Raw genomic sequence first — 144,179 nt, forward strand, 5'->3', positions numbered from 1 at the left:
TTCCAAAATGCAAATCTTATCACATCTGGCCCCAGCCTAAAGTCCTTTATTGACTCTTCCTAGTTCAGGGGATGAAGTTCATGTTTCTTGGCACGTATGGGTCTTGTTTATCCCTGTGCTCTCAACTTCCCCTCCCTGAAGGCCCCATTTCCCTCGCTGTGCTGTGCCGCACGGACTTAGGGTTCTTGATCCACATCCCACACCCACCCCTGTGCTGTTTCATACCTCTGGCTCTTCACACCTGTGATTTCTACCACTAAACATCCTCTCCTCTCTGCTGTGTCTTCCCCTCATCCTGATCCCTCAGAATGTAAGCGCCACCTCTTTGAGAGAGCCTCACTATACAACATGATTTAAGTGCTCATCTGTGTTCAAACATCACCCTGTGCACACCTCCATTAGAGGATATATAACAGTTCAATCTTTGACCCCTTATGTGTCCCTTCTTTCTCTCCAAGTCCCATGAGGGCAGCCCCTGTGTCTTACCTAAGTTTGCATTCCTACACCTAGCATAATACCTCTGGCGCATGGAGGCTGTTCAATAAATACTGAATGGAAGCTTGAACCAAGAGCATACATTATTTTCTTTCAACTTCATAAACTATGAGGTGGTTATTATTAGAATAGAGTCTACCAATCAGGATCATACATTCATTTCCTCCACTTTATGGACAAAAGACTTTCAAAGAGTTACTGGGAAAGCAAGGACTATGAAGGAGCAAACTGGAAAAGGATTATTATACCCTTTGTGTAGTAATCCCACCTCTAGGAATGCCTCCTAAATAATCAGAGGCAGAAAAGCTTTATTCACCAAGATGCTCATCACCGAGTAATTTGTGATAGAAAAAAAAAAAAAACTGGAAAAAATAGAGAAATAATTAAACACCCAGAATTATGGTACATAATACAACTAAACATTATACTGCCATTATCTGCTGCTTCAAAAGAATTTTTAATCATCCGGGACAATGCTTATGTTACACATAGTAAAAAAGATGGATAGAAAACTGACAAATATTATAAAATCTTAAATGACACAAAGGAAAAAAAAAAACCCTTACAATAAGCAGAGAAACAGGATTTAACAGAAACATACAAAAATAAACACTTTAGTAATTACATCTTGGGTGATTTTTGTTTTTTTATAATCTTTGGTATTTCCTAAATCTTCTACAATAGGCCCCTTGACTTTTACCATCAGAAACATAAAAATTTTCACATTAGAGATTTTGACTGTGTGGCTATTATGAACATCTTCTGTTCTATTTGTGCGGCATCCTTCCTCCTTCCTCCAGTAAGAGTGCCTCAGTTTTTCCTTGGGGACACATCCTCCCTCATTCTTAGACCTCACAGTGTGGATGAAATGGACCCTCAACCCCCAGCTCCCAGGGTGGGCGTGGGATCCAGACCCAGTCAATCATCATATCCTCCCCATCTGGCTTCAGTGACTGGTCCCAGATGGGCGTGTGACTTAAGCTGGGTCAGTATTTTTATAGGAGATGTTCACGGGGGCAGAAAAGCTCTGCTCACATTGGTACTAATAAGCTGTGAGCTTAGAGCTGCGTGAGTGCACATGAAGACAGGGGAGTCATACAGGAGCGTGCTGCTGAAGGATGGACATGGAGAGAGATGCATGTGTACACACACACACACTCCACACCACACCACACACACCACCTTCAAGTCCTGATGACTTTGAATTCTTGTATCTAGGAAAGTGTCGAATGCTAGCCTCACTAGACTTTCCAGTTCTAAGAACCAATTACATTTTAGGTTTCTTTGTTTTTTTGTTTTTTTTTTTTTGAGTCCGTTTGAGCTGGGTTCTACAAGTTGCAATAATACAGTTATGAAAACAATAAACTACGTAAAGTATAATTTATAAAAGGCTCCAGGGCTGTCATAAAAAAAGAGTACAGAATTGGCCCTGTACATCCTACCTGACAACGTAAAACATTTCCATCGTTGTGTTTCTATTGGACATATTCTAAAATGTAGTTCATTCCCATAGCAGGTCACTTAGGGTACTTTCTTATGCCTTCCTTTGCTGGCATGAGGTGTTACTAAAAATAGCTAGTTGGGCGCCTGGGTGGCTCAGTTGGTTAAGCGACTGCCTTCGGCTCGGGTCATGATCCTGGAGTCCCTGGATCGAGTCCCGCATTGGGCTCCCTGCTCGGCGGGGAGTCTGCTTCTCCCTCTGACCCTCCCCCCTCTCATGTGCTCTCTCTCTCATTCTCTCTCTGTCAAATAAATAAATAAAATCTTAAAAAAAAAAAAATAGCTAGTAACCCTAAAGGCACAGGGGCTGGGGACTTTCTGCTATGCCTGGCATTAAACCTTTAATGGCTGGATCTGAGGAGATTTGGGGTATCTTAAGAAAGGAATTGGAGTGAAGGGGCATATCAGTGTTTAGGACAGTGACTTTTTTCCCAGTCAATACAGAAGGACTTCAATATTCTACCAACCTATGTGACCAACTTGGTGTGTATTGGCTGAACAGAAACCCTGTTAGCCGATATTAGAGTTTCTTTTTGGGTATCTGCTTACCTTCCCAGACTGTGACTCCCCCTAGGCAAGGACTTTGTCTTACTGATTTTTGGAGGTCTTGTGCCTATCAAGGTGCTCAGTAGATATTTGTTGGATGGTAAACATGACTGACAATCCAGCATTGTATAATTCCCTATTCTGTTTTTTTTTTTTTTTCTGATAGAAGTTTCCTGCCTAGAATTAAATTGCAATATGGTCTCTTTTCACCCGCTCTTTTGAAAACTTGTTATCCTCTCCAATATCAGTTGATTGAAGAAGAAAATTGTAAATTTTCTCTCAGGCATAATGTTGATATTTTAACTCACAGTGATTTTTTCTTACTACAAAATGGATTTTAGAAATAAATCAAGATCCCAGAAACTTATGATTGCTTTGAGTGGTAGCTTTTATCTCTGTCATCCTAAGAAAAAGATGTGGTCTGATGGCCCAGAGCACAAACAGAGAGACCTTTGAATTTCAGTTTTCCCACAGCTGTATGACTTGACACATTTGCTAAGACATTGGGGTGGGGGTTCCCAGTCTTGACTATAAGGATTGTGGCAGGGCCCACCTCTGTCTATTAACAATGGTACTCCCAGTACCTAGCTCTTCCTTGTTCGGAGTACACACTTACATGCTTGTTGAATGAATACATGAGTTTAGGGAGAGGCAATCATACATATTGATTGACCTAGAAATGATAATTTTTTAAAAATATTTTTTATTTATTTACTTGAGAGAGGAGGAGGGGAGCATGAGTGCAGGGAGGGGCAGAGGGAGAGAGGACTGAGCCTGGAGCCCAGTGAGGAGGGGCTTGATCCCAGGACCCTGAGATCATGACCTGAGCCGGAGGCAGGCGCTTAACCAAGTGAGCCACCCAGACGCCCCTAGAAGTGATAATTTTTAAGTGATTAGCTTTAAAAATCCTCTCTTAAAAAAACTAACTTAGGTCCTATCAATATCAAAGAGGAGAGCTTTCAATATTAAAGTGGGGTGGGGGAGCTGCTTAACTATATCTTTTGGATGCTATTTTAGAGAAGAGTCTAGGTGTATCTATATGATTCCCCCACTTTTTCTGATAGGCACCTCCTATTTATTTTCCACTCTGAAGCTCTCTGGTAAGGTGTTTTCCTGGTTTATTCGAACGCAATGGGAAAGGTCATCATACCCGGAGTCAGTCTTAAAATGACTAGCTCTCCCTTCTATTTGCTGTGCGGTCTTGGGCCACTTTTAAAACTCAAATAATAAACATTCTGCTCTACCTATCTCACAAAGCTGCTGTTGTGAGCGTGGAATATTAGAGTAAGGAGAAACTATAAAACCCCGTACAGATACTGTTGTTACCTTGGATAAAGCAATTCCCAGGCAGTGAAACCTGGTTTAAGATAATTATTTTACTATTATTTTGCTCCTGGTACTGGCTAGGGCAGCTAAGAGGACCGCCGGGACCCCTGCCCCCAGTAACCGTCCTCTGGTACAGAGGCAGAGAAACCATAGGGTAGAGGGGGGTTGGTGAAGGAGGAGGCTCCCAAAGAGCTTAGCACAGCGACTCTGGCGCAAATGGGTTTAAAAACTCGCGCTCCCAGAGCAAACTTCGCAAGGCCCTCTTCCCCACTCGGAAAGCCAAGCTGGGTTCTCCAGGAAAGTCCTGGCAGGGGCTTCTTGGGCGGAGGCCACCCCGACCAATAGAAACCAATTGTGTTTTTACGGTTAAGAGCAGGTGGAGGAACTGAGCATAATTACCTACGCCCCGGCTCAGCATTTTACCACGGTGTCAGGCGCCTCTCTGCGTCCCCCTCCATTAACCGACATGGAACAGAATGTGGGGGCCTAATTCCTAATCCCCTGCGCTCCAATTCCTGTCGCTTCCCGCACCACCTCCGCCACCAGCGGCGTCTCTTCTCTTCCCACCGGAGCGTGCTCCAGGCCCGGGCGGCGGACCTTTATTGTCTGGGGAACACCTGCCAGGTGGCGGGCCCGGGCCCTAATGTGCGCTGGGTGCCGGGCTTCACAAAGCGCGCGGGCAGCACCCCCCTCGTCTGGCAGCCGCCTCGGCCCCCCGACCACATCACAAGGGAGGAGGAGAGGTAGAGAGATGAAGGGGCTCCGGGGTCAGAAGCGGGCGGCGAGGGCCAGCACGCCCTCCTCCTCCCTGCCGTCTCAGCCCCCGGGGATTAGCACGTCGAAGGAGCGGAGGCCAGATGCCGCCGGGAGGGAGCGAGACCCGGGAGCGAGGGAGGGAGGGGACGCGAGGAGGGGCGCGGAGAAGGGGCGTGGCCGGCGCGCAGGGGGAGGGCGCTGGGAGGAGGGGCCGCTGCTCGGCGCTCGCGGCTCTGGGGGCCCGGCTTTGCCGCGCTTGGTGCACTTGGGCGAGAGCCGGAACGTGGAACGGAGCTCCGATCCCAGCGCAGCTACCGCGATGAGAGGCGCTCGCGGCGCCTGGGATTTTCTCTGCGTCCTGCTCATCCTGTTCCGCGTCCAGACAGGTGGGAGAGCGCCGCGGGCCCCCGGGCCGCGCCCCCCGCCCCGGTGCAGCCTGTGTCCCCCGAGGGCTCGAACCCGCTGGGGGGTTCGTCGGCGGAGGTGGCTGACTGCCCTCCAGTGCCCGTGCTTTTCAGGCTCCGGGAAGGTTCGAGGCGTTCCCGGGACTCTCCTGCGCCCCGCCTCGCTCACCTGCGCGAGGAGCCCCTGCCGCTGGTGGCGAGGGCGCTGAGCTGAGGGTCTTGCGGGGAGGGCAGCGAGGGGGCTCAAGAGTGGGCGAGGTGCGGCTGCGGGCTGCAGGCTGCGTGCGAGTTCGGGGTTGCTTTTGTGCGGAGGGTACGCGGGGGCCGAGGCGGGCGGGTCCGGGGTCCGCACCCAGCGCGTTATCTCTGCGGTGCGAGGCGCGGCCGCTGCTGCCTTTTGTTAAAAGTTGCGTGCGTGTGATCGGCGCACTGGACTAGCAGCCCGCAGGTTCTTAGCTGCGCCGAGGGCAAAGTTGGAGAGCCTTTTCTTTGCTCTGCGGCTGCCGCTTTCCAAACCGCGGGCGCTCCTTTGTGGCCCAGAACTGGGGACAGACCCGCTGCCGCCTCTCCTCGCGGCATTCCCGCGCCCCCTGGTTAGGCATTTTGCCCGGGGAGCGCGCGGCGTGCGGCCCTGGGGCCGGACCCCGCGAACCTAGAGGTGGCGGCTACGGGGACAACTTGGCAGGGCGTGTGGAAAGCAGCCGCTAGGTTGCAGACTTTTTGCTGTTGTAAATCGCATGCCAGAGGCTCGCCCCTTTCCGCCGCGGTGCCGTTTCTTTCCTGCCACGCGCCTCCGAGCGGCTGGTGGCTGCGTTAGCCGCCTGCTCTCGGAGGAGGCAGGGACGGGGCGCTGGGACGCTCAGGTCCTCCACCCGGCCGCCTCCCGGGCCCCGCTAGTATGCCCCGACAGGCTGGCCGGGCTCTGCAAACCGCTCGAATCGGTATCTGCGACCTGTAATTCCGGGTCCCCGTTTTCTTTGGTAATTTTGAGATTTGCAACACCCTTTCGCACGTGATAGCCACACTACTTAAGGGCCGCCTGGGGCGGGGGTGGGAGATGGAGTGGAAGTTTCGGCAAATCTTACTTGGATCTTAAAGCTGTAGTGAAAATCCGGTTCTGTCTGCGCGGGAACTTGAGTCTGAAGGTGGAGGAGGAGGATTTGCAGGCTCCTGGAAGCCCTAGTTCAGATTCCTGCCCCTTCTTCCCTTTTTTTCTGGGTGTCGCTGGTGCGCGAGCGAGTGCAGGTCGCCCGGCTAATCCTTGAAACCCTGCTCTCTCCCAGGTCATTTTTTAAAAATCTTTAAGGCTACCCCAGTGATGCAAGGAAAGAAAGTGAGTCTGAACTGGAATTTGAGGGCTAAAAAAGGAAGATCGCTATGAACTATCGTGGTACTCAGTTGACCACTGGTTCGTTTTCCATAAAGTCTCAAGGTGCAGCCTCCCCACTCCAGGGGCTTGAAAGGCATTGTTGTGAGGGCTTTCCTGTGGAGGAAGGGAGGCCTTGCATCTGGACTCTGAGAGGTGGTGGGGGGGGGGAGGGATCGTGAGTGAGTGCCCGGATTCCGTGGCAGATTCGACCGCTCAAGCTTCAAATGACACGTTTGTTCTTACGTCTTTGTGCCTTGCATTTTTAATTTCAGTTAAGGTATGTGTACGGACCCGAATAGGGCACTAGAAAGACCACACAGAATAGTTCCCTTTTTAAAAATTAAATGAATCAGTTGCTTCCTTCTTCCTCATAATTATTCCTGCTCCATCCAATAGATTTTTGGCAGAGGGAATTTTAAGGTCTGGCTCCTGGGGGGCAGTATCGTATAGTGACAGAGCCTTGAGCTGCCCTTCGGGTTCTCCTTTTCCAGCATTTATTAGCTGTTTGCCCTTGGAAGGTCGTTTAAATTCTGGAGATCCCGATTTCCTCAAGAGGACAGTGAGGCATCTGCATCATGAAGGATCCTTTGGGTCCCAGATTCTCCTCTTCCAGTGTTCTGAGTGTAGACTACAATTTTTTGAATTCTTTTCCTGATTCCTTTCTGTCTCCCTGAAATTCCTCTGCCTCTCCGGGTCCCAGGGACCACAAGCTAAAGCAGGGAGGTGTGTTTTATCCTGTTCCCTCCTCCATCCACACACATTTGCCTAGCTTCTCTTTGAATTCAATCAAGGAGGTGCCAACTCCGTAGGACCCTCCATCACCACTCCCCTCAGTATTTATGACTCCTGTGCCCAGCAAGATGAGCCTGCAGGGAATAGTGAATCACACTTGCCCCTTGTTCCTGCAGGTGTGAGGCCACAGTCATTCCCAGCAGCTGGCCCTGGGATATTTTGGATCTTTTCCTGTTGGGAATAATATGATGGTCTTGTAAAGTCCAGAAAAGTCATTTATCCCCATTCTGGTCTTTCCCACTCATCCACAGATTTTTTCTTATGACTTGATAAATTATGTATGCTGTGTTATTGCAACACATTTTCTGATGTGCCTTAAATTTCACTTTGTGTGTTGTACATAGTTGTTCTTTATTCAAAACTGGGCCAGGCCCATGCTGGGGTGGGGGGTGGGGGCTTTACATGGTATTTATAGTCCTTCCAACAAGCCCTGGAGGTAGTAGTACTCTTGCCATCCCTATCATTTATAGCAGGAGAAACTGGCTGAGGATAAGTCAGTTACCAAAATAATCAGTGGTGAAGCCTGACATTAGCCCAACATATATGCCCAACTGTATATCCATTCACATGCCTTAACAGAATCAGTTGTGTGATTCATTGGAAACTATGCCATGAGCCCATATTATATGCCAGGGTATTGTTGGAGGTTTGGGAAATACAGGATGGTCAAGGTCATTACCTTCCAAATTTTGGTAAAAAAGACCTAGAATTGCCTGTCTTAGGATGTCTGAGTTAGTGTTCTCAGTGTGAAGGGGAGTATTCACTGGGAAGGGGAGTCATTAAGTATCGATTCCCTGGGGAGTATGTAGGCAGTTGATCCTGGGCAAGAGGGCTGTAGGTGTTAGCTGTCCCGTTCCAAAGGCCCTCAGAAATGAAGATAAGCTGTCTCTAAAATGATGGTGGAAGTCAGCTGAGAGTTTTTTTCCATCCCCCTCTCCAGAAAATAAAAACGCTTTTGGCATTATATACTTGTGGCATACTTGTGAAAGAGCAGACTCCCAGGAATGAGTTAATACCGCTGATCATTTGCCCTGAATGAGCACAGTGAGATACAGAAGGGCAGTTTCCCACTCCTAGCCCAAGATCAATTCTTAGAAACGTGCCAGGTGCTTTGTGGGCTTCCCTGGTAGCGTGTTTAGGGACAGATATGGTGATGGATTTTGCTGCTTTTGACGCTGCTGGAAGTTGCCCTTAGGATTTTGACTCATTTCCTCAAGTTTCCCCCCAGCTGATTAAAGAAGGACACCAGGAAATGAGCTGCAGTGTCCAAGTGGAATTCTTTAGCTGGCCTTGCAGGACGGGAACCCCTGAAAGGCAGTGGTCAGGGCTGCAGCAGCCTTTGCTCCAGAATGAATTTAGTTTGAGGGTCGGTGGACAGGCTGGGACGGGAGGAAGTGCTTTATTTTGCTGCATTCATGTGTGGATAACTTTCATAATAAGGGATTGAAAGACATGGGAAGGGATCTTAAATATGCAACATTTCATGGGTGGTTTCTGTAACTTGAGTGGGTAGCTGCATGACTGCAAAATCCAGATCGAGGAGTGCCTACCAGGGAGTAAGCAGAGGTGTGAGTGTGAATCTAGGGCAAAGCCAGTGTGAATCTTTGTTGAAAGGGAGGGGACTTTGAGGAAGCCTGGCCTAGTACCTCTGATTTTGGATGTTTGGGACCTGAGACAACCCATCTTTTGACTTCAGACTCTAAATAGGTAGAGAGAGGTTACTGGCTGATAGCCCATCGACGTGTTTGTTGCCCCCCCCCTCCCGCCCCCCCAGTGCTTTTTAAGAAAACATCAAGGCAATACTTACAAATCTGGAGAATTTATGTCAAGATCTCGATTTGTCTGTTCTTTTGAAGAACTGAAAACTCTGCCCCTTTTGATGGGACCTGTGCTCTTTAGGAGGCTCTAGGAAATACCGCTAAGCCAGCCTTACACATGTAGGCGTTTAGCCTTAGGGCCCGGTGAGCACGGATGGGACTACGCAGGTAGCTGGCGGACAGAGCACAGGCCCAAGGAGTGAAGCCAGCCTTGTATTGGCCTGCTGGTTTTATGGCTGACACCTTTGGCGCCTTGGAGCAAGTCGTTTACCCTGCTGAATTTACTTTTCCTTCTTAGTTTCAGCTGTGTGACTTTGGCAAATTACTTAACCACTCTGTGCCAGTAAACGTGTTTCTCCGTAGAGAGTTTTTAGGACGGTGCTGCCTGCCGTGCTTTCTAGTACAAGCTCGGTACGTGTCAGTCATAATTATTATCTGTGAGATAGGAATTCTTGTTCTTCCTAACATGGAAATCATGCCTACTCTAATATGGTTGTCCTAAAAATCAGGAAGCGATTCGGGTACAGATGTCTGGCACGGGGTCTGGGATGGGCCGGGCACCGAATCAGTGAGTGAGCTCTGTGAGTATGTAGACTCTGACTGCTTCTCTTTGTCATCTTCGCAGGCAGGGATCGATAAGTACTCACGTGATGGCTTTTAATGTGAAATAAACTTGAATTTTTGTTCTGCATTTTATAGAGCTTTTGACCTAACAGTTGGGAATCACTACTCAAGAGACTGAACAGATCTTGGACTCCCCCCCGCCCCCCCCAAAGACAAACAAGCCAGAAGATTTCTCCAGTGAAAACATTCACATCTGCTGATTTTTCCATTCAGCTTACGCTTTAGCTTTCATGCTTACATTTTGGTTTTGACACACTTTCTTAGGTATCTTCCAGTGCGTCCTTTTCTGACAGCTAGGTTTTCAACACTTGCAAACTTTAAGCTAAATTGTTATCCAGAGTTAAGACCTTGGGCTCTGAAATGGACAACCTGGGTTTTTATCCAGTTTGGCCCCTTGCCGGCTGTGTGCTCTGGGAAAAGACTCTTCCTCTCTGGAAGCTCCAGTTCTTCATGTGTGACCCAGGGATGGTGGCCTGGGCTCCCAAAAGGAGTGAGTGAGATCATCCACGTAACGTGCCTAGCGTGGTGTCCCTCATGGGGACAGCACGGGGACTCCATATCAGGCTGACTTTATGTTCCTCTTTCAGCTTTGTGTCTTAGAAAAAAAAATTGGAAATGGAATAAAACCAGATTATGTAGAATGGTTGTTGTTTTTTTTTCAGTAGTAAGACGAAATGTACACATTTAATGTCTAGTTTTTTTGTGTTTTTGTTTTTTTTTTAATTCACCTGTTAGTGGCAATGCATAGTTCTCTCCCTGGTTCTTTGTTTCACCTTATTTTTAGCCCATTTTGGTGGATACAGATTTGTGGATGAAAGTTTAGGAGGGGAAAATGGCCATTTTCTCAAGGTGACTAAGTAAGGGTAGTTCACATAGGGTCCAGGAACCCTATTACCTTGTAAGGTGACATTGAAAGCACCATAAGAGTGAGGGGCTTTTCTGTGACTGCCTTCCCTAGGTGAGGGACCAGGCTGAACTTGGCCATTGCCCCAGGCCAGACGCAGTGGGGGCTCGGTAAATACGAGTTTAACATCTGTTCTCTAGCACATGTACAGCGCTTTGAACATAGTAAATGCTCAGTAAACATTTCAGAAAGAGTTTAAGGAAGATCTGTCAGTCCCTAGGCCTTGGTCCTTGTAGGGCCTACAGGTGCGGGCTAGACGTGGGGGACGGATGGACTAAGAACACAGCCTCTGATTTAAAGTGAATTTGGTGTCAAAAGGAGCGCAAAGTGCTCAGGCAGGATTTCAAAGGAGAGGAGTTTATGTCTTGGTGGGCAGATGAGAGAGATCAGAGATCAGTAGAAGTGTCCATGTGGGAGATAATATTTGAGATTAATTTTTGTGTGTTAGAGGGTAGAGTGTCTGTAGTTGAGGCTTCAGTTGGAAGAAAGCTGTGGAAACCGGGGACAAGACTTAAGATCTAATTTGAGGATTGTCCAGTCTTTCAGGTGGTGTGATGGTTGGGGTGGCTAGGGAATTGGAGGGGAAGAGGCTGGAAAGGTGGGCTCTTTGATTAACCTCAAGGAACATTGGAGGGAGGGCATATCTAGTGTTGAGTTTGCTCCAGATTCTGAAAAGAGCTTTGAGGTCAGGGCTAAGGTGGACCTGACCCGGGAGTGGCTCTCTGGGATTTGCTGACTAAGCCAAGGCTGCTCGCTGCACCATTCCATCCAGTCCCCATCCTGCTCCGAAAACTTAGACACCCCCTTGCTGTGAGTAACCAAGACTAAGGGAGGGGCACATGCATGCATGTGTGTGTTTACATTTTAGTAAAATATATATAACATTTACTATCTTAATCATTTTGAGGTGTACAGTTCCGTAGTGTTAAGAACATTCACATTGTTGTGCAACCCATCTCCAGAACATTATCCATCTTGCAAAACAAGCTCTGCGCCCATTAAACACTCACTCCCTTTACCCCCTCCCCCAGCCCCTGGCAACCATCATTCTGTTTTCTGTATTTATGAATTTGACTACTCTAGGGACCTCATATAAGTGGAATCATTCAGTATTTGCCTTTGCGACTGGCTCATTTCACTTAGCATAATGTCTTCAGGGTGGTTCATCCATGTTGTAACATATGTTAGAATTTCCTTCCTTTTTAAGGAAGGAAATGTATGGATATATGTATGTGTGTATGCATATGCATATGCACATGTGTTAAGTTTATACCATATTTTGTTTATCTGTTCATCCATCAGTGGACAGTGACTGGGTTGCTTCCCCCTTTTGGCTGTTCTGAATAATGCTGCTATGAACATTTGTACACCAATATCTAAGGGAGAGTTTCTCAGGGGCCTCGTTTAGGATGGTCAGTCTCATGGCTGAGCTGTGTGTTGATGGGCACCTGGGTATAGAGACAGTCAGACTCTTTAGATGGCCTCTGGGTGAAGGGGTGAGGGCCTGGATGTGAGGGGTGTGTGCTCTGGAAAGAAGGGAAAACACTTAGGAGAGACATGAGGAAGCTGTAGGTGGCCGACTTAGTTCACTTGGCAAATTCACAGGCGTCTTGGATGTGTCAGGGTGGATGGCATTGAGGGGAAGGGTGGAGCAGGAGTTCCCGGAGGCATGGGTTCCTGGGAGGACTGATGGTACTCTGGAATAAATGGAAAATAAAGCCAGAAGAGGAGGAGCCTGTCTGAGGGGAGGAATATGATGTTCGTCTCTGTTGTGTTTGCTTATTGACTGTTTCCAGGCTGCGTGTATTTGAAACTCAATTTCACAGACATGATGGTAGATACAAATGAGATTCTTCTTAGGGTCAGGTCCATGTAAGGGCAAAACTACACCCCAGAAGTCACCAGAACATGGCTGTGTAATATTAATGGTAGGATTTGGGGATTTTAAAGAGTTGTGTGTTGTGTATCAGTCATACAATGAAAAGTACATTTTCATGAACAGAAATAAAGAGCAGGAAGATAATTCTGCATTTATTCTCCGCATTAAGCCATTTTTAAAGGATGTTTATTGGCTTCCTCAGAGAACAGAATGGACATTGTGGGTGTGAGGGAGGATAGAGTTGATTAAAGCTTTGGCAAATAGGCCCTTTGAAGGCAACTGAAAGAAATTGGATTTATTAAGCTAGAGAAGATAAGGTGAGGAAGTTTTAGGGAATGACAGTCTTCAAATATTTGTAATATGTGATTGAAGAATGGGGCAAAATGAGAATAGTTTAAATTGCCCCAGAAGGAAATTGAGATTTTTTTTTTTAAGGGAAAATTCTTACCCGAGCTAGTTATAGGGTCTTTGCTGCAAGTATGAGGAAAACATATAATTGTCATTTTGAAGTGGTTAGGTCCTGCTTACCTCAGCTGGTCTGATGACCCTTTAAGGGCCTGTCTGAAACCTTTTCTAAATAAAATAACCAGCCGTTTTCCCTTTTTTCCCTCCCTGGGCTTTGGGCAAAGTGTTTCTCTAAATTCTGGTTCAACTCTTAACATGATCCACCACTCTTCATGGTTTTTGGCTATACTGAAAATAGCCAATAAAGAACCCACAGCTTAAACATGGGTTATTGATCCGTTGGGGCCTGCGGGTTTCCAAGCTCAGAATGTATCGTGCAGTGTGATCACTTAAGCCTAGTGCCAAGGTAAGAGAAACAAAAGGAAATTCGACGTCTAGAGACATCTGTCGTTGATCATAATTAACCCTAACCTAAGAACGATCGTGCTCTGTGATCCCCCAACTGATTGATAATTTTGAGAGAAAGCCAGTCGTGCTGTATGTGGGCCGAGAGATCTGTAAGGATGAAGGAAGTCCTTTTCCCTTGATTGCTCAGGGATGGATTGTTCACTCTGTGGTTTACCCACCACCCTGACTTCCCTTCCCACCTGCCCTTTCCCTTTGGTCACTTCATGGTCATGGCTCAGTGGCAAATAACAGATCAGCCAGCCATCCAGTGGGGAAGGTGGTGGAAATGAAATTGCAGTTCAACAGCTTCTAGTTGATTACGCCACTTGACTTGTCATGTTGAAATGTGTGATGATGTGATCCCTGCCTTTAAGGAGGCTGGGAGCTACGGAAAGATAAGGGCTGGGGTCGGTGCTAACGTAATAGGATTTGTAATAAGATTTAAATAACAGTCCTGGTCCAGAAGCCAAGATGCATATTCATTACCATTGGATTAGAGGAATAGGCATCATTTCTGGAGGAGAGGGGCTGATTGAGAGGAAGATCTGGGGCCTGAGTTAAATCTCGGTTCAGGAATTGGGTAAGGTGTGAATCTGAAAGGAAAGGGTTTCAGTCAGCCAGAAGACTCCCATGGAAAGAACCTACTGGAAGATGAGATAGGGTAATTTCTTAGGATTTTTTTTTTTTTTAATTCGTCAGTAATTGCAGTATTTCCTGCGATGCCATATGTGAGGAGATTTTTGTTACGTGTAATCTGGTCAAGTAGTTACTTATTCAGAGAAATTAACTTTAAAAAATGGAAAAGTACAGATCTCACTTTTGCATGTATTACACATAATGTATGTACAATGCAAATCCAGAGTAGGTCCACGGATATGTACTTTGAGTTGCTTTTAAGTCCAGGCCTAATTACCCTCCCTCACCTTCCTACCTCACCGCCAGCCAAGATTACAGATTTCGTAGGCTCAACATCCGATAGTGGCAATAGATGGTTTTTGGTTATTACAAATTTTAAATATTTAGTAAAATGATAATCCAGGCATGTAGCAGTCTGCATAAATCCATTCGTTAAAAAACAACAACAACCCCCCCCCCCCCCCAAAAAAAAAAAAACCATACACACACTCTGAAAAAAACAGTAACAAGCCAAACCTCCCAACCTTGATAATAAGGGTCCTGTGTATGGCTTAGGACATTTTGAGATTCTGCCCTGGGTTCTCCAGCCCTGCATTAGAGGGTAATTAGAAGGGAATTAGGGGCCCTGGTTATGGCCCTCCCCAAAGCTGTGAGCGTTGGGTGGGGAGGTGGCTGTTTGTGGGAGGAAAACTCAGTGGCTCAAAGAAAAGGTGTGTGGTGGCACTCGCCAGGGGAGTGCCTTGTTCCTGACCAAGTGGAAAAAAATAATAGGGAAAATGAAAAGAGGAGAAACGCTTACTTACTCCTTTTCTTGTGTCTTTAAGTTCCTGAGTGAGGCAAAATATCTAGCTTCCTTTGGATTTACCCCAGGTGACTCAGGTTATTTCAAAGGGTGTTTATAAAATTCTTCAAAACAATCCAGTAATTTACATAGAATGACCTATGTAGGCAGTGGGATTGCTTAGCAGAGTTAGAACAAAGGAAGTATTATCACGAAGAACTTTGGAAATTATTTGGTGTGTCTTTTTATTGGAAGGAGGTATTTATAGACAGGAATCTAATATAGATTTGGCTTCTGGGGAAAACACTGGCGATTTTAGAAGTGTGGTGGGGGGGGTGGGGACATTGGCTCTCTGTTACTCTACTTCGCTAGCGCATGTTTGAGAGAAAACAAGAGCGTGTTTAAAAAAAATGGAGAATTATTCTACTTGGAAAGATGATGGGTACTTTTAAAGTGACTCGGTTTTGGGGTTTGTAAAATGTCTTAAATGCATTTCCATTCTAATTTTCACAGATTTCTTTTTTAATGGGCGACGTTGAGCCCGTGTACCTTGGGAAGATCTTCATTTTAAGAAATGGCCTGGTAAAACCACAGGGATGGGTCATTAGGCTTTTTGTCATTGTTAAATTAAACCCAGATCGTTCATTCAAAATACATCATTCGAATAGCCACTTGGAAAATGGTTAATTAGGTTGTGGAAATGTTTTTTCCTACTTATCATAGGATCGTTGGGATATTTACTGCAGGCAAATAGTAGACATGTTTCTAGCTGAACCAAAATGCAGCACTTTCGTAAAAAAAGAACCCCCCCTTTTGCTTTTTAAAATAAACTAGCATATGTAGAAGGGTTTATGAATTTTTTAGTAGATCTGAATGTGTAGCCTAATTTACATTTCTGCATTTCCAAGGGATATTATTTAAAATGATCACCTTAGCTTCAGAATGACTGCCTTCTGAAGAGAGGCTGGCCAAGGGAGTGGATGCTGGCGGGCTCAGGGAGTGGCCTGCCGGCAGGTGAGGACCATCCATCACAGGGTGTAGCCGGCTTCTCCCTCCCTACCGGAAATCGGGCCATAAAACCCGAGTGTGTAAGCTTCACGGCTTCATTCTCTTGGTTCCTCCTAGTAGCTTTTAAACTGACCTTACATAGCAGGAATTCACAGATTTGTTCATAAATAATTATTAAATCATTGGGGGAGGGGCTATAGCAGTGAACACACCAAGCAAAAATCCTCGTCATCTTGGGGCTTCTGTTCCAGTGAATTCTTTTTTGTCTCATGACCCCAGGCCCACAAAGAGCCCAGAAAGAAAAAGAAGAAAGCCTAGGGTCTCTCATAGAAAGCAGCTTAATTTAGATTTATTTCAGTTCCGCATTATGGTCAATTAAGGAAGGAAGCTGAGAAAGGTAAGGTTTCTCAGAGGGTCAGCGGGGACTAGGTTCACAGGGAAGGAGGGGCTGGAGAAGGCAAACCAGAACAGGGCGAGAAGAGAAGCAGGGAAGGGGGAAGAGGGGCCGGGGGCCGACTCAGTGGGAGCTTTTGAAGATGTTGGTCGCTTGAGTGCTGTCTGCCACAGGTCCTCACTGCCTTTCACCTTCCCAGTCTCTGTCACTCCAGAGTGGTGGGCCACTTGAGCAGGTGTTCCTGGAAGGACCCACCAAGGGGGTTGAATCAAGTGTGTGTAACACGGGGGAGCACAGACAGGTGTCCTCGCTTTCTGGACTTCATGGAGCCTTTCCTATGCCACAGTGCGTTGTCATTCTGGAGGCTTGGCATCCTTTTTCTCAGAACATACCAGAATGCTTTTTCACAGCTGAGAGAGATGCTTCAGGGGTCCAGACTGAGTGCTCTTCAGGATGTCTCCAAGGACTAGAGGCTCTTCACCTCCTTTTAAAATTCATCCTTTTCTTGTTAAAATCAGACCATCTTTGGGCCTAATAATAACTACGTTCCACTGATGGCCCTTTGTGTCTGACTCCGGGCCGTTCAGCTGCTGACAGTTATTCTGAGCGTCATGTCCCACTCTCCTGTTACTGTAGGTGGCCTGGGTGAGGGGACAGCAGCTTGGCTTCATCTCACTTGCTGCATTTTGGCCTGAGAGTGGCCCTTCAGAGGTCCATGAAATGATAAGCTCTCTGGTTTCAAATCATGGTCACCCCTAAGTGAGAATTGACCCTGTTGAACTCCTGAGGACTGGAAAGTTCCTTGTCTGTCAGTTCTTGGGCATCGAGGAGGACTGTTGTTGCCTTTGGTATTGTTAGTGTTGATCCTCAGGAAGGAATCCAAGATACAGACTCTCTAGCAATGGAGGGTGGTACCTAGCCTTTGAGTTGTGGGCAAGAAGGTAGGGCCCCAGTGACCGCAGCTTTGGTGGAAGGCCTTAAAGATTCCTCAGGTGCTTGGTAGGATGTCAGCTAACAATTTCGATGAAACGACCAGCTTTAGATAGACAAGTATGGGCACCGAAGTAATTATGGAATCAGTTGCTGGAATATACTTGGTCCAGGTTTGACACAAGACTACTGTTTATAAGTCAGAGAGGTCTTCTTGTCCATTGTGGTCATCACTGGTTAGTACTGACTGTTTTGGGTGGGAATTTCAGGGCCTAGTTTAAATAGACCCTGTTTAAAACAGTTTGCTATCAGTTAACTAGAGAAGGGCTAAAAAAAAAAAAAAAGTAGGGGGCCTAGAACTTTTAGACTATGCCTTGGGTTGTTTGAAAACCTAGTTGTAGCCATTTTATTTTAAGATGGAGCAGTTGAGGGGCGCCTGGGTGGCTCAGTTGGTTTAGCGTCCAACTCTTGGTTTTGGCTCAGGTCACAATCTCAGAGCGTTGAGATCCAGCCCTGTGTCAGGCGCCATGCTCATCCAGTAATCAGGGAGTCTGCTTGAGATTCTCTCTGTCTCTGCACAACCCCCCTCCTTGCCCCCTGCTCGCGCATGCACGTTCTCTCCCTCTCTCTCCAAAATAAATAAATCTTAAAAAAAAATGGAGCGATTGAACCTCACATTAACTTTAAAATAAATAAATTATAGAGGTGCCTGGGTGGCTCAGTTGGTTAAGTGCCCAGCCCTTGATTTGGGCTCAGGTCGTGATCTCGGTAGTGAGATCAAGCCTCACTTTAGAGCCTGCTTAAGAGTCTCTCTCTCTCTCTCTCCCTCAAACCCCCTCCCATGCACTCGCTCATTCTCTCTCTCTTAAAAAAAAATAAACTATATACCTATCTATCTAAATATATAAATAATGGGGACATTTCAGACATAGGATAATAGTGTAATGAATCTTCCTATACCTATCATCCAGTTTCAACAGTTGGATCAACCACCAGCCTTTCTGCTTTATCTCTGTCCACTTCATCCTCCCATTATTTTGAAGCGTATCTCATGCATCGTGGAATTTCATCTATGAATGTTTTCAGTATGTAGCTCTAAAATACAAAGATTCCTTTCCCCTAAACACAGTGATAATGCCAGTGGCACAGACTTCCAGGTCAATATAATTCCACAATGTTGTTGATTTTCCAGTGTTCACATTTCCCCTACCGAAATACAATAAAAATATTTAAATATATGTATACAAATATGTACACATTTGTTAGAATCCAAACGAGATTCTCATATTGCAGTTGGTTGATGTGGTCTTTAAGTCATTTCTTATTTATTACAGGTCCTATTCCCCCATTTTTGTTGAAGAAACTGAGTCCTTGTCCTGTGCAGTTTTTCAGAGTCTGGAGTCTGCTGATTGCATTCCTGTGGTGGTAGCCAGCATGCTCTCTGGTCCCTGTATTTCCTGTAAATTTGTGATTTAGAGGTTTGGTCATATTCAGGTTTTGGTTTTGTTTTGTTTTTTTTTCCCTAAGAAGACTACTTAATAATTGGCATAGTCTTCTGTTATTGTACTTTTTTGGTGTACTTTTGGGTGCAAAGATTTGTATTTTTTCACATTTTTGCTTTTATGCTGATACCTTTTTATAATACCCTTGCTTTGCTCTTTGTCGGGGGTGGGGAGGAGGTGCTATTTTCTTTCGGTTTCCTACTGTGGGGGAGTAACATTTAAATTAGCTAGGAGCCTATTCTTTCTTCTCCCTTTTTCCCCCCCCGTAGCTTGGCATTTGAAGCAATATCCTTTCACCCCAGTTACTGTCTATACAGTCAGTGAGCAAAAGCTCCTTTTCAGATACTCCTCCCTCCCCTGATTTTACTGATAGCTATACTAAAATTGCTTTATCAGAATATATCGTCATCATATATTTTGCTGTCTCCTGTGTTACCACTCTTTGTCCTACCAGTAAATTCGTATTTGAAGCTGGCCCCTGGTCCTTAGGCCCTGTCTTTCCTGGCAGGTTGGTTTTCTGAAGCTCATCCTCTGCTCGATGCCTCAGTAAGCACTCAGGGGAAGTATTCCCTAAATTATTGTTCATAACAGCTCGTCTGTCGCCTTTATACTTCAAAGTCAGGTTGGCTGATATAAAATCCTTGCTTATCTTTTCTTTGCTCAAGTATCTTTAATATTTCACGGTACTGTCTTTTGCCATAAAGTGTTGTCAACTGCTGACAATCTGATTTTCCTTTCCTCATGTTTAACTCGGTGTGTTTGCCTAGCTACCCAAAGGACTGTGTTTTACTTTATCCTTTGAAGTCCAGGAGTCTTTTACAATGCTGGCTGCCCTGCGTTGATTTTTCTAGGGACATGATACACCACTTAAATATGTAATTACCCAGGAAAGTTTTCTTGGGGCATAGCTTTTGCTTTGTGTCCTGTTCTATGTCTTCGGCTTCAGGAACTCCCATTATGTGTGTGTTAGATCTTCTTTGCCTGTCTTTGCCTGTCTTCTGTGTTGGTCCCTTTCTCCCAAGTCCTTTCAGTATCTTCATAATTTATGTGAATAAAAAAATTTCGATCTTCTCCATCTTCCAGTTCTTTTAAGGCACTGTTCATTTTATTTGCTCTTTTTTTTAAGTTACCCTTCATTTCTGAAATGATTTTTTTCCTTTTATGTCTAATTCTTTTCTTAGTTCTTTACCTGAAATCTTCCATTTTCTCCAATCAACTGATTTCTGGGTTTAAAAAACTCTGTTTATGTGGTTCTTTATAGCTTCTTTGATTTAATTTCTTTTAGCTTGTTTTGAAATGCTGGGTTGTAGTTTACATCCGTTTTCTTTCTTTCTGGCATGATTTTATTGTCTGTCCTGGGGGTGTCATTCTGCTTGTTTTTTCTTTAAATAACTATTTGGAATTCAGCTGCGGTTCTTCTCTGTTGCTCACTATGAGTTTTCCTGTACTTTTTCGTAGGGCCCGTATAGCTTTTCTAGTTTCACAATTCTAGAGCACCACTTAGTTGTTTTCATGGAGTGGTGTGTGGACTCTACTTTTCGGCAGTCTAAGATCTTCCATTTTTGGTCCCCATTCCCACCTGCCTACCCCAACCTTTGCCCCTGTTTTGCTCATCTTAGATTCATCTCCAGCAGTTTCCCCTCCCTATGGGGCTTTCTCCTTTCTTGTTCATTCATAAGAATCAGACCTCCCCCGACCCAGAACATTCCAGCACTTAGACAGACATGGGTCACAATTCCCTCTGCACTTACTAGTGAAATTGGAACCTGCAAAGCCATCTGCCAGTTTACATGGGTGTTCTCAGAATGGCTCTCTGAACTTTCCAGTGAGTATCTATTGGCAATTCTTGAAGCTGTTGTTTGTTCTCATCTTCTCATATATAGGGTTCATGGGAATAGCTTATCACCTGGTTCTGTTGTAGGTATTGCTCCTGGGTTTTTGCTTCTGCTCTATTTGTCTGTTTTTATGGTTGGGGTGGGTGCGGGTAGGGAAGATCCAATAATTAGGCTGCTACCACTGTCAGAATCTGCATAGACTTTTTTTTTAAGATTTTATTTCTTTATTTGAGAGAGAGCATGAGTGGGGGGTGGAGGGAGGAACAGACTCCCTGCTGAGCAGGGAGCCTGATATGGGGGGCTGGATCCCAGGACCCTGGGGTCATGACCTGAGCTAGCTGAAGGCAGACACTTAACCAATTGAGCCACCCAGGCGCCCCTACATAGACTTTTTAGCATAAGATTTGGTAACCTTTCCCTCTACCAAATTGGGACCAAAGCAGCAGAGTCTTGAAACATCACTGGTAGCTGACTTAAAAAATAATTTTCTTCCAAGATAAGTTATTAAAAATGTGTTGTAGAGAGAAAAGTTAGTGGTTGTAACCATCTGAAAACTGGAATTGAACACTTTATGGTCTACCTCGCATTAACTTTCTAAGCTTATTTATGACAAAACGTAATGGTTGAAATCATCAGAGCACCAGGAAGCTCCTATCTGACCTGTTGTTTCTGAGGAAAATGTATAAAAAGTGACACACTTTTGCCATTGTTTGGTGTAATATTCCTTTAGTTCTGAAGGAGACAGTGCTGTTTTATGGTTTTAAAAGCATTAACCACATTAATACTTTTAATACCATCTAATAAAGATAAAATCATTACGTGCATTTTTCACTTTCAGCTTTTTTTCTTCTATGAAAAATTTGCATATCTTTAATTATTGTCATTTGAAAAAAATGCTGCCAGGGCTTGACATAATATTAATTTAGATTTCCAAAAATACTAAATTTCTTTCCTCCAACTTGAGTTTCCTTCAATTGGCCGTTGATTTAAATTATCTACTAGAAGGTTACAATTTTAGAATTGGCCTCTTTATACCCCCTGCTTTTTAGGATAGCCATTATTGTGAAGTCATATAAGGAAGGAGTAAAACTTTCTCAATGGACATATTGGAAACTTTAAAAAGAATTCTGGAAAACAGAGTAAGATCATTTCAGACATTTCCTCTTATTTTCTATGAAGAAATGAGAAGAAATCATTTTGAAAACAGAGCTGGTCATTAAGAATTCTTTGCAAAAGGGTAGCAGGCTTAATGTGTTGCTCTAAGTGAATGTCACCCAAGAAAAATTAAGGGAAAAGTGAGCACTCATTAAGCAAATTGACCAGCAAGTGTACTGATGAATGTCGCAACAAATTTGAATAAACTAATTTTGTCCATTAGTGTGCTTTTAGACCAGTGTGATTGTTTTGGTCTAATTATTTTTTATTTTGTTTATTCAAATGTAGAATAACTAGAATTAACTATTGCAGCAATTTTCTGATGAGTAATTTAGAAAATTGGTGGATGGTATCTGACTCCTCACCAAGACATGCCTGTTATTTGATCGGGCCGTGTGCAAGAACACGGACCAACTCGGGAGAAGCCTGTGCTGTTTGCTCTGATTCTGACCCACTGCAAATGGAAGCTCAGAGGCCTGCGCTAGATCAGCATGGGCTGTGGGCTTGGGCTCTGGGCCCTCAGACGGAGTACACCAGATTGAGGTCTGATGTGCTGCCGAAGTTGTATTTGCCACCCAGTGTCACTATTCTGGAGTCCTTTAGCTGTGACTGGTGAATTCTGCAACATTTCCCACTTCTAAAGCTTGGGGATTCGAGAAATCTGTGCCCGAGTGGCTGCCAAAGCTTGTCAGGGGGACCCAGTGCGAGGCCGATTTCTAGGTGTAAAAGCCAGGCAGATTTGCTCACTCAAGAAAATCTGTTTTTTGTAGGTTTGCTTTGACTTCCAAGATACAGATACTCTTTTCTCTCTCTCTCTTTTTTTTTTTTTGGTTTGTTTTTGTTGCACTAATGCTATGATTTTCTTTTGGTAGCTGATGGTGTTGTGGGGTTGGGGAGTAACTGCTTTTCCATGTGTGGTCCTGGACCGCAGCAGGGGCATCACCTGGGACTTCTCAGAAACGCAGACTCTAAATGGGAAGCTCGGAGCAGGGCCCAGCGGGCCATTTTAACAGCTTTCCAGGTGACTCTGGGACAGGCTGAAGTTTGTGCACCAGTCGTCTGCAGTAACTGGGCGTTGTCACCGCGTCAGGGCAGGGATCATTGAGAAGTCAAAGCTCATGTGGCCTCTTGACTGGCCGACCAGGGTGCAATTCTCAGTTCTCTTTCTGTTGCACTAAAAAGATAGATATGAATTTCGGTTAGTCCAGACAGGAAGACAGACAATCGCAGTGTGTGGGGACGGTGCCTCGGTAGGCTGCAAGGGGCCTTCAGAACACGTGCCTGTGGGGGAGGGGGGAGGACGGGATGGCCCCTCTATAGAGGTGTGTTGTATTTCTTTTCTTTTTTGAAGATTTTATTTTTTTTATTTTTTTAAAAAGATTTTATTTATTTATTTGACAGAGAGAGACAGCGAGAGAAGGGAACACAAGCAGGGGGAGGGGGAGAGGGAGAAGCAGGCTTCCCGCGGAGCAGGGAGCCTGATGTGGGGCTTGATCCCAGGACCCCAGGATCATGCCCTGAGCCGAAGGCAGACACTTAACGACTGAGCCACCCAGGCGCCCTTATTTATTTATTTATTTTAGAGAGAGAGAATGCAAGCAGGGGAGGGGCAAAGGGGGAGGGCTAGGGAGAGGGAGAAAGAATCTGGAGCAGATGCCCCACTGAGCAGGGAGCCCCCACGTGGGCTCGACCCCAGGACTCTGAGGTCATGACCTGAGCTGAAACTGAGAGTCGGATGTGTAACCCACTGAGCCACCCAGGCTCCCTGAGGTGGTATTTTGAAAGGACAGGTATGATCGTGTCTTTCTGTGATTCAGTTGAGGTGGATCCCACTTCAGGCATCCAGGGTCCTTCGCATCCCTGTTTTGCACACAGCACCTGCAGCTTCCTTGGCTGTCAGTGCTTTTGTCGCTCCTTACAGGTGTCCTGCTCCTGCGCCCGGTGGCTTCTGCAGGAGCCGCCCCTCTGCCCGAGTCCTGTCCCGGGGACCATGGTGCTCCCTGGTCTAGTGCACTTGAGACCCCAACTGGCATGTTGCCTTTGCGATTCTTTTTGAACCCCCAGGGTGGGTCAGGTCAGTTCTCACTGTACAGTGCACTTCATCGTCCTCATCACATTGTAATTATGTAATTGTATCGTTATTAGTTTACTGCTCATCCCTGGAGCTAAACAGAAATTCCATGAGGGGGATAGACCATGCTTATTCCCTTGTTGCCCAAGGGCCCAGCAAGGAGCGAGCATTTAATAAATATTTTTAGATGAATGAATGGATGGATTGGGGGGGCAGTCCCCTTTTGATCCCTGGGTCATAGGGCTGCTTAATGTATGCAGTTGGAGAAGGGTGTCACCTAATAAGTTAATTATTTATAGGATCAATTGACACCACCATTGAATCCTGCCACTGGAAGGGCCAGCCCCTTGCCCAGTGGCAGTGGAATCTGAAACCTGATTCTAATTTGGGGTCTGGTTTTTGGGACACCCAAGAGAAGAAGTTCTTGAGTATTACTACCCCAGGATATGGAAAAGGAGAGAAATCCTCTGATCTTGGAGACGTTCATAATACCTGTGTCAGAAGCCAGAGCTGGAGTGGTAAAGGTGGCACCTGAGAAATTTTCAGGGAAATGACCCTTGTCCCTCCCCTCTGCCCTCAGAGCTTCCAAGAAGGGCTGCCTCCTTTGCTCACAGAGTTTGCTGCTGGGGCGCTGTATGTCTCCCCACCCACTTCCAGGTCCATTTACTAGCAGATCAGGGATGGCCTCCTTTGCCTTATTTTAGTCGGTTTGTCTTGACCTGGGTAGAGTCGGGTTTTTCATTTCTGTTCCAGAAGGAGAAAGCATGGCGTTTGCTTCCCCAAGGCAACAGCTTCAAGGTGGGGGCATTTGTCTCAGATAAGACACTAAGTAAGCTGTGCTGATATGTAATAGGATTGCCAATAGCCTGCATGTATGTAATTTATAAAAATACATATATTGAGAACAAGGGCTCAATTTTTTTTTTTTCTTTTAAAGATAGGGTTTTCAAGACCCAGCAGGTAAAGATGCTGACATGCTTATGGGAATCTTTTCATAGAACTGATCTGTTGCCTCTTTGTAAGGTTGTTGATTGTTGTGTTTAGTTGTGTTTTTTTACATTCGAGGCACAACATACTCTCTCATACCTATTGTAAACTCCTTTTAGATTAAGTGAATGTAATAAATGCAATAGGTTTTGGAACAAAAGTCATAAACACAATTTCTCACTCCAGTAGCTGTGATCAGAACAGCTATCATTTGCTGAGCTGGCCAGGAGTGTGGAGAGCGCACATGGCTATAATTCTGTGTTTTGGTGTGTGTGTCCTTTGTCTAGCAGATGCCATTTCCCCTCCTAAGGGCGGTCATTCCACATCCCCCCCGCCTTCTGCTCTCCTGCCCATTCTGGATCCCAGATCCCGGTGTTGCTCTAATGCTTTCCCCGCTACTCCCTTGTCCTCCTCTGTTGCTGTCAAGTCATCATAGCGAATAGTAGTAACAGGGCCGTTTACTGCTGCAAGGTACATGGCGGATTTGGAGAGGAAGTAGGAATCCTGGAATATTTGACCCCCAGTTAGGTGGCAACTGAGGCTTGGAAAGGTCAAAGAATTTCCCCCAAAGTCTCACGTAGTTTGGGCTGGAATCCATGCTTGTCTGGCTCCAAAGCCAACACCTTCTTTACATTCCATTCCTGTTGCTTCCCTTGCTCCCAGAAGGTCAGAGAAGCACCATGATCTCCAGGCTCTGAGCTGGCTTCTAGATTTTAAAATATTGCTGAGTAAGTTCTAGAAATTGCACGATTAGTACAAAGAACTCCAGGATACCCTTCACCTACACTCTCTGTTAACATTTTGACACATTTCCTTTGTGTATGTACATACTATTTTTTTCTGAACTATCTGAGAGTAAATTGCTAATAGGCCTCCCCAAAGAGCCATCCCAAGGAGACTCTGCCTTGTAATTTATGAGAGCATCGAGGCCACCCGGAATGAATGCCGCCTTCTGCCCCCCGATCCAAGTGTGGTTCTGCCCCCCCTTTCCTCTAGCCTGGGACCTCCCTCCAAGGAGGGACACCTCTGAGCTTATTGCTTTCGCCCTCAACCTTAATCTGAGTTTTTCAAATTCAACGCAGACCCTAAAACTCAACTGCCTTCTTGGAAATTGGCTCTCTCTAGCACCTAAAAAAACTGGAACCTCTTCTTGGCCAGGTAACACAAAGGCAAATCAAAAGGGGCTTTCTGCAGGTTTCTACCTGTTCTGTGAAGAGGGGGACAGAGGGGATTCCCCCCCCCCGCCCCGTTACCCAGAGCTGCAGCTAAACTGTTGTCCCCGCGAAGTCCAGTCTGTTTGCAAGACAGTTACCAATGCTGGTAACCTTTTCTCTGGCCACTGCCTCAGATGAAATTCCCTTTTTAAACAATTAACACTTTTGTTCTTACTTCCTTTGGTATAAACCAGCTCTGTGGCTATAAAAGGACATTTTGAAAGTGGAAACCAGAAGGCAAAAATGTACTGTCTGGTCTGTGTGGGATGAAGGGGAAGGTGCAATTTCCCTTATCTGACAGGTCCATTAAAAGCAGGATTTAGAATTTATTCACCAGTAAAATTTGTTGATTTACCCATTATGGTGAAAATGAGCTTAAATATCTATTTGAGCCATGCATAATTCCTAGCCTTTTTTTTTTTTTTTTTTAGAACTAGAAAATCAGGGAGGCCTTTTAAAAAATGTAGATCGCATTTGAAGACAAGATATCTTGGGAAAACAACCCAAATGTCTGGATGAATGGATAAAGATGAATGTGGGATGTACATACAGTGGAATATTACTCAGCTTTAAAAAGGAGATTTTGACACCTGCTACGACACGAAAGAACCTTGGAGACCTTATGCTGATTTAAATAAGCAGGACACTAAAGGACAAATATTTTATGGGTCCACTTATATGAGGTTTCTAGACCAGTAAATTCATAGAGACAGAAAGTAGAATGGTGGTTGCCAGGGGCTGGGGGCACGTGGTGGTGAATTGGGGAGTTTCTATTCCGTGGGTACAAAGTTTCAATTATAAAAATGTTCTGGATATGGATAGCCGAGGCTGTTAGTTGTACAACATTGTAAATGTATTTAATGCCACTCAACTGCATAATTAAAAATGGTTAAAATGGTAGATTTTGTGTTCTATTTTGCCACAACAAAAACAAAATTTAAATGCCCCACTGGCATATATTTGTGTTTGTGTGTGTAAATATGGACAAGTTGGCCCGTTACTTAGTATTGGCATTTTTTTTTTGACATCGTTAGGATTAGATGCTATGGAATTAGAACTAGAGCTTCTGGTTGGCATGTATTATTATTTCTTCAAATTTTCATTTGCTGAAGCACAACCTCATTTCCCTGCCTGAACTGGGGAGCTGAGCATTTTGAGGAATTCTTAGTTCCCGGTGGGAGGAAATGGTACAGCTATGAGTTAGTGTTGGGGCGCTCTGTGCCCACATACTGGCCCACACTGGCCCAGGTGCCCAGGACAATGCTAATGTGAAGGCAGTTTACGCCCAGTAGGTCCTTCCGCAAAATCTTGCAAGGATCAGCTGCAGCCTCTTTCTCTGAAGCATGCAGCCTTGAAGGGTCGGCTTGAGATGAGGCACACACCGGGGCTAGCTTTCCTTGGTGCTTGGTAGGTCTTGGGTTTGTAAAGCTGACCTCTGACTAGTATGGTCGACCTTCCCCGTGCTCTTTTTGCCCTGTTCTTTTCACTTTGTTGCCCCAGTCCTTCTTTTAAGTTAAGGAAGTTAAAGTGGAAAGAAGTCAAGAGCTTCCCCCCACCCCCACCCCAAACTACACAGGTGGCGAGGGTCTTGTGGTGTTTATTGTATTCAAATCCCTAATGCTTCTTATCTGGTTCTGATTTCAGTAAGTGCTTTCCAGAACTCAGAAACACGGAAATCTGCCTATTTACAATAGGAGCTGTGCTGGGCTATTGGGAAAAACCCCCTGGAAATGAGAAAGTTCCTCTTTTCTGTTCAGGGATGGATCCTAATATATTGTGCTTGTCAAATCCAGACCTTATCTGATTCCCCAAAGACCGACTTCATAATGGCGGAGAAGGGTTTCCTCCCCCTGTGTGTCTGAGATCGAAAGAGGAAGTGCTGCTTCCTCCAGCATTGGCTTGTATTTTTCTTAGGATGAGTAGGAAGTGTATTAAGTAGTCCTCTAAAAGCCTCCACTGCCAGGTCGCTACGCATAGCTAGCAGAACCGTGCAAAATAATCAGCTGAGAAGGGCGCTTCTCTCGGTGTTGAATGATACGTACGTCTCCACACTTCCTGTTCACTTTATAAGATGGAAGAGCCAGGGATCAGAGTCCACGTATAGGCCCGTATTCTAATTCTGTGTTCACCCAGTAGTTTTACAACAAAGTACGTGATTTGTTATGTTTATAAGAGAATCACTGCTCCTCATTCTTGCCACAGTTAGCTGAGTCCAGCCACTGGATCTTAACCCTCACGTAGCCTAGGTATTTGATTACAGATCCTAGAGTCCTGGAGCTTTTGATGGCCTCTTCATAATTTTTCAGAAGAGGAGACTGAGTCCTAGAGAACCTCGGCAACTTGCCCACAACTTGTGTATTTCCCCACCATTACATTTTTTCCCCCCTTCACACCCTTCACTAACTGCTGAGGAGCAAAAGGAGGCTGTTACACATTTTATCTAAAGCATACAGATATTGCATATCTTAGCAGAAACCAAACAATTAATAATTTTGCTAGCCTCCTCCAACCTGAGAAAAGCTTTGACAGATGTCGTATCTTTAAAAGGCATTTACTGGAAGTTTGAATCTTGGCTGCCAGGTCCTCTTAGTAAGTTTCCTTAGAAGCAAGCAGAATATTTAACGTCTCCTTGATCTTGGGGTGTGCTTTTCAAACAGCAAAAACGGGGGTGGGGGGGTTCTTATCTTGCCACCAGATGGCATCCTTGTGAATCAGGAACCGGTGGAAGGAAGGCATGGAGGGTCCAACTACAGGGAAGCTCCCGGTGGTCCAGTGCTGAGGGCCCTGAGTAGGGAAGCGCTTTACAGCAGAGGACCAGGTGTGCATGCTTTAGCCAGGGATCCCAATAACAGCCGGAAAAGCAGGAAACGCCAATACTCCAGGAAGGGGTGAGCAACACAGGTGACTTAGCAGTTCTGGGTTTCTCCAAGCACGCACCTTACTGATTCTGTGGTTAAGGCAGAAAATAGAGGAGCTGACTCGGCCCCCAGGAGGAAACCGCTCTCAGTAGCAGAGGCAGGAAGGGCCCAAACCACAGGTGAATCCACCCAGGCTGCAGAGCCCACAGAAAGGTGAGTGGGTGAGAAGGTAGGATGGGGGCGATGCGGCCTGACCCTGCCTGCCCAGAGGAGAGCACCCCTGTTTCTGGCGGGCCATCTCTTTCCAGCGCTGGGGAGCCTGGTGAAGCACTATTCCTTGGCCATCCATGGGGATGCGGGACCCACAGGTTATACCAATGGCCCCTTTGGGCCACAGATATTTTTCTGAAAAGAGGACCCTGGAACGTACTGTTTTCACCTTGGCTTTGGTGCCTTTAAACCCCAAATGGGCTCATGCAGGTACCTCATGGCCGCCTATATCAGCTCCCAAGGTCAGGTGTCACCTGCAGCAGGTTCTGCTTTCCGGCCTTCCCTGCTCCTCACCCCTCTCGCTGTCCCTGCCTCCCATCCCTCTTTGTTGTTCTCCCGCCTCTGTGGCTGCTCATGCCCCCATTCTAACTCGGAGCCCTCTGGGAGCCATGGCCGCCCATGCTCTCCAGCTCCGAGAGCCTTCCCTCTCCCTCCTCCCCCTGCCCCCGGCTGGCCCCGAGGTTGCTCTCCCCCAACAGCCTGTGCAGTCAAAGCTCCTGTTCTCCCACATCCCGGGACTGCAGGACCACTGGGAGATCCTGGTGCCGTGGGCGTGGGGGTGGGGCTGGGATGTTGGTGATTCCCACGTCAGGCCAGGATTATAATGAGTGATGCAGGGTATGGCCTTGCTCTCTATCCCCCTTCATGTCTGTCAGTGACCAGTCCTGTGTCCTAAGGGTTGTGAGGCTGGTTCTCTGTCCACTTCTGCTCCCCTCCCTGCTGCCGTGTCCTTGGAGATTCTGGCGTTCATCTAGAAGGCCCTCTGCACCACCTTGTCTGGAATTCCTGGTTCTCCTTTACCAGAGGCATTGCCGTCTCTGCCCTACTCCAGCCACCTTGCACCTGTCATTTCCTTTCTGGGCTCTCTATTTGTCCTCCCCACTCCCTCCCTGGATGATTTTATGAACACCACTGGTTATCCCCTCCCCCATATCACCAGCTGTGTGCTGGTGAGTATGTTTGTGGCCCTAACACAGCCCCCCCACTCCAGCCCAGTTTCCAGGATGTCCCAGTGCCACCCACTCGTCCAAATATGCTTCTAATCTGTTCTTCCTCCTCCATTCTGTTGACACCCCAAGTTCCCATCACCTAAGCCAAAATCAGGTGTCCCTTCTTCCCCTCGCTTCTTCACTGCCCAGATCCAGCCCACCCCAGGACCCTTACCCATCAGTACTATCTTTCACTGCTCCCTGAGGGGTCCCCCCAAGCACGCATCAGTAGCTCCCCAGCAGGGTGGGCTCACCCCCTTACTGTGACAAAGGGGACCCTCCAGTGATCCTGCCCCCCAGGACCTCTGGCCTCACACCTTGATGCTGTAGTGATTCTGAATGATACTGTGATACTAAGCACACACCTTAACTAGGTCTGTGATATTTGCTCTTGTGGTTCCCCTCACCTAATAGACCTTTCTCCTCCTCTCCCCTTGAACAGGCTTCAACAAGTCACACATACTCTCTGAGCTTTGAGAATCCATTCCTGACCCTCTTCTCCCCACTCCCATTTCCCCATTTGCTTTGCTGGCTTCATTCTACGGCAGTTCTCTGTGTGAGTCCATCTTCCCCCATGCTCTGTATTCCTGGTCCCCAGCCCCACCCAGGACAAATAGTAGGAGCTCAGTTACCATTTCATCAATGAAGACAGTTTCAGAAGTGCTTGCTTTGTTACTGATCTGTCTCTGCCAGTAATGACTAATGCTCCAGCATTTATTTCCCTGTCCTTTGGTTCCCTTCTGTCAATTAGTTCAGAATCATTAGACTGGCATTGACATATACTTAAGAAGCTGCTTTTTTAAAAAACTGCTTCAGTGAAGTCTTCGCTGTTTTGTGATTTTAAACTGACTTTCAAACGCTGCTCATTTTACAATGGTATATTGCTACAGCTTGAGACCGTCCCTGTCTCATACTGTAATTTTGTATAATTACTACAAATCCTGTACCTAACGTGATACCAAGCCCTGGCATGCAAAAAGAAAATTTCTTTAGAACTAGGTACAAATTTGCACCGTGCCAAGGAAGTGGTTTCTGAGTCTGCAGACATAGGAATATTGCAGTGAAAGACTTAAGACAGTGAGGACATCATGTCAATTACTTACTGTTTACCTCGTGTCAAACCTGAGTAGATTTTAACAAATGAGCTCTTTCCAGGTACATGCTTTAATCTCTGTATTACAAGGTTAAAGATCTATCTGAACTCTCTCTTACCCAGAAAATCCTTTGGAAATAGCAGAGTTGTGAATCGGGAATCACGTGATGCAGTAGGACTGCTCTCAAACTTGTCCATGGAGGTGCTCTTAAAGGTTGGGGGTAGTAGGGATTTGGGTGGTATGTTTGGGAGTATATAGCTGTAAGGTAGTTTAGTTTCTTTGAAAGCTCATGTTTTTCCACCTGAATTTATTTTACTTTCTATTTGATGATATGTAATATAAAAAGAGTATTTAAAAATCAGTCACTGACAGAAATCGGCCTTCAAGAAGACTGGTTAAAAAGCATCCAAGATCAGAGAAATACTGCTCTGTAGGGTGATGTCCCAAATTACCTTCCCCTGTCCTGTACCTGTACAGCTAATAAATGTAGTAATTCCTTCATGTATTTATTGTCATCTTCTGTATTCCTGGCGCTCTGTGAGGCTTGGAGGATGGAGGTAGAAAACAGACTTTGCTTTGGATTCTGAGAGCTTACCGTTTTGGGGGTGAGGTAGGAGTGGGGGGTTCCTCATAAGATGAGCTTTTCCTGACCGCCACACACCTTCATACTCAAAGCTTTGCCTTTGCCTTTCCCCTCCTTGAATACACATCTGAATGTGGACGCGTGCAAATGGACAAAGTCTTGCTGGCTCAGCTCACATGGCCCTTCCCTCTGGACCTTTTCCTGGTGCTTCTGGGCAGAATAGTAGCTGCTCCCTTTGAGACCTGGGACGTGTTTATCAACTTTCAATATTTTTATTTCATTTGTATTGGCTTTGTCTTTGAGACTTCAGTGGTTATGGTAGCATGAACTCAGTACAGTAGAGTGGGCGCCATTCTGGGATCCTCTATCCCATGGTTTCCTTCACTTTGTGTGGGTGATCCAGAGTGGATTTACAGGCTCCCCCCCGCGCCCCCGCTGCACCAAGAGCATTTCTTCAGATTTGTTTGGTTTTCACTGAGCTCTCACTCCCCCCACCCCCACCCTAGCTTTATTCTCTTTCCAGTATCATCTACTTGTTAGCTTTATTCTGTTTCCAGTATCATCTACTTGTTTTTAACGCCTCATGGGTGTTGTGGGCAATTACTAGGATGCTTCCATCTTGGTTTTTATCCAGTTTTTTCCTGTGGGGATATAAAAGTATGTCAGAAACAGTAGGATATACAAATCATTAGCTTTTTTTTTTTAATCACGAATTGTGTTTAAATAGTACGTGAACTAAAGAGTCGCCCCACTACAGTGGAGCTTTGAGCTTTGTCTTACTTGCCACTCCTGCGGTACTTCCTCAAAACCAGAACAGGCCTCTCCACGTGGCTTTGCCTCCCCGCTGTTATTTTACCTGGTTCCTTATATTCATGTCCAAAGGAGAAAAGGTTTTGAAATGACTTCCTTACTTTTAACCCCAGCTATAAATCCAGTCTTGGCAGCTTAGACGTTTGCAAAGTGAACAAAGCCCTTAGGAGGATCTTTGAGAAGAGATTTGCAATAACGGTCGACGTGGTCCAGTCACTACTGAGGGGACTGGGGAGCACCTCCAAGCTCAAGCAGGTGTCTCTCACTTGTACTGGTCATTGAGAACCTTCTACAGGACAAGCCCAGCCTGGACTCTTCAATGAGTCTTGATCGACAGAGCACAGAGACTACAGGTGTGTCTTAAATAGTTTATTCTCACTTAAGAAAGATGGACAGCTGCTTTCCTTTTGATGGAGAAGCAGAACCTTGTCTTTGAGCTTTGGTTGACCTTGAGTTTGGGATGACTGGTGGGCGTTCTCAGCCTACACCACACCCAGAATGCAAGCAAGGTCTGCAGTTTCTAACTGCAGTTTCCTTCAGTGTCGTGCCTGTGAAACAGCACTGGGGATGCAGAGCCCCCCGCCCCTGGTGCGTGAGCCCCCCTCCCCCAGTCTTCTCGTGTTTCACCCACATTTAATTGGACACTCATTTTAGTTGAGCCACGATTAGAGTGTTTCTTTGTTATCAGAGAGTCAGCAGCTCTTTCTCAACACACACGCACTCCTATTTCATCAATTTTCATAACATGCACTTAATTTGTATATAAAATAGGCCACAAGTCTAACTTCGAGAAACAGGTTTGAGAATAAGACCACGTGACTCTGACGATGCGAGCAGGAGAGCAGAGGCGCCGGAGAGAAGAACCTAACAGTCACGAGCACTCAGAGTCCCTTGGGCAGGAGTCCGTGTGGCTTGAAACTGAGGGCTTATTTAGCCCAGAAAGTTAGAAGTGCTTTTATGAATGCCTGCTCTGTGTACAGGAGCAGAGGGATGGGGACCAAGATGCCATTCGTGTCCTCAAGCACAACAGTGTGGAACAAATAAAAATAATGACAACAGTTAATTTTTTTAAATGATACGATTTAAAACAAAGTTAGGGGGCTCACAAAGGCTAATACCAGGGGTCGGAGTGGTCAGCTAAGAAAGAGCCAAGGTAGCTGAGAAGGGTTGAGGCTTCACTGGCCAGGGCCTTGAAGAATTGTTGTTTTGTTTAGTATTAGAGTTTTTTTTTTTTATTGTGGTAGAATACACATAATATAAAATGTACCATTTCTCAGTGTCCAATTCAATGCCGTTAGGTACATTCACAGGGTTGTGCAACCATCACCACTGTCCATTTTCAGAACTTTTTATTTTTTTATCATCCCACATGGAAATTCTGTACCCATTAACCTCATTAACTCCCCATTGCTCCCTCCCCCTAGCTCTTGGTAATCTTATTCTACTTTCTGTCTCTATGGATTGGCCTACTCTAGGTGCCCCATGTAAGTAGAACCAGACCACATTTGTCCTTTTGTTTCTGGCTTATTTCATGTAGTATCATGTTTTTGAAGTTCATGGATGTGGTAGCCTAGGTCAGAATTTCCTTCCTTTTCATGGCTCAATGATACTCCATTGCATGCACCTGCCTCATTTTGTCTGTTGATCTGTCGACCTGTCGACGGGCACTTGGGTTGTTTCCAGTTTTGGCTGCTGTAGACAGTGCTGCTATGAACATGGGTGTGCAAATACCTGCTTTTAGTTCTTTTGGGTATGGTTCAATTTTACACGAGCAGAAGAGGTTATAGAGGGTATGTTGGCTTTTATCTTGATATTGTTAAAATCTTGAAACATTATGGACTGTTCATAAGTGCTCCTTTTCTCCCTTATTTATGTTCTTTGAGAGCAAGGACTGCCTTCTAGGTTTGGCACTTAGCCAGGTACCTGGGATAAATGTATAAAATATTTTTTTTGTTTCTGGAGTTCCTAGTCCAGAGCCATCATACACTATGGTGTATTGGTCCCCAGAATGGTAGGTTTTGCCATCTTTTTTTTCTGGCTCATTAATTGACATGTGTTCAGAGAATAGAAAACAACTTTTAAATTAGCCTTAGCCAAACATAATTAGGGAAGTACATTTTCTAATGCAGAGTCCCGATGTAGATAAAACCCAATTCAGCAAACATTTGTTGAGAATTTGCTATGTACCAGATGCATTTTAAAATGGTAATTTCAAAAATATATAAATAAACAAAATGTGTAATTTCAGAGCAATTTCAAAGCTCAGTTGGAATACCTTATTGGTATTGAATTTTAAATATAATAAAGGTAGGTACATACCTTTTAATATGAATCTCTAGCCTTTTTTATTGTGAGAGCATCGTAACAACATTCAGGATAGTTTAGAAAAAAGAATAAATAATACCCAGAATCCCGCTCTAATATAAGCTCTATTTTCATTTTATAGGGTGAGTTTGAGGGTTGAACTTACACATAATTTATTTTGAAAATAAAACCCTTAATGTTTCTGGTGGCAATTATTTTAAAATTTTATTTTTTAAAACCCTAGAAGTAAAGCAGAAACCAGTGATCTCAAATTTGGAGGCTGCTTTTGGGAGGTATCCATAGCAGCTTAATGGATGAATGGAACCACTCCCTTAGTGGTGCAGCAGAAATGACATCTGTCCTCTTTCGGGGATAGCCCAGTGGACTGTTGAGACCCGTTACAGGGGCTGGGTGTTGAGGAACCTAACCTGTCCCTCCTTCGATCTTCTCTGTGTTCAGGGATCGAAGGGAATGTTTTTATGACTTTGCCAGGGGAAAATTACAATTTAAGATCCTTGGAGTAGATGGAGGAGGTAAGCCCTAGATTTAGACCACACGTATCAGTACAGAAGGATGGGTGATGGGGCTGGACGTGTTGGACGGAGTTAGGACAGGTGATCGTGGTTAGGGACCAACACCCATGAAAAGCAGGGCTTTCCGCATGGCAAGAAGGTGAATTGGTGGGGTAGGTGTGTTCTGGGGACACGGGCAGAACGATGGGCCTAGGAAGGAATGGAGCTGCTTACAGGCTCCCTAGCCAGCCAGCCTAAGAATCTGTCTTACTGGCGAGGCAGGTAAGGGTCCAGAGGAAGCCGCTAGAAATTAGTCCCGTCCCAGTGCTTTGTAAGCTGTACACGATGTCGGTGTTAGCTGCTGCCGCCTCTGGTAGGGTTTTTGAGGCTGGGAGTGGGGTTGTTGAAAGATGGTTGTTTTTTAGGCTGGTGGATCTCAGGGCTATGAGGTCTGATGAGTTGGGAGTGGGGTGCCTGGAAGCACGGAGATCTTTTAGGAGAGGATGTTATCTGTAAGTGGCTAGTCTGGGGTGGGGCAGCAGGGGTGGAAAGGCAGACAAGGATGAGAGGCAGAGGCTCCAAAGGAAAGACTGCGAGGATTTGCTGCCAAGGAGGCAGAAGTCAGGCGGGAACCCGTTTGGGAAATGAGGGAACCGTGTATATTCATAGGAAGTGAGTAAGGCAGGACTGACTGGAGGGGTGATAAGAGGTTCTGTTTTTAGAATAGTTGTGTCTAACATTTATTATGTATTTTCTATGTGCCCCCAGACAGTTCTGAGTGCTTTGTATAGTATCCTTATGAAATAAGTTCTGCTACTGCCCCGACTTTGCAAATGAGGAGACCAAGGCACAGTTGATTGGTAACTTGCCTGAGGATCACACGCTTACTCCTTGGCAGAGCCAGGATGCAAATCTAGAGTCTTAACTCAAGAGCCAAGCTCTTCCCGAGTATGCTTTACTGCCTCATTGTAATAGCCAACATCTATTCAAAGTGCCCTGTCCTGTGTTAAGCTCCTTGTGTGTATTTGTCACATCTGATTCCCATAAGAACTCAGGAGATGAGGGTATTTTTATCATTTTCCGGATCTGGAAACTTGGGCACAGAAGTTGAGTGGCCTGCCTTCGTCACACTTCCATTGGCATGGTAGGTCTCCGGAAGTCAGCAATATTTATTCAACTGGATTGTCCTGTCTACATATGCACTCCTGAGAAAGCCGGATTGATTGAAGTATATTGCGATATAAATTCTTGAAGAATTTTTGGATTAAATTTTCTGTCAACATCCCTATTTGCTAGGAACGACTCCCTTTTTAAAAGGGGATTAATAATTGAAATAATAGTGTCTCCAATTATTGCTGTGCCCGTTTCCATTATTTGACTTTAAAAACAATCCCAGGCACTTTGTTTCCATATTCTGGCCCCATCATTTAGATGCTGAGCCTCAGTGGGGACGGATGGTCTTGTCTATAGTACTTCTTACGTTGTTGGTGCTTAATAACATTTGATGATTGTCATCAACCTTGTTGTTACCTCCTGCGACTTGAGGTTTGCTGAGGGTCTTCAGTCTGGGTTGTACTTGGCGTGACCTCGTAGAGCTGCGATTGAAGCCATGGTCAGAAGGTGCCCAGATGCAGTATCTGTCTGGGTAACAAATTGGAATTGAGACCAGTCATCTCTGCACCTGCAGGGGAGAGTTTCCGTGCCTCTTTAGAGCATCTTTGGTCTGTCCCTCTCCACAGGTTCTCCTCCCCCTATCTTCACATGTCAACAGGTCTCTTTTGTAACTTTTAACCTCGTTTGACTGCAGGTCTTTTTCTCTGCCCTCTGGTGTCATCGCTCCTCAGAGAGAGGTCTCCACGTAGAGCCTTTAACCTCGGAGCATACAGAAATTTCCACTCACCTGAAATTGTACTCTTGGGTTTCCTGCCGTCTCTTTCTCACCAAATGTAGTCGGTTCATTCCCTTCACTTTTGTTGTTCATTCCCTTGATCTTGCTCAGCATCTGCCCTCGGACCCACCACCTTTTCTTTGAAACCTTCTTCCCTCTTGAGCTCCCCCCTCCCTCCCTTCCTTCGTGGTGGTGGTTTTTTGTTGCTGTTGGTGCTTGTTCATTTTTGTTTGATTTTTAAGTCTCAAATCTATACCCTCTGAGCTGGAAGAGCTCTCCAAGATTGGTACTCTGTGCATTCCTCTTTTTTCCACAGGCCCTCACCCTTGACTGTCTGATCCTTTCTTTTCACTTCACACATTTTTGCTCTTCCTCCACCATCTGCAATGCAGGCCATGAGGTGAGAAGGGCGTCCACTGGCCAGGTATGCCCTGGGAGCAGGGCACTTGCCCCTCCTGTCCCCATCTGTTTCTGCTCATGTCTCCGCATCCCCAGTCCTGCCAGACTTGTGGGGAGCTTCCTGGCGTGGCTCACTAGCTGCTTTTGCCTTTTACTCCTTCAGAACTCAGGTCACTTCTTGTCTCCGACCTTGTATGAGTGTGGAGGGGATGGATACCCATTTCGCCTGTGACCCTGCGGAAGTGGTAGAAAGCTACCTCCCACCCCCCACCCCAGAGGGGGAGTTCTGTGACCCTGTTGCTCTAGCCCACCTTACCCAGGGACCCTTTCTTCCCACTCACTCACCCAGGTCATATGGGAGTGAGGCTTTGTAGTTTTAATTACACTATAACCTTTAATGTGTTTTTCCTCTGGTAGTTAGAATGCATCTTTCATCTCAGATCCTTTACTGTAGATCTCATTGCTTCTGCTTACCTGAGGACCAGACCTCTTCACAGATTTCCTCAAATCTAGAAGATCTCTGGTATCTTTTTTTTTTTTTTAAAGATTTTATTTATTTATTTGAGACAGAGAGAATGAGAGAGAGAGAGAGCACATGAGAGGGGGGAGGGTCAGAGGGAGAAGCAGGCTCCCCGCCGAGCAGGGAGCCCGATGCGGGACTCGATCCAGGGACTCCAGGATCATGACCTGAGCCGAAGGCAGTCGCTTAACCAACTGAGCCACCCAGGCGCCCAGAAGATCTCTGGTATCTTACTGCACATGTTCCTTTTGTACCGAAAAACATATAGTGTCTCTGCATGGTCTTTGTGTTTCCTATGGTGTATATATGTCCGTGGCACGTGTCTTTCTTCTCTTTCACCTTTTCTGATATGGTCAAGGTCCAGCCCACTTCTTCTTCTTCAGCTTAAAGCTAAAACTTGTACCTATATTTCACTTAATTCTGACACATGAACAGTGTGTTCTTTAAACTCTGGAGTATGTGTAACAACCCTGGTGTTGCACTTACATGCACTCACAAAAGCTCGAAGCTTTTGCAGATCATAATTAATGAACAGATATTTGCATTCATGCAACAGATGGATGAACGAATGAATGAATTGGCTGCCGTGAATTCTCTGAGGTTCAAGTTTCATGTTCAGAGTCTAAAGTTTGCATCTTTAAACTAGGAAACCTGTCTAGGCATTAGTTTCATTAGGCAGCAACCCCACCTATGTCATGAAATATCTCATGGTCTGATCTTTAAAATGGGATTTTTGTGTTCTGCCTTATTGTTTGAAACTCTTAAATAGGTCTCCTTTTGATGAACATCACCATATAAGGAGAATTGCGTACACATAACTGAATTCACAGCCAAGCTATGTCAGGGTCATGTACATTTTGCTAGAAGAGTAACTGGCCAGTGTGTGGTTTTTGTTGTTGTTGTTGTTGTTGTGTTTTTGTTTTGTTTTGTTTTTTATAGCATGGGGTTTTGTTTTTGTTGTTTTAAGCTGGGTGTCAGCATGTCACTACCATTGCGATGGCCCATATTCAGAGTAGAAACTTGACCCAGCTGTGTGTTTAACCCAGAGAAGGCCAGGGCATCCCACAAGTACGGCTCGCATACCCAGTGTGACCCTCGGGATTAACTGAGAGTTGCAGAAGATGATTTTCTAGATGAACTTAAGAAACTTTATTTTATTTATTTATTTATTTTGGGTGCAAAATGGTGGTTTTATTAAAGCACAGGAACAGGACCTGTGGGCAGAAAGAGCTGCTGCCGAACTTAAGAAACTTTAAACAGAACTCTTTCTAACTATAAATAGCAGGGCGGCTTTGTCCTATTTTTATTGTAGAGCACACAGAAGATGGAAATCAATATTGGAAGAAATGCTTTATTTCGCCAAGGAAAAAGATCATACTCAACACGATTCTTATTTTTCTTGGCAGGCTCTTCTCAACCATCTGTGAGTCCAGGGGAACTGTCTCTACCATCCATCCACCCAGCAAAATCAGAGTTAATAGTCAGTGTTGGTGACGAGATTAGGCTGTTATGCACCGATCCAGGATTTGTCAAATGGACTTTTGAGACCCCGGGTCAATTGAGTGAGAACACACGCAATGAATGGATCACAGAGAAAGCCGAGGCCGCCAACACAGGCAATTACACGTGTACCAACAGAGATGGTTTAAGCAGGTCCATTTATGTGTTTGTTAGAGGTAAATGTGTGGCTTTCTTTCATGCTATGCTTTAGAGAACTTAATATCCTGTTCTTAATTATGGATGACATATAGATGGCTGAGCCAGAGAGAAAATATTACTGGCTGGGTCTCAGATGCCTAAAACAAATTTTTCTTTGTTAGTTTCCCCCCATCTTTTGATACATCGTGGCCATGGGTATGACTCCAGCTGAAGGTCTGCAAGGCTGCAATACTCTTCCTAATGAGATTACAATATGGTTAGCCCATTTGTCCTGGCACTGTGAGTAAACCCTGAGAATAAATTAGGCCCTTTGGGAAAGCTGCATTTTAATGCCTTGAGATCCTAGATACTCCCACTTAGTAAAAACACTTCAGGAAACTAAAGGCCTCTGAAGTCCTAAACAGACCAACACTTCAAAAGAACTGACCCACTTTTAGGGAGCAAATTCCAGAAAAATAACGCAGTCAGCTAATCACCCCATGTCCCCTCTTAGGTTCTTAATAGTTGTCAGTTGTTTCATTAAAAAACAAAAAACAAAACTGTGACCTCTTAGAAACAGAAGAAAAATATGATCGTTGGATTTCCGTATCCCATTTCCTATGATAAACTCAGTGATTCATCTGTGTTTGTGCTTTTAACATCCTTGTCAAGAGGAGGTTTGCTGACAGTGGGAGGCAGGAAGAATCTTTCTGTTGATGTAAAAACAAGTACTTAAAGCTTTAAGAGACAGACCCAGGTTATAGGAGGAGAACTAGTGTCCGGGTTCTGGTCCTGAGTTTGTGCCTGGACTGGAGCTATCATTGAAACAGGCCAGCGTAGGAGTCCTCACCCATGATACTGTGGAAGAATAGTGAATAAATTTGTCCTAGATGGCAGATCTGAGCAAGCTCTAGAGTTTCAGTTTCTCACTGAAACATTCGGATAAGATCATCAGCTCTGTCGTCCTCATGTAATTGTTGTTCAGGAGACAGAATTGTGCAAATTCGAGCTCTATCAAGGGTTAATAAAGTTGACTCCCATAGTGTTCACTATAAAGAAGGCTGCTGGGAAATTGACTCTGCCTCCCCTTAGTTTATCTGTTATTCTTTCCTAGGTGGGTAGCTGAAAAATACACATGGATAAGGCACAGCTTAGCCTCGGGGTATGGTTCCATAATGGTTGGGCTAACCTGGGTGCTGTTCTTTGACATTCAAGAAGGTACTCTGGAATTTCCAGGTGGTCATGAAGTATCATTCTGCATATTAACACACTGGGTAGACGACTGACTAAATGGGGAAAACGGCTGAATTAGCCAAGTCAGTCTCGCAGAGTTCATGGATTTTCTTTAGAAGGGAAGTCTTGCTCAGTAACTTAGCACTCCACTGAATTATTACTGATTTAAGATGTTTGGATACTTAAGTAAGTTATGTTACAGCCGTGAAGGAAATCGGGGCATTGTAGGAGCTAGCATTAAGCAACTGAAAGAGTAGATGGGAAAATAACCAGCGATGGCCTTGGATCTTAGTTCCGCCATCATGAGGGACTTTACTCATAGAACAAATTAAGCTGGGAGGTGCATAATTCACTCTGGAAAAAAAAAAATTTTTTTTTCCAAAATTAAATGGTAAGTATATTTCAATGATGTCAAATTGATTTTTGTGAGACACCTGAATTCCAGGTGGAAAGGACAATTAAAAACCATTTTAAACATGATCTGTTGGCCCAGCCATCTATCTGTATTATCTTAACACAGCAGAGTTGGCTGTACATTGTGTATATAGAATGAGGTTTGTCTTTGCTTATAGGAGGTCCCAGTCTGCCTGAGGCCTTTCCAGTCCACACCTGGTGTCCTGGCATAATTCTTAATAGCACTCCTTTTCACTCACAAGTGTCCTGGTTTGGATGATACTTACTACAGTATTCCTGAAACTCATAAGCTCCCCTTGGGAATATGGCTTCATTTGATGTCCAGAAGTTTATATTTATACATACCTTTCAAGGAATCTGAAGGGTGAGGCCCACATGACGTTTGTACAGGGTGGCCTGCTAATAGTTTTGCAGATTTTATGCGGAAGCTGCAAGATCCTGGAGACTGGGGGCTCTGGAAAGGGGCCCCCACAGAGAGGGGTAGAGGAAGAACCCTAATAGGTATCATCACACTGGCTTAGTCTTGGCCCATCCTCCTTAGAGTATTCCCTGTTGTAGAAGAAGAGTAACTATTGTAATAAAATATCCTCAGAGTTTTAAGAGCTCAAGTTGCAGTATCCATTGGACTGTGGTATGTTCAGCCTTTTCTGGGCCGTGTCACTTTTTAGGAGAGTCACTTTTTTCAGACTTCGGTTTCTTCATCTCTGAAATGGTAACGATAGTGCCCATCACATGGGAGTGTTTTGAGGATTAAATGAGATAAAGCATAATGGTCTGAGCTTAGTGTCTGACACGTGAAAGGGGTTAACAAATGTTCACTGTTGCTTAATTAGTACTACTTGGATGAATTCAACTTTAGCTTGCAAAGAAAAAAAGATCAGAGTCCTCTGAGATCTTTTAAAAATGTTTTCAGTACCTGTGACCAGCCATTCGAACTACTGATTTTTTGATGTGCTTTAGATCCAGCGCAGCTTTTCCTCATTGACCTTCGCTTGTATGGGAAAGAAGACAATGATACGCTGGTCCGCTGTCCTTTGACAGACCCCGAGGTGACCAATTACTCCCTCAGGGGGTGTGAGGGGAAACCTCTTCCCAAGGACTTGACGTTTGTCACTGATCCCAAGGCTGGCATCACGATCAGACACGTGAAGCGCGAGTATCACCGGCTCTGCTTGCACTGCTCTGCAGACCAGAAGGGCAAGTCCGTGCTGTCAAAGAAATTCACCCTGAAAGTGAGGGCAGGTAGGGGCCCTTTCTCTCTTTCCACTGGGAGGCGGCGCCTCCGTCGAGGGAGAGGCGCCTTCTCTCTTCTCCCGGGTGCATTTTAGTATCGGCAGTCAGGCAGCTGGCCCTTCATCACTTGCCCCAGCTCCCAGCTCCCAGCTCCCATCAGCTGCTTGTGAATTCTTCGTTTCGTAGCCCCCAGTCCCCACCACCAGTCCACCCCCACCACCAGTCCACGGCCACGTCTAGCGGAGACTGGCGTTCAGACCACACCGGGGACAGCTGTGAAAACCGACCTCAGGACACGCAGAGTCTCATAACTGCATGAGGTGTTCCTTCCAAGAGAACCTCACTGGGAGGCTTCCCTTCGGCTGTTTGAAAAGATTAGCATATACATGGTTCACTCCTTGATTGACTATTGATAGAGGGATTGACTTTCTCCTCCATGATTTGATTTTAATGCATTCCCAAGCTATTCCCAATCTGAAGAGGAAAGTACCAGCTGAGTATGGACCTTGTTATTATGGGGGCATTATGTAGATTATTTTCATAGCTGGAAGATGTCTAGATTTTGTATCTCCGAGATCATCAGATTCAACACCAGTTGGCATACAGCTACCGAGTAGTTTTTTATGAAGGCTTTTGAAAAAGTATGCTCATTGGGATTAAGGAAAGTTTGATTATTTAAAAAATGGAGATTATCAGGGGCGCCTGGGTGGCTCAGTTGGTTAAGCGACTGCCTTCGGCTCAGGTCATGATCCTGGAGTCCCAGGATCGAGTCCCACATCGGGCTCCCTGCTCAGCGGGGAGTCTGCTTCTCCCTCTGGCCCTCCCCGCTCTCATGCGCTCTCTCTTTCTCTCTCTTTCTCAAATAAATAAATAAATAAATCTTTAAAAATAAAACAAAATGGAGATTTTCAGAAATGAGCAAGAGGTTATTATTATGGCACATGGGAAAGATGTCTGTTTGGTGAAAAGAATATGATTAGTCGTAGGTCACGTCCTCGTGAGACCATCAAGGTTGTGTGAGGTAAAGATTAAAGCTGTTTCCCTATGCCAGGGTTTCTCCCTATTTCAAAATAGCATTGTCCAGCAGCATTATCATCTAATGCAGACATTCCTGTCGTTTTCACTCGATGCTGACGAATTTGTTTGAAGGATGCCAGATTTAATTGCTGACGTCTTCAGATCTGCAAGTAATGCAGACCGGTTAGTGCCACACTTGATACCTTATTTGAAAGACCACCAGTAAGGTGTGTGCATTTGCGGAAATGTGGTAAGTGAAAATGGCCCAGGATCGTAGAGCACGTGATTTGAGGGCCCCGTTTCTGTTTCTTCCAGCCATCAGAGCTGTCCCGGTTGTGTCGGTGTCCAAAGCAAGCTCTCTTCTTAGGGAAGGGGAAGAATTCTCTGTGATGTGCTCGGTAAAGGATGTGTCTAGTTCTGTGGACTCCATGTGGATCAAGGAAAACAGCCAGGTGAGTTGAGTGGCTTGTTGCCTTTGTTTTTCTCGATACATCGTTCTCGCCATGTGGGAAATTGGAAGGTTTTCCCTTAAACCAGTCTATTCATTGTCCTGGGGAGGCTCAGCTGGAGCGTCTGTGTGAGGTGGGGCTGTGTCTGGGCGTGTGTCGAGATGCACCCTTTCGTAACACCATATGTGGATGTGTACATTCATTATTCGTGACAAACGCGTGTCATTTTGTCAGTTTATTTTGAGAAAATCGAAGAGAGATCTTGAGACTCCTGTTATTACCACATGCTGTTTAACTTTCATAGGGAAATTTTTAAGAAAACTTCTGATTAACCGCATAAGTCCTTTGACTTTTAAGACTATTAAAACCATCCAGGCCAGATTATTTAAAATAGTGGGAAAACTTGTCGATTTTTTTTCTCTTCCATATATAAAAGAGTAAATGGTCTCAGATAACCAACCAGGGAGCTCTTTCCTTTCCCACAAAGTGGCCTATCCATTTGAGAGATGGGTTTCTTTTTGTATTGATCTGACTCCCCCCCCCCCCCCCCAGGCTGGTTACCTGAGATCAAGTTGCTAATGTTGCTAATGGTTTTCTATTTGTTTTAGTCACTATTAATAAAATGGTTATCTTTAATCTGAAACATTTGGACATGTTTAAGTTCTCATTCATTTAACAAATGCATATTGAATGTCTACTATATGTTAACTGCTGTGTTAGGCATATCTTAAGTAAATTTTAGCCGGTTATATGACGTTTCTTTTTTTTTCTTTCTCTAAATACACATTAGTAGCAAGGTCTTTCAAATGTCTAATTTCCCAAATATTTCACTTTAAAATTTCCATCGACTGAATATTCAATAATCTTTATTTGCATAATCTTGGCCATCTAGTTAATTAGCTGTCATGGTGGTTTTTCTTCAGTACACATATATTCACTACATTGGAGAAAAGAAATAATATATTTTCCTCCTCCTCCTCTTCCTCCTCTTCCTCCTCCTGCTCTGTATTTAACATTGGCAATTTCATGCCTGTTTAAAGAATTCTTTGCTAGATAAGTAACCATGGTGATTAGCGTAATGCAAAGTACTGCGATAGTATTCACGTAGACTTGTGATGGATGATACCTTGCTAATGAAACCTGCCGTTGACTAGGAGAATGGATTGTACTAGAGACTTGTTCTTTCAAACCAATGGATCAGAGAAACAAGTTTTAGTTTCCGTATCATATAATTTAATAAAAACAGTAGCTTATGTATGAATTTTTGACTAACCTTATAGAACACAGTCCTGTATTAATTGGCTTTCTATAATCCTTGATTTCAGATGAGAGAACAGTTTAGACCATGTGCGTATTTGAGCCTCTGCATAACTTGAAAATTAGCCTTTTTTCGATAAGAAATTAAATTGCCCCAGGCAGTTTTGTTCTGAACCATTTTTCCCAGGAGTCCCGCATGCCATTCCCAATTAATCCACTGGCGCTGGAAGATAAGCCTTCAGTGTTGGGAGCTCTTTGGGGAAATCCCAGTGTGCACCTCAAGGGTTAAGGAAAACCAAATCACATGCAAACAATATGTAATGTGTGACTTGCAGATGGGGCTCATGGCTCTATGCCAAGGTTCATCCATAAATCTTTTGTTGATATCCTTTGGCTTCATTTGGAATACTTAGCACCATCAAAATTATCTTAAAAATCCATGGTATTTTATACTGACCATTTAGAATAAGTTTAACTCACGGTGAAATTTAGGATAAGATAACTGTTCTAGAGTTTTTGCAGTCATTTGTTTTAAAATGTTAAGAGAGTCTTAGAGTTGATTCAACACTTGCGAATCTTGGTTAGCTTTTCTACTGCCTGCTACACCCTTGTATTTTTACTTTTTATTATGATATTTGACAGTATCCTGAATTACGGTCTTCAGGGTTAGGCGTTGGTATTGAATCACTTAGGACCAAGCTAATCCTTCTCGCACTGATGTGTTCATTGTTCCTATTTAGCTCCCTATTGTAGACCCTTGGGCTCTTGCAAGAACTAGAAGGAAGACATACCAAAAATCTAGAATGTGTTTATGTTACCTGTCCATTGTCACTCTGCCTTTGCAGAGACGTCTGTGACCTGATGGACTAGGAGAGGACAAAACAGTGTCACTTCACCCTGCTATTGCATCTTCCTCATTGCTCTTGTGCAGTAAAATGGCAGATTTCTGCCAATTATTAGAAGAATCTCTTGGAAGAGAGTATCTTCATCTCTGCCTTGTGCTTCAAACTGGAAAGGCCTTTAAAGACCTTTCTCATTCCCTTTTATTTATTTATGTAAAGATTTTATTTATTTATTTATTTGAGAGAGAGAGAGAGCAAGGGGGAGAGGCAGAGGGAGAAACAGACTCCCCGCTGAGCAGGGAGCCTGACATAGGGGTTCGATCCTAGGACCCCCAGTTCATGACCTGAGCCAAAGGCAAACTCTTAACCAACCGAGCCACCCAGGCGCCCCTCTCATTCCCTTTTAGAAACAAAAGCTGAGATTAGTGGTGTCCTTGACTTGCTCAAAATCTCAGTTACTTAACAAAGCAGGTTTCTCTTCTTTTTATTTCAAAACATTCAGTTTTGGCAGTCTGCTCTTATGTATGCTCATTTTAATGTAAAAAAAATTTTTTCCAAAAATATAATAGCATGAGGGAAAAAAAAGAGAAACAGATATAATTCCACCATTGCATGGAGCAGTGCTGTGCAATGGAAATAAAATGTGAGCCTCCTATGTAATTTAACATTTTCTAGTAGGCACATGACAGAGTAAAAGTAAAATTGATTGTAATACATTTTATTTAACCTAATATAGCTAAAATATTATCATGTGATAATATAAAAAGTATCAATGGGTTATTTTACATTACTTTTCTCATACTATGTTTTCAAAATCTGGGACATATTTTATATTTACAACACAGTTTGGACCTCAAGCATTCCAGGAGCTCAGTAGTCTTCATGTGGCTGGTCTTTATAAATGCTATATTGCCCACTTTTTTTTTTTTTTTTTCATATTTCTTTTCTCTCTGCCCCCATGCATATGTATTATCACATGTTTGCAGTTTTAAGGTACATTCAATTTATGCCTTTTAAGTAATATAAACATTTTTCTTATTTTCACATTTATAATTTTGATACTTGGTATATACCTTTAGGTCATCCCCGAGATTTCTCTGCAATAAATATTTTGGAGCTTTTTTTAAAAAAAGGAGTTATTTCCTTGAGATAAATTTGCTGGAATTGATCAGGGGTATGAACAAACTGCCAAGTTGCTTTCCTAAGGATTGTTCTGATTTACAATAATGTCAGAGTGATCCTAGTGCTGATAGTTCACCAAAGCCTGGCCAGCGAATTACCCTTGATCTATTCCATGTCAATATCAGGTCCTGTTTACTTTTTTTAGTTGTTATTTTTTTCAATAGGAATGTGTTCATATTACAGAAAATTTGGAAGATGCAGAAAGCTATGTGGTACTCCCTTTAATATTTTCAGAGTGGCTATAGTTTATGTTTTATTCCCATGATGTTTTCCATACAAAAAAATCTCTCCATGTCTTGTCTGCAGACAAATCATACGAGTAGAATGTAGAATGGTGGTATCACAAGAGCAAATTTGCAACTTTTTCTCTTTCACTCATGCTTAAATAATTTGGGGCTTGATCTTAACATGGCTCACATACTTTGGAACCCCTCTTAATAGTTGCCAAAATTCCGCTGGGTAAGAGCTGTAGGATGAATTTCCAAGTGAGTTTTAGACATTGTGACTCAATTTTTCTTCATGAAAATAATATAAATGTTAATAAAATAGAGTATTATTATTAGCGAGGTGTTTTCTTTCGATCGTGGGGATATAGAATAAAAAAAAAAGTGTAATAGGAGATACCGACATGACCTCACTATGCTGACTCAATGTAAAATATCAGTATTCTGTAATATTTCTTATATAGTAACTTTTAAAAATTTGGCACTGCTAAAAAAAAAAAAATAGTGCCGCAGAGAATTTGGAATTATGCATGCTGCGGTTATTATGAAATGAATTTTCATGTTTTTTCCAATCATTAATAATGACTATCTTTCAATATAATCCCGTACTATGAAGTACGGGACTTGTCATGACAAGTGCAGACTCCAATGACAGACTTGTCATGATGCTTTATTATTCTTACTTAAGGAGCGTATAATGAATGTTAATATGGAGAAGTTAATTGCTGCTATTTTTAATTTACGAAAGATCCTGAATCTAAATTTTATGGTAATCTTTGATTTTTTTTTTTTTTCCCTCTCTCCTTCTGAAACCAGCAGACTAATGCACAGACTCAGAGTAATAGTTGGCATCAGGGTGACTTCAATTTCGAACGTCAGGAAAGATTGACTATCAGCTCAGCAAGAGTTAATGATTCTGGAGTGTTCATGTGTTACGCCAATAATACTTTCGGATCAGCGAATGTCACAACCACCTTGGAAGTTGTCGGTAAATCTCTCTATGGGAATGTATAAATTACTGACAGTAGTGAAAGAAGAAATTGCTAGATAGTTGCCTTTTTATGTTAATAGAATGTTGAAGCGATGACTGGAAATTTGTCATCACACGAATGAATGAATGAATGAAAATGATCATTGTCGCCTTTTCCAACTAGAGCCCAACAGCAAATTCTACCAGTTTTAATAAAGGGGAAGTGGTAGGCTGTAACCGAAGTTGTTTAAATGGGTCATTTTCTGCTGTCCACCCCACCCTCCCTACCAAACAAAATGTTAAGTGGAACTTTTTCAAAAATTCTAGGCCTTGCTGAATGACTTGAGCTTGGAAATGGATTGTAGACTTGCTGTATGGAGGAGTACAGATGCTGAGAGCCTAAAGTATTTCTCTGAATCTTTTAGGGAGGCCCCTGAGCCTTTGGTGTATCTTTTTACCATTCATGGGGCTAGTTCATTTGTTGCATTCGGAAGGGCTGAATTGGGCTGCTTCTTCCTAGTACAGCCCCCACTTTACCCCGTCCTCCAACTTTATAGGCCGTAGCTTAAACCTTCAGGAAGGAGATCCACTGGGACCTGACTCATTGGTTCTACACAGCATAAACCGGATCATGGTTCCCTAGAATCCTAACCCCATCATACCTGGTATGCACAATCCATTTAGCCTTTTCTTCCCTACTCTGGAAATCTCACTAAATACTTACTTTCCAAGGTCTACTTAATGAGAGCAGAACCTAGTGAATGTACTGGATGTTTTTGATTTACTGGAAATAATAATAATTTTTAAATTACGCATTTTTTGTCTTTTGAGTATGTGAATTTCATCTGTTTTCTTGCCTTTTAAATGCAATTATAGTCTTAGTGCTTGACTTTGATTCTGTACTTGTAGGGTGGCAAATTTCTTCATCATGAGCAATAATAAAATGATGTGTGATATTTGTTTTCATTTCTCCTCTTTCCCCCATGTTTCTTCAATAATTTATGAAGCAGTGTTAGAGGTCTGTGATTTATCCCGCAATAATCTCATAGAATTTTGGCATTTCTGCCCATGTCGTAATGGAAAGCATCTCACCAGGCTAAACGTGGAAAACACCCTTTCCTTGCAATTATAGAGTCAGCATGCAGAAAGAGTCTTACTTCTTTCGTAAACGTGATTGTGAACCATTTATTAATTTGAATAGAAAGCTATGCTTTTAAAATATTAAACTCCATAAGTGCTAATTTGCTAAGTTGATTAGGGAGCATGTTGATATATCAGCTTCAGCTCCAGAAAGCAATTAGTAAGGATGTTTTGAGCATATTATTGTATGTAATCAGATTTTTAAAACCCATTCATCAATTTCCAAGAATATAACTGTGTAACTGGAAGGACTTGTGGCTGGGAAACCTGAATCTGGTTTTGTATTGTTTCGGGATGGGTTGGGATGGGACAAGAATAGGAGGAGACAAAGAGAAAAGTAATTTCTTTGGGGGCTGGGCATGGGAGGCTTGGGGATGGTCCCCACCTGGTTTTCAGTCAGGGTTGTGCCACCTAACTTTCGAAGGCACTCTCCTTTACCTCTGCCTGCATTTCCTCTTCTGAGAAACACAGCCTCTAACTCCAGAGGCTGCGGAGAGGAGAAAAGGCAATAGATTTTCTAGAAGTGCCTGGCATAGTGTTTGTACTTGATTAAATGTTAATGCATCACCAATTTCTTAATGCAGAAGAACCTGAAAAAGATCATACCTTATGTTAAGACAACTCTGATGGGGTTCTTTGATCCTAATAATTCTTACACGTCATGAATTTGAAGCTCTATTCCACTATAGGACATAAAAGTATATTGAGCCAAAGGACTCTAGAAAACTCAGGAGGAACCTAAGTATTTTATATATGGTGATGATGAGAGAATTCATTTCAATGCAAATATTGTTGTCTGTAATATTAGAGTATTTTGCATTGTGTGGTATCTTGGAATTTAGGACCTTAAGAACCTGAAAGTGTAACGTAGCATTCAGATGAAACATTTATTCCCTCAAAATTAACCTAAATTTGCTTAAAAATGGCAGGAGGAGTTTCATTTATGATGCAGGTATTAGAACAGGGTGGTAGTTTCCATCTCTAACTTTCATCTGGATGATTTTTTATTCTCACCTGTCTCAGATCCTTTTCCATTGGTGTAGTTGGACTCCTTTTATTCTGAATCTATAGGAAACTAAAGGGCATTAAATACTAGAATGACAACTCATGTGGGACCTTAATATATTCAACCAAGTGGTGCCAAAAATAATGAATAACAATTTTAAATTTTATAATTCTTTAATTTTGAAAAAGAAATGGAAGAATAAAATGAAAACTCTTCCATAATCTCACTAATGTGATATAACTGTTTTTAAGATTTGGTATATTGCTTATATTTTTGTACTCAGCAGGCTTTCAGTTATACATAGGATTTTTTTTTTTTTTTTAAGATTCTACTTAACTTATTTGAGAGAGAGACAGAGCACGAGCAGAGGGGAGGGGCAGAAGCAGGATCCCCTCTGAGCAAGGAACCCGATGCGGGACTCGATCCCAGGACCCTGGGATCATGACCTGAGCCGAAGACAGATGCTTAACCCACTGAGCCACCCAGGCGCCCCTATACAGATGATTTTATTCTTTCTCTCTTACTGAAAGTATATAGAGAATCTAGGGTATATGAAGAGGCCAGCCTTGCTTCTCACAAACCTGTGTTCAGATCTGGGCTCTGCCTTTGGGTAGCTAGCTATTTAGCTTTTCAGGACTGGAAATTTTTCATCTATAAATTAGTTACAAGCTTTCTCTTTCAGTATTGTTAATAAAATTAAATATCTGTCATTATTACTAATTTAAGTGTATGCTAAAGTACTTAGGGCAGTTCTTGGCCCCTAGTAAACATTCCATAAATGGTGGCTATAAAAATTATATTGGCAGTTATTTTATTACATTTTTTTTCAGGCTCTTATATTATTATTATATAACCATTTCTGAGGGCTGCTTTATTAAGCAGTTCTCTGATTTAAAAAATTAGTATGTCGAGGGTAGATAGCCATTCTTTTTGTATGTAGCTATCCACTGAGAAGAGTTCTCAAATGGGAATTACAGGGTTAAATGGGAGAATAGATAATTATAGAAAATCTATATTGCTAAATGCTTTCTGAAAGAGTTGTGCCAATTTACAGTGTGTAATTCAGCATTCCACTTTTACCACACTTGCAAAATTATTGAGTTTCTTTCAAATTAGTTTTGCTGTTTTTCCATAGGATGGATATACTTTATTTTTTAGCAGCTTTATTGAAGTTTTGCTATTTTTAATAAGTGAAAAGTGAAGCCTTATTTTAATTACTAGTTTAAATATTTTTCCGTCTATATTTTCATGTTCTTTTTCCTACTAAATTTTACTGTATAGACATTTAAAAATGCTTATGTATTCAGATTCTTAGGATTTTTATGATTTTATGATTTTTTTTTTTCTCTTCTGTTGTTCCTAAAAAGCCTAGAAAACTGCTGCCCCCTCTATAGAAGTTTACTAGGAGTTAAATCTGTTGTTTAGTTAAAAATACGGTGTGGTTATTAAAGTGCTGTCCTTGATTTCATCTGTGATATGGGATGAGAAGATGTAAGTTTATTTTTCTTTAAATACTAAATGGTGTTCTTTCAGCATCTTTATTGACCATTAGGGCTCTCTCCCCTTCTTGATTTATGACAGCTTCCTATCACATATACATTTATATTGGGTCTGAGTAGGGGCTAGCTATTTAGTCCAAATGCTTTTTAACCTAGGAAACATCAGGACTAGTCATTCTAGAAGATTTAGGACATGGTGCTAGACCTTTAAGAGAGTTGCTTGACAGACAGAGATGGGAGAATAAACATTTCAAGTGTGCCCTTTCTCACTTTATGACCATGATTCTACAAGAGCAAAAAGAAAAAAATAGGTACAGTGGCAACTGAAAATATTCTTACTTGTTATTGCCAGTTAATACCTGAAACCAGTAACCTTTGTAATCCAAAGATGTAGTTGTGTTTTCTGTTGCGTAGTTGTAGGTAATAGTTTCTTCCTGTTTTGTCCTGTTATAATTAGATAGAGGATTCATTAATATCTTCCCCATGATGAATACTACAATATTTGTAAATGATGGAGAGAATGTGGATTTGATTGTTGAATATGAGGCATATCCCAAACCTGAGCACCAGCAGTGGATCTATATGAACAGAACCTTCACTGATAAATGGGAAGATTATCCCAAGTCTGACAATGAAAGTAATATCAGGTAAGAAAAGAAAGAGCCTTGACCTGGGGATTAGACATCTTCCCCCTCTTCCCTGGGCGTACCAGATCCTGTTTCTGGGACCCATAAATGTGGGAGAGGACACCTGATAGAAGGAAGCTTGGGGCTCTTTCTTGAGTCTTCAGACCAGCATTTCCTTTTGCTTTGTGTTTAAAGCACACACAGAAGTCTGTGCATCAGTTTTTGCATTTCTGACACGGGGGATAGTTCAAAGCAGGGACAGGCATATACTAGGGACACATTAAATAATTTTTCAGAGAAAGAGGAAAGTTAGTGCTTTGAATCCTTTTTTAAAAACTAAGAAAAATAGGGGCACCTGGGTGGCTCAGTTAAGCATCCGACTCTTGATTTCAGTTCAGGTCATGATCTCAGGGTCCTGGGATCGAGCCCTGTGTTGGGCTCCCCACTCAGCAGGGGGCTGCTTCTCTCCTTCTGTCCCTGCCTCTGCCCCTCCTCCCCTCCCCCAAATTTCGCATGTTCTCGCTCTCAAATAAATAAATAAATCTTAAATTAAAAAAAAAAAAAAAACCTAAAAGAAAACTTAAGTCTCATTCAGTAGCTTTGGGCCAGGCAGTGGACCCAAGTTCTGTCACATCACACCTGTCTTTTTTTTTTTTTAAGATTTATTTATTTTTGAGAGAGAGAGCGCGCGTGCGCACACAGGGAGGGGCAGAGAGAACCTTTAGCAGACTCCCCAATGAGCTCAGAGCCAATGCGGAGCTGGATCTCAAGACCCCGAGATCATGACCTGAGCGGAAATCAAGAGTCGGAAGCCTCACTGACTGTGCCTCCCAGGGGCCCCAACACCTCTCATTTGATCCTCAGGACATTTATAATGAAAATAGTAATAATCTTAAAATAGTAAAAAGTAAAATAAAAATAGTAAATAAAAATAATAAAAAAATAGAAAAATAAAATCGTAAAGGTAGCTTTCTCTATGTAGGCTACAGGTGCTGTTGCCTGTGTGGCCCTTGTTCTAAGGACCTTCCATATATTAAGTCAATAATTTTAGTCCTCACAAACCCCATGGATAGGTACTCTTTTTCTGTCATTTCTATAGAAGAGGAAACTTGAGACACAAATGAGTTAGGTAACTTGACCCAGATCAAAAGACTAACAGAGGTAGATGCCTAGATAGACTTCGTATTTTTTTCCAGTCAGGAGCTATGGGCTGTTGTAGGGATGTGGGTGAGAGAAGACACTGTCCTGGGCCAAGGTGCAAGGGCTGGAGGGAGGAGGATGGATTTGGGAGGCGTCCAGGCTACCTCTTGAGTAAGACTCAGTGATTGGGGGGGGTGGGAGAAAGAGGTAGGAGCTGAAGATGCCCCTTCGGATTCTGTGTCTGTCAGCCACATTGGATGGTGAGCGGTGAGGCCATTCAAGGAGGAGGGAAGGTCGTTGAGAGCAAAGACAGTGGGTTCGGCTGGGGTTTGTTAAATTGGAGGTTGACCATGGGCTCTCGAGTGGAGACGTTCAGGTAAGAAGTATCCTAGGTCAGGTTCCCTAGAAGCAGAGCAGAGGGATTCTGGGCCAAGGGCTTCATTAAGGGAGAGAGAGACCTGCCAGGGAGTAGGAGAGCAGGGCAGGGAGGGTAAAGGGGAAAAGAAAGGATGGGTGGGTGAGCAGCAGGCCGACCGCAGGGGCCCTCTGGAGCTGGGCTTTTGTCCCTCCCCATGGGCAGTCACTCTTTGGCTGTAGACCTGGATCGGCAGTCAACTTCCAAATGGGGTCAGGTGTCCCAGGGCAAGACTTGGGAGGAGGACGTTGCAGGTGTGAGTCATTATCAGCTGTCCCCACAAGGCAGGGGGATGGGGCATGAAAATAACTGTAGATGAGGCGTAGGTCCGAGAAGTCTGAACTAGAGGTAAAGATTTGAAAGTTGTGAGCAAACAGCAAGTAGTCCAGTGGGAGAGAGAGTAGATTGCTCAGGGGTGGGTGCAGTGTGAGAGGAGAGGCTGAATAGGCCGCTATGTATGTCAAGACAGTTGTACAGCTCAGGCGGGTCGAGGGCTGCCCAGGGCGCTCCATCCCCACCAGCGCCCATGTCAGAACTCCCCTGGCAGGCCTACGTGCTCAGTCCACACGGCCATATCTGCTGTCCCTGCAGGAAAAGAGAAGCCCGAAGAGCAAATACTGCAAAGGACCCTAGGAAGAAGTAGTGGGGGGTGAAGGGAGAACCGGGAGACTGGTCCTTGCAAGAAGGAAGCTGAGGGCCACAGTGTTGGCCTGCCGCGAGGGTCCTACACCTCCATGTGGACACCTGCCAGTGTGGCTAGGTGCTTGGTGTTAAAGCGCAGCAGGGTACGTGAGTTCGGGACCCTGGTGAACGACCTTGGGCAGAAAGGGACATGGGCATGAGGACAGCTGGGGAGGGGGTAGAGGCTGAAGTCTCCACGAGGTTGCCTTTATGCTGAGAGAGCCGCTCAGCCATTTGTCCCAAATTAAATACATGTGTGTATGTTTGGATTCGTTAACATGGGTCTTGTTAATAATACTGAGTAAAGTGAGTCTTGTTCTTCCTCGAACAGGCATGTATTTCCAGAGAGAAACTGTGGAAAAGACTCTCACTCGAGGCACACTGTTCCCGGGTGATTGATTCTTTTCTTTTTTTCTTTCTCTTTTTGTAGATATGTGAGTGAGCTTCATCTAACCAGATTAAAAGGGAACGAAGGAGGCACTTACACATTTCAGGTGTCCAATTCCGATGTCAATTCTTCCGTGACATTTAATGTTTATGTGAACAGTGAGTAAAGCGAATGGTTCCTTATCTTTTTAGTCTTAATAATTTTAAGTTGTGGCTCGTGTTTGTAACAGCTGCACAACTGAGCTCATTGTGTACTATGTAAATAATGTCTCAGGATAATTTTGACCTTAACAAAGACCCCGCGGTTTGGTGGTTGGAAGAACGTGTACGAAAACCAGTTCCTTGGCCTACATTTCATTGACCACACGACCTTGTAGAGGTCACTCAGATTCTGGGTGCTACCTTTGAAGTAAACAGAGGAGCCATAGAAGTGAAAAATAACAGTCGTTTGAGGGAAAATGTATTATTATTGATTGTTGAAATGGGGAGCCAGAGGTTGAATAGAACCTGGAGTGTGGTGTTAGTTGGGAAAGAGATGCTATCAAGCTCTGACATGATTTCTTTGTCACAGTGCTTTCTCTTTCGGGGTTGTGATATTATTTGTGTTTAGATTGTTCTCCCACTAAGACAAATGTAATATCGATCCAGCTCGACGGGACCCTACTGCATGGCATGTGGGTGCTGTGGGAGAGGAGGCAGGTGCTTTAGGTGGGAGGAGAGCTTGGGGCCTGGGAACTTGAACACCTGAGTCCTGCCCTGCGGTGGCCCCCACAACATCTTAGAGAAATGTTTTTGCACAGAGATTGAGGCCAAGGGAGCACCTTCACCAGCTGGGGCTTCTGCCCTGTGCAAAGCTCCTTCCTGGCTCTACTCTAGGGCCTATCTGCATGTCCAGGAAAGGACAACAGGTGTCTGCCACACCACACCAGTCGGGGCCAGGGGACAGGAGGCCTCCAAAGACACAGAATTCCAGGGGAGTGGTCGACAAGATGACCATTGGAATTAGCTATCCTGGGTGTGTGTTGGGGGGTGGGAGATGAGGAGACAGCCTTGCTGAGTGCTTTGTGTGTGTTGGGCTGCAGGAGGGCTGTGGGAACAAAGGATGGGTGCCAATCTCTTGTCCTCAAGGAGCTCATTTGCTGTGAAGTTGTTGTACAGGTTACTTGATGCTGCCGCTCGGTGGGGTGGGGTGGGGTGGGGGAGTGTGATCCAACTAAAATGAAGACAGGAAGGTGATACTCAAGGCAGGTTTTTGATCGCTAATCTGGAGTCTTTTAACTACACCCTCATTTCCAAGAACAGGGTGTTCTTAAGTGTTGAGATAAAGAGGGTCACATCTATGGGGCTAAACAAGTTTCTTCACTCCAGGCCTTGTCAGGATCCTTAATGTGCTGGTGTGTATTATGCCTCCCCAGGAAGGGGGTGTGGGATGAGGTACAGAGCTCAAACTGCTTTGACCACAGGACTTACCTTTTTGGAGGAAATCGTGTTAATTAACATCGCAGTTCCTCAGAGCAGTGTTGATTATATGGTATCTCATTGGCCTGCATTTCAAATATCTCTAGATTAATTCAGATGTTAATCAGAGATGCTTAGCATATTATACATGGGCAAAATTATCTGCTTCTGAAAAATCTCAATATTCAAGTAACTTAAGAGACAATTACAGGGTAAATCAATATCCTTACAAGCATCATATGCATACTGGCCACACAAAACTGGATTTTTGGGTGCTCTAGCGCAGTGCTTCTCAAACTATCTATGGTAAAGGACCTTTTTTTTTTTTTTAAGTTTCCAATTTATTCTAGATCAGTACTTGCTACAAAATATAGTAAGAACCAATCCCTAGGAAGGTGAAATGAGTAAAAACAGACATATGCAAAAATCTAAGTTTAAATTTTTTTTATTATGAGATTCAATAGCTAGAAAAATTACTCTGTCAAATTGCTCCTTGTAAATGCTTATTGTCAATTGGTTGCACTTACCTCTTGCGGACCAGTAAGAGCAGATCATGGCCCTTGCCGACTCCACAGACCTCACTTCGAGAAGCTCAGTAGTTGGGAATTTTATAAAATTCAGTGCCATTTGCATCTCTCTTTCCCTGGCTTCAAGGTCAAGGAGTCATGAAGATCTGTCTCTTTTCCCCCTTCTCCTGCTTCCATTTGCTATGTGGTCTGCCGGTTGGCTGTGAGTCACTGACCTTAGAAAGATGTCTCTAAAGTCACTGTTCCTTTTCTCTGGTGACAGAATTTGCTGCCATTTTCCTTAGCAGGCCAATTTGTCATCCAGCAGGATCAGCATTAGTCACCTGCTGGTGAACTCATGCCTATTTGAAACTAGATAGGAAACAGCACTAAGCTTCCCAAATGATGTTTTTGTTTTTGTTTTTCGTTCGGATTCCCTGTTGGGGCGGGGCAGAAGGCCTTTTGTTTATTCTGGGGCTTGGGTCTCAGACACCCACCCAGCATTTACTGAGGTCCTGCTTCATGGCACCAGGCACACAGATAAGGGTGGTCTAGTGTCTCCCCACTTAGGTTTTGTTTTTTTTTTTAAGATTTTATTTTTTTACTTGAGAGAGAGAGCATGAGCGAGAGAGCATAAGCAGGGGAAGCAGCAGAGGGTGAAGGAGAAGCAGGTTCCCCACTGAGCAGGGAGCCCGATGTGGGGCTCAATCTCATGACCCTTAGATCATGACCTGAGCCCAAGGCAGAAGCTTAACCGAGCTACCCAGGCGCCCCTCTCCCCACTTAGGTTTTAAGTCTTTCAGGAAGTCTTTCGTTGATGTCAGTTTGTTACAAACACTTAACCGACAAAAGGCATTTCTTTCACTTACCTAACACGTTGGATTTCTCGAGCTCCAAATGCTTTGACAGAGGTGGTATTTTTGTGCGAAACTTAAAAACATCTACCTCTTGTGAAGTGTGTCCAATCACTCTTTACAGATAAAGGTAGCTAATTACTTTGTTGATTTTTTTTTTTAATTGAAGATTTTATAATGCTAAATTTTAAAATCAAAAGCTGAAAATAGTCTTGAAATTTAAAATTGGAGCAGTTGTGTCTGTCCATTTTGACATAACGTTTTAGCTGAGCCAAATAGGTACGTAGATCTGCTGTGTGATTTATTCTGTAAATAAGCTTAGCCCCAAGGATGAAAGGAATTTGGCTGTGCAAAAATTAGAATTGAAAAAAATCAGAATAATAAATGCATAATATTAGTGCAGAAATTCAGTGACTTTTACTCAGTGACATTGATGCATAATTGCTTAATAGATTCAGCGCTGAGAAATGCTTAATGAAAATCCACGATTTTGAATGGTTAAATGTTTGATGGCTGAAAAATTCATTTGTTTAAAAAACTCCACATGTAGATTAGAGTACATTGGGTGTGGGCCTGTTGTGTGTGTGTGTGTGTGTGTGTGTGTGTTTTAATTGCTTATGTGGGAGGCTTTAAAAAATACCATATTCTGTCAGTTTGTGTTAGTGAAAAATATGTAGCATATTAAACTTGAAAATGTTTTAAGTCTGTTTTTAACTTCTCTAACCAAACCATGATTTCCATGGGTCTGTTCGGTTGGCTCCGTGGCATTAAATGTGATTTATAAAGGCCATCAGCTATATAACATGTTTGCTGTTTTTGAGCAGAACTTCCAGTGGAAGTTTTTGGGGGTTTTTTGGTTTTGTTTAGAGAGAATGAGAGAGAGAGTGGGGTGGGAGTGGGGAGGGGCAGAGTGAGAGGGAGATGAAGAGAATCTAAAGCAGACTCCACATCCAGCATGGGGCCTGATGCGGGGTTCGATCTCACGACCCTGAGATCATGACCTGAGCTGAAATCGAGAGTCGGATGCTTAACCCACTGAGCCACTCAGATGCCCTTTTTTTTTTTGGAAGGGGACGTCCCGGGGAGAGTTTCCATTAAAAAACAAACAACAAAGCCAATGATTCTTCGCACTGAATTTGCATTACTGCAAGCCTTGCCAGGCTTATTGAAGATGTATACAGAAATCAGATTCTTAGTTCTAAAAAGAAGTTTGAGATCTTCGGTGAAAATGTCCATTTGTTTCCTTTGCAGATCAAAATTTGGAGGAAAGTAGAGTTCTAAAAGCTACACAACCACCCAGAAGTGCTTTCCTTTTTCTTTTTCTTAAATATATTTAGCTACAATGACATAATACAATAAAAGTGCTTTCCTGATAGGACCTACTCTTTTCAAGATTCTTGGAGGTATTAGAAAAAGTGACACCAACCGAGATTCTATAGGGAGCCTGTGATACTCGGTTAGAAATCTATGGACTCTTTGCTTACAATAACTGTCCTACAATAAAGGTTTTTTTTTTTTTTTTTTTTTTTTAACCAGATCCAGGACAAATAAAAGGCCAAATGTACATTTAACTCCAAATGATACACTTGCTCTTTTCCCTCTCCACCCTATATTTCTTGAATACATTTTAAACGTTAGAGCGGATTTAAGTGTTAATCAGTAATGTACATATTTTACAAGTTTATTTTGGCATATAATTTCAAATAATCCCATGTGAATCCTAAAGTAATATACATAATTGTGGAAAGAAAGTATGATTAATATGATAAAAGCAGTTGTTTTTCAAATATGGGGAATGATTTTAAGAAGATCCAATAAACTTTTTTTTCCAGCTTTATTGGGGTACACTTGACAAAATTGTAAGATATTTGAAGTGTATACATGATGACTTTGATATATGTAAACATTTTGAAAGGACTCCCCTGTCCCCCCCATTGAATTAATTAACACATTTGTCACCTTACATGTTTACCCTTTTTGGTTTTCTGGGTTTTTGGGGGTGAACAGGGTGTTTGGTTTTTTTTTTGGTGGGAACACTTAAGTTCTACTTTCTTAGCAAATTTTGGTTATATCATACAGTGTTATCAGCTATAGTCACCATGTAATTCATTAGATCCTCAGACCTTACCCATCTTACACCTGTTTGTATTCCTTTAATGCCTCTCCCTATTTCCCCCACCCCTTAGGCCCTGAAATCCACTTTTCTGCTCTTTTTTGATGAACTTGATTTTTTTTTTTCCCCAATACTCCATTTGGTGATACCATGCAGTATTTGTCTTTCTGTCTGGCTTATTGCATGTCACATATTGCCTTCGAGGTTTATTCATGTTGTCACAAATGGCAGGATTTCCTTCTTTTTAAGGTTGAATAATATTCCTGTGTGTGTGTGTGTGTGTGTGTGTGTGTCACATTTTCTTTCTCTATTCATCCATCGAAGGAAATTTAGGTTGTTTCCATACCTTGATTATTGTAAATAATACCGCAGTGAACATAGGAGTGCAGATCTCTCTTCAAGGTAGTAGTTTTGTTTCCTTAGGATATATATCAAGAAGTGGGACTGCTGGATCATAGGGTAGTTCTATTTTTAATTTCTTGGGGAACCACCATGCTCTTTTCCACAGCGGCTGTACCAGTTTGCATTCCCACCAACAATGTAGGAGGGTTCCTCCTCCTCCATCCCCTTGTCAACATTTGTTCTTTCTTATCTTTTTGGTAATAGACACACTAACAGTGTGGGTGATAGCTCATTTTGGTTTTGATTTGCCATGAACCTTAAAATGCCTTTTTAAAACGTTATCTGATAACATTTCCTGATCAGCATTATGAATCTAAAATTTGTGGTAAATGGTCTCTAGGGGCTAGAAATAGGCCTCTCTCCAGCCTTAAAGGTCTACCCTTTAATGGCAAACCTAGCCAGTTGAGTCAGAGGACTGTGGTGCTCAGGAAGGCAGGGAGCACACGCAAGATAGAGAGAATCTGGGGGCTTGCCTTCACCATTGGGCTTACGTGGAGCGCATGTAATGTTAAGCTAGATTGGCTATCCAAAATGACCGTTGAACTGCACAAAATTAACTCTCAAAGTCACCGACTCTACTTCATTTACAGCAGTGTTAAAAGGGGGTTGAAACGATTTGAGGAAATGCTAAATAATGCATTATTTCTAAATCACCATATCATGTAATTAACATCCTGTCTGGTATGAGCAATTATTTATAGATCATACAGTGTACCCGTATCAGTCAAAGTAATAAATCATCCAGAATGAGGCCTCCTGATGAGAAAGTTTCTCTTTGACCACATTTGCAAGATCTGGGCTGCCTTTTATGCATTTTTGGTCATAGTTAAATCTAGTTATGGGTGGCTAAACTCTCCTTCTAGGGAGAAGCCACTCTGAAGGGTAACATCCTGCAAAGAAAGCAGCACATTTGCCGAAGGTGAGGGCAGACCTCAAGTCGGCCACGTCTGTAAATAGCTTAGACTGCCTATCAGCCAGCCCTGTAGGTCACCCACCTGGCTGGAGTTCTCAGGGACCTTCACCCAGGTTTAAATGGTAATGTGGGGTGGTCATCAAGGATTGCTTAGTTTGGGGGCTTTAGGTCTGTGCCTTTCACGATCCCTATTACGTGAGAGCAGAGTTACTAGAACTTTGGAAAGTAGAAATGTTTTCTACCTTCTGTCTCCCTTTTTTCAGGGCTGATAGGACCTTCCAAATATTTGGGTGTCCAAGCCGTACTTGCATTAGAGGCTAAACATTTTAAGGCTTACGACTAACACACTTGACTATTGAGTTTTGCTTGAGAGGCTTTGCTTTTTAGTGGGTTTTTTTTTCCTACTAGATGGATTCTATTAGATCTACTCTAAAATTATTAGAATTTCTTTTCTTTTCTTTTTTTTTTTTTAGAGAGAGAGCGCGCGCAAGCAGTGGGGAGCGCAAGCATTGGGCAGAGGGAAACAGGCTCCGTGCTCGATCCCTCGACCCCAAGATCATGACCAGAGCTGAAATCAAGAGTCGGATGCTCAACTGACTGAGCCACCCAGGCGCCCCCAAATTACTGGAATTCTTAAACATTAAATAAAATCAGTGCTAAATAGAACTCCTTTCTGATTTATTTACTTGCTTTTGAGAATTTGCTGTAAGGCTATCACAGTAACCAGAAATGTAGCTTGGTGGGGCGCCTGGGTGGCTCAGTCATTAAGCATCTGCCTTCGGCTCAGGTCATGATCCCGGGGTCCTGGGATCGAGCCCCGCATCGGGCTCTCTGCTCAGCGGAAAGCCTGCTTCTCCCTCTCCCACTCCCCCTGCTTGTGTTCCGTCTCTCGCTGTGTCTCTGTCAAATAAATAAATAAATACATCTTTAAAAAAAAAGAAAGAAATGTAGCTTGGTTTGTGCAAACATTTGTATACATGTGTTTTTAAATTAAAACAATCTTTTCTTACTATGAAAATGTTACGTGAAGGGTAGAAAAATTAGAAAATGTAAATAAGCAAAAATAAGAAAGTTTTAATTTTACCTTTTAAAGTTTATTCACATTTTATGGATTACCATTGCTGATATACCCCTTATTGTATATGTTCTTCCTGAGCCTTAAACTTTTTTTTTTTTTCCCCCCAAAAATGAGGTCCTATCGCTTCATAAACTCGTGTTTTGGTGCTGAACAATGAATGCATTGTGCACACCTTTCCGTGACTCTTCTGCAACCTCATTTTGGTATCTCATTGCATGAATAGTGCATAATTTTTTTAACCCATGTCTGGTGCAGTTTTGAAACACTGTGGAGTACGGATTAGGTCACAAATGATGTGACTGGGGTTTTAAAGAAACCCATCAGATGCTTATTTAAGGTTTATAATTATCTTGTTTAATCTCAACTGAGCGACCTTGCCTAAGTGCCTGGCAGTAAATAAGGTTATCATCTGTCATTATCTTCCATGCTCCTGTGTCTTAAACATATGTCACAGAAGATACACTGTGCTGGCTTTTGGGACAGTTCTAAATTAAGGAATAATTTTCAGATCTTCTTACTGGGGTTGCTAATCTGTGTAAAAATAGGCACTTGTCTTTTTACATTAATATTTTTATAGGTAGCGTGTGTTCATTTGTGATACCTGACAGGGTCTGAGCTCTGTTTTTATTCTCTGTTACTGAATTTGAAATGAGTTTTTGTTGTTCAGTTGCTTGGGAGTTATGAGTGTTGTTTTGATGTGACACTTTAATATCTCCTTCTCCTAATAAAGATCTCTGTGGCTGCAAGAATTGCCGGAGACATGTGAGTTGAAAGAAAAAAGGGATATCATGGCAACCTACTTTTATTTTTTATTTATTTATTTATTTTTAAAGATTTTTATTTATTTATTTGATAGAGAGAGACACAGCGAGAGAGGGAACACAAGCAGGGGGAGTGGGAGAGGGAGAAGCAGGCTTCCCGCGGAGCAGGGAGCCCGATGCGGGACTCGATCCCAGGACCCGGGGATCATGACCTGAGCCGAAGGCAGACGCTTAACGACTGAGCCACCCAGGTGCCCCGTGGCAACCTACTTTTAAAGTAGGATTGGATTCTCTTAATTCTGAAAAAACATTTAGGAAATGTGTCAGTATTCTTTTCCCCGCACGTCTCATGAGAAAAGTTGGTCTGGTGTTGCTAATTTGGGGGATCTAGTAAAACGCTGAACCTTATTGAGAACAGGTAACCTGTCTAGGTCGTGAGCGCTTTGTTGATGTGGTCTGGCCAACGTTTCATGGTTATGGTAGCAAAGCAGGAGAAATAGGTTTAAGTTCTATAACCATGTCAACTTCTGCCAGAAATTGACCCTGAACTGGGGGGCATCTTTTTCTAAAAACAGTACGAGTACTCTCTATTAGTGGAATTTGGACTCTATGGAAATTTCCTTTCCAGTGGAGCCAGATCTGTTTTTGCATCAAATTAGCCCCCTTCATGGATACATGAACACAGGTTCGCCTATAATTTAGTGTAAATTTAAATTAACCCAAGAATAGATGCATAATTTTTCCATGGGTATTATGTCAATAACTCTTACCCTCCACTTTTGAATTACGTAACAAAATGAATTCACTGCTTTTCCTGAGTAGAAAACTAGCATTGGACCCATGGCTGCACTCCACTTGTGTGTCCATACCCACCCTCTGCGTGTCTGGGTCACATGCATGCATTCCGTGGCGCCCCTGGACATTGAGCATGGTGATTCTGGCCGAGGAAGGCTTTCTGCAGGTACTTGTATCCCTAATCTCAGGACTGGGAGATCTTTAATGGCTCTAGAGACAGAGGAGCCCTGGGGCCAGATTGTGCCTGCAGCCGATTCTTGAAGGGCGCATAAACAAAGACCTTTTTTTTGAATGGTTGGAAAAAAAAGAAATCAGAAGATTTTGTGAAACATGAAAATAAAATTCAAATGTCAGTGTCCATAAGTAAAGTTTATTGGAACACAGCTGTGCACATTGGTTTGCATGTCTGGCTACATTTCTGGTTCACAGTGACACAATCAAGTATCTGCAAGACAGGGCGCCTGGGTGGCTCAGTTGGTTGGGCGACTGCCTTCGGCTCAGGTCATGATCCTGGAGTCCCTGGATCGAGTCCCGCATCGGGCTCCCTGCTCGGCAGGGAGCCTGCTTCTCCCTCTGACCCTCCCCCCTCTCATGTGCTCTCTCTCATTCTCTCTCTCAAATAAATAAATAAAATCTTTAAAAAAAAAAAAAAAAGTATCTGCAAGACAGACCCTAAGGCCCACAAAGCCTACATTATTTACTGCCTCACCCTTTACAATAAAAGTTAGCTTACCCCTAGTTTAGAATATCACTTCACTAGGAGGCTGTTTTTTTTGTTTTTTTTTTTTTGTTTTTAATGGTAAACACTCCCGTTCAAGACACCTGGATACCGGCGACTATAGTTGAAGTTTTGTTTCGTTTGTTAAACAAACTTCTATCAAAGTGCCCATATGCCAATTTCTGTCGACTTTTATTTATTTATTTATTTATTTTTTTAGGGAGGGGGGGGTCGGGGAGAGGGAGGAGGAGAGAATCTTAGGTAGGCTCCACGCCCAGCATGGAGCCTGACGTGGGGCTGAATTTTACGACCCTGAGCTCATGACCTGAGCCGGAACCAAGAGTCGGATGCTTGACCGACTGAGCCACCAGGCACTCCTCTGGCAATCTCTAAGAATGTGTAAAAACAAAATATATTTTCAAAATATCTATTCCAGGGATTTTTTTTTTGAAGTATACTTTTATATAAGTAAAAGTTAACCTGAACAATGAATCATGGAACACGACATCAAAAACTAATGACGTACTGTACGGTGGCTACCATAATATAATTATAAATAAATAAATAAATAGTTAAAAAAATGAAAAAAGAAGAACAGAATTAATGTTGAACTCTGCATCATTATGGTAATAAGTGACTTCCTCCTTTTGAACTGCCTTTTTAAAAAGCCCTATTCATCTTATTAAGAGATGCAGTCCAATAAAATGTTACTTTTTATGCTCAATAATAAAACGTTAACCTGAATATTTTTATACTCCTGTTTTAGCTGATTTAAGTTCCTTTATCACAGCAGTGTTGTGGCAGGAATGTAGATTTGACCCAGGCCCAAATAGTGCCAAATTGCTACAGAGCATTGCTTTGTGGCCATTAAATACCAGCAGACCTACAGTCATAAAAACAAAATGTATCCTTATGATCCCTCTTCATTAGCCTTTGTTTGGAGACTTCAGTCTGTGTTCTTTGCTGATTATAGCTGTGGGAAAATGTGCGTTTATAGCAGGAGCTGGTCGAGGTGGTCAGGGACAAGAGGAGCTCAACTCAAAAATGCTTCCCCATCCATTACTTGTGCATCTCCTCCCACCCCCACACCAGCTCTTATTATCTGTGCTGTGTTCTTAAAAATTTGTTTTGTTCTTGCCTTCCGTATGGACCTGATGGTGGCAAAAAGGAATATTTTTCAAGATCACATATCTTTGGGGTAAATCTGCAAATGGTTAGGATTTTTAATTGCATGAGCCATAAATTCTCAGTAGAGTCATAAGCACTCTGAAATCAGCCTACGAGTTGATCATTGTTGTTGGAGACCCTGGAATGACTCAGGTCCACAATGCTTTGAAAGGAGAAAAGGCTATTTTCTTAATCTCCACAGGAAATACGTAACTCATGCACCTCTTAGGCTTATCTAAACCTCCAACTTGGGAGGAATTAGGGAATGTGTCATTTGGTATAGTGCTGATTGCAGAATATCTCCGAAACCACAGCTCAGATTTAACCTGGAGAATTGCAGAGTTATGTATCTTTAAAAGCAAAATGCATATTTAATGCCTTACACAGTGCATTGAGGCACTTACAAAATGCAGATGAGCCCAGATTTTCATTTTTAGGAATCAGATTTATACCTAGCTCATTCTTTATGCATTAAACATTTTCATAGTGCAACTTGCCATGTAGAGCTGAAACTGTACTCGTGTAATTTAGCCTTTTCAAAATGAGGTCTGTCATCACCAATGTTAGGGACACGTCTGGGATTAGGGTGAGGCGCCTGGAGTGTAAAATTTAAGGAGGTGCTCACTCATGGTGCCAGCCCTGTATTTGCGAGACCTTGAGGAAGGTGGTTGCCTTCTTAAATTCCACACCCTACGTGCTTCTCTTGCCTCACCCTTGTCCTGGCCCTGATCAGGGTTTTTTGTAGGTACGTTAAAAAGGCACATTGCTGGGGCAGATCCTCAGCATACGGGGGACAGGAATGTCCGTTCTAATTTTTTTTCTTAGTGCTTTGAATGCACATTAAAGTTTAGAGACCTTCTGAGCTTGGTTGGCCAGGCTAAGGACCAACAGGACAAAAGCTGCTATGCTAGCCTCGGGTTACAACCGGCCTGAAACAGTAGCTTAAAAATCTGCCCAATTAACCAGCACATAGGAACAAGTAGGCCAGCCGGACTGCGCCACTTGCCAGCCCTGGCCGTTGTGTAACTGCCACCAGGTGTCATGCTGGAAGGCTTGGATCTTGAGAACTTGTATAGCCAGAGCGAAATGTAACTGATTATGTAATTTTGAGCTATTCCAATTTTTTTAATTAAAAAATGTTTTATTGGTTCATTATTAGCTAGGTACATATTCATTGTAAAAAAAAAAAATTAGAAAATAAGGCAAAAGAATAAAATAGAAACTATCCATAACCCGACTACCCAGAGATAACCATTGTTAACATCTTAAGGTACCCTTTCAGCTTTTTTTTTTTTTTTTTTTTCTATTGAGTTAGTTAATTCCACTCTGAAAAATCTGTCCTGTGGCATTAGGAAGGAATGTCGATGTGAGAGAATGTGTCTTAGGACCTTGATTCCCGTCTAAGTCCTGTCCAATTATCTTTGCCATCTCTGTGTGGACCCTCTCCCCTTTAATCTCGGTGTTAAAGCAAAAGTCATAAGACCAGGTAGACATGTGGCTATCTGATTGGCCCACTATGATAAAAGAGTGAAAATCGTGTCCCTACCCAGCAAAATCAACCAGCAGGTCCCTTCTTGTGATTCTAATCGAATTCCTTTGACTCTGAGGAACTTGGTTCTTTGGAGGGGACTTCATCGTTCAGACAGCTCTTACCGTGTGTCTGCCACAGGTCAGACTCTGCTCCGAGTCAGAGGTACCACTGGTAAGATGTGATTCTGCCCTTGAGAACATAGAGTCTGATGGAGGAGGCAGACCAGGATGTTGTATAAGAGGGTCAGGTGCTCTAACATGCTGCGGGAATAGGGAGGAGAGACCGACCAACTTGGCTTTGGAGAGTTGAGGATGGCTTGGAAAAGGAGATGACACTTGAAAAGAGTCCAGAGAGACCTGCCTTATGGCGCCTGCCGTCTTCAGCAAATAGCATTCTCCTAAAGTTCTACTGTTTTTTTGTGTTCTGTCCTACTTTTCCTCCCAATCACACAGTTGCCCATGATAATTAAATGAGACTTGCCAGATGGATGCTTTCACAAGACGATGGCTCGTCTTCTTGCTCTATTTGTGAAAGCTGGCATTGGACCCAAACTCTCAAGGATGCTCCTACCTTGAGATTGCTTTGGAGTGCCGCTCTTTTGTATGTATGAGCCAAATGGCCTGCCCATCCGCGGGACCAGGCTGAGTGACAGGTGGGTGTGCCATGCATGTGGGCTCTGCTCCCCGCCAAGCCGTTTTGCCTGCAAGGAGGTGAGGTGCTGAGAAGTTGTTCTACAGTGTTCCCTTGCTTTGAAGAAATAAGCTCCTAAGCTTCTGATCTGTTGGTCCTGCCGCCTTCTCACCACGTACGTTTTTCTTATCAGTTGCAACATAATCGAGGTCAGATTCCCAATGCATCGGGTTAAAACACAGGCACATTAGTTATCACACTATCTTAAGCAATTTCTCGATCACTGAAGAGACTGTTCAGAGTGGCAAATACAGTTAATTTAATTGGTAGCAGACTTGATTAACTAAGGGTAGGTACTCTGAATTGAAAATAATAGCTGAATCATTAATAAGTTAATAATCTGTTTCCTATCTGTGAATCCTTTTTCCTTCTTTGTGTACTCCATCTCATTTAATTGTCATAGCATCGTTATGGGATGGGTACTGTTGTTATTCCCACGTGACACCCGAGGAGACTTGATGGAGGGCAGAGGATTGATGAGCGTGGGAGCCGGTGTGCAGGTCCGCCCACCCTGTGTGTGGCTCCCAGAGTTCTGTCCTGATGCCATACTGAGGTTTCGGGGTGAGCGCATCCCCCACCCATGCCATCAGATCCTTACGGCTTAGCTTACTCATTCTCAAAGGGTTAGAATCCTTCAAATATATTTCCAATAGAACAACTGAACATAATAGGGACACCTGGGTGGCTCAGTCAGTTAAGCATCTGCCTTCGGCTCAGGTCATGATCCCAGGGTCCTGGGATCAAGCCCCTCATCGGGCTCCTTGCTCAGCGGGGAGTCTGCTTCTCCCTCTGCCTCTGCCCCTCCCCCTGTTTGTGCTCTATCAAATAAATAAATAAAATCTTAAAAAAAAGAACAACTGAACATATCAAGTTCATTTTCCTTTCACATTAGAAAATAATCTCAAGAATTTGCAGTGCTTTAGGGCACTCTTGATTGAATACCAGTTGATTATTGTCGTTACCCAGAAATGTCAAATTAGAGCATTCCTGCTGATACAACTTACTTTTTCAGTTGATTGTACGCAGGTTTAGATATATGTATGAATAAAATTCTTGGGCTGGTTTCCTGTTATAATTTTTCTGTCCATATTTTGCATTTGAAATACAAATTTGGAGTTAAAAGCCCATATTGTATTTTACTCTTATGTTTTGGCTTCTCTGTAAATAGGGTGATTCACTTCTTTTATTTCCACCCACTCCCTTCTGCCCCCCCCCAAAAAAAGACATTCCTGTGGGGGGGGGGCAGGGAGAGTTTCTCTTTTCCTGTAAGTGCTCTTAATTTTATCCACTCAAGTCTGCGCCATAACTTGAGATTCCTATGGCAGATTCAGTAATTTGAAATTCTGATGGCAGGAATCTTAAATAGGATTTCCACCTTCACAACAGTTTGGAATCGTAAAGTTTGGGTTAGAAGCAGTCTTTCACGTTCCCCCTCACTGGAAACAGAAACCTGGCCAGTGGTCCTGTGAACCCTGCTTCAGTCTTCCCTGAACAGGAAGTTCTCAGGGACCCCCCACATCTGCAGTGTGGACAGTCTACACTGGGGCCGGGCAGCTCTGTGAAAGCCTTTCCTGGTCTGACCCTCGCCTCTGTCTCCCTGTGCCTGCCACTCAATGCTTCCAGTTCTCCCCTTTGAACGTGTTCCTTCAGGGTCCTTTTCAACCTCAAGGAAAGTTCTAAGGATTCGAAAAGAGTGGAGGCGGGGAGTCTTGAGGTTTTCCAGCAGTCTGACGTATGGCCGTTTCTCTTTTCCTGCAGCAAAACCAGAAATCCTGACTCATGAAAGTCTCGTGAATGGCATGCTCCAGTGTGTGGTAGCAGGATTCCCAGAGCCCACAGTAGATTGGTATTTTTGTCCAGGAACCGAGCAGAGGTGAGAGGATTATTTGGGGTACTACTGACACGAATGAGGGAAGGACTGCAATGTAGTTGCATGTCAGATAGGTTGTCAGATTTTTTTTTTTAAAGCTTTGTTTGATTATATATTTTTTCTGTGTAGCTTTTTATGGGGGCATAATTGCTGTATTTTTCGTGGTAGACATTAATTTTGTTTGCTGAAAAATGATTATTGAGTGACTTCTCTATTTTGGTGGTTATCTTTTGGATTTATCATGCAATTTCTAGCCTGCAGGTAGATAAAGCAATTTTCCAGGACAGGGTAATTAGATTTCCATCCTATATACAGGAGGCAATGTGTGTGGGAAATGTGGCTGTAGTTATCATGAAAAAAAAAAATTACCTCAGAAGTTAATTGCCAAGTTACCAAAAAGTAATGATCGTGCAGTTACAACATACATACGGCATTTGTAAGCTCCGTGTTTTTAAAAGGTTTTCTCCTTGATTAGGCGCCCGGCCCCTGAGCAGAACACATCTGGCGTTGTGCTTCTTCTCCCTCCCAATCTGCACTTAAGCCTTAAATTGTCCTTTCACATTACCTGAAGATGAAAATGGGGTCACCATGGCTGTTTTTATCCATCAAATGCTATTTTGTGCTCAGGCTTTAAAAGCCCAGTGTAACATCACAATTGAATAGGATAATAATAGAAATCTTATTTTTCACAGAATAGTCCTTTTTATCACAACAAGTTGGAAGAGGTTACGTAGGATTGTTGTTTTCAGCGGGGTTTTATTGGAATGTTTTCTTTGGGGAACGGTAAGAAGGACTCGAGACCCCTGGAAAAGCCCCTACCGTGGAAGCAGCCCTAGCAGTTACTGTTGTTCATACAGCAAACACTTAGGAGCACCACCTGTATACCAGATGCCGGTCTAGTGAGCAAAATGCACCTGAGTCCCTGCTTTGTGAGTTTCTATCTCATGGGTAGAGGTGAGCTAAAGACGAAATGAACAGTTAAGTGCAAATGAGGACAATAAAGCGAGGTAAGGGAATAGGAAAGTATTAGGTATATGGGGGACGTAATTTAAAATGGGATCCTCTGGGTCCAGCCCGTGATGGGCTCTGCCTTCCGGAGTACAAGCCAGTGGTCCAGCCTGTCTCCGTCGGTAAAACCTGGAGCTACTGGGGTGTTGGGGGCCGCCCTGTCTTCATCCTTGTAGACCTGATTTCTTTCCTCCTCTAGGCTCTTTTCTTCAGCCCTCATGTACCCTTTCACAGTTACTTTTATCAAGGGCTACTGTGTGCCAGCCATCCTTTCTTTCATTCATTTCCAGCCCTTTCGGTTACTCTCTAACGTGGGTCTTACCATCCCCATTTTCTAGCTGCAGGAACTGAGTCCTGGAGAGTTTTAAGTATCTGGTCCACAGAAAAGGTGTTTGAATCAGGAGTCAAACTCCTATCTCACTCCCTCTTTCTTCTTTGCCGCCATGCCCTTCTTGCTCGCGGCACACCAGGGAAGTGCCCATCCCTCCTCACGTTCTTGGTTGTAGAAGGAAATTGCTGATAATGACCCGCTAGCTTTGTTGTAAAAGTATGCCAAATCCAGTGTGTTTGATTGAGTGATTGGTTTTCTTAGAGTAAATCCGGGTTGTTGTTTTCTTCCCTCTAGATGTTCCGTTCCTGTTGGGCCAATGGATGTGCAGATGCAAAACTCATCTGTCTCACCGTCTGGAAAACTCGTGGTTCAGAGCTCCATTGATTACAGTGCATTCAAGCACAACGGCACGGTCGAGTGTAGGGCTTACAACAATGTGGGCAGGAGTTCTGCCTTTTTTAACTTTGCATTTAAAGGTAACAGCAAAGGTATATTTCTTTTTAATCCAATTTTTAGGGGATGTTTAGGCTCTGCCTGCCATATCAGTCATGATTTTAAATCCATTCCATCAATGGCCATGTCATTTCTGGTAATTTCTTCATTGTCCCATGCTGTCATCGAACTCACTACGTTTCATTCTGTACTAGTTCGTTAATAACATGTATGCAGTGATTTTAACCACATACGTATGTATTTACGTGTGTGTGCACATATGTATGTATGCATGCACGTGTGTGTGTATGTATATATAGTGAATTGTGTATTTCCAGTCGTTCTCATTAAAAAGGGAGTAGAAAGAGAAAATAGGGAAGTGTATTTGCCTCGTAGCCAAATATAACCAGAATTAGGGCAATTTAAAAACTTAAATTCAATTTAAAATTTTAGTTATTGAAAATCACGTATTTTAACACATTGCCAGACACCGTATCAGAAAGTTAACGCTGCTTTTTACGAAGTTATGTCAGTGAGCTATTTCTTTAATGTCTGTAAAATTTGATTCATGAGGGACTTACCTCTCCTAACATAAGTTAAATGATCCTTGTGGATAAATTGATGAATTGGTATGAAGTTAGAAGACAAAGAAACTGGGCACCTACCTGCGTAGGGCTTAGTTTTTGTTTTCTCGAGTTGGCAAAGACGTGTGCCAATAAGCGGTATACTTTCAGTTTTTGAGTAATGAGGGGAAGAATCCTACATTGTTCTTTGTCACAGTTTTTTTTTTCTCAGACAGGCAATGAAAAGAACACTTTAAAAATGTTTTCTTGGTTGTAGAAGAAATTCTTGCTCAGTGTAGAAAATTTGGAAAATACAGGAAAGCATAAAGAAGAAACGATAAACCATCCATAAATTTAGGAAACTTCTTAAAGTTGTCCAAGGCAGGAATTTGGTTGAAGTAGGAAGTTCATTCCTATGTTGCTTTTTATGGACAAAACAGCGTAAGATTATTCTTGTGCTGCAGAAGTCTCTGCTTCCTCAGTAGTCTAGTTTAAAGTTGTTAATTCAAAGGATTCCTTTGAATAACCAGAGTAAGGTAATATTAGCAAGGCAAGGAGCTGATGAGATGCCCTGGGCTTTGAATCCTGCTTGGGCTGTAAGATGGGGGATGGGTGAGTTTGGGGTTAGGTGGTTGTGGTGAAGATCCATCCCTGCTGATAGCTTATGATTCCACATTCTCCTTTCATTTTAGAACAAATCCATCCCCACACCCTGTTCACACCTTTGCTGATTGGTTTTGTGATCGCGGCTGGTATGATGTGCATTATCGTGATGATTCTTACCTACAAATATTTACAGGTAATCATTCATTCGTTCTCAACCCTAAGGGCGGTAATGATTGAAACATTAATCATTAAAAGATGATGTATATCTCTCCCTCTCTCCCCTGACCAGAAACCCATGTATGAAGTACAGTGGAAGGTTGTTGAGGAGATAAATGGAAACAATTATGTTTACATAGACCCAACACAACTTCCTTATGATCATAAATGGGAGTTTCCCAGAAACAGGCTGAGTTTTGGTCAGTATGAAAACGGGCTTTCCATGTAACCTTTTTGTGTACACATATAACAGTGACTTTAGGGAACCCCATTAGCTTCCTTTGTTCTGTTCCACCTGAGACAATAAGTATTTTCTGTGACATTTCACCACCTTTGATAGATTTCGCATAAAGCACATTATAGAGAAACGTCTCTAGACAGACTTGGCCTTAATTCCTTAACAATTCCTTAATGGTTGACTTTGAAATTACCCAGGTGGTTCGTCGGTCCCACCGCCATCACTTACTGTCTTCTCCTCCTTTCTGCAGGGAAAACTCTGGGTGCTGGTGCCTTCGGGAAGGTCGTTGAGGCTACTGCATATGGCCTCATTAAGTCAGATGCGGCCATGACTGTGGCCGTTAAGATGCTCAAACGTAAGTTTCTGCAGGCTCCTGCATGCCCTCAACATTGACTTGCCAAATTTGCTCTTCGCTAAGATGAAACATTTTTCTAATTTTAGCAAGTGCCCATTTAACCGAACGAGAGGCCCTGATGTCTGAGCTCAAAGTCTTGAGTTACCTCGGTAATCACATGAATATTGTGAATCTTCTTGGAGCATGCACCGTTGGAGGTAAAGCCATGACCAAACTAACTTTTATTATCTTTCAAATTTATCAGAAGAGGGGAGATTTTAATACATTTTCGACAGTGCTTGATTATATCCTCTTGCCAGATTTTTACGGGTTGTTAACCTCTTGCTAGATTTCACACCCCTGCCCCGAAAAGCTGTTGTTCTTAAGAATGTATATTTCAGTTTTATCATCATGGGGTGGGACAGCCCAGGACATACCCTAGTTACTGTCATGGACGTTGAATTGACACTGACCTCTTGAGTATCTTGAGAACGTCCCCTCTCATCCAGAAAGCTTTTCTTTTATCTTGCAAGCTTGATGTTTTGCCGGATTATAGTCAGTCACTAAAGGGTTACTATTCATTTGCATACCGTAATTAAAGATAGACTTTGAAGCCTACCAGTTCTCAAATACACACCAAATGAGGCAAACACTTCACTTCTGTAAAAAAACCTAAATATCCAGTTTAAAGCAGTTCTGAAGTAGAGCCTTCCATCAAGGATGTCTGTGATGTTTCCAGAAAGCATTTTGGTCTAAAGGAACAAAGATGTGTAACACGAGCTCTTCCTCAAGATGTACAGGGATTCACGGTCAAGTTGACAGCTTAGGGAATTTCTTAAAACAGCCTCCATACATGTGGCTTCCACATCATGACTTGTTCATGAAAGTTTCTGCCCAAGTCAGTTCGTTGCCTGTGAACTTCAGAGCGGTAGCGTGAGGCGTATTCACCATATGGAGAAACCCTGGCGACCGGTCGCACTCAGGAGGCAGGTGATGCCCTGCCACTCAGGTGTTCACCCGCTCTCCGGGCTCGTCTCAGCTGGCCGTTCCGTGCCATTGGTTTTCCTATTATGCCGCACTTTGTGCCCTTCGTCATTTCCATAATAACATTGAGAGGGCGTGAAGCCCCGCTACAAACAGAAGTGACTCAAAGGATTCATGCAGGAAATTTGATACGAGTATAACGTCGAAAGCAGTAACTCTTGTGTGTGAGACGGGCAGTCGTGCAGGGCCCCGGGCACGGACGTCACTTAGAATGAACGTCAGGTGCAAGGGGGCTTACTTGGGGACTTGTACTCTACAAAATGCTGGCTTTTAGTTGGCTTAGCAATGAACCAGAATGAAAATGGTCATGATCACCCCTGACAGGTGTATTTATGGCAGGATTGTTTATATAGCTCACCTCTTTTTAACCTTCTCTTATATGCCTGTAGGGCCCACCCTGGTCATTACTGAATACTGCTGCTATGGTGATCTTTTGAATTTTTTGCGAAGAAAACGTGATTCATTTATTTGCTCAAAGCAGGAAGATCACGCCGAAGTGGCACTTTATAAGAACCTTCTGCATTCAAAGGAGTCTTCCTGGTAAGACTGATTTACATAAATAGCTGTTGACAGGCAGTTCGTGGGGTCATAAGGGTTTGCAATCAAGGCTGATTCTTTAAACAAATGAACAGAGGTACTTTGAGGCGCCAAATCAGAATTATTAAATCATTTAGATGTCATCAACAATTTAGAAAGTTTGAATAGTGTTTGTGAAGATTTAAGTAGTGTTAAACTTAGATTTTTATTGATTTTTTTTTTTTAATGCATCTTTAGTTTTTTTTCAAAGCGTTAGTTCTGTTCAGTGGAATGAATTCTATACCTGTTTCTCTTATCATGGCTCTATTCTTGTGTGTCATTTCATTTATTCTGTTGGGCTTGGTACTATATGCATCTCTACAGTAAGACGCTGCTTATAGAGAAAATGCTAAAGCCTGTCAAGTTGTAAATTTCTTGAAAACCTTTAACAGAATGACAAAAGAGCTCTGAACTTTATCTCTGCACGTAGGTTTCTCACCATCTACCTCTGAATTATTCCTGTATACCTTGCCCCTTTTTTTTTTTAAACTCATCACGCTATTAAAAGGCACAACGACTCTAGCACATTTTTTAAAATTCTGTACCTTATTTTCATCGCTTTCGTCTTTAATACCGTTCTGAATTTGAATGGTGTATAAAGAGCTTCAGATTCCTTTAAGAACAGTTAGTGTGGCTTATAGCCAGAAGCATTCTTCTCTGCCATGCCTGGCCTGTTCTTTCCAAAGGTTGAGATCTACCATTGATGAGGATTTTCTAGGTTCACCCAGCCCAACAGAAATCATATTCATCATGCCCAGTCCCTTATCCTTTATATTTCTGAAGTTGTGTGCTGGATTTCTCCTCTCCTTCTTATTCATTCTTTCCCCTACATTTTGAGATGGCAGGACTTTGTTTCTTAAACTTAGCTCCAGGCCCTCAGGAAGACCTCTGCAACTATTACTGATGGGCAGTTACCTCTTAAAGCCCTTTTTTGTACCCCTGGCTAAAGTTTTAAACCCCAGGTGAAGCCTTTTTATTTTACTTTTTTCTAGTCCTGTAGATGTGGGTGGTGTCAAGTGGTAGTAAAATACAGAACAAACCACCTTTTGTTAGTTTCTCCAGAGCATATGCTCTTTGTATGAGTAAATGAGCCACTTTGCCTTATTTCTAAAACCTTGGCCCCATATCTCTTTCTCAACTTTCTGAAATAATGTCCCAAATTGTTCAATCCGATGTGGTGTTCTTTGTGCTTTGGGATCCCATATGGGACTGGAACCACCAGCATACTCCGAAGGAGATTGTTGTCATAGTGTTTCTATGCTAATCAGAAGCAGGAAGTACTAGAAATCTTGAAGACTTTCCAGCCAAATGTTGCAGATTCAAGAGGTCCAGATGGTTCAGAAAATCATCCAAATTATTGGTGTTTATCTGAACTAAACTTGGTTTTTTCAAACCTTCTTCCATCAGTCGCTATATGTTAACGATCCCTGCCTTCCCCCCCATCACACATCTCAGAAGCTCTTGTTCTTTGTGTCTTTCTTGTGTCTTTCATCTTGTCTCTTGGGGCTAATTTAGAGAGTTTGAGGGAATGGGGGATAATGTTTTTGGCTCTCTGTTTCCCATTAAATCCCTGGTGTCAAGAAATGGGAAATTCTAACCTGAGTCCCATCTATGATTGAACACAAAAAAGATGGTCTCATTCCTGGGCATTGGACCCTAATGTTGAATATTAAAAACGCCTATCTTATGAACAAGATTTTCTTCATTCAAACTTGGCAATACTTTCTTTGAACAAAATCAGCCTCTTGTGTAAAAAAGGCAGTGGGGAGATAGAGCCTGCCCCATCGGTACTCCCCTGTTTCCCATTTTATTCAGTCCTGATTTGATGGATGGATATTTCATCTCTCACAGCAATGATAGTACTAATGAATACATGGACATGAAACCTGGAGTTTCTTATGTTGTGCCAACCAAGGCAGACAAAAGGAGATCTGCGAGAATAGGTGGGTACCTATGAAACTATAAAAACAACTTCATTTACAGAGGATTTCTCATACCGCTGTGAAATATACTAGTGTTCCCCAGAGTGACTGTTTCTTCTTTCCAGTAGGGACCAATGGCAATGCCCACTGGTCAATGGCAGTTAAGGGTTCCAAGTGGGTATCAGAGCATTTGCTTATTGTATAGGAGCATCTCACTGCATAGATGAAAAATGTATGTGTATCAGATATGTATTTTGCATATTAAAAAAATAGGAGATTTTCTTATTTATCCCCCGTCCTTCTCCCCAGAAGCCCCAGATGGTGAATATTAGCTTTGTGCTGGGGCATTTACCTTTCCTCAGTGCTGGGCACATGACTTGCCTGCATAGTCACATCAGTTCCTTCCTTACCAACCTTTGGTATCCTTGTCACTGTCTTCTCTTTTCCGCGCTTTGAGGTTTAATTGCTAAGAAAGTCCTTCTCCTAACAGGCTCATACATAGAAAGAGATGTGACTCCCGCCATCATGGAAGATGACGAGTTGGCTCTGGACCTGGAGGACTTGCTGAGCTTTTCTTACCAGGTGGCCAAGGGCATGGCATTCCTCGCCTCAAAGAATGTGAGTGGGTGTGGTTCTCGGAGCAGAATGCCCCACCCCCCAACCCCAACCCCAATGGAGCATTTTAGAGCCCTAGTTAGAATACACAGTCTCATTTGGAAGTGTGGTAACCCAAAACAGAGGAAATTGAGTTTCTTCATGTTCCAACTGCTGTCTCTTTGGAATTCCTATTCTCATTTATAAGCTTTAAAGTGCAAGCCTGTCTAAATGAGCTTTCTATGAATATTTTTTTTTATGCAGTGAATTCATTTAAAAATTTTGGCTTTCAGGGTACAGGAGCTGCTCTTAGAAAATAGAGAGAGAATGATTTCATCAGCAAAAGGAGGGGGTGCCTCATGCAGTTGCAGTGCTTGGTGAAGCACGTATTTGGGTTTTGTTGGAAGTTAGACCTCAAGTTATTGTACGGGTTCATGAAGTATGGAGGAATAAGGAATCAGAGAGAATAATAAGCATTTGGGAAAAAAGATAGGGATGGGAAGAGAATGATGGAACCAAAACAAGGAACATAGTCTCTGGAAGGGTGAGAGGAATTCCCTAGCATACAGGACTAGCAGACTAGCAGGAGATAACAGACCCTACCCTTAAGTGTCATTGGTGACATTTCCAAACAATTACCAAACCGAGAGAGTATGGTATAGGATGGCTGAAATAAAGAGCCTCTTCCCTGTGTCCTTGGGAGACATCAAATTGGAGTTGCAAAGACATTCTAAAAACTCTATAAAAGGACATTCAAAGAGAAGCATGCAAAATGAGTGTTCGGTTTAAAAGATACGATATGACTATTTATAATGTATTTTCCTATGAATGAAAGCAGTCCTAAGGAGGGAAAAAACATTTATTCGAGTTGGTTTGGAAAATGATTATCGTAATTATGGTCCTAACGATGTGAAATACAAATTTTGAACATCATTCAAAGCATAATTTAGATCTTTATTTTTGGTGCACCAAATAGTTTCAAAGCAAAGCCAAGGTACTGGATTTGTGTGACAGAGCGGCACTCTAGTGTTGAACATAGTTTTCATTCTTGAAGAGTTTAAAATAAATGTAAATGGTTTTCTTTTCTCTCCCACTCTCCTAATAGTGTATTCACAGAGACTTGGCTGCTAGAAATATCCTCCTTACTCATGGTCGAATCACAAAGATTTGTGATTTTGGTCTAGCCAGAGACATCAAGAATGATTCTAATTATGTGGTCAAAGGAAATGTGAGTACCCACTCTCTGCTTGACAGTCCAGTGAAGGATTTTAGTTTCAAGTTTTCCTAACAATTGCTTCTTATGAGTTTCCTAATGCAAATCCTACCTTTGAGATAGCATGCATTTTAGCAGTCAAATTAAGGGTACTTCAGCAAAATTTGCATGGTATGCTGAACATTACTACAACTAACATTCCGATAATAGAATTCCTAATTCTAATTGTGTAATTATGGGGCATGTGAAAGAAACAGAAATAGCCTTAATTTTCATTATAGCCTGAGAATAGCAATGAACTCTATTTTGTTCAAGTGAAACAAATGTGGGCCTGAAGGTCACAGCAGGGGAATTTTATTTGGAGATTGACATGCCATGTGAAAAAGATTAAAATCTAAGATGATGTTCAGAATTCGGTATGTAGAATGTTGGATCTTACAATCAATGGAGAGCATATGAAATAGGTTCATAAGTAATAATTGGGTTAGAGAACATAGTGATTTTATTTCAGTGCTTTATTTCCTTGCCAGTTCTCACTGTATCATCAGAACAACCCCCTGCCATGTCTTCACATTTTCAGAGTTGGAGAAACTAAAGCTTAGTATATTTTATGTATTTTAGTAATAAACATCACTCATTCAGAGATGACGCAGGTCAGTAAAGGCTGAAATCAGAGCCCGTGATCTCCAAAGCAGAATCCCATGACTATGGGAAGCCATGTAGTCCTGTGTATATCTTCTTGCCCAGGCCCATTTCCCCAGGCTGGATTTATTCCTGGAGGTGGCTATTTATGTGCCTTATGATAATGTAATATTTTCTCTATCACCATGGCATCTCTATGGGAAGGGTGTACTTGACTTGGTTTTGTAGAAATGTTGCTGGCTTTCCTTCCTGATCAAACCATGTATTTCTTTTTTTTTTTTTTAAAGGTTATTTATTCATTTATTTATTTGAGAGAGAGAGCAGGGGCAATGGGGAGGGACAGAGGGAGAGGGAGAAGCAGACTCCCCGCTGAGCAGGGAGCCCGATGTGGGGGCTTGATCCCAGGACCCTGGGATCATGACCTGAGCAGAAGGCAGACGCTTAACGGACTGAGCCACCCAGGCGTCCCCTCAAAGCATGTATTTCTAATAAATCTCTTCTAAGACTAGATTTCATCATTATGAGGGTTAATAGAACCAAGTTCTCTCCATCCCGGTGCATGCACTATTGGAAGAAAGAACGAGGGGTGATTCCTTATCGAGGCCTTTGAATATTGACAGAAGGGCATGAGGAGGAAGACAGCAGGTTCTGGACCCAGTCTTGCCAAGTTCGAATCTGATCCCATCATTTGGTGGAGGTACAATATTTAGCAAGAATTACCCAGTGCCTCTCAGCCTTGCTTTCTTTCCTCCTCTTGGGAATGATCCTGTCACCTGCCTCATAAAGTTGTGTGGATTAAATGAGTTCATCTATGTGACGTGCTTAGGACAGTGCCAGCCACACTGTGGCTAATACAGCACTTGTTCTTACTGTTATAGATGTCTTGATTTGGAATATAAATAATCATGACAGTGGTTATGCTGCAGCTTCTTAATAGCTTGTTACTGGTTAGGGACCTTAGTTGGAATGAACAAGGATGGGTTAGGTCCCACCAGGCTTCTAGATTGGGGGCTCCAGCTCAGGCCCATTGAGCTAACCAATGACAGATCTCTCTTCACCAGGCTCACACAACATGTTACCACCCCAAATTTACTCGTCATGTGACATCTCCCTGTGTCAGCTTCTCAGAAAGTTCTTCCACTCCACATGGGTTCTTAGTCATTTTTCTGCCGTGGCCCCTTCCCATGTCTGGTGAGGCCAGTTGGAGCCCTTGTCAGAATGTTGTCTTATATGCATAAAATAAAATCTATAGGATTACCAAGAAATGCAGTTCAGTTGGAATATAGTTTTCACATTATTAAAAAGTCAATATTTGACGTTGATACCCGTGCTTTTTTGTTACACAGAGTAACCTATTCTAGCCGTGGGTCTAAAAACTGCTGTAATTTCGAAGTGATGGTGATGTAAACACTAATAACGATGAAGGTGTCTGTGGTTACAAAGTCACAGGAACTGCTAAGATTGCTGGGCTTTATTGCCTTTATTCACAACTTAAGGAAATGCTAAACTTTACTTAGAAGTTGGTGAAAACAAGAATGTCATGTTTTTCCCTTCCAAGTTCACAGGCCCCTGAATCCAGGACACAGAGCTCAGTAGAGCTCAGGTTAGGAGCCCCTGTTGGAGCTTTAGCATAAATTCTGGGAGGAGATACTAGAAGGCTGGCTGGCTTGCTTGCTTTTTTTCTGCTGGCTAAAGTAACTTTAACACTAGAAAAAAAATTGTCTTCCCAGTTTTCAATCCTAAATGGATTAAGAGAAGGATTGATCTAGTTTTTTATGGTAGACTAAGATCCAGGAATCCAGAATGTCTGTAAAAGGAATAGTCACAGCAAGTTTAACTGGATTTTAGCAGAAAGGGTTCAGGATGTGAAGTTCAGCTGTTGAATTTAAAGCCCGGTCTGCTGCTCACCACCTTGGAATCATCATGGTCACCATAAGCCGCTACTGTCCATTGGGTGCTTGCTTAGGCAAGGCAGCTGTTCAGAGATTAGTGAGTCAGCAGTACTGTGCTAAGCACTTCTGCCCACATGATCTCATTTAACCCACAAAACAGCTCATGAAATTTGAAACATTATTTTTGCTTTACGGAAGAACATATTGAGGCTTAATTACAGATACTTAAGTGACATTTCCAATGTATTTGTAAAAGATAGTTTGGGTGTGATTATGACAGAAAACCCCAAAGAAAAGTAAAGGAAGTATAGTAACAGTAGGCCAGGGCTGGTGCAGAGCACCAGGATCAGATCCTTCTACTCTTCCATTTGCTCACCGTTGCTGGTGTAGCCCTCATTCTTGGCTCGAGATGGCCTCTGGATAGCCAGGCACCACAGTCAGAAGGCAGGATGGAGGAGGGACGAGAAGGAAAAGATCAAAGGGCACCTGCCAGCTATGTTTTTAAGAAGGCTTTCCTACAGCTACAATATTATACTTCCTACTTAGTGGCCAAACCTGAGTCACATGGCGACGCTAAGCTACAAAGGAGCTGGGAAATGTAGTTTTTATTGTGGGAGGCCATGTTTCTCTTGTTGGGGAAAACATATTCGGTGGTAACTAACAAATCTCTGTGTTACTCAAGGCCAGTGATGGAGCTAGATTAGACCCCATGTGTCTGTCCCTGACATCTGTGCTCTTAACCACCACGCTGTATTGACTCAATGTCGCCATCTTTTTTTTTTTTTTTTTAAGATTTTATTTATTTATGTGAGAGAGAAATAGAGAACATGGGGGGCAGCAGAGGGAGAAGCAGACTCCCCACCAAGCAGGGAGCCCCATGCAGGGCTCGATCCCAGGACCCCGAGATCATGACCTAAGCCGAAGGCAGACGCTTAACCGCCTGAGCCACCTAGGCGCCCCTCAGTGTCCCCATCTTGAAAATGGGGATAGTACCGTGTGAACCACCTATTTCAGAGGTGGGGAGAGTCATCTGAGTCATAGGGTAAAAGGCCTTTGTGAGATGGCAGTCACCTTCTCACCCTCACCCTCACAGCGGGAGCGATACCTGTAGGAATATTTTCTATTCAAATTTTTTTTTTGAGCTTCTTAATTAACATCGCCGAATATGTTGTGCTTGTGTTACAGGCTCGGCTGCCCGTGAAGTGGATGGCACCTGAAAGCATTTTCAACTGTGTGTACACATTTGAAAGTGATGTCTGGTCCTATGGGATTTTTCTGTGGGAGCTGTTCTCTTTAGGTAAAACGCCTTGCAAAGGCACCTTGGTTAGACTCTGAGCATCTTCTTTAAGGTTTTATCAGTGTCCTGCTTATTAACACTGATTTGCGAACCATTTGTGCCTCAGGAAGCAGCCCCTACCCCGGGATGCCGGTTGATTCTAAGTTCTACAGGATGATCAAGGAAGGGTTCCGAATGCTCAGCCCTGAGCATGCACCTGCTGAAATGTAAGGGCCGAGATGTTTTCCTTCAGATCATGCTTCCCCTTTTATTTTCCTTTTCGAAGACAGAAACCCAGGTGTGGGGGGGTTTCACTAGTACCATCTGAAATATCAACGTCTCCTGGTTCCTTTTTATGACATCCTGGTCAGATGCCATTTTTGTAGCTTATTTTCATAATCTTTTGTCACTAAATACGCAGAAAATTTCAGCAGCCTTTCATAGGTACAGTGTTTTATTTCATGCCCGTGCCATTCCGTATGCCCAGTTGCACGGCCCTGGAATGATTTTTGAGATGGTCACATGAAGTACACTCTGAGAAGCCAGGACAAGGGCGTTGAGGGGTGATTGGAAATGGCCCTTGCTTTGCAGATATGACATCATGAAGACTTGCTGGGATGCTGATCCCCTAAAAAGGCCAACGTTCAAGCAGATCGTGCAGCTCATTGAGAAGCAGATTTCAGATAGCACCAATCATGTGAGTACATTCCGGCCCGCTCTCTCGGACCAGGTGCTTCCTTCTCAGGCTCTGGGGGCTCTGGGACCCTCCGTTCTGTCCTTGCCTTAGGCAGCTTGGGCTTCGGGTAGGCAGGAAAAGCAATGGAAACAGGTTCTTTCTGCCCGACCCCGGTTCTGCCGTAAAGACGTCAGATGAGGAGGAAAAAGAGTGGAGGGCTTTGCACACAAAGAGTGGAGGGCTTTGCACACAAAGTGTGGAGGCAGAAGCTTCCATACGGATTTGCTGTGTTTCCTCCCCCACCCCAGATGCTGGTCATGGGATCGGCGTGTTCTCTGTCTCATGTGTCTGGCCCATTCAGCCTCTGGATGGCTGGGGTAATGTGAACTAGAATAAAAGCATAGAAGAGACAACTTGTTACGGCAGGGAAATAAGCCTTCTGCTCAAACAGGCATAGCCAGAAAATGGCATCTAGCTGTCATGCCCACAAGCCATATAGAATGAGGAGCTTTTTGAGGTTGGGAGATCCCTGCCAGTGATTCGAGGAGGTGGGGGGTGCTGGGCATTCAAAACTCAAATCCATTATTTCTTCTGCTCTTAAGGAAGAATTGGTGATCCTTTAACTCAGATTTTTTTTTTTTTTAAAGCTGCTTTTTGGATGGATTGTGTGCTTGGAACTATCGTTTCTAAGAGCATATCACTGATATTTTTGAGTTAAAGCTTGCTCTTCTGGGTGTCAGACCATGTTTCAAATTAAACAGCATTTCCCACCCATGTGTTTAATTCTCAGTGGAAGACCCCTGGAAGGGCCACCGATTTCCCAGCAAATGACATCAGCCATTGGGTTATAGTTGTCCATAGCAGTTGATAAACGCTTTTAATAGTTTATTTAGATAGTACTTGATACCAGATATATCTCAGCAGAAAAGCACTTCTTTCTCCCTCCCCCCCCATCACTTCTTATGTATCAGAGTTTGGGGGAAATGAGGGATAAAACAAAGCTTATGTTTTCTTTTGTCCATATGATTGGGGTTTTGGCCGTGAAAGTCTTGCCAATCTCCTCTCTTTCAAAGAGGCTTTGTAAGTTACTTGTGATCCCGAAGCTGCAAACACGCGCCCGTGCTCTGTCGCTGTGTTCGTTGCGGGGACCGGCGTATTAACCGCGGACTTGTTTTCCTCAGATTTATTCCAACCTAGCGAACTGCAGCCCCCACCAGGAACGTCCTGTGGTGGACCATTCTGTGCGGATCAACTCTGTGGGCAGCAGTGCGTCTTCTACCCAGCCTCTGCTGGTTCACGAAGATGTCTGAAGCAGGAGGCATGCCGGGGGAGGGGGGGGTCCTCCCCCAACAGGAACGATCCCTGTTCTTTTGGTTTCTATACTGGTTGTTTTGTTCTCCTTCAGCTTGCATCCTATTCCAGAGTAGTGGACACGCCGCTGTAATCCTGTCTTGATGCGCACACTTTAGTGACCAGTGATTTTTGTCACCAGCCACCATCCTGTTGTAAGAGTTCAAACTGCATCTTCTACTCCCCAGAGCCAGGCAGCCCCCATTAATGAAAAAAAAATAATAATACAGACTTGGGAGCAAGGGAGGGTGGGATGGCCTGGACACCCGAGTCCTTTCCAAGGCTTCTCCGATTTCTGTTTGAAAAGCATCGCTGATAGTTTATTTGAATAAATGGCAGTAGTCGCCTTCGGGCCTCCTAACCATCCGTAATGATACGATGATGCCGCAAGATTAGAAGCTGAAACCTGATCTCTCGATGTGGAACATGGAATGTTATTAGAACAAAGGGCAGAAGTCTGTGAATATCTGGGCTTAAGAAATCTACTATTTCATGCTGGGAATGAGACATAGGCCATGGAAAAATGCTCCCCGAGCATGAATAAAGACACGCTGCTGTGCATGAGCCTTTGTGCTACTGACCGGGTTTGTAAATAGCGTTTGCTGTTAGGACGCTGAATTGGAGAGAAGGCCTCCCCAGCCAGCATTTGTATATACTCATCTATACATCGTACATGTTCATATATTTGAGGGGGGAAAACCCACACGGTGTTGTTTCTGGATATGACCCTGGCTCAAGTCTGCTGTGTGTAGAAATAGATGAAGAGCCAGACAAGTTTGAAGGAAACAGTGTTTTTTGTTTTGTTTTTAAAGAAGAAAACCGTAATTGCCAAGCACAATCTTAACAAAAATCTCCTTTTGTAGCCTATGAACTTGCTCCCCAGATTCTCCAGAACAAGCCTACCAGCTTCAGAATGGCATTGTGCTCAATGGATTCGATGCCATTGGAAAAAGTGACTGATTCACTGCATGACTCCCGCGGGAGGGACAAAACAGTGCTGTTTTAGTTTGGATTCTTCGGTAGCCAGAAATTAAATTTAGATTCAGCCTCCTCTGCAGGCATGTCCTGGACGCCGGGCCAGTACCTATATAAGAGTGTGTGTGTGTGTGTGTGTGTGTGTGCGCGCGCGTGCGTGTGTGCGTGCATGTGCTTATAGACAAATATTTGGGGGGTATTCTTGCCTTGATCCCAAGAGGGCCCTTCAGTGCTCAAGAAGTAGCTTGGCCTTCATCATCAGTACTGCTCTTGTTTCTCTTCACCTAGCTGTCTAGAGGAACTTGCCAGAAGCTTACATAGCATCCCCATAGGAAGCAGAGTACTTAAATATTTATTTGCAATCCACCTACACCTCAAGCACCCTGTTGTTTATACTCAACATACTACACGCACTCCTTAGACCTAAGGCTACTCTTCTGCTAAAGCATATTTAAATTTTACCCTTTAGGCTGTAGCCTGGATATTATTCTTAAGAGTTCACTTTTTTTTTTTTCCCCAACTCACTGCCTAACTGTCAAGAGGTCCCTGTGTGTGCCGCAAGGTTCGTGTGTTGTCTCGCGAGATTCAAGTATGCTGCCTTCACGGTTCCCCCTCCTGGGTCCCTTAGACTACATTTAGAGAACTGTGGTCATTTATCTGGAAGTAACCATTTGCACTGGAGTTCTATACTCTCGCACCTTTCCAAAGGTAACAGGTTTTGGGGTTTTGTTGTCACGTGAGAGATCGTCGCTGTTTGCCATCCTTTGTCGGAACATTTCCTTTGTGTTTCTATTGCCTTTGATTATAGTCAGAAAAGTGGTTGTTAATTATAGTTGTCTAGGTACTTCAGGGGCACTTCACTGAGAGTTTGTCTTGGATATTCTTGAAAGTTTATATTTTTATAATTTTTTTTTTACATCGGATGTTTCTTTTCAGTGGCTTAATGTTTGAAATTATTTTATGGCTTTTTTTGTAAATATTGAAATGTAGCAATAATGTCTTTTGAATATTCCCAGGCCCATGAGTCCTTGAAAATATTTTTTATATATACAGTAACTTTATGTGTAAATATGTAAGCGGTGCAAGTTTAAAGGATGTTGGTGTTCCATGTGTTTTTTCCTGTTATGTTGTCCAATTGTTGACAGTTCTGAAGAATTCTAATAAAAATGTACATATATAAATCAAGTGGAATTTTTTGATTATTTCTTCAAGCTTTAGTGAAACTCAACTTCGAAGTGTTAAAGTGCATTCACTCTGACGTTAGAAAGTTTGCTCCTGGTATGCCTAAGATAGAAGTAAGACCATCAGATCACTAGGATTTATATACTTGAAGATTCAGCAGATATTCATTAAGAATTTAGTGTGTGCTGTATTTCCTCATTTTATTTTTACAACCCAAGGTCTCCATTTAAACTGAAAAAGAAATATAGGAAACATTTTGAGAAGACTACACATTGCTATCATTATTACTAGGTTGATTTGTGTGAAATGACCGTTTTTGTGGGCAAAATGATAGCTAAATAGCCATTTCATGTGGTTTAGTCTAATATAACTGGCATGTTTCCTCCTAAAAGAGATTGTCTAAAAATGAACATGAACTGTAAAGTAATCCACGGGGTTGACATGAGGACTCCCAGGAAAGTGGTTTGTGTTCTTGTTCGCTCGGATTTCGAAGAGATACAGATTAGTCCATCGTGAGATGTTCATGCTCTGCCCTTCAGCCGTTATTCTCGCTTGCTTCTGGAACGGTTGAGCTCTATCACTTGCTTGGAGGAAGGTGATTTGTGCCCATTAGTTGGGTCCTTTCTTGTGGCTGGAGCATCCTTCATGATTTGGAAGTGCTGTCCAGACCAGCGGAACCTGCCCAGGGCCTGAGAGACCTCCCAGCTTGAAACAGCAACCCTGAACCACGGAATCCTATTACAAATGAGTTAGGCGCATAAAACACCGTCAGTTTTGATTGTCTTTATTGATGTGGCATCTACACCTGCCGAAGTAGTATCTCCAGAAAGGAAAGGGGAAGGAGGGGTGAAAGGTGTGGCCTACAAGGACGAGGAATCCTTTTGCAATCAGGAGGGAATCTTGTGGCCAGGAACACTTCAAGAGTCAGTGAAAAACAGCCATATTTCGGCCAAGCGTTTTCCATTATTATATTACAGGAATGAATGCCAATTGACCACAAAACAAAGAAGTCCTTTCTTGCTGAAGGTTTTCAATGCCACTGAGACTTTTTCATGTGGTGAAATCTTGAGTTAAAAGCAGTCAATGGGGGCTCCCTGCTCTGCAGGGAGTCTGCTCCTCCCTCTGACCCTCCCCCCTCTCATGTGCTCTCTCTCATTCTCTCTCTCTCAAATAAATAAATAAAAAATCTTTAAAAAAAAAAAAAAAAAAAAGCAGTCAATGGCCCCTGTATTATTAGCCTGTAGTTAGTTCCCTTGCTGGCCCAGCTTTTAGTCACAAAGTAGCATCAGGTGCTTGGTGTCCTGGCTCAGACGGGGTTCAAATCCTAGTTCCAGCCTTGTCTCGAGACCACTTACTGCTGTGTGATACTGGGCAACTGGCTCTTGAAATCTTAGTTTCCATAATAGCATAATCTGCCTCAGTGTACTAATATGAAGCTGTCAAGACCACATTCTTATGCCTAATACCTGAATAGTGCTCACAAACAGTAACTTTTACGTGGCTATTAGGCTTACTAGGAACAAAGAAGATGCTCCCGTACCAGCGTAACCCAGTTGGTATCCCATGTGGAACTGTACGGTCAAAATTTGCTTCTAGTTGTTTCTCTCCTGAATGCAAATAATATCACACTAGTTTGCTGTGAAACTTGACTTTGCTATGGAGATTTCTGTCGTTTTATTAAAATCCCAACTTTTTAGCCAGGAATTCAGGGCTCCCTGTTGACCAAGCCCTCCTTCCTGGCTTCTCTTACATTACCATAGACCCATGAATATGCCCCACTCTTTCTGCTCCCTCCTTTCAAGACCAGGGAAATGATCTCAACTGGAAGTTGCCTTTCAATTCCCATGGCATTCTGTACCCATACTTCTTACTGCTCTTAAAATCTCTTCTGCCTTGTACTGTAATAATTTTGGTTCTTGTATCTCCTCCCCACCCCCACTCTGTCCTATCTTAAAATCAGGTAACCTAAAATACCTATATGTGCTAGGATTGCTAGTTTTATTGGTTATCATATACTTGTTAAAATATTTATCCAAACGCTCAGAGGTTAAATTGCTCAAGAGGCTGTGAGAGGTTAAGACTTGCCTAAGTTCACTTAGTAGACATGGAGCCAGAATTTGGATCCAGATCAGAGTCTATACTTCGGTGGTGGCAAGTATCATGGGTCTTCCCATGCTGGCATCCCCCACTGCATGTCCGTGTAGACATCACTCATCTGTCACTCTTTCTCATGGAGCCAAGATGATGCCTTAGAAATCCCAGTTTTCTCCAGGAAGCCCATACAAATCTATTGGACTTAGCCTAAGGAGAGACTTACCTGTGCCCCTTAGATGATTACCACATTTTGGCTTTTTTGAGACACAGGTGGTCTCTGTCTCAGACACTCCTGAAGCTTCTAGCACAGTGCTTCATGAGTGATTAGTTAATACTTTTGAATGAATAATTAAACATCGCATCAGCATGGGTAAGGGAGAGCCATCTGGGAAGACAGGTCCAGGAAAAACAGGAAATCGCAGAAAACACAGCTTTTACCCAGAGTGGGACCTGGGAGGGCGGCTTCATTTTACACACGCTAGGGGTGAGGCTTTGGGGAGAAGGGGAAAGGGGAACTAGCAAAGTTCTTTTGTGCAGGCTTGTCGAGGCGTGCACAGCTGGTTTGTGGGAACGAGGAGATGAGAAGTAGACGGGGGACTTGGGTGGATGGGGAAGGGTGGGGAGGAAGGGAAAGTGGCGGAAGTTCTCTTTCCTTAGGTGGAATGGGGAAAGACACTGAAGCTGCCAACAAGTCCCTGGACTGGAAGGACAGAGACTGCAGGCGGGAGACCTCCCCCATTCCAGGCTTGATCTTGGGAGAGGGTCAGTGGGGGCAGCGTCTGCATGAGGGGTCTTGGGGCCAGCGGGGCTGTAGCAGGAAGTACCAGCTGGTCTGCATTCGAGAGAGTTTTTGTGAAGGGAAGTATTAGTCTTCTGGGGCTGCTGTAACAAAGCACTGCATGCTGGGGGGTGTAAACAACAGAGATGTCCTGTTTCAGTTCTGGAGGCCAATGTCCAAGAACAAGGTGTTGGCAGAGATGGTTCCTTCTGAGCGCTGCGAGAGAATCTGTCCCATGCCTCTCTCCTAGCTTCTGGTGATTTGCTGGCCATCTTAGGCATCCCTTGGCTTGTAGACTCTGCCTTCTTCATGTGGTGTTCTCCCTCCATGTGTATGTCTGTGTCCTAATTTCCTCTTTTTATAAGGATAGCAGCCGTGTTGGATTAAAGGCCCACCCTACTCCGTAAGACCTCATCTTAACTAATTGCATCTGCAATGACTTGATTTCCAAGCAGGGTCACATTCTGAGGTACTGGGGCTTAGTTACCATTATGACTTCAACATAAGAATTTGGTGAGACATAATTCAAGCCATAACAGAAGGGCCTCAGAACCCCTCCATGTTGTAGCAGGTGACCTGGTCCTCACTAGAGTAGTAAAATTGGCTCTCTCAAAACTTTTTTTTTTTATTATGTTATGTTAATCACCATACATTACATCATTAGTTTTTGATGTAGTGTTCCATAATTCATTGTTTGCATATAACACCCAGTACTCCATGCAGAACGTGCCCTCTTTAATACCCATCACCAGGCTAACCCATCCTCCCACCCCCCTCCCCTCTAGAACCCTCAGTTTGTTTCTCAGAGTCCATAGTCTCTCATGGTTCGTCTCCCCCTCTGATTTCCCCCCACTTCATTCTTCCCCTCCTGCTATCATCTTCTTTTTTTTTTTTTCTTTTAACATATAATGTATTATTTGTTTCAGAGGTACAGATCTGTGATTCAGCAGTCTTGCACAATTCACAGCGCTCACCATAGCACATACCCTCCCAATGTCTATCACCCAGCCACTCCATCCCTCCCACCCCCCACCACTCCAGCAACCCTCAGTTTGTTTCCTGAGATTAAGAATTCCTCATATCAGTGAGATCACATGATACATGTCTTTCTCTGATTGACTTATTTCGCTCAGCATAATACCCTCTAGTTCCATCCACGTCATTGCAAATGGCAAGATTTCATTCTTTTTGATGGCTGCATAATATTCCATTGTATATATATATACCACATCTTTATCCATTCATCTGTCGATGGACATCTTGGCTCTTTCCACAGTTTGGCTATTGCAGACATTGCTGCTATAAACATCAGGGTGCACGTACCCCTTCGGATCCCTACATTTGTATCTTTGGGGTAAATACCCAGTAGTGCAATTGCTGGATCGTATGGTAGCTCTATTTTCAACTTTTTGAAGAACCTCCATACTGTTTTCCAGAGTGGCTGCACCAGCTTGCATTCCCACCAACAGTGTAGGAGGGTTCCCCTTTCTCCACATCCTCACCAACATCTGTCATTTCCTGACTTGTTAATTTTAGCCATTTTGACTGGTGTGAGGTGATATCTCATTGAGGTTTTGATTTGGATTTCCCTGATGCCAAGCGATGTTGTGGCTCTCTAAAAACTTTATGATCTCCAAAGTGCAAATTTCAGGGCATCCTTTTCAATTTTTCTATTCTTTAGGATAGTGTCTAGAACATTACCTGGTCTGTAGCAGACACTCAGTACTTGAGTGAATGCAGCCTCATGCGACAGGAAACCCCTCCTCACTGGAACTTTTCTTCTGGCCTGCCCTCCCTGGTCCTCCTCTTCTCTGTTTTTGGTCATCACCCTTTGAAGGTTGGAATGCTGGGGCTGGTTCTTCACTGTCTTCTTTTCACCTGACATGGTCTCACCAAGCTCTGGTCTATCTCATCCAGTCCCCACCCTGGGATGTGGGTGTCACCTACAAGCTGACAATTTCCAGTGCTATCTCTGACATCCCTCCCCTCAGATAGACTGTGGTTGCCAGGTAAAACATACGACTCCCAGTTAAATGTCCTGTGTGCTATTTGGGACACACAGATACTAAATATCATTTATCTGAAATGCAAACTAAACAAGGTATCCTGTATTTTGTTTGTTAAATCCAATAACCCTTGTCTAGATTTGGGATATCTTGAAGTTGGGGACTGCACCTAATTACTTGTTGACTATTTAAGGCCCAACCCATGGAAAGAATGTAGAGTTTCAGTGATAGGGGGGAAAAAAAAAAACAGGAGGAATTTAATTTTCATGAAGGTCTGTAGGTGGCAAATCTCCTTAGTTTTTGGAGTCTAAAGGTGTTATCTCACCTTCATTCTTTTTTTAAAAGATCTTATTTATTTATTTTAGAGAGAATGTGTGAGAGCAGGGGGAGGGCAGAGGGAGAGAGAGAGAGAAGCAGACTTCCTGCTGAATGCAGAGCCCAGTGTGGGGCTCCATCTCAGGACCCTGAGATATGACCTGAGCCGAAACCAATTCAGGAGCTCAAGCGACTGAGCCACCTAGGTGTCGCTCATTCTTGAACAGTATTTTCACTGGAAATAGAATTCAAGAACAGCAGTTATATTCAGTGCATTCATCTCAGCACGGTTATTTCCACTCTTTTCTCATTTCCATCATCACTGTTGAGAAGTCAGATCAGTTTTATTCTTTTGAAGAAGTTATCTTTCTTTCTTTGTTGATTCTAACATTGTCTCTTTGTCTTTGGTCTTCGTAGTGTCACTATAGTGTGTCTAAACTCGAATTTCTTTCCATTTATCTTATTAGGGATTCTTTGGTTTCTAGAATCTGTGGACTGGTATCTTTCATCAATATTGGGACGTCCTTACCCTTTTTAAGTTACCTCTACCTGTCGTGTCATGTTTCTCTTCTCCTTCTGGAATTCCAGTTCAGTGCACCACAGAGACTCTTAACTTTGTTCTCAGTGTCTCTTAATCCAACTTTCATATTTTCCTTCTTTTTGTCTTTTTATGCTGCACTGCATGCAAGGCAGTTTCTGTTCTTTCTGTCATCTGAATTCCCCTTCAGCTCCTGTCCATGGAGAATTTTTTTTAGCATTTTTATTGAGGTATAATTAACATACCATAAAACCCACTCATTGTAATTCAGTGATTTTATTAAATTTATAGAGTTGTTCATCCATCCCTATGATGCAGTTTTAGAACATTGCTATCATCCCCCACAATACTCTCATACCTGTTTGTAGTTAATAGATATTAAATTGATTTCAATGAATTAATTTTCAACTATTCTTGCCTTGTAAGATGACACCACACACCTGACTCTCTATTACAGCACACACACGCTCATTGAGTCTCACTTATTGTCTCTGGGATCTTTCTAGATGTTTTGGTCATATAACTAACAGTGATAATTGATAGATTACCTTGTTTGGATCATTACCAGTGATGATGATGATGGTGATAATGATGATGATAGCTATTGAATGTCTACCATGTACCTGGATCTATATTGGCTGTTTTACACATATTTCTTTATTTAAGCCTCACATTACCACCAGGAGGTAGCTACTACTTATCTCCATTTAAAGATGAAAAAACTGGGGTGCCTGGGTGGCTCAGTTCAGTGTCTGCCTTTGGCTCAGGTCATGATCCCAGGGTCCTGTGATGGAGTCCCGCGTCAGGCTCCCTGCTCAGGGAGGAATCTGCTTGTCTCCTTCTCCCTCTGTCCCTCCTCCCCCTGCTCATGCTCTCTCTCTCTCTCTCTCTTTCTCAAATAAATAAATAAATAAATAAATCTTAAAAAAAAAAAGATGAAAAACCTTAGCCTCTGGAAGGCTCACTGTCTTGCCATAAACCTCATATTTAAGAGCACTGGAGCTGAGAGGCAAGCACTAGTCTGTTTGACCCCTGAATCCTAGGATTTTAAACAGTAATGTCACCAATCTAGTTGGTATATGGGCAAGCCCTTTCTTGTCCTTTTCTGGGTTTTGGATGATCTTTTAGGCATTTCATTCGCCTTCAAAAATGTAAGAAAAGATAAATCAACCACTTTGCTACTCATACCAACTCTTCTAAATGTTGGTGAGAATGGTGGTTGAAGTAAAAATTAATGTGAGGTTCCAGAATTATCTGTTGATCTCACAGGTTCATGATCTGTCCACTCCCTTATGTACCATGCGAACGTCCCCATATCCTCCAGGAACATTTTCCCCTTTATGTTTCAAAGAACAGTCTTGTTCATTTGAGCCTCTTGAGAAAAACAAAATGTTGGGTTTGCAGAGGGCGTGGGGTCTATAGTGCAGAGAAGAGCCTTAGAGAGAGGGCAAATCAAGAATTTTGGTTCAGTGAGAGTGGGGGGTGAAAAAGCACTTTGCCTTTGTTTCAAACAGTTGTTATTGTGGGTTATAAATTAACAAGCTGTTATGTCTCCTTCGCTGTTGATTCCACTTTTGTTGGTTAAATGCAGCTTTTATGATGTGGGTTCTTCTATGAGGGGTTTAACCTCACAAGGACTGGGTCCTTGGGGGTAAATGTTCCTAGTTGAAATAAATGTTCTCGAGTGGTTCGCCTATGTGTCTCCATCCATGGTTGGCTTTGAAGTGTGCGTGCTTTTTCAAGCACATCAGCAGGACTGTGGTGTATTTCATGAAACTGACCTTTTTCTTTGTGGTCTGTGGCTTAGCAGCCGCTCTTATTCTATAGCAAATGAAGAATGAGGACAGGCAAAAGGGACGTTTTCATGGCTGCTTGTCTCAGGATGTGAATAAGTATTCTAGGGCAGCTGAACACATTTGTATCCACACAACAGGCTGACTGGCCTGACTGCCAAATCTCCCTTGTATGGCATCATTTGCCTCTAATAAGAATACATTTTTACTTTCGTGCAATGTTTGGTATAGAAAACTGGAATGGGTGAACTGACTTTCTCTACTGCTTACCTCTAACTATTCCAGTTGGCTTTATAAGATGATGTGAAAATAGTTTTCATTTGGTGATCTACCCAGTTAACAACTGCATGGAGTGGCTTTGTTCAGAAGGATACAGAGACCTCAAAGAGATTCAGTGAAAAAGAAGGCTGTCATTGATTTATGTCTGTGTGGACACGGGTATGAGAAATGTAGCATATGTGCTAACTCTCAGCGCACACGTACATGGCTCTTACTATGCCCTAAGTGCCCATACACGAACTAATTGGATCCTCGCAACACACGAAGGCACAGAGAGATCAGGTAACTTAACCAAGGCCACATAGCTGGGAAGTGGCTGGGGCAGGATTTGAATCCAGGGCGTCTAGTTTCAGAGTTTGCGTTCTGAACACTATGTCAAACTGCCTCTCTGTGTATTTATTGTCCTGTTTTGATCAAGACAGACTACCTGGGTCAGTAAGGGACTTGCATTTTGTCCTGGCCTATGATCCAAGAAGGGGTCTCACCACCATGATCGCCACATAGGAGCTTCCTGTCCTATTGGCCTTCTTTCCTCCCAGGCTGATGAGCATTTTAGGTAGGAACCTTGCAAAATGAGACGACTTTTTCAGACAGGGAAAGAGGAAGTCCCCAGGATGAACAGGTGCTCAGAACACATGTTGGTGACCATTTCACCCAGGTCTCTGAAATGCACAATGTCTAAAGGTGACAGGGAGAGGTGAAGACAGCGGTACAGTGTAGGGCATTCCAAGCCCACCACTTGCCCTGCCTGTGGCTCTATCTACCATGGAGGTGACCCCTTGTTTTTCTCTTTTACGTGACCATATATTAAATGCTAACGGCATCGCTTCACCTTATGCTCATAACGGTTCTAGAAAGTGTGAATTTATCTGCATTACACAGATGAGGAAGATTAAGAGGGAGTGTAAGAGGGAGACTGAGTAAATTTTATTTGACTCCAAAGTCCCTCTCAACAGAATTAGAAATTTCCAACTTCTTTTGTTGCTGCCTCTGCTACAGCCCAAGGTGCGTGAAAATCCCAGAACAGTGGCAATGGGGTCCCGGAAGTCCGCCTGCCAGGCTCTTCTTCCCCGTCCCACAGCTACCCCCAGACCCTCTCCTCTTACACAGACCACATTTGGGAAACCACTGAAAGTCCCCCCCAGTTCGGCAGCTTAAAATCCCATCCCACCTGCTGTGGTTGACTGTAGCTCATGCCTCCTCTTGCTGGAAGACTTGCAGGCCTGCAGCGCTTTGGGGGCGGGGCCCAGCCACTTAACCACGGGCTCCCCTTTTGACTTAACACGGAGATAGGGAAGGAAATACATCTTCCTTGCCTGCAATTTTCCCAAACTTCTCCAGCACCAATTTGTTTGCAAATTTTGTTTTAATTTGTATGTCATATACTATTATTTTGAAAAGACTTGTTTAACTGTTACTCCCCCTTAGGTAATCCATGATAACTTTGGTATGGTTCCTTCCATACCTTTACACACACACACACACACACACACACACACACACACACACACACACACAGACACATATTCCTGTTATTTAAAGAAATGGGAATAGAGGCACCTGGGTTGCTCTCTTGGTTGAGCATCCAATTCTTGGTTTCAGCTCAGGTCATGATCTCAGGGTCAGGGGATTGAGCCCCGTGTGGGGCTCCATGCTCAGTGGGGAGTCTGCTCGGGATTCTCTCTCTCACTCCCTCTGCCTCTCCCCCCCTCAAATAAATCTTTACAAAATTTTAAAAAATGGGAATTTTATTAGTACTACAACTTACATTTTTAACTTCCAATATATTGTGATTATCACTCCAGATCATCACATATAAATTAAACTTATGATTTCCCATAGGACGGACATGCCAAAAACCTGATATTTTCAGATAAGAACTTGTCACACTGGCTACTGGAAGTCTAAGACCTAATATTTTTGGTCCACCTCTAACAAAATGTAGAGGATGCCATGCATTTGTTTGTTTGGGTTAAAAGCTAAATCAAGGGGAAGTATGTGATAATCGATTTTAGTCCGTTTATTAAATAAAGATGATCCATATGAGAGGGTACAGAGCAGTGCTGGGCAGGTGCATGCATTCATTACCAAAGTCTGAAAGTATAATATCCTTTAGGTAAGTACAAAAGGACAAAGAAAGTAGAAGGAATATTAGCTTGCTTGGATTGGTTTTTATTCAGTGTATTTTAAAAGTAAGATGACTAGCTTTTCTTAGATGTCTAAGGGAAGTTGAAAGAAAGGAGTTATTTCTCAATCACACACATGCTTCTATAGCTCAGTTGCCTATGAGTAAAATAAAGCCAAACCACACCAGGGTTACGTTAGATATGAACTGGTCAGACTACAGTAGGCTATCACCTGGTCTTTGACCTGCAGTCCAATGATCGCAACTCCCCTACCCCCAAGAATGTCAATCCTTGCCCCACTTTGGGCTCATTAGTAAAGCATTAGCCTACTCTTACCCAACAGTGAAAATAGCTGCACTCCAGGTATTTGTCAGGCAGAGTAACCTCCAACCCCCTGACATTTGGGATCCATTGAAAACTTCATTAATAGAAACGATGCTTATGCACAATTGTCTCAAGTATAATTAGTTCATCTCCCCTCTCATTTGAAAGTCAAGTTCTATCCATGAACAGAAGAAAGCTATGTGCACAGACTAGGTTTATATTGCACCGTAAGCCCCAGAAATGCTTTTGCTGAATTGGACTTTGGGGTATTCCATCAGCTTTCACCTTACATTAAGGATATTGTAAAAAGAACATTATTGTGGTTAATGTTTGGAGTTGAGAAGACCTGAGGGTTTTTGTTTTTGTTTTTTTTTAAGATTTATTTATTTGAGAGAGAGAGAGAGCAGGGGTAGGAGCAAAAGGAGAGGGAGAGAGAAACTCAAGCAGACTCCCCGCTGAGTGTAGAGCCCATCTCGGGGCTCAATCTCACCACCCTGAGATCACGACCTGAGCCGAAACCAAGAGTTGAATGCTTAACCGACTGCACCACCCAGGTGCCCCGAGAAGACCTGAGTTTTAATCCCAGCCCTGCCATCTGTTAACTATAAGACTTTAGGCCAGTCCTATCATTTTTCTGAGTCTCAGCTGCCTCATCTGTTAAATCGAAATAGAATAGCTCCTAGCTCATAGGCTGTTTGTCGAATTAAATGAGATCATCTGTGTTAAGTGCTGGCAATACAGTACTCAATTCACGGTCTTACTTGAGCATGATTTTCACCAGAGCCCTCTGGACCCTCTGTGAATCATAAAGACTGATGTCCAGACCCACTGGACACTCTGGGCCAATAGGGTTATTCCCCAGTCTGCCCACCCACTTGTGCTCACACCAGCCAAGTTGTTTTGTTCCAAACATATTTATGTCAGTTGAACTTATCATAATAATATATTTTGATATTTATATTAAAATACTCCAAAAAGTATGACTGCCATTTATTTCAATAAAAATCAAGGAAAATATTTGGAAAAACTTCATAAAGCTGTGACCAAGAAAAATCGCTCTCCAAGTAGATACGGGTATAACAACTCTTAAAAATGGGGAAAAAACTATAAAAAACCCAGAAGAAATACACACTCAAAATGCTTCACAATTTGTTTAATGTCGCACTCCCAATTTAACTTCAAATCCTACATGATGTATTGTGGATTTGGCTTACAGAGGAAAGATGACACCATAACTCAAATCAGAGGATTCAGAATCAAAGAAAGGGCATGGCCCTACAAAAAGATTGGGAAACAAACGTGTATTCATAGGATTGATTTAAATAAAAGGAGTAAGGTGTGCCTGTACCATGATGTTTTTGTAAATAATTGCCCCCACTTTAGACAGTGTTGGGTTTTTTTGTTTTGTTTTTAAATCACTTAGTGAATTACTGTGCCCAGATCACTTCTACTATATTATTATCATTAACGGCATTTTTATTTTTATTTATTTATTTTTTTTTTTTTTTAAAGATTTTATTTATTTATTTGAGAGAGAGAGTGAGAGAGAGAAAGAGCACAAGAGGGGGGAGCGGGAGAGGGAGAAGCAGACTCCCTGCTGAGCAGGTAGCCCGATGCGGGACTCGATCCCGGGACTCCAGGATCATGACCTGAGCCGAAGGCAGTCGCTTAACCAACTGAGCCACCCAGGTGCCCCATTAACGGCATTTTTAAGACCCATGAGAGAAATCTCTTTCTGGTCCTGGAACAAATGGTGCTTTTCCATGAAATGGAATGTTTTGGCTTAATGAATTTTGTAAAGCAAATACTTCTTTTTTCTCTAGAACCAAATTAGTGATCTACCACTTGCAAATGGAGACAGTTTGATGATATACACTTTGTACTGATCACATGGCTTGCTTCCCCCTTATTTCATTTTCCAGGATATTTTTCTAAGGTTTATGTTCTTTTATGGAATTTATGTATCATTCAAGGTACTTATACAAAACCCATCACTGTTCTATTTCAGGCAGAGAGGGATTTAATACAGGGGATTCGGTGCTTATGCAGGGTTTAAGGAGCTAGAAGGTGGGCTCTAGACTAGTCCTACAAGTATGCCTCCTGCAAACACTGCCGAACTGACCCACCAAAGGAGCTGCTGTCTCCAGCACAGCCAGGAAATGAAGAGCAGGAATTGTTGACTTCCAAAGCCCCCCCTCAGAGCTGCAGTGCAGGGATGAGGACCCGGCTGTTGCTGAGTTGCGGCTACTGCCTTTCACACCTGGGAAGCTGGGGGCCAGGCAAGGACACCACTGCAGGAAAACATGTCCCCGTGCCCATGTTGGCCCATGTTGGCCAACGGCAGCAGCTGGGGCTGGAGGGAAAAGATGGCCCTGCCTCACTGTCACCTGCTCCACCTCCCATAAGCACTTTGAACAGGTGGAATCTGATTCACAGCCAGAACACTCACGTCAAGAGGGCTTAGGAAATCCTTTTAGCCAAGTACTCCGCAGGGCTGCAAATCACAGAAGAAGGTCGCAATGAATGCCGAGGGCCAATTCCCTACACTACACTCTAAGTATTTTTGCGAGTCATCATGCAACCCCTCTGGTACAAGCTTGGGGGAATCTAATTAGAAAAATACTCCCATCCCTTTATTGTCTTTTTTTTTTTAAGATTGTGTTTATTTATTTGAGAGAGCAAGATTGAGAGTGAGCATGAGCAGTGGGAGGGGCAGAGGGAGAGGGAGGAGCAGATTCCCCACTGAGTGGGGAGCCCAACATGGGGCTCGATCCCAGGACCCCGAGATCACGACCTGAGCTGAAGGCAGGCTCCCAGCTGACTGAGCCACCCAGGCGCCCCTCCCTTTACTTTCTTAAGAGTAGCACGTTCTCCCATGACATCATATCCAGTATACCTTCTCTTTCCGAGACAAATCTTGGAAGTGATAGTTGAAGGAAAAAGGAGAAGACTCTAAGTTCCACCTCTTAGTAGCTGTGGGACACTAAACCACTTGAGGACCCAGTTTGCCCATTGAGAAAATGAGCGGAACAATATCACCTGCCCTAACTACCTCACGTGATAGTGTGGAGATCAAAAAAGATAATGCGTGAAGCATATTTGGCTTCCTCAACCTTGTCTATGACGAGGATCTCAGCATTTTTGTCTCTAAAAGACAAGTCACATTTCTTTTTCCAAATCAGATTTTATCTGCTCCACACCCCGCATCCTACTAAGCTGGCAAGACATTAATCTCAAGTGTTCGCCCAAAAAGAAAAAAAAAAAGGAAAGGAAAAGGAACAATGTTCAGTGATAGATGTGTGAATTCACTCAATAGTGAGAATCCTTCCACAACATACGCATATATCAAATCATCGCGTTGTACACTTTAAATATATCACAGTTTTATTTGTAAATTATACCTCAATAAAGCTGGGGAAAGAAAAGTCACGCACGCACCCCTGGAAGCCAGGCGCGCTCGCGGCTTTGGTGCGGTCTAGGGGACCTGACCTTTGTCTTGGGTCTGGCTCTCTATGTCGGTTGAGGACTTGCCTCCCGCGGGCGTGTGTGGTGGTGTGGAGCACGAGTCCTAGCTACTTGCTGTCCCACACAGCTCCTAGGCCCTGGGAGTCTCAGCAGCCTCCCCGGATACCCCGCTAGCGTCCCCTACAGGTGCCAGTTGCCGTCTTCCCCACACCGGGCAAACCCGCATAACGCCTTCCGTGAACAGCCCTTAGAAAGTGAAGGCGACAGAAGGGAGAGGATGTCCTCTTCTGGCAACATCTGCCTGTCACGCAAATTAATCTTTCCACAAATTACACCACCACATCCGAAAAAGAGTTTTTTCTGCCTGTCAAGTGTTGCATAAGCGCACAGAGTACAACTCAGGGCTCCCCCATTTGTCCAGTCTGGCTGTAGGCAGGTTCTAACAAGCAGCAGTGCGCCAGGCTTCGGGGAGCGCCCTGAAAACGACACCCTAGCAAATACAGAGCACCATTTTCATCTCTGTGTTTAGTGGATTTGTATTTATTCTAAAAGAAGTAGAGGGACATAACGGGGGAAACTTCTTCAGATCTGGTAAATCCCACCTAACTGCTACTTAGCACCTAGGTCACTTCCTATGGGTCATCTAAGCTCTGTGGGGGTTGAATTCACCACCTTTGAAACATCAGTGGTTTTCAAAATACTCAGGGAGCGTGAAGATGGTGGAGGGTGGGACTTTGAGTCTTCACCCCTGCTTTACCCAGAGCGGCCTGACATTTATCTGCCGGGTATATCTGGTTAGAAGAGAGAGTCCTGCTACTCAGAGCAAGAGAGAGGTTTTACAAACCACTGAACTGGTCGATCGCTGGGGTCTGTGATTCTGTGAATGCAGCAGAATCTGCTGAGAACGGCCGATGACCTTTCCCTCTCATGCTGTCCTACCTAGGCCCTCTCTTAGACGCAAGCGATGACAGCTTCGGCCCCCGCCATCGGCTCGCATCCCAGAGATGCCACGTCAGCCCCGGACCCTCCTGGGGTGTGCACAGCTCCTTGGGGGACTTGAGTTGCTGATGCAATGCCTCCTAGCCTAGTGCTGCTGATTGCTCTCCCTTGCTTCCCCAGACCCCGCCCGGGTCTTGCCTTGGGTGGCACAAGCTTGAGGTGAATGAAACAGGACACAGATAGGCAATTGCACACTGCCTTTCGGCTGCCTCAGCTGCAGCTTTGGCATTTCCCATACTAGCCCAGTGAAGCCGACAGCGCTAGAATCTGAGGCACTAGCTCCAAATTCACAGCAGATAATAGTAATAAATCAATCATTCGCTCTCTATTACCCAGCAAACGTTTTCTGGGGACCTGCTCTGTATGAGGCGCAGGACTGGGTGCCAGGCATACAGTGATAGTGAAGGCAGAGCTAGGGCCTCAGGCAATGGAAGGGCTCTGGGGGAGGCAGATCATACAAGCACAATTTATTACGCCGGGACCACGGGAATACATAACACCTTGGGAGCACAGAGAAGGCAGGGATCGGCTTTGCCTGGGGAGGTAGAAAAGACGTTAGGGGGCCTGGAATAGAGCAGCTCCTCACTATCTACTGAATGAGGGGATGTTTGAGAAAGACGGACTCTGGAGCTCGACTGCTTGGAATCGAACCCCAGTTCCCCACTTCATCAGATGTGTGACTTCGGGCAAGTTAACTCAGCTCTCTGGGTCTCAGTTTTCGCATCTGAATAATGGGGCCACAAGCACTGGCCTTCCATCATAGGGTCGTTGCAAGGATTAAGGGCCAATACAGGGAAGGTCTTTTGAGCTGTGTTGGGCACTCTGTAAATGCACTGTCTGGGCTTGCTCATCACTGTGGATGTCGGACTGGAGTCCGTTGGGTAGAGAGAGGAGGGAAAGATAGTGCACAGGATCCAAATTAACCACACAGGAGTTCCTTCCAGTAACTCACTGAGGGAAATCACTCTTACTGGAATTAAAAAAAAAAAAAAAGTGGCATGGGATCCATAGTTTTCTGTGCCTGTCCCACCCCTTGGTCTCACGCTCTCTTCTTCCTCTATCCCTTCCTTCCCTTTCCCTTCTGCCCTTCTCCTTCCTTCCTTCTCCTTTCCCTCCCTCCATCCTTCATCTTTCTGCTGCATTCACCCCTTCCCTCCAGCTCACTTCTGCTCCCTGAGATCAGCTCTTTTCCTCCCCTCCGACTACCCTCCTGATTTCCCTGTATCTGGGTCCTCCTCCCCATGCCCACCCCAAACAGCCTGGCTCTCTAAATATTCCTCCAAAAGCCTGAAAACCCAAATCCTCTTCCTCCCTGGGCCCCCCTTCTCCAGCAAGAAGCATGCTAATAGGATTAGGACAGACCAGAACAAAGAAATAAATTTTTTTTCGTTACTATTGCTTCTCAGTGAAAAGTCCCAGTGGGCGCCCTTTGTTGCCAGCCCAGCCAGGCCTCTCTTGATGACATTTGTAGCTTGGGGTGGTCGGGGCTTTTGGCCTTCTAACTTTTTCCTGTCACACACTCTAGCAGTTTTCAGAGTTTAAACGGCAATAATCGACATGGACAGCAACACCCCTGCTGGCGCCCTGAGGGGAATAAAGCCTAGATCCTCAGAAAGAACAAATCTGAGAGTTTACTACAGTCACAAATTAATGCTCGGGCATGAAGAGTGAGCCCTGGAGCAGGGCACAGGACCCCCGAGAAGTCTGGCCTGGGCCAGACACCATTCGAGGTCCTGGGGATGCAGCAGTGACAAGGCAGAAAAGGTCTCTGCTCTCCTGGGATCACTTCTTTTTTTTTTTTTTTTTAAGATTTTATTTATTTTTTGAGAGAGAGAGACACAGCGAGAGAGGGAACACAAGCAGGGGGAGTGGGAGAGGGAGAAGCAGGCTTCCCGCGGAGCAGGGAGCCCAATGCTGACCTCGACCCAGGACCCTGGGTTCATGACCTGAGCCGAAGGCAGACGCCTAACAATAGAGCCACCGAGGCGCCCCTCCTGGGATCACTTCTAATGGGAGAGGTAGACCATAAACATGTAAAACCATGAACAAGACACTTCTAGGTATTTGCAAGGGCTATAAAGAAAATAAAATCATTCATGAGGCTATCTTGGTGGGGAAGGGATTGCTTTCGGTCACACAGTCAGAAAAGTCATCCCTGAGAGGAGCTCTTTGAGCTGAATCCTCAATGACAAGAAGGAGCCACCATGTAAAGCCCTGGGGAAGGCCGAGTGCCAAAGACCCAGGCGGCAGGAGTTTGGAGGAAAAGGGTCCAAAGAGAGGGAGCGTAGGGACCCCGTGGGAAGGGTGGGATATGATGACACCGGGCAAGGAGGTAGGACTTGTAAGGCTTATGAGGCACATTTACAAGTCCCTTTGCAAGTCACAGAGACCGACTGGAAGATTATATCAGAAAAGGAATTTATTGAAAGGCGTTTAGGTAGGATTGCCAGGGACAGATATGGAAGCATGACAAGAGAAGGGGGGTGGCAGCTGGACACGGACAATGCTACCTCCCCTGCCGGCCCTGGTCACTGGACCCTTCACTGGATGGCGACCAAGCTGCTGCAACCCACCATCAGGACAATTCCTCGAGGTCACCGAAGCTTGCGCGTGGTGGGTCTATTAGGGTCCTTCACAGAACCAGAACCGATAGGATGGAGGACATGTACGCATATGTGTGTATAGATAGATAAAGAGATTTATTATAAGGAATTGGCTTACATGATTATGGAGATTGAGAAGTGCCAAGATCTGCAGTTGGCATCCGAGAGACCCAGGAGAGCCAATGGTGTAAGTTCCAGTCCCCGAGTCCCAGTTTGAAGGCAGGGGAAAAAAAAACCCTACATCCCAGCTCAAAGACACTCAGGCAGAGAGAGCTAATTCTGCCTCACTCCGCCTTTTGTTCTATTCAGGCCTTCAATGATCGAATGCGGACATAAAAAGCCTGGAAAATGAGTATCTGAAGTATTCTGGAGTGGGAAGTAGACTCTACCACCTATCAAAACTCAAAAATCAGGGAATTTCCCAAATGTAGCAAGCAGGTTAGGATCCCGAATAACCAAAGAAATGACAGATGTCCACTCTATCATGACAAGGGTTAGCTTTTTATTGGAGTGCGGTCAGAAGTCCTTGGAGGTCCTTAACCGGGAAAGTGGTGGGATCTGATTTATATTTGTCAAAGTTCACCCTGGCTGCCAGGTGGAGATGGATCGTGAGGGGCAAGAGGGAAAATGGGAGGGCTACTGCAGGGCTCACGTAGCCCTGATCAGCGTGGTCGCAGTGAAGGCCCCAAGACATGGCTAGATTGAGGATTCAGTTTGGAGATGAAATGAGCAGCACTTGCTGACAGATTAGACATAGGATTGGGAAATGGGGATAAGCTGGGGTGACTCTAGTTTTTCAATGAAAAAATTGGGTGAACGGTGATATAAGTTATTGGGATGGGGAGTCTGGAAGGAAAAGAGGGGGATCAAGAGTTCATTTCTGCCATGTTAATTTTGACATGGAAAAGATGCCTACGCATCATCCAGTCACACTCTAAGGTAGAGAGAAGTTGGCAAGACAGGCTTTGGAGCCACTCAGCTTTGCCTTGACTTTTGGTTCTGCTAATAACTAGCTGTGTGAACTCGAGCAAGTTGTGTAATGTCTTTGAGCTCCAGTGTCCTCAATTATCAAACTGAGCTACGTGAGTTTCCAAGGGCTGCTATCACGAAGTACCACAAACTGGGTGGTTGGAAACTCCTGGAGCCTAGAAGCTAAAAATCAAGATGTAGGCAAGGCTCCCTCTGAAGGCTCTAGGGAAGAATTCTTCCTTGCCTCTTCCCAGTTTCTTGTGGTTGCAGGCAATCCTTGGGCATTCTCAGTCCTGCAGCTGCATCACTCCAGGCTCTGCCTCTAACGTCAAGTGTATTGTCTTCCCTGCTTTCTGTATGTCTTCACGTCTCTGTGTCCCTGTGTTCGATCTCCCTCTCCTTTCTCTTATAAAGACACCAGTCACTGGGTCAGAGGCCACCCTCATTCAGTATGACTTCATTTTAATTTGATTACATCTGCAAAGATCCTATGTTCCAAATAAGGCCACAATCACAGGTACAGGGGCTAGTAATTCCACGTATCTTTTGGGGGGCATAACTTAACTCACAACAAAGCATACCATTTTCATTGTCTGGTATGCAATAATCTCTCCATAGATGATTGCTTTTATTCTTTTTCTTCTCTTTGGTATGGACCCCATGGGAAGTTGTTGTGTGGGTGGCTCTGAATACATTGGTGGGAGGCAATGACAATACACGTTTCCTTAGCATGGTAATTCTGGGTCCTTGAGCATTCAGTAGACAGCCTTTTTATAGCTCTATTGTTTTTGTATTTAATTGGCATATGAAAACGTTTGCATTGTATTGCAATCCAGTCAATAAGCATTTATAAGATAAATATTGCTTGATTTATATGTGTGTGTGTGTGTGTGTATTTTTAAGATTTTATTTATTTATTTGAGAGAGAGTGTGCGCACACACAAGCAGGGGGAGCGGCAGAGGGAGAGAGAGAAGCAGACTTCTCCTCGCTGAGCAGGGAATCTGGTGCAGGGCTCGATCCCAGGACCCTGGGATCATGACCTGAGCTAAAGGCAGTGGCTTAATTGACTGAGCCACCCAGGCGCCCTGAATTATATTGTTCTTATATTGCTACCTTCTTATGGTCCCTTTTGGGGTTCAGGTAGTATATATGTTCCCTACTTTTTAGCCCTACCCTCAGTGCCTAAAACAGGGCCTGGCCCATAGTAGGTGCTCAATGACTGAATTGATAAATGACAAGAAAAGTTACACAAGTGTCACAGACCTTATATTTTCCCACATTTGAGGGATATTAAAAATGACTTGTAAGTCATTGCAAATTCCACTTAGAGGAATCTGATTGCTAATTCCACTTGTAGGGTTACTGGGGACACCCTTTTCCTTAAACCTAGCTGGGCGTCTGGGACTGGAGTACTTCTCAGTAACCACTCAGAACGGGCTGTGGCAGGCTATTTGACCATTTATTCACTTATTTGTAACACTTAATAACCTCAGAAACCATGTCAACTGGTGTAAGCTCAGTGGAGGTATCCAATAAGCCAGTGCAATTTTGAAATCTTTTTATGTTGAAATAACTGCAAACTTGGAGAAATTATTCCAGAATCAAAATAGCACATAAAACACAGCGACTCTCCTTCACCCAGATTTACCTGTTGTGTGCATATATTTATGTATATATGTAAAATATTTTTTCTGAACCATCTCAGAGTAATTTTCATTCATCATGGCCCTTTATGCCTAAATAGTGGATTTCATAAAAATACTATCATCTTCCAGTTAGACGTCTTGATCTATCCTACTCCTTTTGCACAGAATTAGGCATTGTGTTTCGCTACTGTGTCTCCTTAATTTCCTTTGATCTGGAATGTTTCCACAGCCCTTTTTTGTCTTGCATGACATAGACACTTTTAAAATAGATTGTTCCTCATCTGGGGTTTGAGTGATGTTCCCCACAGGTAGATTCAGATTTTGCTTTCCAGGCTGGACCCTTACACCAGCAATGTGCTCTTCTCAAGACTCACCTGTCTCTGAAGGCCAAGGAGGACCATCTGTCTCACGTTGGCAAAGTAATTATTTAATAAACATTTTTACTGAATGTAATATACATACAGATAAGTGCACAAGTAAATGACTCCATTTACTGAAAAGAGCATACCTTCTTCTCGGCTTTCCTTTGCCACTTTTATTGTCAATAAAAGTGTCCATCTGTGCGTAGGTCTATTCCACGCTCTCTGTTATGTTCCTTTGGTTTATTTGTATATCCTTGCACAAACATCACACTGTCTCTATTACCAGGGCTTTATAAAAAAGACTGGATGTCTAGTAATCTAAATTCTCTAAATTAGAACTTCTTCACAATTTGGGAGGTGGAGAGGCTATTTTTGGCCCTTTGTACTTCCATATAAAATTTAGAATTTCCTTGTCAATTTTTAACAAAATTACCTGTTGGAATTTTGATTAGCATTGCATTAAATCTGTAGATTAATTTGAGGAGATTGCCATCTTTATGCTATTGCTCTCTAGGTCATGAAAATTGCCATATCCTTCAATTTATTTAGGATTTCCTTTTTCTTTTTCTCTTTCTTCCTTCCTTTTTCTCCTTCCTTTCCCTCTTTTCTTCCTTTCTTTCCATCTTTTCTTTCTTCCTTTCCCTCTTTTCTTTCTTTCTTTCTTTCTTTCTTTCTTTCTTTCTTTCTTTCTTTCTTTCTTTCTTTCTTTCTTTCTTCTCCTTCTTCTTCTCCTCCTCCTCCTCTTCCTTCTTCTTTGATCTAATTGGCTCTATTAAGAGGTTTCTGAATCAGGCAGCATCCACTTTAGCAAGTAGTTCCTATCTAGGATTTCTTTAATTTCTCTCAGTAACATTTTATAATTTTCAGTGCGTAGATCTTAACAACTTTTATCATATTTAGTCCTAGATATTTGATTGTTTTGATGCATAAATGATATTTGAAAAAATGCTATTTATTAATTGTGCCTGGTATATAAAAATACAAATAATCTTTTATGTTGATGCTTAAGAAATCACTACATGCTTTAGAAAGTTAAAGCAACAACAATGTATTATTTCCCGTGATTCTGTGGACTAACTTGGCAATGAGTTTTCTGCTTCACATACTGTGTCAGCTGTGCCTATAGTCACGGTGGGGGTGGATGGACTAAAATCTCCAAATGTGGTTCACTCACATTTCTGGGACCTTAGTGGGGATGGCAGGGAGATTGGGCTCCACTGAGATGTTGGAATCACTGGGCTATTCTCTCATGCTCCATGTAATCCCAGGACTTCTCCCTCTGCACATGGTCTTCCCAGCAGGGTAGCTGGACTTCTTAACATTTGGCTCAAGTGCAAAGGGCACTTTCTTTCCCATGGCCCACAGATGCCCTCTGACGGCTTTATTGGGTCCCAAGTCTTTTGGCCATCAATGAAGAAGGCAACAGGAGAGAAAAATACAGTCAGCTTTTCTAACCTCTGGGGATTAATTCTGGAGTTATTAGAAGATTACCAGGGATGTTCCTGGTCCTTCTCAACTGAAACATTTTCTATAAATATTTCCATTTTCTAAAAGAGTGAGCAAAGGATGAGAAGGAGGAAAAATGAGAATCTGTTCAAATGAATTTTTTTTTCTTCTAAGAAAAGGTTTGGTAAAGTGGACTATTAACTAAATGATGTTTGGATATTTTCTCTGTGTTTAGAAATACCCTTATGTACTTATATAGGTCTTAGCTTTAAACTAACAAAGCACTTTATCTTTAGCCTTTTAATATCCCCCGAAGGATAAAGAAGATGTTTTCACTTTAATTGTATACATCTAGTAGAAGATGAAGGAAAGCTAAATAACTTCCCTGACATCATTCATGTAATAAAACCATCCATCTACCTATCTAGTCATCAATTTTTAAAATTCAATAAGAAAATCTTAAAATTTTAAAAATTTATTCATTCTTTCAACAGATATTGACATATATTTATAGATTACCATTATATATCAATTGCCAATTTCAGTGTATATTTCCTGATTTCCTGATCACCCAGGTCCTGGATATGTAAGAGACCATTCATGAAGCTTCTCTTCTAGGAGATGAGCAGAAGTTAATCAGATAATCAATCACACATATTCAAATTTGATTATGACATGTAATGCATAAAAGGAACTGTGAATGCATATTGCAGAGATATACACGATCTATCTCAGGGGGTCAGAAAAAGCCTTTCTGAGAAATGACTTTGTGCTGGATGCTAAGCAGACTGAAAACTAGAAAAATGTCCAGGCAAAAGGCAGATGGGGTATAAGGCCCCGGGAAGGAAGGAGCTCTGCACCTTTGAGAAATAGAGTGAAAGGCATCCCTCTACTTGAACACTCGTATAGTTTTTCCATTGCACTTAAAATGAAACACAGAATACTTACCATGACAACCCCCCAGATGAGCTGGTCCCTTGCCTACCTCTTTGATAACTGTTTTGTAACCACTTTGCTCACTGTGCTCCAGCCGTGTTGGCCTTCTCTTTGTTTCTCACACATGGCATGCTCACTGCTGATCTTTTTTTCCCTGGATCCTTCTCAGCAGTCTTCAGCTGAAGAATCCTATTCCCCAAGAGGTCTTCTATTCAATCTAGATCAGCCCCTCTCCAGCCTCCCACTGGATCATCACTATCCCCTCATCTCTTTTTAGTTTCTCAATAGCAACCCATTCTCTGAAATTATCTTATCCATTTCCTTATTTCTTGCTGACATCCAAATACAAGCTCAGTGGGAGCGTGACCTTGTCAATCTAATCCTCCTTGTGTAGCAAATTGTCTGGCATAGAGTAGGAATGCAGTATGAGTATTTGCTGGCTGAATGAATATATACGTGGGTGAAACCACCTCACAAGGGTCTCATTCAGCCCAAGAGCCAGGATGCTCTAGTTTCATGGCTGAGACACACGAAAAGCTGCTAGTTCTTAAATTAAGACCAGCATTTTATTCATGTAGACCCCATTTCAAGTTTCTTCAAGGCCCAAATTCATTGCCTTCAGTACAATTTAGGAACGGTTCTCAACATCATAGTCTGCATCTGTAAACTCATCAGAGTTCAGATATTCCATCTTGATGTGGGAGTTACCTTAACAGTAGGTGGCTTATACCGAGGACCAAATTTTTATGTATATTTCAGTTTAAAAGTGAACATAAAAGACTTCAGGAAAACCATCTCCCACGGAAGTGCATAAACTTTCAAGTAATTGCTTAAAACATCTATTGATTGCCCGATGGATGATTTGTAATTAACAGATTTGGTTAATAGGTCTTTGTGGGCCCTTTGAAATTTTTTTATTGGGTTAACAGATAAGGGGCTTTTATGTAGACACACCATAACCGTTCCTTTGGAGCAATTAAAGTTTGCTGAATGGATCCCCAGCTCTGCTGTTTCTTTGATGCATCCCTCCAGCTCCTATAACGGCTAGTCAGAGTAGCAGGGAGAGGCCCAACCTGGTGTTTAAGGAGGGAAGTGTTTTGCATTCACAGTAGATCCCAAAGCAGCAGCCTGGGTGGAGGGAGCATGAGGAAGTCGGTGCTACCCTTCCTGGAGCTCCCACTGCCAGCCTAGGGTGCAGTGTGAACTGGTGCTGTTTTCTCACCAGGTGTGCACCACCCACCAGAGCTGGATCCGCTCAGCACTTTCTTCCCCAGGCAGGACGCACCAGTTTTCAGAGCTCTGTTCCAATATCTATTCCTGAGCTGGTGCCATGTCAACCCTACCCTTTATTTTTTCTTTATGACTCTTACTTTGAGAAGTACTTTCAAATACTCATCCCAGAGTTCTACTCATTGTTCAGACTCAGGAGGAACATCCTAGATTAGAATCTAGGCTCTGGAGTCTGACATTTCTGGGTTTGAATTTGGGCAAACAACCAACACACAACCATTCTGTACCTATACAACCATTTTGTTTTTCAGTTTCAGTACAGTATTCAATAAATCGCATGAAATATTCAACCTTTTATTATAAAGTAGGATTTATGTTAAATGATTTTGCCCAGCTATAGGCTAATGTGAGTGTTCTGAGCATGTTGAAAGCAGGCTTGGCTAAGTTAACGATGTTCAGGAGGTGAAGTGTATTAAATGCCCTTTCTACTTATGGTATTTCCAGCTCACACTGGATTTATCAGAATGTAAGCCTTTGTAAGTCAAGGAAGATCTACAGTCTGCTCTGAGGTTCTCTGTTTACCTCAAGATACTAGAGAGGATTAGAGAACTTCTAAGGATGCTTCCACGGATGCTGATACCCATGTCACTAGTCTGCCCACTAGTGAGAAGAAAGAAGTCAAAGGAAAACATATATCTTAGACCTTGGTGTCCACAGGTAACCTCATCCCCTAAAAAATGACCTCTAGTCATCCTGACCTTTCCCCTAATATAGTTACTGACACTACTGCTCTTTTAGGTCCGGATCAACAAGAAACAAGAGGGCTTTCATCAAAACCCCTGGGGAAAGTCTTAGTCTAGAAGCAGTTAAGAGAGTGATGTCTACTTTGAGTATAGATAAGAGCCCCATGTTTTAGGTGCCTGCTGAACCTTTCCATCTTTTTGTCACTTAAAATAAGCACAAGTCACCCTGCCTTTCCAAGGACATGTGCCCTGCTGATACACATGCCCTTGTGGGTTCCCTTTGGCTTTGTACTTTGGGAGAGAAGTCAGTTAGGAAAGAGGACGAAAGGCCAACAGGAGGTGGCTGAGTCAATGAAGCCTAAATAAGCAATCTGAGCATCGAGCTCAGTTGAGGGGCTGGTGCACTCCTCAGGGGACAAGCTGGGCCTGTTTCACTCCTTTCTGAGCCTCTGAGTGCCCTGGAGTCCAGTTAAAAGCCTTGTGAAAACTGCCCACGCATTGTCCAAAGTCTGCTCCTTCTGCAAGCATAGCCTAGTAGACAGGAGGAAGTGCCCTTTGCTTCCAAGGTGTGAAGCTGAATCTGAAATTTAAAACTTTATAATACAAGGTTTAATAATTTATGAAGCATTGTATATACATTATCGTATGTCTTCTTCATATAGATTATGTGACATAGTTATTGTGAGCTCCATTTACCAGATGAAAAGACAGAGACTTAGAGAAATTGAATATATTTCCAAAGCAATTGGCAATTAGGTGGTTAATAAGGAATTACATTTAGAGTCACTCAACTTACTAATATTTCATTGGTACCTAGCACACCAGGCAATGTCTCATGCATTGGGAGTCCAATGGTGATGAAAAAGTTAAGGAGTTTTTCCTCATGGCCTTCATTAGACAAGTACTCAAAAAAAAAAAAAAAAAAAAAAGAAAGAAAGAAATATGGATAAGAGTTATGAAAGAAAAACAGAGGGCATTAGGAGAAAAAGTAGGGGGATTTAGGGGTGTGTATGCGAGTGTGTGCATGTCACTGAAGGCGGAGTATGACATTTGAGACCTGAGACTAGGGGGAAGGAATTGGGAGGAGACTAGGAGTAAGAGGTTTCAGCAGGAGGTGACAGCATTTATAAAGACCCTTGGGCAGGACAAACTGTGTGTTTGGAGATCTGAGTGAGTCAGGCTGGTAAGGAGTGGGCCAGGAAGAGTGGCATAAGATGGGAGCAGGTTATTGGTAGACTTGGTTAGATCATGTAGAGCATTCAACTGTGGGCTTTATTCTAAATATGATGAGAAAGCACTGAGAGATGGTAAGCAGGGAACTAACTTGGTTTTACATATTGGGATGATTATTCTAAATCAATATGAGATTGTAGGGGACAAGAGTAGGAGCAGGGGGACCATTTAAGAGGAGGATATCGCAACAATCCAGGGGAAAGGTGATGGCCGTGTATCTTCAAATACTGGAATTTTTGGCTATGGTACATTCTGTAGTTGTAATTCTAGAGAACTGGCTGACAGTTGAGAAGGGTTGTCATTCGCTGTATTTTCAAAATCACCCTTGAGTTTTCTCCGCTTACTAAGGTGTCAAGGGACAATGGAGCCACTCCTTAGCACATTGAAGACTTGGCAAAGATTTCAGTCACACAGTTCCAGGATTAAGCAGTGCATCTCCTCATGATCTAAGAGGTTGCATAAAATGCCATGCAGATGACATTTGGATAAGTAACTGACCACTAGAACTTTTACTGACTGGTCCTCACCCAAAAAGGGACACAGTCACTTTCAGTAGATATGTGACAAGGGACAAGTTACTCAATCGCTCTGAGTTTAATATACATCCTCTGTGAAGGAAAGATAAAAAGAGTACTTTTCTCAAAGAATCATACTAGGATGACATGAGATTTAGAATTAGATTCACAGGAAGATTAAATGAGCTAATACATGTAAAGCACTTAATACAATGCCTAACGGAAGAAGCATTCCGCTTCCAATGCATAATAGCTATTGTAATTATTAACAGTGCTACTTTTATTTTATTTATTTATTTTAAAGATTTTTTAAATTTATTTGACAGAGAGAGAGACAGTGAGAGAGGGAACACAAGCAGGGGGAGTGGGAGAGGGAGAAGCAGGCTTCCCGCCAAGCAGGGAGCCCGATGCGGGGCTCGATCCCAGGACCCTGAGATCATGAGCTGAGCCAAAGGCAGTCGCTTAACGACTGAGCCACCCAGGCGCCCCTAACAGTTACACTTTTACAGTGTAAGTAGAATAAAATTAGATACCCACATCACTGCCATAGCATAAGTCATTTCTGGCGCCAAAGTATTGACATATGTAACATAACTTATGAAACATTACATTTCCCATCACCCCAAACTATTTCAAAATGCTTTGAAATTCTTGGATAAAAGAAATTATAAAAATGTAAAATATTACTATTCCAAAGAGAAAGTTTACCCTACAGACCCAGACTTCCCTATTGACTATAAGTCATCTTTAGAGTAGCCTATTATCAAACTGAACAGTTGACAGTATTGGACACAATTACAGATTCTGCTTTAAAAACCAAACATTAATTGGATTTCCGAATGCCATTTGAACTGCGGAGAGAGAGAATTCTTCTAGCCTTAAAACCTACTTACGTTCAGCCTAGCACAGGAGTTCTGCATCTTCAGTAGTCTCCTAATGGCTTCAGGAAGCCTGGAAGTAAAGCATTCGCTTCTCAGTCGAGGAAGGCTGTATGAAATACAAAATGCGCAGGGATGCCATTGATCTCCAATTCTGCTAAAATGACTACCCTTTGAAAAAAAATGTGTCTGATGAGAGAGTACTGTAGGGGAAATTCCAGCGATTGTCACCCTTTCTAAACTTCAGTGGTTAGAGCTTAATCTGAAGACAACCCAGAAGTTCCTGTATTTACCTAAACTCCAGTGTGTAACCGTCTGCCTCCTTGACCCACAGGGCTCAGTTTCTAGAGAGACTTACATTTAAAGATTGATAGATCAAACAGCCAAAAGTAATCAAGAAGGAATCCAGCCTCTAAATTGTATCTCTTTTTTAAAAACGGCTATGAGGAAACAACAGAGACCCTTTTCCTGTCTCCTGTTTGTCTCCCCAACTCTTTTTTTTTTTTTTTTAAGATTTTATTTATTTATTTGAGACAGAGAGAATGAGAGAGAGAGAGCACATGAGAAGGGGGAGGGTCAGAGGGAGAAGCAGGCTCCCTGCCGAGCAGGGAGCCCGATGCGGGACTCGATCCAGGGACTCCAGGATCATGACCTGAGCCGAAGGCAGTCGCTTAACCAACTGAGCCACCCAGGCGCCCTGTCTCCCCAACTCTTGCACCCTATGTTACTCTGCAGTTCCCATTCACTAACACTGGCCCCCTCCCCACAAAATGCTTCTCCATCTCATTCAGCTTTTTGTCTCTCACTTGGTATTTATCACATTAGTTTGAGTTGTCTCTTTGCCTTTTTTTCCATAACCTCCAAACTGTGATTTTTTTTTTTTTTCTTTCTTTGCCCATTATCCAGTTCTGTATTGTGGATGTCAAGGGATTCAACTGACAGAGGCTAAGTCTCCATAGGGAACAAAAATGTCCCATCCTAATAAGGGCTTGATGTTTGGTCCTCTGATCTGCTGACTATTATGCTGGGGTTTAGAGTACTGTGGGTGTGGGGCATCACTAAGTTCCTTGTTGATTGTATTCGGTCCCAGTTTGCACACAGTCCCCTTGTCCTCAGAGGGGAAGAATCGTAATGGGCTAGGCAAGGAAGAGGGGAAGGGAAATGGAAGTGAAGCTGGCTGTGTGGATTCTGATAGAAGTTTAGAAATATGGAAAATACTATCTGCCATCAGCTGAGGTGCTGAGGAAGGAAAAAATGGAGGGGAGAGAAAGGATTAGGAGAGAAAAAGGATGATAGAGAAGAAGGTAGAGGGACCCAATGGGTGGGGCAAGAAAGGGAGAAGAAATAAAGTGCAGAGATTGGTGAGGGACCCTTCCAGAAAATCCAGTCAGCAACTTGACTGCTTCTGGCAGTGGTTTCTTGACTCATGGTCTGGGGAATGGAAAAAATTACCGTGGGATAGGTGATGTGCCAGAAGCAGGTTTCTGACTTGGGACCGTGACCAAGAATGGTTCTTGGCAGTGAATGAGCCTCCTGGAAGTGTGGTCCCAGATAATGCGCAGTTATGACACACTTCTCCCGTATCCACGCCCACTTTAATATTGCCTTAGACACATGCCAAGGTCTCTGCCTCAGCTCCTGAGCCATCCAAGCCCAGAACATCTGCTTCTGTGGCTGAGCTAATAGAGATTAAGCTGAGGTTTCCTGAGAAGTTGCTTCTCATTCCAAAGTAGGTCAAGACTCCATGACTGACATTCTTGAATAGACTGCCTGCCTTTCTTTTTCTTTTTTTAAAGGTTGGAAGAAACCTTGGAGATTTTATAGGAAAACTTCCTCCCTTTACAAATGAGAAAATCAGGGGGAGAGTAACCACTTAAAAAAAAAAAAATCTACTTCTGAGTTTTGATCGATAGTTTCCTGTCTTGGAAGAGGTAGAAATGAACTCTGGTGCCTCAAGAACAGCAGTAATAATGAATGATAGAGCCCAGAGTACTTGCATTTCCATGATGCTTTTCAATCCTCAGAACAATACAGTGACAAGTGGGCAGGCCCATTTCACAGATGAGGAAACTGAGGCCAGACCATTTCAAATGCACAGGTAATAGGGAGAAAGACTTCCTGCTTCACACACTATATTCCAGATGAAATGCTGTGCCATGCAAACAGGGTCCTCCTTCTTACTTGTGTGAATGGTTTTCTTTACCTTCGTTCCAACCTCTGTGGTGCTTCTAAAGTTGAACCGTTCCAAGTGGAGCCACTTTGACTCGCTGATGCTTAGTTTTATTTATTTTTATTTTTTAATTTATTTGAGAGAGAGAGAGAGAGAAGGAGCAAGGGGAGGGGCAGAGGGAGACGGAGAACAGACTCCCCGCTGAGCAGGGAGCCCAATATGGGCCTCAATCCTGGAACTTGGGGATCATGACCCAAGCCAAAGGCAGACGCTTAACTGAGCCACCCAGGTGCCCCAATGCTTAGTTTTAATGTTGACAACAAAGAGACCTTCGTAGTACCCACCATCAGTAGAATCACTTAAAAAGGCAAATTGCACGGTAAGGGGACCATTCAAGAGTCCAGAGAGGGTGTGTAGAAAGTAATGGGGAGTAGAAAAAGAAGCTTTCTTCCCCCTGGGCTTCCCCACTGCCTCTTCCTTTGCTTGCTTCTCCCCCAGGGTGGTCCTTCGGTGCCCACTTTAGGGGGAACATCAGGAGGACGCTGATGCGGTGCCATGGTACCCACACATTGTCATGCCGCTGGCGGAGGGGTGGCCAAACAGGGCGGGCCGAGAACTTCTTCCTCCCGCGTCAGCTGCCACTAAAGAGCCCTCTTTAGCACGGACTGCCTCAGTACCCCAAACACCATCCCGTCCAAGAAACCTCCAGAGGCGTCCGGTTTCTATCTCCTCTGATAACAGTCTCTGCGCACGTGATAGAGTAAAAGCCTTGATAAGACATAAATATTCCCAGTATCTCCCTTAGCAGCACCCTCCCCTGATCAGGAGGATGCTGTCTTTGGCGGCTCAGCGGTTTCCCCGTCCTGTTGCCCACCTCCAGGGGACCAGCTCGGGCTTTCACTTCACCACGGACTGTTTCAAAGATCCACAGACGACCCAACACGACATTTAAATAGGTCCTTCCTCCACTCCCTCAATGGTTGGCTTCTCCCAAACGCCCGACTTTCTCATCCATTTCCCCCCCTATTTTTAAATCATGAGAGCACAGTTCGCTTTCTTTACCGGACAAGCACACATGGGGAAAAGTTGTAGCTTTTTTTCTTCTTACTCACAGCCGAGCATAGTTGCAAGACAGCTCCTTGCTGCTGGTGGGAAGCGCCTCAGAGAACGGAAACCTCATCCAATAAAACTGGGCTGTTGTTTTTGGATCACACGCTGTGAATTAATTTATTGTTTGGAGTGATGAGAAAAGGTGTTCAGAGACTTGGATGGGGAGTTTCACTCCGCAGCGATGCCCCCGCAGTCAGCTAGCGAACAAGCTTCGGAGCGATTGGGAGCTAGGAAATGCGGGGTTATTTTGGTAGCTGTCAGCAGGAATTGGCTAGAGTCTGTATGTTAAATAAATACAAACTGCCTATTTAATTATTTAACAACAAGAACAAACGTCCTACTGTTGGCAAGTGGGAAACAGTCAACACTCAAACTATGTAATATCCCATCTTGTTCCCATGATGTGATTTGACCCCGCTTGCCCCCCGCAGGCTTGCCGTCAACCCTCCGGGGCATCTTATCGGTGTTTTATTGGAGCTGGGAGGAGGCAGGAATTGGAGTACAAATCCCCTTAAGCTAGGAAATGCTGGAGAAACAAGAGCAAGTTAACCTCCAAATGGGTTCCAAGGCAACCGCTGTGTTGAAACTTCACTTGGGTCCACTGGCTAGTTTTTTGTTTTTGTTTTTCCTGCTTCTGCCAAATTGTTGACGTCCTTGCCTCTTGGAAACTGCTGATTTTGAGCAACCAAAGGCAGGAAGTCTCCCCTTTACTTAGGAAAGACTACAGTAAGAATTCCAACTCTTTGTTTTTGAGAACATTGCTATAATGCTATGTTGGTTTTACCACTTGCTTGCAAAGACCCTCCAGGCTAAATCAACCATAAAGAAGCAGGCTGAGCTTTCTCGAACGCGTATGACCTCAAGGGTTGAACACCAGAAAACGATTTGATGCCAGCCTAAACCAACAACCCTTGATATTGATCATGTGTGTGTAAACACAAATAAAAGCTTAGTTTTGTGATACAGTAAAAGTTTTGCTGTGTCATATAGAGTTTTATTTATTTATTTATTTTTTAAAGATTTTATTTATTTATTTGACAGAGAGAGCGAAAGAGCACAAGCAGGGGGAACAGTAGAGGGAGAGGGAGAAGCAGGCTTCCCGCCAAGCAGGGAGCCCGATGTGGGACTCGACCCCAGGACCCTGAGATCATGACCTGAGCCGAAGGCAGACGCTCAACCATCTGAGCCACCCAGGCGCCCCTCATATAGAGTTTTAAATTTTGGACCCTAGAAGACAACTGGTCAGCATTTAACATGAAGAAAATGGGTATTTATAATCAAGATTAATAGAGTAGCTGACACTAGTCTGTAAGTAGAGGAAAGAGGAGAGAAGTAGAGACAGAAAAGAAAGAAATGAAGGGAAGGAGAGAAGAGAGAAAAGAAACATCAAAACTAGGAAGCTCTGAGAGCCAGAACCCAGTCTTGGGCTTCTTGCTATTTTTTTGCAAGCTTAAAGGGCAGAAAAACCAGTTGGAGAGCTCATCTGTGCTTAGATTTCCATTTCTATAGCGTGCCGAGTCCTTAGTGGTTCGTAATTGATTGGACTTTAACCTCAGCTACTGTGAAGTCCTACCTTTTGATTTGGGCTGAGAATTATGATTTCGCTTTGTGAAATTGGTCTCTTTTCAGGAACCTCCCGCATCATCCACAGCGTGATGAACTCCTATACCGGTGGTTTCATTTCCAGATTCTCAGCAGACACTGCACACAAACTATAGTCTACAGCTGCTCATCTCCATACCTCAGGTCCCAAGGCCCTTCCTATACATTCTTGGGACCCCTCGTACTTTTCCTTGGTAGCACATTCTCCAGACTAATTATATATTTATGTGTGATTATTTGTTTAATGGTTTCTTCCTACCTAGACTGTAAGTTTGGTAAGAGCTGGGGCCATATCGTATCCCTTCCCCTTCTCGAGGCAGCCCCATACGCTGTCTAGTACCTAGTATTTGCTTCGTAAATATTTGTGGGATGAATGATTATACTACCATATATATATATAGAGAGAGAGATATACATCCATATGTGTATATGGTCTTAAAATATAGGCTATATAAAGTATGTAACATCATGAATATATTTCTAGGGTGTATACATAAATAGTGTGCACACACTCACATGCAATGTTTACCTAATTTCTCGGAGGCTCATCTACTCATCTGTGAAGTGAAAGTTAATGTAAGGCTCATTGCACACCCAAAGTGTTAGACCACTAGAAGAGGTCAGAATAATCTTGCCTTTAAGACACTATGATAGAGATCCCAACAAATGCCTTACATGTTTACAGAATACATTTAAGCAACTCTCAGCCAAGCTCTCTCTCTCTGCTCAAGCCAGTCCATCCTTCAATAGGTCTAAATTTAGGGTCATTTCCAAATAGAGTGCATATCCTGTGCAGTTCCTTCGCTGAAAGGCAGCCATGTCCAGCCAGGAGGGAAGCTAATGCTTCTTATTAGCCCAGTTGCAGATCTGTCTCCCTCTTGGCTGCAGTGTGTGAGCTGATTGGGGGCGCATGTGACCGTGTTCACGTCCAAGCTCAGTAGAATGAATTTTTCAAGCATGATTTGCAAGTCACGCTATCACATGCCTCCCGAGTCCAGCTGTGTGGCAGCTGCTGGCCCCCCTGCCTCCGTCCATCTTGCTCTGGGGTCAAAAGCACGAGCACATTTGCCTGCACTAACTTGGTCTCAGCCCAGCTGTTTGTTCCCCATTGTCATCAGGATGTTTACAGACCTGCTGTTCTTGCCGTTCTTGTTCCATTATCACACTTGGGTCTGAAGAGTGTTTGGCCATATGGGCCTGGCCGAAGCAGGCAATTTGGCTGGCTTTTCTCTGAGACCGAAACTTGTCAGAGGCATGGGTTTCCGAGCGTCCGTTCTAAGTATTCACCTGCATATTTCTGCAGTGATAACAGGCAGAGGGACTAGGGCATATATTTTGTTAAAGACAGGTCCCAAGGGTCATTTTGGGCCTACGAATCTTATCCCATGGTTAGTTTCTAACGGGACAAGAGAACAATTTCAACAAAGGCAGATTAGAGAAAGAAATTCATTCTTCCTCCTCTTATTTGTGTTAATGGTTAAAATACGTTACCTTCCCAGAAAGTTATTTGGACTGTCCCTAAACCTGTCCCTCACAAACTGGTGTTTTATTGGCAGGAACTGTGCCGGAAGACCAGCTGGCAGTGAGTGTGGTGGTGTGGAAATGAGCTTCCGGGTCAAACCAGGGTTCTTGCTGGCTGACCCCTGACTATGAGAACATGAGTAAGTCCCTTAACTCTCTATGGGACTCAGTTTCCTCCTGTGAATAACAGACCCCATATATTATTGCATTAAAACCTGTAATGAAAAATCTGTTTTAGAAGTATAGATTTCTGGACTCCCCCCACCACAACTAAGATCCTATTTCAGTGTGTCTGAGTGGGGCCTGAGAATCTATGTATTTTGATGGATGGCAGCACAAGGCCAGGATTTCCCGGTGTCTCCCCTACACCCACAGTGAGCCATATAACCCAGGATATTTTATATTTTTAATAAAATGTTCTTTTCTGATAAAGAACATGGTTTTGATTTCCCAGTAGCTCAAAGAATTAAAAGGTAGATCCCATCCACCTTTGATGCGCTGAGACCCCAGAACTGTACTGTCCAGTACAGTGCCCAGGACCCATGCAGCTAAGTGAGCATTTAAAAGGCAGCTAGTTGGGGGGCGCCTAGTCAGCCAAGAGGGAGACAGATCTGCAACTGGGCTAATAAGAAGCATTAGCTTCCCTCCTGGCTGGACATGGCTGCCTTTCAGCGAAGGAACTGCACAGGATATGCACTCTATTTGGAAATGACCCTAAATTTAGACCTATTGAAGGATGGACTGGCTTGAGCAGAGAGAGAGAGCTTGGCTGAGAGTTGCTTAAATGTCTGCCTTTGGCTCCAGTCATGATCCCAGGGACCAGGAATCGAGCCCCGCATACGGGCTCCTTGCTCAGCGGGGAGCCTGCTTCTCCCTCTGCTGCTGCCCCTCCCCCTGCTTGTGCTCTGTCTCTCTCTCTCTCTCTCTGACAAATAAATAAAATCTTTAAAAAAAAAAAATGGGGCTAATTGGAATTGCGATTTGTTGTAAGTGTAAGATATGCACCAGATTTCAAGGATTTGGTATAAAAAATGTAAAATATCTAATTAATAATTTTTGTATGGATTACATGTTGAAATGATAGTATTTTGGGTACGATCGGTTAAAGAAAATAATTAAAGCTAATTTCACCTGTTTCTTTCTTTCTTTCTTTCTTTTTTTTTTTTTGATGTGGCTACATTGAAAATTACACGTATGGCCTGCATCGTGCTTCTATTGAGTGGCATTGCTATCCGGCGCAAGGCAGTTGCTTGAGAGATCAGTACGCCCAATGGGATAGACCAACAGCATGGATTATAAAATAGTAGCCTTACAAAGTGACTGAGGGTAACCCTACTGGTCCTGACTGAACCCCAGCTTCCAGTTTCCATTTTGACTGGTGGAATTTACAAGTGAAGGCTCAAACGGTACTCTCCTTAATGCACATCTCCTGCCTGGTCCTATTTAAAAGTAGAGGAGAGAGACCCATTCCCATTATAGACTCAGACTCTCCCACTCTCCCAACACACCTCTCATTCTCCACTTCACCCCCTGGTAACCCAACATCAGGTGTCCCCTTGATCCTATGACAACTATTAAATTAGGAAAAAAAATTTTTTTCAGTGATTACATCCCATTCCAGGAAAAAGTATAGTGAAATTGGGATACATCTATATTGTTGGCTGTAGCAAAAACTATAACCCCTTTGGAAACCGATATGACATCATGTCACGAGGGCCATTACAAATGTTCTTACTCTTTGATTCAGTAAAACCGCTCCTGGGAATTTGTTTGAAAGAAACATGAAACAGAAGCAAGATAAATGTGTAAAGATATTCAATGCAGCATTATCTATACTACAGAATTAGATGCCATTTGAGCACAAATCATTGAGGAACAGTTAGGAAAATTACACTGCAACAATTCAATATAATATTATGCATTCATTCAAATTTATAATTATGAAGACTATATAGCAACATGGAAAAATGTTTACAAGATAATGTCAGATTTTAGAAAGTAGAACACATAAATTGTATGTAGATTATGATTGCACGATAACCATTTTGCATGCATATGGAAGACGTAGAAAGAATGCACAAAAACAAAATCTGTTTTAGTTTATTAAAAAATAAATCAGAGCATTTACACCCGGAGGCCATGCTTCTTATGGGATCTGAAGATGGGCTCCCACGGTGTCCATAAATCAAATGAAAATATATTTTGTGTGGTTGTGCATAAAATGCATTTTTTTTGAGAAGAAGCATAGTTTTTATCAGAATCTCAGAAGATTTTGATTATCATCTCTCTCCCAAGTTAAGAACCAATGCTTAATGATTATTTTATTGTTTTAATAATTAAAAGGAAGCTACATGTCTCCTCTCCAGAGACTTACTCCAAGGTGAATTCCCCAGTGGGCTTGAGGAAGAATAAGAGTCTTCAGGTCTGACCCTGGTGGAACTTGTCAGGGAGAAATAGTAAATATTCAGGAGCCCCCACACCTTCCCATTTGTCACTCTGGTCCCATCCTCACCCAGTCCCCTCATCAAGAGTACCCAGTGCTTCTCCCTTCTACCTCTTCCCTCCCCCTCCTCTTTTCCCACTTCTCTCTAATGTTCCAGTGAGGCCAACTCACCCAACTCTGGGCCTCTCTGGCCCTTGACTCTAAGAAACAACATGTGTGAAGGCCCTGCAGGGCGAATGGGTTATCTGAGGAGTGGGTCTTTGCCTTTCAACCTCTACTTTGAAAGAACGACCCCTTGCCCCAATGGAAGACTAGCACAAAACAAAAATCTGGCAAAGATCCTAGCTTTCAGGTAAGATTTAGGTCATTCTTCCTTGTCCAGCTACCTTGATAGTGTCTGAATTCAGTCACCCCACCCCACATCCTCCCTTAGTCCAACACAGTGCTTGGGAAGCGGTTGGGAAGACTTTCTTTTTCTGAGACTCTTGCTCCCAACACCCCACGCAGTCTCCTGGGCTTTCTTGAGCGGCAGACTCGGCCTAATACATCAGAGTGAGACATCTTTAATGTTCTATTTAGTCTGTTTGCCTGTAAGAGATTAGATGTTCTGTAATGGACAGCTATAAATGAGCTGAATAAAAAGAGAAAAAAAAAACGAGCATCTTTTTTAAAAAAGTAGCCCAGTAGCTCCCCGCCGTTTCCGAACTGCCGCCAGTTTTATCCAGTGCTCACTTATTAATGGACTCACTTCCCAGCGCTTCTTTTTCCCCTGACATTTTGGTGAAAGTTTTTTGTTTTTTTTTCTATTCCAGTCTAACATTCACTCTTTCAACTTTCTGTCAGACTTCTTTCTTCTCTGGAAACCTTTAACCTAACCAGATACAGCTGTCATGATTTTTTCTTCATGTATATAAGCCCCTTTCTTTCTAATCACAGATCCACCACTGGTTAACTTCCAGGGAGAGGAGCCAGCCAAGCATCCCCGGCAGTGCTCTCTTGCCTGTCCCTAAGCACCACCCAGCAGTGGCAAGATGACGTCACACTTTTCTTCATGACCCATTGCCGTGCGTCGCTGTGGTAAGACAATCTTCTTCATGTCTCGAGTGACTGCACTCCAACTTATGGTTTTCCATCTGACGGCAGTGGGGCTTTGGGGAGCTTGTTCTCCTCACCTCAAGGATCCTTGGTTATGTGCAGTCGATCTTACTTGTGAAGAAGCAGATTGTAGCATCAGAGAGAGAGACTGGGGGTCAGATCACACCCTGGCCACTTTCTAGCTCTATGGCCCTTGAAGAAGAAACCAAGGCTCAGTTTCCCCGTCTGAAAAAAAATAACCTAACAGTGGTGCCTCTTTCACAAGGACACACATGGTACATGTGACGGATCAATTGTTGTTACCTAATATCTCTTCTCCCTTTTTTTCCTCAATAATAAATCTTGGAATTTTAGCCGGGTTCTTGACTGTCTGGAATAAAGAGTATATTTCCCAGACTCCCTGTCAGCTAGGTGTGGTGCTAGGACTAAGTTCTAGGCAAAGAAATGCCAGTGGAAGAGGTGTACATAATTTCCTGGAGGTGTCTTTAAAATGAAGGTTTGCACTTCTTTATTCTTTTGTCCTCCACCCTGGATAGAATTGGGGTACAATGGTGGGAGCTCCTGCAGCCATCTTGGGCAATAAGGAGACTTAGGGAATGAAATCCACCCATGACAATTTAACATGTGCACTTTCTATAATTCTAACATTTATTGAGTGTTAACTATGGCTCAGGGAAGACAAGTGCCTTACAAGGAATATCTCATTTAACCTTCATAACAACCCTGGAAGGCACGTACTATTTGTAACCTTTGTGTTATAGTCAGGTGTATTAATTTGCCAGGATTGCCATAAGAAAATATCACAGACCGGGTGGCCTACACAACAGAAATTAATTTTCTTGCAATTCTGGAGGCTGGAAGTCCAAGATCAAGGTGTCAGGGTTTCCTGTGAGGCCTCTGTCCTTGGCTTGCAGATGGCTGTCTGTCCTTCACACGTTCTTTCCCCTCTCTTGGCACATACCTGGTGTCTCTTTTTGTGTCGAAATTTCCTCTTCTTATAAGGTCACCAGTCAGATTGGATTAGGGCCTATTCTAATGACCTCATTTTTTTAAAAAGATTTTATTTATTTATCTGAGAGAGAGAGAGAAAATGAGTTGGGGGGGAGGGGCAGAGGGAGAAGCAGACTCCCCGCTGGGCAGGGAGCCCAACTCGGGACTCGATCCCAGGACCCTGAGATCATGACCTAAGCCGAAGGCAGCCGCTTAATGGACTGAGCCACCCAGGTGCCCCTCTAATGACCTCATTTTAACTGAATCATCTCTTTAAAGGCCCTATCTCCAGATACAGTCATATACTGGGGTACCAGGGGTTAGAGCTTCAATAGATGAGTTTAGAGGGAACAAAATTCAGCGCATAACAATGAGGAAGTTGAGTCAAAGAGAAGTTAAGTGACTGTCCCTAAACTACACTGTTAGGGTAGTTGAGGTGGGTTTCATACCCAGGAAGTCTGGTTCCCAAGTATGCTGTTCTCCATTCCACGTTATCATCTGTAATATATTTAGCCTGACAATAAGCCTCCAGCTCCCAGAACTCAGCATATTTAGTGGCTTGAGTTACATTAAATCTATAAGCACAGATTATGTAATTACCCTTCTCTTTTGTCGTAACTGTAATCGTCACCTGCTAAGTGTCCAGGAGGCCTTTGCCCTGTGTCACCACAACGGGCCCTGGTTGTGTTGTTCTTCCAGCTCCCAGGGAAACGTGCCCACTCGAACCCTCTGCTCTCCCTACGAGCTGGCACCCTCAACATGGCGCTATGGGACGAGGCCTGACCATTTCAGCAGATGCCAAACAAGCTGCAGGCTTCTTCCACGCTGCCTAACCCGCATCTCCACATGAGGTGACCCAGAAAGCCTGCAATATTCCCAAATCCCAAGTCACAAATCCTACTTTCAACACAAGTCATCGACAGGAGGCAGAGAACGTCCCTGTGTTCCTAGCCCACTGGGCCCTGGGTTCTGCCCTATACCATTTTCCCCTTCCACCCACCTTGTTGGACTCCTCTAGGCTCTTGGCTTCTATCCCATCACAGATCATTGCCCTGGCGCCTTCTTGAGCACCAACCTCCCTACAATTTCTATCACCTTCACTGCCACAGTTTTGTCCTCTGTCATTTCCTGCTGCTCCTAGAAATGGAGACAGCAAGGAGTTAAACCAATGCAATTTGTCTACAGAACTCATGTTCCTAACCATTACGTAGGTGGTCTCCACATATCACAATTTAATCTTTTTCTTCCCAGAGAGCATGTAAATGCAAACACACCTACAGATACATACAACACAAAGACTGGGCTTGGATGAGTCCAACAGGAATCTGCACCTAATTTGTCAAAAAGTTTGACAAATACAAAGTCGAGTTGTCCATGTGCCATTACTTTCTATCCCATAACTGGCAAAGCAAGGGGTACTTTTATGGCCTCAGGCTCCTTCACATATATTATTTTATTTATTCTTGAAAAAAAAAATGTTCTGGAGTAGGCACTATTATCCCCACTTTACGGTAAGGAAAACTGAGGCTCGAGGGGCTTCAGCAACTTGCCCTGGGTCACCCAGCTAATAAGGGGTGGAGCCAAGGTTTGCACACACACTTTCCGTACAAAAAGGTGTGCCCAGGTCACAGACTAGGTGACCGCAGCTCTCACCAAGCCGCTTACCGCGTTGATGCTGCAGGACTTCTGAACAAGGGGTGCCAAGGAGAAGGAACAGGAAAAGTCTAGAGTTGGCTTAAAGATTATATGACATTTATATTAGATTTAAAGTCCACATGATTGTATTAACACAAGCATTCCAAAAAAAAAAAAAAAATCTGAATCCCAAAATAAACTAAAGCAAATCTCAAATCCCACCTACCACTTCACCTCCCACTTGACAAAACATATCCAATGAGGAAATTCTACCTGAAACATTTCTGAAGTATTTGTGCTTGAAGTGAGATCCATAAAACCTGCATTTACGAAAACCCTTTCTCTGAAAATGTATTAATACTATATGGCCAGAACTTGCAGATAGTGTGATCATTGTTATAGGGATTTGTAGCCAAAATATTTCAGTTTGTGGAGGCTTGCTTTTGGCCCAGTGATTTTTTTTTTGTACATTTTGTACATCTTTTTGTACAATTTTTAAGGAAGGCAGCTGCTCATCTATTTGTTGATACACCCTGGACCACAAAGCCAACAATGATTTAAACCCAAATTGCTTTCAATCTTCCCAAGGACTTCATTTTTCCTATAAAGGGACTTGCTACACAAACGATCTGTCATTCAAGTAGGAATACCCATATGTCAGATCTAGTTGGTATAGTTCTGGTGCTAAACCCCCGCCAGCAATTAAAGGAGCGGAGTTGTGGAGATGGAGAGCTGCAGAAGGAATCGCGGGAGCCTCTCTTTAAGAAAGCCCAACACCCAAGAATTCTAACCAACAAATCAGGTAAAGTAGAGGTGATTTCCTGCTGTGTTCTAGTGGTGTTGTGCAAGATACACGGAATTTACATATAGGAGTTAAGGATTCTAAGGCAGATCCTGCTACATATCAGCTGTGAGACTTTGGACAAGCTACTTAACCACCCTGAACCTCAGGCTTGTCCTCTGGACATACTTAATACTTATGCTTTAGGTTGTTGTGAAGTAACAAATTTCAAAATGCCTAGCATAGTGTCTGGCACAAAATAGATATCGAAAATATTTTTCAGTCTTTTAATCTGAAAGATTTGATCTTTCAGAGTTAATTCTGAATTTGAATTTTAAATAATTTTCTATCTAAAAGGGCAAAATCTTGATTAATATGCATTTCTCTGGCAGCATATCTGTTAATCAAAATAAAGGGAAATCCTAGAAGTCAGTAACAGATACCAACAACATCTAAAATTCTGTTGTCAACTTCCAAGTAGTTGCCACTGAAACACCTCGGGGTTAGCTGGCCATTTGCTACTCCCTGCCAAAGACTTTTGGGGTTATGAAGTCTGCTCACTATGAGGTGAATAGATCATCTCTTCCACCCCTTCACTGCATATCAAAAAGAAAATGTGGGTTGCTCAAGGCCATTGTTTAGTTCAACTCAGTTGAATGATTATGGGCAAGGCAATACTCAAGGCAGTGAGGATACGAACATAAATGAAACAAAATTGCTGCCCTTGAGGGGCTCATAGGCTCATGGAGAGACAGATGGATAAACAGAATTTTTTTGTGAGCTGGTCAACTCTGTGACTAGCACATGAACAGGGAGCATTAGGGACCTGGAGGAGTTAGCAACAGCTTTCTGGAGGAGGGGACGCCTGAACCAAACCTAGGAGAACTTAGCCACCCACCCATCCAGCCACTCACTCATTCATCCACCCATCCATCCACCCATCCATCCATCCATCCACCCATCCATCCATCCATCCATCCATCTACCCATCCATCCATTCTTTATTTAACAAATATATGTTAAGTGTTTACTATGACCAAACATTGTTCTAAGCATTGTGGTTAGAGTGTTGAACAAGCAGATAAAGTCTCTGCTCTCATGGAAATTATATCCTGCTGAAGGAAGATAGAAAATAAATAAGCAAACAAATATATAAAGAGTCGAGGCAGCAATGCAAATGCTAAGAAGAAAAATGGGGAGTGATGGGGGATGAGGGGCATGGAGCTGGAGGAGACTATTTTAGGTCAGAGTCCCAGAGGAGGAAACATTGAGTCAAGACCAGACTAATGGGATGGAGACAAACCACGCAAAGATCCAGAGTTAGTGCCTGAGGCAGAGGAAATGGTAAAGGCTCTAACGTAAGAACTACCTGGGTCTAATCATAAACAAAATAAAACAAAGCTTAAGGAAACTGCTAAACCCAGCGTGGCTGGAGAGCAGTGAGAAAGAGAGAGGATGGTTTGAGATGAGGTCAGAGAGAACCATCTCTTTGCCTTATGGGCCATGGCGAACAGTATCTTCAGTATAATGGGAAACCACTGGGGGCTATAAGCCAGGAGAGGGTTGTGACCTGATTTCTGGCTTTAAAAGGTGATTGCAGGAGGAGTTCGCCAGCAGAAGTCCAGAAGAAGGCAATTCCAGGCAGGAGTGGAGAATTCCCCTTCCACATATATGCCTCCTCTGATTGGTGTTGCCCTCCTTCTGCCTCCCCGCCCTCTCTTTCCCGTCACAGCATTGCTCTTGAAATGGCCATGAGGTCAGGGTCAGTGTACACAGTCGGGATCCTAACAGATGCCGCTCCTTGGTAGCAGCGCTCCGCTCAGTGGAGAATCCCTCCTAATTTTAGAAATGTTGACCCAAGTGCTATGCTTCTCATGAAACAGCAATGGGGCCTCATGTGTATGGCCCTCCTACATTATTTGCAGGGTGTTCACCATGATTATTTGATTTTACCATGGAAGATAAAAACATCGAGCAATTACCTCTATCTCCATGTGACCAATGAGGAAGTTGATGCACAAAGAGGTGAATCAGTATGCTCATGGGCACACAGCTAGTTGATGGCAGACTAGAATCCCAGTCCCCTGACTCACAGCCTGTATTTAATCCACAGTGGTTCTCAGTGGAGCACTATTGCTATTTCATGGGGATGGGGCTGGTGGCAAGCAATTCTTCATTGTGCTAGACTGTCTTCCATATTGCAGAGCATACTGAATCTCTGGTGCCCACCAGTAGTACCCAGTTGAAAAACCTCGTGACAGCCAAAGAGGCCCCCACATGTTTCTATATCCCCCTAGGAGGCTTGGTCCTGCCCCTGGTGGCGATGGTAGAGTCCAATGCTCTCTTGCATAGGTGAGAAAACAGGCTCCAGAAGCAGAAGGCACTTAGCAACTGCTCATACATTTGTGAGCCGTTTAAACTCACTATTTAAACTATTAAATTTAAATATTTAATTTAATTAAATATTTTTTAAAATATTTAAGATTTTTTTTAATATTTAAAATATTAAATATCTTTACTATTTATTTAAATAGCTGTCATTAATACTCTCCTCCAGCCTTACCTGGTGAGCGCAAGGATGCTGACTTGTGCATGCTATTCATTTCTTAAGTCGTTCAGCAGATAGTCCCTGATTGCCTAGTAAGCGTGCTGTGCTATATGCTGAGGACGCGATGTCGAAGAGAAACACGTCCTCGGGGAGTCTGCAGCATGGAGAGGCGGGGTGGAGCCCAGGAAGCTAATGATTACAAGGCGAGTGTAGTAATGTCAGGATGCAGTCAGACAGGTGACATAAGTACCTAACCCAGATGCGGAGACGCGGGGAAGGAGGGATTTTCAAGCACCCACAGCTGCCCAGAACCGGATCATACAGGAATATAACAAGCTTGCCATTAATAGAGATGTTTAAATAGAGGCTGGATCATCAGATGGTTGGGAAAATGTTAAAGGGGTTTAAGCAGTTTAGGGGAGGTCAAACCAGCTAATGTTTAAAGTCCTTTTCAGTCCTGCAACCTGGGATTTCTGTCATATCCACAGAAGACCATAAACAGAATATACTCACAACTCATTTTTATGTTGATATGTGGCAATGAGGTAACCCCATATTAGACTAGGTTATGAAAAGAAAATAATAATAGGAATAGTTTAGTTTTCCCCCAAAATGCATTCTACAAAGTACCGAGTTAAAAAAAAAATCTTTTTTCCATCTGTCTGTTTATACAGGGAGTTGTTAGGACAGGATTGGGCGTTGAAAGGGAACTGGTAACCCACAGCTCTGAGTGAAAGGGTAGGCTTTGGGGGAGGTGGGGCAGGGGAAGGGTCTCCTACGGAGGGATTTTTAATTGGGCACTAAGCAATTTTTTTTTTCTCTGAGGTAGCCAGAAAAGCCAACAAGAGCTCCTTACCTCCAATTGACTCTGGTCTGTGCTGATCCCAAGGTTGGCAGCTCAAACGTCAGCAGGGAACAGTTCCTGACAACTCTGTGACAAGGGAGAGAGTCTCAAGGGACAAGGGTGCCCAAGAGCCGCAAACGTTGTTCTGCCTTCCGGGAGGTGAAGTGTCAGCTTTCAGCAAATGTTCCCTCTGTGCAAGGACAGAAAATGCCATCGAGAGAGCCGCTCTAACTGGGTTAAAAGTCATGTTTGTGCCACTTGAGTCAAAAGGCCAAGGCTTGGAAAAAGGAATCAGCCATTGGACAGGGTGATGATTGTGGATTGTTGACGGCTTAGATTTAAACTTCAAAGGATAAAGCTGTCAGCTTCTCTTGCTGCTTCTGTATTTTCGATTGGAAAATTTTTACTCAAGCCAGTCATATGCCTGATACCATGGGATAATTAAAGAGTAAAATAATGGCCATCAGATTTTTTTTTTTTAATTCCCTTCTCTGCCCATCATTCATGCTCTATTTACCCCCTAAACACCTCTCCTAATGTTGAATATTCTCTCCAGTTTGGCTTTAATAAATCCTCTCACCAATGCTGAACTTTATTTTTCATCAGCTTGGTTTTGATTGAGGGGAGCATTGAAATAAATGGGCTATTCTTTTTGAGGATTTAGATTAATTCACTTTCCGTGTTCAGTGTTCAGTTTAGGATTCCAAACATATCAGTACCATCCACTGACTTCTGGTTCAGAAACCATCACACTTAAGAGAAGTTTTTGTCCTTGAGAGCCCCCATATTTTCAAGAGTTGGTCTTTAAAACTCTCATCTTCCTCTTTTGCCATCCCCCTCACCTCCTGTTCTGGACTGTTTGGGTTTTCTGTTATCACTTCCTTTTTTTCAGTTTTGTCCCTCTGTTCTCTTTTATTTCCTTCTTTGTTTTTCCCCATTTCAGCCAAAATTCCATGTGATTTGGCCCCAAGAGTTTCTTTCTAGCAAGGGGTTCTCCTTAGAATATAACTAGATTCTGGGACTCCCTGCACATCGTCAAAAATTATTCCTGGATTTTTTTTTTCCAAAACACAGACAGTTCCCGACTTACAATGGTTCAGTTTACAATTTTTCCACTTCACACAGGTGTGAAAACGATACACAGAGAAACCATACTTGGAATCTTGAACTGTGGCCTTTTCCCAGGCTAGCCATAAAGTAGTATACTCTTGTGACACTGGGCGGGGGCAGCCACTCAATCATGAGGGTAAACAACCACATGCCTACAACCAGTGTGTGTACCCGTGCAACCATTCTGTTTTTCACTTTCAGTATGGTAGTCAATACATTACTTGAGATACTCAACACTTCATTACAAAATAGGCTCTGTGTTAGATGATTTTGCCCCACTGTAGGCTAAGGTAGTGTTCTGAGTACTTTCAAGCTATGATGTTCGGTAGGCTAGGTGTGTTAAATGCATTTTTGACTTACACTGTTTTCAACTTATGATGGGTTTATTGGAATGTACCCCACTATAAATGGAGGGATATCTGTAATATTAAATATTTACTTAATTAACTTTTGCTTAGAAATACATAGTCCCTATAGAAAATGTAACATACAGTAAAACATTCCTATAGAAAATGTAACATACAAATGAAGTGATAAAAATGACGTATTAGTACCCCAAAATGAATACTCTTAACATTTTGGTGTATTTTTCCCCAAATACATAGATGTATATGTATTCTGTGCAAAATTACTTATTTTCCTTAACTTAACAAAAGTAGAAACTAGAGCACACTCTAAGATCACTGAAATGCAGAGGTACGATGAGTTACCTCATAGAGAATGGGCAGGACTCACTCCACGTCTCCAACCAACTAGTGTGTGATTGTCATTCAGCACAGGTGAGGAGTTTAGCTTGGTTTGGTCCCCCTGAGTGTGCGACAGAATCACCTGGGATGACTGGAAAAATCCAGATGTCTGGGACCCACTTACAGAAGTTCTGTTTCGATTAGTCTGGGGTGGGGAACGAGTTTTTTCTCCCAAGATTCTTCTATGATTACAACGTGCAGTCCAAGTTGAGGATGACTGGCAGTCAAAAGATGACTGTAGGTTCTTGAACCATGACTAAGGTCACCTGAAGACACCTTCTCAATTGGAAGTTTCAGGGCTGATAAGTGACCTCTCCGGTTGATGTGGGAAGGCGTTGTGGGGTGCAGGGGCACAGGGACTCAGCCTAAGGGCTAATTGGCCAGAAGACTCTGGATTATCTCATGTTGTCACTTCATGTCTTCTTCATTCTCTTTGTTTTCTGAAATATGCCAAAACACAAACTGAGCTCACCTCGCAGTCTCACCTCCTTACCAGGTGTTGCTTCGTCCTCTACTCAATCGACCCTCATTCCCATTGGTGATGACTGGAGATATTCTAGATTGTTGGCTGTTTGTGGCTTCTTTTGCACCATCTTCCTGAGAAACGACTGGCTCTGTCCCATGGGCTACTCTTTGTGCACCTCCTAGATATAGCTATAGAGAAATATATAAATAAGAGGTAGCAAAGTCTTGGTTAACCAGAAACTTCAATTTCCAGAACACGGTAGGCTCTGTTCAAATTGTAGGACAGATAATCATTAAAAAATAATCTGATGGCAGGATTTCACTAAAAACAAAACCAAGCAGTGAATTTCTAGGGTTTCTTTCTTTTTTTTTCTTTTTGCTTCAGAAAGACTCTATAAACTATCTTTAAGAAAACAGTTGTCAGATTAGGTGTGGTTAGGGTTTCTTAACCGAGATCCAGAGATAGACTTTAGTTGGGTTGGGGGTGGTCTCTGAACCACTTGAAATTGAAGGCAAAATGCACATTCATGTGTGTGTGTGTGTGTGTCTGTTTACCCAAATGACTCGGTGTTTTCATCTTATAGGGAAATTATTTGAATGGAATTCAGTTTAAAGCCTGTGAATTATCCACATCCTCACAAATCATGGACCACAGTTGGCTGCCACCCTGGCTGGGCTCTTGTCCTTGAAGCATCAATAGCTCAGGATGGTGTTTCTTTCATAGAAAGGGAGAAAAACATTACACTTTAAAATAGTCTTTAGTCTCAAGAGGTGGTGATGGAGACTTGGCACTCAGATGACCTACAGGCACTTTTTGGTCTCAAATACTCCAGTTTCTCCCACAGACACTTCAAAGACTTCAAAGACAACTGGACTTTGGGAGTGCCAGGCTTTTGAGGTGGGGCATAGAGCATGTGGGAATGCTCTTCAGAGACAGGAAGGGTGGATGATTTTTAACATAAGTGGACTGGGGATAAAATAAAAACATGGAGTGTAAAAGTATTCTATATCTGTCTGCCTGTTACCTGATCCATGTAATCATGGAAAATACAAGTTTTCTGCTATGGTCAGGGAATGGCAATGAACTAATTAATTAATATTCAGTTTTATTAAAAAGTTGCCACCATACCTGCTGTGTAAGAATAGCAAAATTTTAAAGGATAATAGTGTCATAAAATAATATATTATATTTAGATATTATGATATAAACATATAATATATAATAATATAAATAATATTTATTAAAATTAATATAAATAAAATAATATATAAAATATATATGTAAATAAAATTATATTATATATTATGTTCTATTTTATTATATATTTATTATATGTTAGAATGTATTATAAATATTCAGTATATTATATAAATATTATATATTTATTATATATTATTGTAATTGTATATTTATCGTAATATAGTATATAATTAGCATATACTATATTATGTATAATTATATAATATATATATGTATTATTATAGGGAACATAACTAAACCATTGGTGATTCAAATGCACTTCTTCAAGCCCCTCTGGGCTACTGCTGAGAACAATAACTATCTGGCTTCTATTCCCCTCATTCTTCTCCACTCTGCTGCCTCCAGATAATAATTATCTCCTTTTGCCAAATCACAGGCCTTCCTTAGTTCTCTTCCTCTTTAACTCCTCAGCTGCACTTGACAGTTAACCTCCTGCTTGAAACTTACTATAACCCAGGCTTCTGTAAAAGTTCACTTTGCGGATTCTCCTCTGAACTCCAAGCAAAGTTTTTTGGCTCACTTTGTCAGCTCACTTCCTTCCCCATGTCTAAGTGGGGATGCTCCTCGAAGCTCCTTGGATCCTGTTTTCCTTCCGTTATGCCCTCTGCTTTGAGAGACTCATCCATCACTCCAGCATCATTTTGAGGCGACACCTCCAGCCCTAACTGACGCTTTGCCCCCAGAATTTGTGACTAGCACCTACTCAGAGGACAGAGCCACTTGGATATCCTCCCATCACTTCAAGCTCAATGTGTATGAAAGCACAGCCATTTTCAGTCTCATACACCGTTCACTGCATTCCCATTTTCCTTGGCATCACTTTCATTCATCCCTCATTTTCAGGAGCTCTGTCCAATCTACCTCCAAGTGAGTTCTTTCTTAAAATTATTTCTTAGATATTTTTATTATTTTCTTCTAACTTCTACTTCCAACATCCTAGTCCGGACTCTAGCACCTCACATCAGCATCCTGCCATCACATAGGTGAGGTGCCCAGTGTGGCCAATGCTGCCGGTCGACTACTAAGTACCAATTCTCCCTTCCTTCCTTACTAAAAAAGATTTCCAATTATTTGGGGGATTGCCATATGCTCAGGTAAAAATATCTGCTCAGCATCTGTGGGTGGATGACCTAGTTCTACCGATGAGCACTTCTACAAGTGAGGATTCTGGGAGAGCTATTGCCTTCCTGATGAAAGGGAAGAAGACCCAGCTGGTGAAGTTTTTCCCCTCCTCCTTCTTTCCTTTTCTCCTGCATGGAATGTAGATGCAGGACTGTGATGAAGATACCGTACTTTAAGTCTGTTAAGTAAGTTTTAAATATCACCTCAAATGCTTTCTTGTGTTGAGACCTTGGGAAACGGACCTAAACTCTTTAAGCCTCAATTTCATATCTGTAAAATGGGCGCAACAATATTACTAGGCTGTTCGGAAGAGTAAAAGTACTAATACATAATATAAAGCATTGAGCATGGTGCATGTGCAGGACCTCGTTCCATCAATGTGGTAGATGGTATGCTAGCTGTTCCCATTCTCTAAACTCCTATTATATTTGGAATAATTATGTCACGTATTTGTACCGCCTTAGTTTGTCTCTCCCGGATTCCTGGTCTCCTACGAAGCAAGAAGACTAATCAACTCGAGGCCATCAACTATCTTCTCTGCTTGTTTTAGAGTCTCCAAATGGCCTTGTCCAATTCTAGGTGTGTAGTAGGCCCTCGAAAACACTTAGGGACTTAATGATAGATTATATCATATATGTGCTGGAAATCAGGTCTCGAGACAAATTCAGTGTTTGCTAAAGTTGGGAAACGAAGAGGAGATGCTATAGAAATGCTCATTTTGCACTGGAAACTCACGTAACAAGCTTCAGGGGGACACCTGGCTAGGAAGAGACTTTTCATCAGGCCCCACGCTGAGCCCAAACTCGGCCTCTCTTCCCATCCCCCGAAATGTCCACTCCACTCCAAAGCCCTGGGGAGCAAGGCAGACTTTCCTGGACTTTCTGGAATTTCCTAAACATCCCCTTTCACAACTCAGTCTTCTCCCTTTGCCGCTTCTAGACAGTTCTGCTTCCTCTCACCTTCCTCCCCCCAAAAGACTCTGAAAACCCCATATGAAGATAATGAACTGCCATTGTCTGGGACACTTAGGTCCTCGCCCTGGGTTTGTACATCTTCCTCAGCAAACCGAGGTCCTGGTGCTGAGCCGTCCTGGGGAGAACATGCTTGCGATGGTTATCTGAGTCTTATTTCTGCCTTACGTGGCTTCATTCCTAGGCACCAGGGCACCTCCCATTTCCGTTAGGGCACCTCCCCTCCATTCTCTACCATTCTCACCTGCACTCCACTCTTTTGTATCCGTTGGCTTTCGTCTTCTCCCTGGGTGCTAATCATCAGTCTCTGCCCTTTGTTTCTCCAAAGACCTAGGAGCGGTGACCCAGGCAGGGCCACAGCCGGGACCCACCAGGAGCGGCACTGGCAGGCAGAAAGGGAGCTCCTCCCCTCAGCCCGAGCTCTTAAGCCCTCTCTCCTCATCAAGGCAGGTGGCAGGACAGACCTGCCCTCGTGGCCTTTCCTTGATCTTGGGAAGTTTTTATTTGGAGGAAGATGGGGTTCTACAAACAGGAACACCCAATTCTGAATGGAGAGAAAGTTTAAATCCGATAGTCTCACACCTTTATTACCCAAGGTAGGTTGGGAGCACAAATATGGAGATTAGAGTATCCATCGCGTCACTAGGATCCCTTGGGCATAGGATCTTACAGCATTGTCTTATCTTTTTTTAATCAAAATGTACATGCATAGAAAGCATTTACTCTGCCACAAACACCCCCTGGATTTGCAAATGGAAAACAATAAAGGCGAGGGGACTGAGGGAGAAAACCTCACTCTCTCGGTCATTATATTTGATTTTGAAAAAGGCCTGAACATGTGTCAGGCCCTCCACTGCTCCCTTGGGGAGACCCAGGATCCAGGTATGTCCCATGTGAGGACTCGGAACGGTGGAAGACAGACCACCGCCAGCTACCCACATCCTGTTATGACTGAGAAGCAAGCCTGCAAGGAAATAAAAATTCTAATGTGGTATTTTCAGGATTTGTTCCAACTTTTTTTTTTTTTTGCAAAAAGAAAACACTACAGCCAATGTATAGATCATTAGGCTTCTTGGTATGACGTGTTTTGATCCCCCCTCCTTTTCCCCTTTTCTTCTCTAACTCACATCTGCACCACCGGCTATTGTCTTAGGTGTAGGTGTGAGTGTGCGTATGTGTGCGCGCACGCGCACGTGTGCATGCATGAGTGTGCACATCTATATGCATGTAATCTTGAAGTGCTTCATTAATGTTTTCGTGATTCTCGAGATCATTTCAATTATGGAGACTTCTTGCCACCTTGTCTCCCTTCTCACACCAAACTGCTATTTTGTGCCTCTGTTGCAACTGGGTCGTGTTTTTGACTTTACCAAGAGGAAGCAAGGGGCCTTCAGCGGGAAAGCAAGAGGTTTCCAGTGCTCACCAAATACAGATGCTCAGGAAATGGGGGGCTCCTGTGGCTCACATATAGGGAACTTCTCAGCGAAAATACCATGTCCTGTGTGGGAGGCCCGGTTTACTCCTCACTGTCTCCCAGACTGCCTGACTCCAAATGTCCCCTGGAATAATTCAACTTCTTATCTAAAGGTACGAGCCAGCTTCCGTGAACCACCAACTGCTCGATTGCACAACAAATCGGTTATATAAGAGGATCTTAAGAAAGAATAAAATCATGAGCACTGCATAACTGCCTCTCTCCAGGCTTCAGCCCCAGACCCGAGGAAGGGGGCCCAGGCTGGGGCAATTGGCCCATTTGTAAACAAGCTACAGAGCAGACCGTTGGTTTTGCTGAATGGAGTTCAAGGGCTATCCATGGTCTGTAATGTTTCCTCAGACTCCCCACTCCACTCTACCCCATCGCCCCAAACGCAGGCCCTAATTATCTTTGATGAAAATAGAAGGCTCCTCATCATTTATTTATTTTTAGCACTTGCTCAAACTAATTGGTAGCCTTGCAACCCATACATAATACAGTGGTCTGGAAGAAACTGACAGCTATTTCATGACGGATCATATCGTCTGAGGACAGAGAAGATGAAGCTTACTCTGCAGTGGGGCTTATCTGACTGTCTACCATCATCTGGAGGTTCAATTTTCTGATAGACTCAGTCTTCAAGGCTCACTAGCCAAAAATGACCCAGCCGGAGCTCAGCAAGCCCAGCTCCCTCCTTGTGTTTTCACCTGGGCAGATCTGAGCCTCTGAGAGAAAGAGGCCCAGCTTTTAGGAGGTCCGTGTCCTTGAATCCTGTACCTATCTTGACCCAATGATGGGAAAGGGAGTGAGGAATTTGGGAAGAGCCAGAATTCTGGAGACAGACAAATCTGGGGAGTCTCAGCTTGAATGTTTCACATGGATGTGACTTTGGGGGATAGGTGGCTTAAATCTTCAGAGCCTAAGTTTCCTTCTCTCTCAAAAGGGGGAGAAGAAGACCTGCTTACCAATGTGTTTTGGAGGACTGAGGTGGAAACACCAATTATAGTGCAAGCTTAGTCAAGAAAAACTTTTTCCTTCTTTGAATTTACAGCATAGATTCCTTAGGGAGCTATGAACGAAATGCCAGGTTTTGCACTTCCTTTTTGCTTTTTATAAATAGGTTCATAATATAGACAACATATCAAGATAACAGATAAGACACCACTGAGAAGGTTCTGGAATTTTATTACTGAGCAGACCTGAAAATGTGTTCAGGAGCTGTGGGATGAAGAAGGCCTCCTTTTGAATCCCAGGCTAAATGTGTGACCTTGAATAAATTATTTAATTTCTCTGAGTCTTAATTTTCTCAGTCTCATAGGGATTTTGTGAGTGTTAAGTAGAATAACAAGTATAAAGCAATTATTAATTAAGTGCTGGAAGTAGAGTAGGGGCCCCACAAATGTTACTTTCTTCTCCTTATTGATTATTACTATTTCATATTAATTTTTTTTACTGTTTTGAATTGGCATTACATATTCAGTCATTTACCAAATGTCTATTGAGCACCTACTATGTGGCAGACATGGTCCTAGTTCCTGGACATCATATATTCTGGCTTGAGGAGAAAGAAGATAAATTGGCAGATAAAAGTTTATATAATTTTGTTTTAAACATATGAGATTCCATTAGGCTCATGCTACTATGCTACTTTTTTCATTCAACTATATTTATTTCATGGAAAACTGCCTACGTCAGTATACAGAGAGCTTTTTCATCCTTTTATATAGCTGCATATTATTCAAAAATATACACACACATACACACACACACACACACACACACACCCATTATTTAGCCATTCCCTTGTTGATAGACGTCTATGTTTTCTACCTTGCAAGGAGGGATGGGAATTGGAAAATCTTTGTTCTGATATTATTATATGATAATTTTTATATATTACATTCTTTTTTATATTCTTAATTTTTAAATTAAATATTATGGACCCAAAATATGACCAACTTCCATGATTTTAAAATTTGTTTTTGTTGTTTCACTTGCCTTAATCTTTCTTGACTGGTATTTGCCAACTGTTCATCAGTTATGCCAGTATTCCAGAAACAGTTTGACAAGACTTTGTCAAGTGAACCTTTCCCACTTTCCCATGCATTTCCTCTGGGTGGGCAGTCCCATCCCAAGGTGAGTGCAGGGTGCTGAGTGAAGCACATGGGGGTTTGAATTTCTGGGTTGCTTCTTGTTAGGTATGACCACAGAAAGGTTTTATGGCCACTCTAGGTCTTACTTTTTTTTAATTTACAAACTGAGGTTAATAATTCCTACCTACTTTTATTCATTCATATGTGTTGTTCATTTGGCAATGCACCAGATCTATCAGCTTCAAATCCCTGAAAGTACCCAGAAGTGCTTTCAGAATCTGCTCAGGAGTCTCTCTCTGCTCAGTCTCCCCCACTATAATCTGTGTTCTTTCATGAAGAAGCCTTCTTAGGAGATTAATTCTTTTAGTTAAAAAAAAAATAGACTTTAGGGGCGCCTGGGTGTCTCAGTCAGTTAAGCATCTGCTTTCAGCTCAGGTCATGATCCCAGGGTACTGGGATCAAGACCCAAGTTGGGCTCCCTGCTCAGCAGAGTCTGCTACTTCCTCTCTCTCTGCCCCTCCCCCCCACTCATGCTCACTGTCGCTTTCTCTCTCTCAAATGAATAAATAAAATCTTTTTTAAAAAACTATTTTTCAGAGCAATTTTAGGTTCAATTTCTGCAAAATTGAGCAGAAAGTACAGATACCCTCTGATCCCACATATGCATAACCTCCCCCACTATCAACCTCCCCCACCAGAGTGGTACATTTGTCACAATTGATGAACCTACATTGACACATCATTATTACTGCAAATTCATAGTTTACATTAGAGTTCACTCTTAATGCTGTACATTACAAACATGTAATGGATTTGGATGAATATATAATGACATGTATCCACCAGTATAGTGTCATACAGAATACTTTCACTGCCCTAAAAATACTTGGTGCCCTGCCTATTCATTCCTCCTTAACCCCTAACCCTTGGTAACCACTGATCTTTCTGCTGTCTCCATAGTTTCTTCTTTTCCAGAATGTCATGTAGTTGGAATCACAGTATGTACCCTTTTTTTTTTTCACTTAGTAATGTATGTTAAGGTTCTTCCATATCTTTTCATGGCTTGATAGCTCATTTCTTTTTAGTGCTGAATAATATTTCATTGTCTGGATATATCACCGTTTATCCATTCATCTACTGAAGGACATTTTGATTGTTTCCAAATGTTGGCAAATGTGAATTAAGCTGCAATAAATATCCATGTGTAGGTTTTTGCGTGGACATAAGTTTTCATCACATTGAGTATATACCAAAAAGCGCAATTGCTGTATCATATGGTAAGTTTTGTAAGAAACTGCCAAACTGTCTTCCGAAGTGGCTGTACCATTTTGCATCCCCACCAGCAATGAGTGAGAGTTCCTGTTGCTCCACGTCCTACAGTATTTGGTTTTATCAGTGCTTTGGATGTTGGCCAATCCAATAGATTTAGAGTAGTATCTCACTGGTTCTTTTTAATTTGCATTTCCCTGATGAGGTATGATGTTGAGCATTACTCTTTTAATTTCCTTCCATTTTATTGGTTTTTAGTTTGTCTTGGTTATTACTCTTGACATTCCATTGCAAAATAATAGTATTTGCCTCACAGGGTCATTATGAGGAAAAAAGAAGAGTCAGATCATTTTAAGTACAAGTCTTGGTTTATACCCTTCATCTCTTTATCTTGCTCAAGTTTGATAAAGCCAAAGCTAGAAGTCAGGTGAATGGAAAGTTAGTACCCGGGAATATTTAAGTTTCTTGGGGCAGTTGATCTCAAATAAGCAATGGCTTGGGAAAGCAGAGAAGGAAACAGTTACCTTTGCCTGGGGAACTGGAAGAAACATTATGGTGCTTGGAATACAATGTCTCCTCACTAAGTATTTGTCAAATGAGGGGATGTTTGAAAAGAAGGACTCTGCAGATAGACTGCTTGGAATTGAACCCCAGCTCCTCACTTCATCAGATGTGTGACTTTGGGCAAGTTAACTCACCTCTCTGTGTCTCAGTTTTCCCATCTGAAAAATGAGGCTAAGAGCAGCCCAAATCTGGAAACCACTCCAATGTCTATCAATGAATGAATGGATAAACAAACCATGATATATACGCACTGTGGAGTATTACTCAGCCATCAAAAGGAATGAAGTATTGAGACATACGACCACATGGATGAACCTCAAAAGCATTATGTTATGGAAGAAACCACACACAAAAGGTCACACGTTGTATGATGCTATTTATATGGAATATCCAGAATAGTTAAATCTATAGAGACCAAAAGCATATTGATGGTTCCCAGGAGGAGAGGGTAATGAGGAGGGACCAGTTAATGGATATAGGGTTTTCTGTTGGATTGGTGAAAATGTTCTGATGAAACAACATAGAAGTGGGCATTACACAACATTGCGAATGTACCAAAAGCCACTTAATTGTATACTTCTAGATGGCTAATTTTATCTTATGTGAATTTCACCTCAATAAAAATACTCACTGCATATGTTAAACAGATTTGACACAGCTGAGTAGTAAATTAGTGAAATGGAAAATAGATCTCATTCAATTACCCAGGCTATAACAGAGATACAAGATATGCAAGATAGGTTAAAATGCATAGAGATACAGTGAGGTGGTCTAGAATTCCAGAAAGAGATAAAGGACAAAATGGGAAGAGGCATATTGGAAGGAAAAGTAACTGAGAGTTTTCTAGAAATGTTTGTTGAAAGAGTCCAACCCTCAGATCGAGGAAGCCTAAAAAGTCCCAAGAAGAATAAATAAAAGGAAATTCACACCTCGGCATATTCTAATAAAACTGTAGAATGCCTGAAACAGAGAGAAGATCTTAAAAGCAACCAGGAAAAAAAAAAAAAAACAAAACACTTCCAAAGAACAGTAATCAGACAGATAGCGAACATCTCAATGATAATAATAAAAGACAAAAGACAGATATAAAATATGCAGTGTGCTAAAAGAAAAAGAGCTATCAGTGTAGACTTTCAAAGAACGCTAACAATATCTTTCAATAATCAAGGCAAAATACTTTTTTTTTTTTTTTAGACAAACAAAAATTGAGAGTTTTACCATCAACAGATCCTCAGGAAAATCTAAAAGATTCACTGAGGAAAATCTAAAAGATTCACTTCAAGGGAAAAAATTCTAGATATTAGTAAATACTGGCTAAACCTAAATGCACTTTGACTGAACAAAACAATGCATTAATGTGTAAATTGTATGATTAAATAAAAGGTATAACTAAAATACTAATAGCATTTAAGTTGTGGAGAAGGTGATAAGCGTTAAAATATTACAAGATCTCGTATTGCCTGGAAGGAAGATACAGGTATGAAGTGTGTTAAAATATCTAGAGTGGGCACTGTAAGAAGACCGCTAGCTGTCCCTCATAGCTATCGTCCCTTTCTTATATTATAATGAAACTGCAGTTTTTAACTGGCTACATGGCCATTTTTTCAGCCTTTGAGGCTACAGTGATTAATGTGTAGTGGGTTGCATTTTTATTCCCAAACATAGTCTGCCCCTCTCCATGGGAGGATCATACCTCCCATCCCACTGACATCAGGTTTGGTGCCTTTTCTTTGGAAGGATTGTATTTCCATACTCATGATGTCAGGCATGGCCTTGTGACTTGTTTAGCCAATAAACTGTCAG

The 144,179-nt window shown here is 43.1% G+C and overlaps 1 protein-coding gene across 4 annotated transcripts; it reads left to right on the top strand.

Annotated features, from left to right (window-relative positions):
• Positions 1-4,838: 4,838 nt before the first annotated feature.
• KIT (KIT proto-oncogene, receptor tyrosine kinase) lies at positions 4,839-87,648 on the top strand. Of its 4 annotated transcripts, none has more exons than XM_032400383.1 (21): positions 4,839-5,009; positions 39,411-39,680; positions 42,250-42,531; positions 43,855-43,991; positions 48,313-48,481; positions 52,566-52,755; positions 55,401-55,516; positions 70,102-70,216; positions 71,847-72,040; positions 73,240-73,346; positions 73,443-73,569; positions 73,858-73,962; positions 74,049-74,159; positions 75,375-75,525; positions 77,413-77,504; positions 77,974-78,101; positions 79,183-79,305; positions 83,010-83,121; positions 83,228-83,327; positions 83,692-83,797; positions 84,958-87,647. In XM_032400383.1, the coding sequence occupies exons 1-21, from the start codon at positions 4,943-4,945 to the stop codon at positions 85,084-85,086; spliced, it is 2,931 nt and encodes a 976-aa protein (XP_032256274.1). In that variant the 5' UTR covers positions 4,839-4,942; the 3' UTR covers positions 85,087-87,647. The 4 variants fall into 4 exon arrangements, with proteins under 4 accessions (XP_032256274.1, XP_032256277.1, XP_032256273.1 ...); XM_032400386.1 differs by having other exon boundaries at positions 71,847-72,028; XM_032400382.1 differs by having other exon boundaries at positions 4,862-5,009; positions 48,310-48,481; positions 84,958-87,648.
• The last annotated feature ends 56,531 nt before the right edge of the window (positions 87,649-144,179 follow it).

This window comes from Phoca vitulina, unplaced genomic scaffold (genome assembly GCF_004348235.1).
Source record: "Phoca vitulina isolate PV1807 unplaced genomic scaffold, GSC_HSeal_1.0 scaffold3, whole genome shotgun sequence".
Taxonomy (NCBI): domain Eukaryota; kingdom Metazoa; phylum Chordata; class Mammalia; order Carnivora; family Phocidae; genus Phoca; species Phoca vitulina.

Coding starts and splice junctions, on each gene's coding strand:
- KIT (XM_032400382.1), top strand. CDS start 4,943: ATGAGAGGCGCTCGCGGCGCCTGGGATTTTCTCTGCGTCCTGCTCATC. Junction 70,217..71,846: donor TGTCCAGGAACCGAGCAGAG/GTGAGAGGATTA, acceptor TCTTCCCTCTAG/ATGTTCCGTTCCTGTTGGGC. Junction 73,963..74,048: donor GGCCGTTAAGATGCTCAAAC/GTAAGTTTCTGC, acceptor TTCTAATTTTAG/CAAGTGCCCATTTAACCGAA.